This window comes from Scyliorhinus torazame, chromosome 17, assembly GCF_047496885.1.
Source record: "Scyliorhinus torazame isolate Kashiwa2021f chromosome 17, sScyTor2.1, whole genome shotgun sequence".
NCBI classification, from domain to species: Eukaryota; Metazoa; Chordata; class Chondrichthyes; order Carcharhiniformes; family Scyliorhinidae; genus Scyliorhinus; species Scyliorhinus torazame.
The window spans coordinates 160,115,746-160,259,924 of record NC_092723.1 but is presented as its reverse complement, the minus strand read 5'-3'; the positions used below and the strand labels follow the sequence as shown (position 1 = coordinate 160,259,924).

General features: G+C 46.6%; 2 protein-coding genes and 2 non-coding genes across 7 annotated transcripts; 1 reads left to right on the top strand and 3 right to left on the bottom strand.

Annotated features, from left to right (window-relative positions):
- Positions 1-7,801: 7,801 nt before the first annotated feature.
- LOC140394322 (cerebellar degeneration-related protein 2-like) lies at positions 7,802-31,150 on the top strand. Its single transcript, XM_072481490.1, has 5 exons — positions 7,802-8,059; positions 11,409-11,521; positions 26,763-26,911; positions 28,201-28,353; positions 29,481-31,150. Exons 1-5 carry the CDS (start codon positions 7,978-7,980, stop codon positions 30,376-30,378), a joined length of 1,395 nt encoding a protein of 464 aa, XP_072337591.1. The 5' UTR covers positions 7,802-7,977; the 3' UTR covers positions 30,379-31,150.
- A 9,846-nt stretch (positions 31,151-40,996) lies between these two features.
- On the bottom strand, positions 40,997-139,010 carry polr3e (polymerase (RNA) III (DNA directed) polypeptide E). 4 transcript variants are annotated; one of them, XM_072481487.1, is made up of 22 exons: positions 138,865-139,009; positions 138,472-138,722; positions 121,235-121,330; positions 113,619-113,669; positions 113,431-113,508; positions 109,025-109,143; positions 107,669-107,751; positions 106,584-106,691; positions 103,129-103,178; positions 101,326-101,445; positions 98,986-99,071; positions 94,753-94,797; positions 94,506-94,597; positions 93,514-93,634; positions 92,351-92,432; positions 80,809-80,868; positions 71,938-72,095; positions 68,437-68,501; positions 58,747-59,243; positions 47,230-47,307; positions 45,479-45,604; positions 40,997-41,797 (listed from the first exon to the last, which is right to left on the bottom strand). In XM_072481487.1, exons 3-22 carry the CDS (start codon positions 121,268-121,270, stop codon positions 41,741-41,743), a joined length of 2,112 nt encoding a protein of 703 aa, XP_072337588.1. In that variant the 5' UTR covers positions 121,271-121,330; positions 138,472-138,722; positions 138,865-139,009; the 3' UTR covers positions 40,997-41,740. The 4 variants fall into 4 exon arrangements, with proteins under 4 accessions (XP_072337588.1, XP_072337589.1, XP_072337587.1 ...); XM_072481488.1 differs by having other exon boundaries at positions 47,230-47,318; positions 138,617-138,722; XM_072481486.1 differs by having other exon boundaries at positions 138,617-138,722.
- Positions 79,776-80,028, bottom strand: LOC140394660 (small nucleolar RNA SNORA53). Its single transcript, XR_011935956.1, has one exon. It is a non-coding gene; the product is annotated as a small nucleolar RNA SNORA53 (small nucleolar RNA).
- Positions 106,050-106,180, bottom strand: LOC140394655 (small nucleolar RNA SNORA31). The gene has a single exon (XR_011935953.1). It is a non-coding gene; the product is annotated as a small nucleolar RNA SNORA31 (small nucleolar RNA).
- Positions 139,011-144,179: the final 5,169 nt, after the last annotated feature.

The window sequence follows — 144,179 nt, the reverse complement described above, 5'->3', positions numbered from 1 at the left end:
CAGGCGCCGGAATGTGGCGACTAGAGGCTTTTCACAGTAACTTAATTGCAGTGTTCATATAAGCCTACTTGTGACAATAATAAAGATTATTACTTTAATTTCTCAACTTAGGGCGGCACGATAGCGGTGGTTGGCACTACTGCCTCACGGCGCCGGTAACCCAGTGTTAAGCAATAGGTTAAGAGTTCAGTAATCCATTAAGAGACATTGCAATTAGTTGTCTCATTTATGTTAAGTATCCAATGATTGACACTGATATGTAAAGGGGTTTCAGGTGGCCCTTGTGTCAGGTGGTGTGTTGTTAGAGTTTTGTGCAGAGGCAGTGGAAGTGAAATAAATGGTGTTTGGTGAAAAGGAACAGGACTTTTGACTCTTCATACAACGGTAACTAAAACGTATAACAATGGTAGCAGAGGATGGTTGCTGTGCAAATGTGAAGGTTTGAAAGATACAACTTTTCCTGATCAAACCAAGGAGTGAGTGAGAAGAAAAAAAAAAGATACATGGCTGAACCGAGGATAAAGATGGCTGGATATGACTATCCTCCCTTATTTTCTGAAAGGGAATCGTACGACCAATGGAGAAGTGCAGTAGTTATGTGGGCTAATGTAACTGCCTTGGGAAAGAGAAAACAAGGTATGGCATTGGCTCTTTCTCTACCTTATGACAGTAAAATCCGAAACAAAGTGCTTTCTGAGCTGGAATTGGAAGAGTTAGACACAGAAGAAGGTCTGGAGACTCTATTACAATATATGGATAAGAGTTACAAGAAAGATGACTTGTTAAGTGCGTATGAAGCATGGTCGGAATTTGATAAGTTCTGGAAAATAGAGGAATTCTCCATTGAAAACTATATAATGGAATTTGGCAGACTATATAAAAGGCTGCAGAAACACAATCTGGAATTTCCACAGTCTGTGTTGGCCTTTAAATTACTTGACTGTGCTAGAGTGAGCAACATGGATAGGCTCCTGGTTTTGACAGTTCAGTTTACGGATGAGGATACCTTATTCCATCAGATGACAAAAGCTTTAAAGAAGTTTCTGGGGAAACATTCGATTCCAATGGCTCTGATTTCCTGCTTTAATGACATTCTTTAAAACCTACCTCTTTGATCAAGCCTTTTGTGGCTCAGTGTCAGACTTTGTTTGATACTGGTGCTATATAAATGTAACTTGTTGAAGTGGCTGGTGGTATTTCAGAAATCCTTAACTACCTGACCAGGTGTGCTGTCTTTTGATGTTTGCAATGGACTTCAGTAGCTTGTGTGATTATCTGTTTCTTGTTTTTATTCTGGCATATCTTTAGTCACATGTTAGTGCAGTCTCCCTGGGTGAATTGGAGGTGCATTAAACCGAGGAGGTGGCCCTTCTGGCTGCCAGTTATAGAGATAAAGACAGTGTACTTCGCACTGTAATACATATGGCTGCTTCTTCAGTACTCAGCAATTCTAATTTTGCTGAATTCAGCAAACTCCACCAGCTGGCTTCAAATCCTGTCAAAATTGTTATCACTTGTTATTTTCTTATTCATAAAGCCATCGTCCCGAAGGGTCTATGCAAATTGGCAACAGGGAACAAAGCTAATGGTGCTGTTGATGGAATTTTCCATCCGATGTTTATATAGCAACCTTGTTTTCATTTTGATTCTGCAGCAGAAATCCCACTGTCATTTTCAAAGGCCTTTAAACTGCTGGGAGGTTGATGGAGACTTGTAATGAATGCCACCATCATTATCTCCAATAATATTGGCAATATCAACCAACATAGATTATCATAGAATTTACAGTGCAGAAGGAGGCCATTCGGCCCATCGAGTCTGCACCGGCTCTTAGAAAGAGCACCCTACCCAAGGTCAACACCTCCACCCTATCCCCATAACCCAGTAACCCCACTCAACACTAAGGGCAATTTTGGACACTAAGGGCAATTTATCATGGCCAATCCACCTAACCTGCACATCTTTGGACTGTGGGAGGAAACCAGAGCACCCAAAGGACTCAAACAAGATACAGAATCTGGTCATTATCACATTTCTGTTTAGATGTGCAGGGTAGGTGAATTGGCCAGGCTAAATTGCCCCTTCATTGGGAAAAAAAGAATTGGATACTCTTAAAAAAAAAATTTAAATCACATTGCTGTTTGAGGGAGTTTGCTGTGTGCAAACAAGCTTATGTGCTCCACATATTATAACACTAATTGTACTTCAACAAAAGTACTTAAATGGCTGTAAAGTGTTTTGGGATATCCTGTGATTTTTTTAAGCTGCTGTATAAATATTTTATTTTAATATACCATTAAATCTTCCTTTTTTTTCTTTTAAATTTCTTTTTGTACCCTATTATTTTTTTCCAATTAAGGGGCAACTTAGTGTGGCCAATCTACCCTGCACATCTTTGGGTTGTGGGGGTGAAACCCACGCAGACATGAGGAGAATGTGCAAACTCCACACAGACAGTGACCTGGGGCCGGGATCGAACCCGGGTCCTCAGCGCCGCGAGGCAGCAGTGCTAACCACTGCGCCACTGTGTCGCCCCTTAAATCTTCCTTTTGAGCTGCAAAATGCCTCCCCCTGGTCCACGCCATGTGCCATTTCAGTAAATTCCATGTCCTATCTAATGTGCTGTAAACATACTCAAAGTAGTTGGGTTAATGAATGTGGCGACTAGGGGCTTTTCACAGTAACTTCATTGCAGTGTTAATGTAAACCTACTTGTGACAATAAAGATTATTATACAAATGCTATCAGGGCATTGTTACAAATACTGTTTGGAGCAATTTAATTCCTTTGGTACTACTTTTTAATTCTATTTATTCTGCTATTCCTTGTAATCCAATTTCTATTCAGTTTTGCTTTCATGTACTTTGGTTTGATCTTATTTTTCTTTGTATTGTGTTTCTAAAAACGACTGAGAACCTGTAACTTACCATTTTAATTTGGGTTCTGACTTTTGCCAATTTTAACACAGCCAAGGGTGATTTAACGGGCTAATAAATATCTGGGCTCTTAGCCAAGCCAAATTACTGAGAGCCCAGGCTTCCATTGATTACTAAAACACCTGAGCCCCAGGGAAAACATTACTTTACTGACAGCTCTGGCTCTCTGGTCCCACCTGTCAATTTCACAATGTTTACAAGATAAAGAGATTTCAATTACTTGCAGTATCAGCTATCGATACTTTAAAGGGTGTGGACCACTAACATTTTTATTAGGCTGCACTGGAAAAGGGTATATTTTTAAAAAGCAGAAAGTTAGCAATGATTGACGTTTTTAAAGCTTCTTTTACCTATCTTACTGAAACTATAGGGTTGATTGCTTCTATAAAGTATACAGTAGATCAACGGGTAATGAAGTGCAATAGTTTGGGAAGGGGCTATGAGGAGCCAAAGAAGGTGAATGGATAGCATACCTTGGCGGGGGGGGGGGGGGGGGGGGGGGGCATGAGGACAACCTTTTAAAGTTATGTTCACCTCTGATATGCTGTGAACCACCTCTTTGAAAAGCTGAAACGAAAGAAAAAATGCTGGAAAATCTCAGCAGGTCTGCAGAGAAGTAGGACTTGCCCATCCCAGCTATGGAGCAGGCCAGTTTGGGAGTGCAGGGTGTGATCCGAACAAATCTGCACTCTTAAAAGGCACTCCTGAACATCAGAACTCTGGGAATGTGGTCAGAAACTCCAGAATTGGAACCGGGCACCATTTTTTAAAGGGTTTTTGAATCATCCTGTCTGCGAAAATGTAGTCAGTGTTTGTCATGTTCTCTCCACTCTCTAGGTAGAGAGGCTTATTTCAAATTCCCTATAAGAATATTAGTGACTATCTTATATTTATGACCCCTAATCTGATTAACAAACCTCTTCATAATAATGACCACTACCTGACCACCCCTTTGCTTTCCCTTTTGTAGAGAAAAGAGCCTGGGCCTATTCAGTCTTAACAGATAGATACAACCTCTCAGATCTGGCATCGTCTTGTTATTAGCCAGGATGGAACTGGATACATATTTCAAACATGCATTGCCTAACCCAACAATGACAGTTCAGTCTATCTCTAGCTGCAGGGGCACATGTGAACCCCCAGTTAATGCATTTATTTAAATGTAATTAATATACAATGAATAATTATAAATCTTTATTGTACCTTCAACAGTGTCTCTATATCCTTTTATAGAATATGGAGGCCAGACAATTCGCAGTACTCTAAATGAGATTTAACAAAGGTCCTTGTCGGCAGTTCCTGGAGTCTGATAGTAATCTGATGATTAAACGCACTCACAGTGTTGTAAGGATTAAGTGCTGAAACATTATCCCAAGCATTACCATTTGGTTACTGGAGTAACTCAGTGTAGTTTAATAGCTGTCGGTTTGTTTACCAGCTTCTAACAGATGCTTAAAATGAGAAAGAAGGAAGTTATGTCCAGGGGACAAGGTTATTGTGGTTTTCCGTAACAGGAAAATCTACATGAAATATTTTGTTAAGAAACACCACCAGAGTCTGTTTTAGAAACTAAAAGTACCAGTATTAACAGCACAGCAATCATTTCCAGCAGTAAACTGTGATTTAAATAACTACAAATTAACTCCATTGTAGATTTGATCATTGTAGAAAAATTTATCAATAATTTAGTTTGTTTGAAAATGAACTTTGATCTCTGTTTCCAGTCATCTTCAGAGTAGGTACATGATAAAGGTCACATTCAGCAGCATTTTGTTAGCTATCATTTTTGCTGTTTCCTTTAAATCCCTATCTCTGCGGATGTGGTTTCAGTTACTAGGCTACGGTTCGATGGGTATTTGTACAAACTGCACAAACTGAGGCCAGCAGATTGTGGGTTCAAATCTCACGTGCACATAATCAAGGCGGATGATCGCAGCGCAGTGCTAAAGGAGTGCTGTATTGTTGGAAGTGCCATCTTTTGGGTGAGATGTTAAACCACAGTCCCGTCTTCCCACTCATTCCGATTCCATGGCACTATTTGAAGATGAGCAGGAGAGTTTGTCCTGTTCAATATTTATTCCTCAACTAACATCGTGAAAATTACTTTTGTATTTGTCTGATTTAACAACTTCATTTAAAGGTAGTTGATTGACTGTGGACTGCTTTGGGATGTGCTGAGGATGTACAAATGCAATATTTTTCTTCTTCGAAGGACTCAGTAGAATATAGCTTTATTTATTGCGCTATCAGTGGAGATTGATACAGAGTTGGAAAATTTTGCTCCTTAGTTAAGTCCAGGACAATTACTGCCCAGCTCTGTAGCTCTGAAGAACTAAACAACTCATTGGCATGAAGACGTCATGACTATTTTTATCTCTATTTTCAATCAACTTTGTTGTTGCTTCTGAGGTACCAGTGCTTCAGGATTTATCCAGTAGCCACGTCAGTGCTGGTGATTAAAAGTAGTCGTGTTCTGTGATTTGACGTATGCCAGAAGGGCTGAAAATTTCCCACAGTCTGGTGTAATGATTCGTCAATGGAGAGCAGGGTATTTACAGAGGTTGGCAGAAAGATTGACTGAGTAACATTGTGAAGCCTTCTGCTGGGGGGAGGGGGCACATCTTTGGGTTGTGGGGGCGAAACCCACACAAACACGGGGAGAATGTGCAAACTCCACACGGGCAGTGACCCAGAGCCGGGATCGAACCTGGGACCTCGGCGCCGTGAGGCAGCAATGCTAACCACTGCGCCACCGTGCTGCCCTCTTCTAGATTTAAAAAGGCAAAATAAAATAAGATCAGTCGCTTGGGTCTTATGGCTTGCTTATAAAGTCTAAGGTGCCAACCTGCATTCTGTACAAATAAACTTTGCCTGTTTCTTGTCAATGACGATGCTTTTGGACATCAGTGAATGTGGAAATGGTGAGTAACTGAACTGGAGAATCACTTGCATTCTAGCTAAACTAAACAAGTAGAATGTAGCCTTTCATTAGACCAGGAAACATTTTCACCCCAATTCAGTGGGTCTGGCTTTTCACGGACTGGGAGATGGAATTGTGCGATACAATTCTCAAAATACCAGTCTTGGTATCCTATGTAAAAGTTTTTTAAAAATCTTTGTTCCATGTGCACTTTTGTCGACTTTTTTCAATTATAAATTCATTTGACCATGTTTGTAAAGGGAAATGCCAGTGTAAGAGATGCCAGGCTCTAATATACCCCCCAATGGAGGTACATCGCCACCAGATGCAGGAGGGTTACAAAGTGGCAGTTTACAAAAGTACGTTTCCACCATTGTACTGTGGGGAATGTGGCAGCCACATTTTACACAGTAAGCTCCCAAAACAGCAATGTGATAATGACTAAATAATCTATTTCAATTATGTTGGTTGAGGAATAAACATTTGTCAGGCCACTGGTTGGTGTGGTGGTGGGGGGAACTCCTTGCTCTTCCTATCAAGTGTGTCATGGATATTTTGTGTCGATCTGAGAAGGCAGCTGGGGCCTTGGTTTAATATCTTATCTGAAAGTGTATCTCTTCCTCAGTACGGCACTGAAAGTGTCTAATGGATCAATAAAGGATGCGTCCCTTAGGACCCCACTAATATGGGATAGTCAAATCAAACTAAAATGATGCCAAAATCAAGAACTACCAAAACAGAAGGACACCTTCCCAACTAAACCAGTATTTAATTGGTCAGTTTGTGCCCTGCCGTGCCCTGTGGTCATAGGAGGTATCTAGTGTACCAGTGGATTCTGCAAGAACCTTCTCCAGACACACCTGGGCACAGAGTAGACTATGGAAGAGATCGTAGGAAGCAGCTTCATGGCCTGGCCAGACCTGGACCGACAAGTCCAAGTCCAGTCCCTGGAGTGGGACTTGAAGCTACCACCTTAGAGGTAAGAGTGCTACCCACTGAGCCACTTCTGAATCCTAATCACTGGTTTCAATATCGTTGAATCCCACATAATAAATGTATGATTAGCATTCCATCCACCACCTTAAACATTTACTCCCTCCGCCAATTGGCTCTTGCTAGGTGTCCACTGCAGCAATTTGCCAAAGTTCCTTTTTAAAATAAATTTAGAGTACCCAATTATTTATTTTCCAATTAAGGGGTAATTTAGTGTGGCCAATCGACCTAACTTGGACATCTTTGGCATTTGGCACGCAGGCATGGGGAGAATGTGCAAACTCCACTCAGTGACCCGGGGCCAGGATCGAACCCGAGTCCTCAGTGCCGTAGGCCGCAGGGCCAACCACTGTGCCATTCCTTTGACAGCACCTTCCAAACTTGCATCCCCTGCCACTGAGAAAGACAAGAGCAGCAGGTGTATCAGGACACCACCACCTGACCATTCCCCTCCAAGTCACACACCACCCTGTCTTGGGACCATATCCCCATTTCTTGGCATCATGCCAAAATCTTGGAACCCCCCCTTCCTAATAGCACAGCGGTTCAAAAAGATGGCTCACCACCACCTTCTCAAAGAACAATTAAGAGCTGGCCAACAAGTGCTGGGCTTGCCTGAGTGGAAAGAAAACTCCGAATAAAACATTGGTCAGCATCACCACACCTTAGTACCCGAGTATAGTTCCCAGTGCAGCTGAACAACCGGAGGAGTAATAAAACAATAACAGGTTATTTCAGGAAGGGCGGCGATTCATTGATAAATCTTTCTGATGATTGCCTCTTGCCTGCTTCGCCCTTGCCCTGCTGAAGTTTAAGCCGACAACGCAAAAAAAGGTCGCTGCCAATCATGTGGGTCTGCGGGCTGGTGATTGGCTGTCGTTTGAATTGTTACACTGAATGTGACGTGCAGTGGGCGGGGCCTCCGGCCGCCCAGGCGGAATCCCCCAGTTTGCAGCTCAGTCAGCAGCTGGTCACAGGCGTTCAGTGCCACGTTGCCTGGATGGAGCCAGAGACAAGGAATAATTGATGCAATAGCATCCAAAGTGAGCGCCAGCAGCTGGGGGAGGGCAAGGCACCTTGTTATCCCTTTCTCTTCAAAAGCCGGCACCGCAAAGAAAATAAAGCAAAATGCTAACGGACAGTATAATTGAAGATTTTGAACTCCGGGAGGAGGAACCGTGGTACCAGCAGCAGCAGAATATGGAGCACGGTGAGTTTAAAGTTTAAAGGCGCGCCTGTGGGTTGACAGGTACCAGGAACAGCGGCTACACGCTGTCTGCTTTATCCCGCTGCTTCTTTTATTCCAAAATACTGCCAACCTGAAGTTAAAAACCAGAAAATGCTGGAAGCACAGGCAGCATCTGCGGAGAGCGAGACTGTTCACGATTTAATCTGACCTTCCCGGAGCATTTGTCTCTTAATCATACTCTGTCTGCTGTGCACCGGGGTGAAAGGAAACCGAGCCCTTCCCACCCCGCACTGTGGCTTTCTTAACGCAAAGGAAGTTATTTGTCCCCCAGCCTGTAAAGATCGATCAAACATTGTATTTTTCTGAACAGCCCAGTTTAATCTAATCGATGGGTGTGCAGCGCGGACGGGGGCCATTCGGCCCACCGTGTCTGTCCTAGCTCGTGCTGTCCAGTCCCACTCCCTCTGCTCGTTCCCCCTAGCCCCGGTTGCGAGTCTTTTCTTCGGCAGTAAGTTGAATTGGTGTGTCGCCGGGACAAAGACAACGTTTCCAGGCGAATTGCATTTCAAACATAATCTCGCTGACTCCCAACAATCGGGCTGTGAGGACTGTGCAGGTGGGGTGAGGGATAAAGACTGGAATGAGCAGCTCTCCCAGACCCCGCGCGCGCTCTGTGTGTGGGATGGAATTCTCTCTCTCGCCCAGCGCGCCTTTTCTCAGTGTCTTGCCTCGGAGAGAAAGGTCTCCATGGAAACGATACCCCAGTGACAGGCTGAACCCACTGTAATTTGTTCTCTCATGGAAAATGATCCCCTCCCTTATCTGCATCCCACTCTGAGGGTGACTGACTAAAAGTTGGTACCCTCTTTGTGCAGTTGTTTCGCTTGGAGCCGGTTCGGGCAGGGAAGTGCAGGCTGGCAGAGTGAGGGGGTGGCTGCAGGCGAATGTTGAAGCTTTCACTGCAAGGAGGGCCAGCGTGGACAGAGGCCATTCGCCCCTTTGTCCCCGTGCTGGCTCTTTTCAAAGAGCAATTAGAGCAGGTGTTTCTCTGCAGCCTTTCAAATTTCTCCCCTCCAAGAATTTCAGAGTTGAATCTGTTTCCAGGCAGTGTATTCCCCATCACAACATCTCCAGAGACGGAGAGCTGCTGCTGTAGAGAAAGAATTTCTCCCTGTGGCCCCTTTTGCTGATTACTTTGAATCTGTGTCCTCTGGTCACCGAAAATTTACTCTATCAAACACACCTGGAAACCCCGCTACTAAGCCTCCTCTTTACCTTGTGCACTAACAATTGCTGCTGTTTGTGGGCAGGTTTGTCATTACTCGAGTAATATACCATCAGTCTGAAGTGTTTTGACAATTTGCAATGAGCTGCTGTACAAATCTGAAATAATTGGAATATTTGTAAAGGAGCGGATTAAATCCTTGCGAAGATGTGCTCCTACATCAATTTAAATGTGTTCAACCAGTCAGATCAGATCGTGTATATCACTTGCTAGGGTCAGATATCACAAGTCCCAAAAGACGTGCTGTGGGTGAATTGGACATTCTGAATTCTCCCTCCGTGTACCCGCACAGGTGCCAAAATGTTGCGACTAGCGGCTTTTCACAGTAACTTCATTGTAGTGTTAATGTAAACCTACTTGTGACAATGAAGATTATTATTATATTTTATTAAGTGTAACGGTTCTGGGGCAGCTCCTCTGTTAATGCCCAGACTTTGTCCCTCAGTTTTGCTGATTCTCTCCCTCGTCCACGTGGGTTGTCTTTCAAATGTGAACCTTTGCGATGGAGATTCCGCCTGCTGTTGACCTGATCCACCCACATGCACGGTCAGGCGGTGTACCCAGGTTGGCGTTTGCCTCACTTGCCCTGGGACGCATGCAATTAAAGAAATGTTCTCTCAAAAATTCATTTTAAATTGGGAAGAGAAGGGGAAGCTTTTGAATCCAACTAGGAGTGAGCATTAAGATCTGCTGAATAATGTGTAAAAGGCTCGGATGTTGAGTGAACTGTCTTCTCAACATGGATTCCCAGCTTCGTTGTTGCTTCCTCCTATTGGGAGACTCCCGAGGGCTGGTGAAGTAATTTGAGTACTCCACACTGCCAATGTCTAGGCAACGAGGCAATTAAAAACAGCTAGCGAAAAACTAAGTAACAGAATAAAAGAATATAACATCTATTAGGAGTTATACACGGTACTGAGGCTATATAAAGCCAGTCAACCTCATGTGTCTCTCCTTGTGATAATGTCTGCAATGACACTGATAGTTAACCCTGGAGGTTCAAAAGCTGATTTTACTTTGTGTTATCAACATGGGAAAGTCAAGCGTTCTCAAGATTAATATTCCTCCTAATTGTATGTTTGATCGGCTATAAGCACAAATTGCTAAACATTCTTGTGAGGAGTAATTTTGAAAGACTGGGAGCCGTAACCTCTGCATTTGACCTAATTCCATTTGGTCAGTAATAAAAGCAGAAACGTTGAAATATTGTGCACGCACTGCTCCAGTGGCAAGAGAAAGAAGAGTTAAAGTTTATGTATAACTGTCTTTCCACAGATGCTCCCAGATCTGCTGAGTGGTTCCAGCATTTTCTGTTTTTATTTTGGGCTTCCAGTATCTTGCTGGTGTTTTACTATCTGCCTGTTTGGATGCGTCAGTGTTGCAGTTAATGGATTCTCTGTGGTTTGCTGTTGAAATCAAAGTCTTTATATAGTCTGACAGCTTCTCTAAGATGCTTCACATTTCTTCAGTTTTAATATCACTGGTGAAAGGAAACGATTTGTATTTATCTGGTGCTTTTCATGATCATCGGACGTCCCACAGCCTTGTTTTTTCTCCAGCAAATGAGATAGTTTCAAAGTTGTAATGAAGGGAATTGAGGCAAGCGAATTACATCAAACAACAATGTGGTCTGCGATTAGATCATCTTGCTTTTCTTCTGGTGATGTTAAGAGGCAAGTATTGCCCAACTTCCCTCTTCTTCGAATAGTCCCATCCAGTCTTGCCACAAGGGAGGTTTAATGTCCAATGCAACAGACAGTGCAGCACTCCTTCAGTACTGTACTGGTTATGTGCTGAAGTCACTGGAGTAGGCCTTGAACCCACAACCTTCGGTCTCCAGCCAGAGTGCTATCCACTGAGTCATAGCTGACACCATTGATGTTTTGCAGGGATAGCTATCTTCCTCATTAGCTGTGGGCAATCTATGAGAGGCCAATGCTAGCAATGCCAGTTACTGCCATTCTAGATATGTGGGTGGGGATGAGTAAATGTTCATGGTTGATGAGTTGTGAAGGGCGGAAATGGCCTTGCTCCCCTGTATCTGGTACCTCCTTGAGGATTAAACTGCTTTTTCTTCATTTCTAGACCTACACCTGGCAGCTGAATTAGGAAAAACTTTGTTGGATCGTAATACGGAGTTGGAGGAAGCCCTTCAACAAATGTATGGCACCAATCAGGAGCAACTCCAAGAGATTGAGGTGAGAGGTGGACTCTGCATTTTCATCTCAATGGTTGTGAAGAAAGCAAAATGCAAATCTGTGTTTGAAGGAGTGAATGCTTCTGATATCAAATCAGCTCTACATACTCTTGTGAGCATAAAACATAGGGCATGAGATTGCTTAATGTTTGACTTCTGTTGTGTGTTCTTAACAAACCTTTTCTGTATGGGTGTATTCAGAAGGAAAGTCTTAGCAAGCGTTTCAATGATCTCTGCTCTTTTATTGCTGACTGTTTCATCTGAAAGTGTGAGTTTATTATCCATTCATGGGATATGGGTGTCACTTTCAAAGCCAACATTTATTTTGCCCATTCCTACTACATTGGCAGGCTATCTACATCGAGGTGGGCACCACAGCTATGCACCATCCTACGTGCATGCACACTCCAGCATGTATCACTGGATAGTTGCCAGGTAACTAATCTGCCTTGTTGCCCCACTCCTTCAACCAGATGTACTGAGGCCAATTATTGATCTGGCTGAGACTAATACAGACCTGGAAATTCAGGAACTGAAGGAGGCCATTCAGCTCCTTCCGCCTGTTCTGTCTGCCATTCAATTAGATCATGTATCTTGTCTGCTGTGGTGCTGTATCTCTTAATACCCATGCCTAGCAAAACTCTATAAAAGGTGTGAACTTGTTTCTGTGTCTCCATCATGTAACTGTTAGGCTGGGATTTTCCAGTCTCAACGGCAGGGTGTAATTGGAGGAGGGAGGGGGTGAAATCAGTTGACTGCTGGTGTGAATTGATGGTGGGAACATGCAGTCCCATCCACCATGGCGGGTTGCCATTCCTGCCAGAGGCCAGCGTGAAGCCATTTTGCATCCCATTAATGAGATGCAGGTAAATTCCCAACTGGAATTGCACCCCTTTGCCACCAGTGGGATATCACACTGATCAGAACACATCTGGCCCAACATGAACTGAATATGTTGGGACTCGTCTGGGGTGGTCAGTGGAGAACGGAGACCTCCAGCGACCTTGGACCCTGGAACATCAGATGCAGCGGTTGGCTGCAGGAGATCCCAGGATGTGGATCTTCGCGCTGCAGGAGCTTCCAGGACATGGGAATGTGATGCTGTTGGAGCTTGTGGGGGGGGGGGGGGGGGGTCGTTACACTGCTGGTGGGCAGCTGCAGGAGGTGCTGGTGGGCGGCAGTGGGGTGGGGGATTAAATGCGGAGGAAAGGGGTCTGTGGTGTCAAATATTGGTCCTTGGGGGCATATTGAAGGAATTGTTGATTGGAAAGGATGGTGAGGGTTAATGGGGGCAGTGGGAGCCAGTACAGTGGGAGGGTGAGGATCTTGCAATGATGGGGCTGTTGGAGGAGACACTGGAGTAAAATCGGATTCTGGGATTAGCAGGATGTATGCCTATTGTCATGGCAAGTGGGCTCCTTGGGAAGGTAAGGGATACAGATATTCATCTGCTTGAGTTGAAGGACTGGTGAGATCAAAGGTCACAATGGAGTGTTATGGGCCAGGATTTAGAGAACCCCAAAGTGTATCATGGAGTTCACCTGACCTACAACTTTTAATAGATTGTGGTATGGGGAGCACGCGGCCCACTACAGGTGTGGTACAGCAGAAATGGAAAAGTATTTTTTAAAGCAAAACAATGTTTATTCTATGAACTCCAGTTAACCTTTTTAAAACAAATAGTGAACATCTTAGCAACCATTAATTCAAATACAACCCCCAAAGAATACAACACTTAGTAATGCTTACGCTGTCCTTTTTACATCCAGAAGACTTACAAAAAAACATAACCTTTAACAGAAGCACATCAGGTTAAAGTCAATACTGAAAACATTTATAATTCTGAATTCACCAAATGATCAAGAGATAGTCTTTTCATGGCAGAGAGAACAGCAGTACAGCTGCTGTGTCTGGCTTCAGCTCCAACACTGAACACGAAACTAAAACACAACCTGCAGCAAACAGTCTAAAACGAAAGTAAAAAGCTGACAGACAGCCCAGCTCCACCGACACTCTGACATCACTGATAAACACCCATTTTGTAAAGGTACATATCTTAAACACCCATTTCATAGAGCTACTCTCACATGACAGGAGGGATGGTTATGATGACGGGGAAGGGTGTAGGTTGGAAGGTGTCAGACTCTACTTGAAAAGCCACTTGTAGCATAGCTGCCTGCAACTGCCTCAAGGTGGAGATCTTGAAGTGCTGCATGGGAGTTGGGACAGCAGGGGTGGGTGGCAGGTCAGCTCAACTGGACAATTGCAGGGGAACCCCAGCGTTTAGTACTGACAATGCTAGGGCTTTTCAACAGGTTGGCGGGTGAAGGCAAAGGTTCAGCTCTTCTAGGTGCTCACCTGACATCTGCAGCAGGGGCGGAGGCAGCCTGCTGACCAGTTTGCCTTGTCTTGGATGACCTTGGAGGCTTTGGAAGCTATCCTCTGGAGAGCCCAGCCTACTTGCTTGTGGGATAGCTTCCTCTTGTGGTCACAGGATGACGTTGAAGAGGTCATAGGCAAGGGGATTCTGAAGGACTCCTCTGCTCATGTGCCTCTTTTTTTTTTTAAACTGGATCGAACCTGGGACCTTGGCACCTTGAGGCAGCAGTGCTAACCACTGCGACACCATGCTGCCTCTGCCTGATGTCTCCCCCCACCTCTCGCAGCATCTCGTGCAGACTTGACCCCAGAGGCTCGTCATCCAACTCTGGAATAAGGTGGGTGAACTTAAGGCATGGATCGGTACTTGGGACTACGATGTGGTGCCATCACGGAAACTTAAATAGAAGAGGGGCAGAAATGGTTGTTGGAGGTCCCTGGTTATAGATGTTTCAATAAGATTAGGGAGGGTGGTAAAAGAGGTGTGGGGGGGTGGCATTGTTAATTAGAGATAGTATAACCGCTGCAGAAAGGCAGTTCGAGGAGTATCAGCCTACTGAGGTAGTATGGGTTGAGGTCAGAAATAGGCAAGGAGCAGTCACCTTGTTACGAGTTTTCTATAGGCCCCCCAATAGTAGCAGAGATGTGGAGGAACAGATTGGGAAACAGATTTTGGAAAGGTGCAGACGTCACAGGGTAGTAGTCATGGGTGACTTTAACTTCCCAAACATTTGAGTGGAAACTCTTTAGATCAAATAGTTTGGATGGGGTGCTGTTTGTGCAGTGTGTCCAGGAAGCTTTTCTAACACAGTATGTAGATTGTCCGACCAGAGGAGGGGCAATATTGGATTTAGTACTTGGTAATGAACCAGGGCAAGTGATAGATTTGTTAGTGGGGGAGCATTTTGGAGATAGTGACCACAATTCTGTGACTTTCACTTTAGTAATGGAGAGGGATAGGTGCGTGCAACAGGGCAAGGTTTACAATTGGGGGAAGGGTAAATACGATGTGTCAGACAAGAATTGAAGTGCATAAATTGGGAACATAGGCTGTCAGGGAAGGACACAAGTGAAATGTGGAACTTGTTCAAGGAACAGGTACTACGTGTCCTTGATATGTATGTCCCTGTCAGGCAGGGAAGAGATGGTCGAGTGAGGGAACCATGGTTGACAAGCAAGGTGAATGTCTTGTTAAGAGGAAAAAGGAGACTTATGTAAGGCTGAGGAAACAAGGTTCAGACAGGGCGTTGGAGGGATACAACATAGTCAGGAGGGAACTGAAGAAAGGGATAAGGAGAGCTAAGAGGGCATGAACAATCTTTGGCGGGTAGGATCAAGGAAAACCCCAAGGCCTTTTACACATATGTGAGAAATATGAGTGACTAGAGCGAGGGTAGGTCCGATCAAGGACAGTAGCGGGAGATTGTGTCTTAAGTCTGAAGAGATAGGAGAGGTCTTGAACGAGTACTTTTCTTCTGTATTTACAAATGAGAGGGGCCATATTGTTGGAGAGGACAGTGTGAAACAGACTGGTAAGCTCGAGGAAATACTTGTTAGGAAGGAAGATGTGTTGGGCATTTTGACAAACTTGAGGATAGACAAGTCCCCCGGGCCTGACGGGATATATCCAAGGATTCTATGGGAAGCAAGAGATGAAATTGCAGAGCCGTTAGCAATGATCTTTTCGTCCTCACTGTCAACTGGGGTGATACCAGGGGATTGGAGAGTGGCGAATGTCGTGCCCCTGTTCAAAAAAGGGACTAGGGATAACCCTGGGAATTACAGGCCAGTTAGTCTTATTTCGGTGGTAGGCAAAGTCATGGAAAGGGCACTGAAGGATAGGATTTCTGAGCATCTGGAAAGACACTGCTTGATTAGGGATAGTCAGCACAGATTTGTGAGGGGTAGGTCTTGCCTTACAAGTCTTATTGAATTCTTTGAGGAGGCAACCAAGCATGTGGATGAAGGTAAAGCAGTGGATGTAGTGTACATGGATTTTAGTAAGGCATTTGATAAGGTTCCCCATGGTAGGCTTCTGCAGAAAGTCAGGAGGCATGGGATAGTGGGAAATTTGGCCAGTTGGATAACGAACTAGCTACCCGATAGAAGTCAGAGAGTGGTGGCGGATGGCAAATATTCAGCCTGGATCCCAGTTACCAGTGGCGTACCGCAGGGATCCGTTCTGGGTCCTCTGCTGTTTTGTAATTTTCATTAATGACTTGGATGAGGGAGTTGAAGGGTGGGTCAGTAAATTTGCAGACGATACAAAGATTGGTGGAGTTGTGGATAGTGAGGAGGGCTGTTGTCGGCTGCAAAGAGACATAGATAGGATGCAGAGCTGGGCTGAGAAGTGGCAGATGGAGTTTAACCCTGAAAAGTGTGAGGTTGTCCATTTTGGAAGGACAAATATGAATGTGGAATACAGGGTTAACAGTAGAGTTCTTGGCAATGTGGAGGAGCAGAGAGATCTTGCGGTCTATGTTGATACATCTTTGAAAGTTGCCACTCAAGTGGATAGAGCTGTGAAGAAGGCCTATGGTGTGCTAGCGTTCATTAACAGAGGGATTGAATTTAAGAGCCGTGAGGTGATGATGCAGCTGTACAAAACTGGTTAGGCCACATTTGGAGTACTGTGTAAAGTTCTGGTTGCCTCATTTTAGGAAGGATGTGGAAGCTTTGGAAAAGGTGCAAAGGAGATTTACCAGGATGTTGCCTGGAATGGAGAGTAGGTCTTACGAGGAAAGGTTGAGGGTGCTAGGCCTTTTCTCATTAGAACAGATAAGGATGAGGGGCGACTTGATAGAGGTTTATAAGATGGTCAGGGGAATAGATAGACAGTCGGAGACTTTTTCCCCGGGTGGTACAAACCATTACAAGGGTGAGGTCATTCATCAGTTTCTAGCACTGCAGCCTCAGGTGGAGGCTGTACGCTGGCCACCCCAGCGACTTCCTCCAATGCAACATTGGTCACATGGCTCTGCCTCCTTGTTCCATTCCATGGCCCCTCGAGGTGTCCACTGCATTGAGCAGCACATCGAGAGATGTGTCGCTGAATCTGGGGGTTGGAGCTCCCTGGGATCGCTGGACCATCTCCTCTTTACATGGTGGCTTTGTGACAAAGCAGTTGATGTTTGGGTGGCTTTTAAATGTGGTGCCCAGATATGACAGTAGGTTATGCGTATTGTTAATGCTGAAGCTCTGTTATTTTACTGTTCTCTGATTACACGCGGCATTCGCAAATACTGAGAGGCTATTCAGGATCTGGGCCAGCAGCCTCAACACATGAGATCTAGGGTGGCTTCATTGATTGGGATTTAGTGTTGTCTCGTAAAATGCATAGGAGCAGCTTGGCATCTGTGTTAGTAGGTCAATGCACCTATCTTGTAAACAGGAGTTGCTGATTTCGAATCTCAATGGTGCGTTCTTATTTCTTCAGTAGTGTTGAATGTTGCTGGACTAGTAATCCAGAGGCCCAGGCTAATAGTCTGGGGACATGGGTTCACATCTCATTGCAAGAGCTGGTGGAACTTGGATTCAGTTAATAAATTTGGTATATTAAGCTAAAATGCAGGGGACCAAACTGAACCTTACAGAGGGCTCCTGCAATGTGATGTGTACTCCTGTTTCTGCTGAATTCTAAAAGATGTTTTTCTTTCTGTTCTGACAATGAGCATTTGTTGTGGTCCCTGAACTTTGTATTAAACCAGTCAAGTGACATGATTGGTACAAATGGAGTGAAAGAATGTGCATTTAAATAGCGCCGCTCACAGCTGCAGGATGTCCGAAAGTGCTTCGCAGTCAATGAAACGTAGTCGCTGTTCTTTTTTTAAATTTATAAATTTAGAGTACCCAATTCTTTTTTTTCCAATTAAGGGGCAATTTTAACGTGGTCAATCCACCTTCCCTACCCTCCACATCTTTAGGTTGTGGACGTGAGACCCTGCAGACACTGGGCGAATGTGTGTAGTCGCTGTTCTAATGTGGGCAAAGATTTTGTGCACAACCAGCTCTCAAACAGTAAATGTGACAACAGATATTCTGTTTTTTGGTGATGTTGGTTGAGGGATAAATGTTGGCCAGGACTCCTTTTTGAATAGTGACTTTGAACCTTTTACATCCACTGTGAGGGCAGATGGGGCCTCTGTTTACTGTCCCATCTGAAATACAGCACATGTATCAGCGTCACGCTCCCTCAGACCATAAGAAATAGGAACAGGAGGCAATACAGCCCTTCGCGCTTTCTCCACCATTAATAAGATCATGGCTGATCTGAACTCACTACCGTCTCTGTAATATTTAATTCCCCTGCAGATTTAAAACCTATTGATCTCAGCCTTGAAAATGTTCAAGGACTCGGCCTCCACAAGCTGCCTGGGGTAACGGGTCCGTCCTTCCTGTTTTATGCTCAAGCCCTGGAGTGGGCTCATGACCTCCCGATTCAGAAACCAGAGCGTTACCCACTGAGCAAGGCCAACATTAAATCTAATCTTTAGATTGCTTTCTGTCATCTTTAAATACTCTCTAGTCTCAATAATTAAGCAAACATTCTTGGCTGACTTTTATTTTTGATTCTGGATCATGCAATCTCTGCCCCTTCCTATTCCTTGGTTTTTTTTTGTAAAAATAGGACTCTATTATTGCAATTCTACCCTGAATGCACTCACCAACTCCTCAGGGTTTCTGAATGTTTCACAGCTCATTGGAATCTAACAGATACACGCTTGATTTCTCTCACACCTAACCATGTGTCCAGGAGTCAGTGTTGTGTGTGTGTAGGTTTAGCATCGCTGACTAAACAGGAGGCACATACACCTACTCTGATGGAGATGCTTTATTTTTGTAAAATATTTTTATTCTCCATTTTCACATTTTCTTCAGAATTTACACCCCACCAACAAGCAGTAAACGGTAACAAATACAAAGTCAATCCCCTTATCAACAATAATGAACCTGTCCTCCCACCACCCCAAACAGCGCCCCACCTGACTATGAAATGAAAATGAAAAATTAAAATCGCTTATTGTCACAAGTAGGCTTCAAATGAAGTTGCTGTGAAAAGCCCCTCGTCGCCACATTCCGGCGCCTATTCGGGGAGGCTGTTACGGGAATTGAACCGTGCTGCTGGCCTGCTTTCAAAGCCAGCGATTTAGCCCCTGTGCAAGCATCAAATAAAACAAACCCTCCCACGGTGGGAAAAACAAAGGGAAAAAAAAGGAATCCGGAATCGCCTATGGTCACCATTGACCTATAGAGTCCACCCCCCTTCCCCCTAATATTCAATGCCGTCCAATCCCCGAAAGAGTACCATAAATGACACCCATGAATTGTAAACCCCCCCCCGACCCCGACTCCTCCTCCACTTCCTCTTATAAAACTCCTCCCCCCCCCAACTTTCCACCCCGGCTAGACTCATCGCAATCTGTTCTGCCAGGCTTCGATGGCCGCAGCCTCTCCCCCCACCTCACTTCTGTTCACTGGCCGGCTTAAACCGGCCAGCGTGGAGGCCCCCGCCTGGGTCTCTTTCCCCCTTGCCCGGTCCCAGGAAAACCAAGAAATCCACTTTAGCACACAAACCCCGCATACACACCCAAGCCCCAAAGAACCATCATTGCAAATGAAAGTCCCATCTCTTCCCTTGTCCAAATATATACACCGTTGGCTCATTTAGCACATACACCAGCACGCAGTGAAAAAATAGTTACATGAGGCGACATCGGCACATGACCATTTCTCAATTCAGCCACAGTCCTTCTGCCTTCGCAAACTCCTCCGCTGCTTCTGCCGTCCCAAAATAAAAGTCCTTGGATCTGTAGGTCACCCTCAACTTAGCAGGGTATACTATGCCGCACTGCACCTTACTGATGTACAGTGCCCTCTTCACCCAGCTGAAGGCAGCCTGCCTCCTCGCCAGCTCCACCATAAAGTCCTGATATATGCGTATACCAGCTCACTGCACCACCCGCTTCTGCTTTGCCCAGCACAGGACCTTCTCCTTCACACTGTCCCTGCGGCTCACTCTCCTTTGGTACAGGCCTCCACGACCGATGAGCCCGACCCAGTTCATATCGGGAGGGATCATCCCCCTCCCCCAATAGCTTCGCCAACATCATGGCAAAATACTCAGTCGGCCTCGGGCCTTCCACTCCTTCGGGCAGACTCACAATCCTCAGATTCTGTCGCCTGGATCTGTTTTCCAAGTCGTCCATTTTGGCTCGCAGACCCTTGTTGATCTCTATCATCTTCTGCATCTCATTCCCCATCGAGGTAAGTTGATCACTGTGCTGCAATAATGTCTCTCCACTTCATCAGCGCCTCACCTTGCTCCCGCACCTCCGCCACTGCGCTCAATACCGCCGCCCTCACCGGGGCAATCACCTCCTCCACCAACACTTTCAATACCGCCCCCATCTCCTTCCTCATCGCCTCCATGTGTTTTGTGAACTGCCTTTCGAGTTCCGCGGCCATTACCTTATTAATTTCTTCAGCCGGGGGCAATGCAGCCTCCCCTGGTGCCCCAGCCTCCACTTTTCTTGCCGTCCCCGCAGTGACCTTTCCACTCCCCAACGGACTTTCAGCCGCTTTTTTCACGGCTGTTTTTAACTTATTTTCAACATTTCCCTTCACTGTGCCTTCTGCCTGCTTTTGCCGCCTCCACTGCTCCTGGGACCGGGCGTTAAACCCCAAAAATGCCGTTCCCGAACGGGAGCCCTCCAATGTGCGGCTGCCTCCCGCCCGCCATCACCAGAAGTGAGATGCTTTAATCATTTGATTCTTTATTAATAATTGTATCGCCTGATACTGTGTGGGGGTCAAATGACAAGTGGTTTGGTTCACTCCTGTGTTGGGGTGTGTCCTTTTGAACAGTCTGCGTCTGCAGGATTTCTGGCTAAATGTAAAACTTGCCCGTGTTTAGCTCCGTATTGTAGGACTGTGAGCATGGAGTTGGTTAGGAGTTTACAATCGCCACCGGATGCAGTGAAGGTTTCTGTTTGGGTTTAAATCGGATGCTACAATGTGTCCAATGCCTGAAACCAAATCCCACAATTTGCAGAATGTTTTCTAACGCTCTGAATTCATGCAACATGTTTGAACTGGTTAATTCATGTTTACTCCGACTGGCAATGGGTTTTGTGCAAAGGTGGGGCAGTGGGGGGTGGAAATGTCTAGTGATGAGAATGAATTACTTGTGGGATGACACAATTGTTTTGTTGGGCAGAGCTGATGGTTAAATGTCTCCACGTTGCACTAAGACCACTTGCTACAAGGTTTTGGTTGCAACCTGGTCGAAGACTGAAATGAAATAGACTTGTCTTTTCAAGGTTTGGTAATTTGGAGATGTCCATAATGTTAATTGCATCCAAGATATTATGATGCCCTCAAGCTCATGAATTCCTTGCGAGAAGTGGCTTTCCCAGATCTGTAGTCAGATTCTGCAGGACTCTTGGAGCATTGTGTAATCCCCTCTACATTCACTGCCTTTTTAAAGACTTCGCCTTCATTAATAACGAGTGTTCAATCATTGACTAGAGCAGAAATCGATTGATAACTGAAATGATGGAATCGTTTTCATTCAGCAGGGCGATCAAAATCGGTAATGTACACTTTTAGAAAGAGAGAGAGAGAACTTGCATTTTTACAGCACCCTTTATGACCTCCGGACATTTCACAGTTCTGTACAGCCAAAGCAGCAGTTTTTATTTTAAAGTGTCGTAGAAGATCCAGCAGCCACCCAGATCATATTTTTAAATCATTCTTGAGATATGAACATCACTGGTAAGGCTGGCATTTATTGCCCATACCTAACTGCCCTCTAGAAGGTGCTGATGTGTGCCACCTTGAACCACTGCAGTGGTTCACCCACGGTTCTTGTCTTTCTGATGCAGTGTGATCCAGCGCAGTGCCTTGCTACACCATTTCAGACGGCAGTTAAGGGTAAACCACATTATGGACAGCACGGTTGTGCAGTGGTTAGCACTGCTGCCTCACGGCACCGAGGTCCCAGGTTTGAATGGATTGGGTACTCTAAATTTATTTTTTTTAAAGAGTAAACCACATTATTGTGGATCTGGAGTGACATGTAGGCCAGACCAGGTTAGATCACCTGAATTCCTGCTCAGATGGGTTTTTGCGACCATCACGGACAGAATAAAATGCTGATCTCATCAATAAATTAAATTCCCCGCCTGCTGTTATAGGGTTTGAACTCCTGTCTCTGGAGCATTATTCCACCCCCCCGGATTGCTACTCTAGCAACATTACCACTGTTATCATTCCTGCTTTGGTTTTATTGATGTTTCCTGGGGTTGAGAGGAGAGGAGAGGAGAGGGAAGGTGACCTGGCTGCAGGGGGTGGAGAGAAATAGAAATGTTCAGTTGTTGATGATCCACCCACTGAACATGATGCAATAACCCAGTACTGCATTAGGATGGTGTGTAGGACTGGAATGTGTTCAGACAGTGTGTGGTGTAGTGAGGAATGTCAAAACCAAACCCAACCACAGCTTCCTGTTTGGAATTGGATACGTCTTGGATTACTGTGTCTCTGATTCCATATGTTGATGTAATGTGCAGCTGTTCCACTCCAGGAGGAAGCTGGACAATTCTACAATATCAACATCAAAACTGACAGCTCCCAAAATACAACTTTCTCTTCCGTTAGTAAAAAGGTTATGGTTGAATCAGTTGGGTGATTAGTAACTATGTGGGGATGAGGGGGGCAGACTTTAAAATATTTTGATCAGTGGAATGTTATCTTGGATTCCTTCATCTTTACATCCACTGCTTCCAAAATTTTAAATCCCCGACCTTGTTTTCAATCCATCGTAGTCTGGTCACTCCCTATCCCTGTGATCTCCTTCAGCTCCGCCACCCACTGAGGTCTCTGTGCTCATCTAATTCTGCCCTCATGTTCATTTGTTTCTCTTCTCGCACATAGTGGTGCACAAGGTAGGTTAGCTAATACTGTTCCCATAGTGAGGTTTTCCTATAGTCTGTCGCCAGAGGCTTACAGCTTGAGGGGCGCCACTCTGCATCAAGCATTTCAGACCAAGACTATCTCCCGCTCTTTCCACTTACCATGGAAGGATTTGGCAGGTTGATACTCAACCTGTTGACCGCGTTGCAAACACATATTTTCCTTGGCCCTAGGGTGGGACTCTTACCTGGAGTTTTTGACTCGGGGGTAGTGATGCTACCCACTGCACCACAAGACTCCCTACTGGCCTCTTGTGTATCCCTGTTTTTAATCATTCTGCTGTTCATAACTGCCTGAGTCCTAAGTCTCTAACTCACTCTCCCTTTTTAAAATATCTCTTCAACCAAGCGTTGGTCACCTGTCCCTCCTATCTCTCTGGCTCCGTGTCTTTTTTTGATAACTCTGTCTACACCATGAAGTATCTTGAGGTTATATTTTTACCGTTAAAACATTTTATAAACAAGTTGGACGTTGAGTGACCCTTTCTGAGGTTTTGTGGTTCAGTACAGGTTACAATTTGGACCTGGGACCTTCCTGAGCTCTGTCTTGGCCATCACAGGAGTTTGTATCTGGGAGGGCACAGTCTGCTGTGACAAGTTGTAACGTGTGCATCTAGCTCCAGTTAAATTGCCCAGGAATGCTGAGCTTTTAAGTGAAACCCGGAAATGGTGGAGTTGCGCAGCAGGGCAGGAGGTGTCAATAAATCAAGAAGAAGGGATCTGCAATTCTGGGTGGGAATACTTCAGATTTCTGCCATTTTCAACTTTACCTTTTTTATTTGCCTGTAATCAGACCAGTATTATAGGAGTTGAGGAGATTTGAATCTATAATGTTGTATTATTGCACAAGGTGAAGGGTGGCTGCATGTTTGTCTTGTGGAAGAAAATAGTACATAAGAGAAATTTGAGCAAATCTCTTTTGAAAGAAAAAGCTTTACAGCATAATTGTCGGAATTTACTAGGTTAATCCCAGATCTGAAGGGGTTGGATTACGAGGAGAGATTGAGTAGACTGGGACTGTACTCGTTGGAATTTAGAAGGATGAGGGGGGGATCTTATAGAAACATAAAATTATGAAGAGAATAGATAGGATAGATGTGGGCAGGTTGTTTCCACTGGCGGGTGAAAGCAGAACTAGGGGGCATAGCCTCAAAATAAGGGGAAGTAGATTTAGGACTGAGTTTAGGAGGAACTTCTTCACCCAAAGGGTTGTGAATCTATGGAATTCCCTGCCCAGTGAAGCAGTTGAGGCTCCTTCATTAAATGTTTTTAAGATAAAGATAGATTTTTGACGAATAAAGGGATTAAGGGTTATGGTGTTCGGGCCGGAAAGTGGAGCTGAGTCCACAAAAGATCAGCCATGATCTCATTGAATGACGGAGCAGGCTCGAGGGGCCAGATGGCCTACTCCTGCTCCTAGTTCTTATGTCCTCACTATCGCAGCTTTTCATTATGATACCATTCACTTACTCTGAGGATTGGGTTACAGGACTTAATAGTTATCCTTGAAAACTTTGGTTCGTTTCCCTTCCCCCGTTTTCCCCTCTTCCTTCGTACTCATTTGATCTGATGAAAATTTGTTGGAACAATCGGAAGAGAACGATTCTTCACCAGGTTAAATCAGGAGTAGGTCATTCAGACCATTGAGCCCGCTCCGCTGTTCTTATGGTTGATCAACTATCTCAATGTCCCTCTCCCCCACTATATCTCCAAATCCATTGACATCATTAGTCTGCAGAAATCTAGTGATGTCTGCATGCTCAATGATCTGAGCGTCCGCAGCCCTCTGGGTTAGAGAATTCCAAAGATTCACCACCCTCCCAGTGAAAACATTCTTCCCCATCACGGTCCTAAATTACCTACCCCTTATTCTGAGACTGTGACCCCTAGTTCTAGGCTCACCAGCCAGGGACCCTGTAATAATTTTGTAGATTTCAATGAAATCTCATTATTTGAAACTCTAGAGAATACAGACCCATCTTTCTCATAAATATTCCTGACATACTAGGAATGCTGTGCTGTCGTCCCTCTATGGAAGTATATCCTCCCTTTTAGATAAGGAGACCAAAGCTGTCCTTAACACTCCTGGTGCAGACTCACCAAGGCTATGTCCAATTCAGCAAGTCATCTGTACTCATGCACTCCAATCCCTTTGCGATGTAGGCCAACAAACCATTTGCTTTCTTTAATGATTGTTCTATCTGCATGCTAGCTTTTCGTGACTGGTGAACAAAGCCATCCAGGTCCCTTTGGACCTATACTTCCCAACCTCTTGCCAATTAAGAATTACTCTGTCTTTCTGATTTTCTTTCTACTGAAGTGGATAACATCACACTTATTCACATTATCACAGCAATTTGGCAGTCCAGAAGTCTGCACTTGCTCTCTGAAAACACATTTATCTAGTTCTGCCTTATCGCTGTAACCTTGAACATTCTTTCTTTTCAGATAGCAACCCATTGATTATCTTGACTAAACCTGCCTCCGTCACCCTCTGAGTAAGTTCGTTCCAGACTCCAACCACCCTCTGGATGAAAAACAATTCCTTGCTTCACTTTTACTCCTTTTGTCAATTATTTTGAATCTGTTCCCTCTAGTTCTTGATGTATTTTTCACCATTTACCATCCATACACCTCAGGATCCTGAATGTCTCCATCAAGTCTCCTCAGCCTTCTTTTCTCAAAGGAAAATAGTCCGAACTTCTACAATCTATCCTCATAAATACCCTTAATGTTGGGTGGGGTTACTGGGTTATGGGGATAGGGTGGAGGTGTTGACCTTGGGTAGGGTGCTCTTTCCAAGAGCCGGTGCAGACTTGATGGGCCGAATGGCCTCCTTCTGCACTGCAAATTCTATGATAATCTATGAAATACAGATCTTTAAACATAATAATCTTTATTGTCACAAGTAGGTTTACATAACACTGCAATGAAGTTACTGTGAAAATCCCCTAGTCGCCACACTCTGGCGCCTGTTCGGGTACACAGAAGGAGAATTCAGAATGTCCAAATTACCTAACAGCGTGTCTTTCGGGACTTGTGGGAGGAAACCGGAGCACCCGGAGGAAATCCATGTAGACACAGGAAGAACGTGCAGACTCCGCACAAACAGCGGCCCAAGCTAGGAATCCAACCTGGGACCCTGGCGCTGTGAAGCAACAGTGCTACCGTGCCACCCTGTGCAATCACTCTTATGAATCTCGATTGTGCCCTCTCCAATGCAGTCACATCCTTCCTCGAGTATGGTGCCTATAATTGGACCCAGTACTCCAGATCAGGCCTAACTAGTGTCTTATACAAGTTCAACATGACCTCTTTACTCTTGTACTCCGTGCCCCTATTAATAAAGCCTTCAAATCCATATGCTTTATTAAACTGCTCTTTCAACATGCCCTGCCATTTCCATTGACTTGTGCACATACACACCAAGGTTCTTTTGTTCCAGCACCTCCTTTAGAGTTTCTCCCTTTATTTTATATTGTCTCCACAATCTTCCTGCCAAAATGAATCACCTCACACTTCTCTGCATTGAACTTCTGTTCTTGCCCATTCCCTTAGCCTGCCCAAGTCAGCTTGAAGCCTCTTGCATTTTCCTCACACCTTACATTCCCACCGAGTTTTGTGTCATGAGCAAATTCGGAAATATTACATCAAAATGTCAAGGAATCCATGTGGAGGGAATTTAAGAGAAAGAGGGGGAAAAGATGATGAGTCTTGCATGTGACACAGTTACTTTCTCCTGTAACTTTACTGTTACAGGAGAGCATTACTGCCTTGTGCCCTGCTGACTAAATGCAGCTTCTTGTAATGAGTGGAGTAACTGGATGTGCAGAGTGTGAATCTTGGTGCGACACTTCATTGCAGTCTGACTGACTTCTGTTTGCCTTCCAGTACCTCACAAAACAGATAGAGCTCCTCCGCCAAATGAATGAACAACATGCCAAGGTTTACGAGCAGCTCGATGTGACCGCTCGAGAGTTGGAGGTGACTAATCAAAAACTTGTTATGGAAAGCAAGGCATCACAGAATAAGATAATAAGGTAGTAAAATATTTGGCAGCTAGAATATCTTTACCATTAAAAATCATGTGTAGGATTTTACTGATCAGACATTTTGTCTTAGCATTTGTGATTGAAAATTGCCCAACAACATTTCCCATTCAATTTTGATATGTCAACAGTCACAAATAGAATTGCATTCTCTGGCCACAAGGTGGCTTTGTGGAGAATATTTCCGAAGCAACACCATTCAGTAAAGCCGGTGTTCCCAAACTGGGTTCTGTGGAACCCTGGACGACTTTAGGAGTTTCGCGTTCAGTGACCCGGGGAGGGGGTGGGTGGGAGTACGATGAGTCAGGGCTGCAAGCACCGAAAAGAGCCTAGAGAAAGCGGGGGGAAGGGGGGTTTGTCAACTGTTTATTGACCGGAAGCCAGTCTCCCCTATGCAAACTGGTAGAATACTTGCAATCATAGGATTGATGAATATTTGGGTCAGACAGTGTGAGGGTCCCTTGAGGTACTTGACACAAATAACAATGTGGGCTGGTGGGTGTGGTGTGTGTGTGTCAGCTGTAATGTGTGTTTAAAAAAATAAATTCAGAGTACCCAATGTTTTTTTCCCCCAATTATGGGGCAATTTAGCATGGCCAATCCACCTAACCTGCACATCTTTGGGTTGCGGGGTGAAACCCACGCAGACACGGGGAGAATGTGTAAACTCCACATGGACAGTGACCCAGGGACGGGATTCAAACCCGGGTCCTCAGCGCCATAGTCCCAGTGCTATCCACTGTGCCGCCATACTGCCCTGCCATAATGTTGTGTTAACTTTGGTTTAATGGGCTGCATGGCTTTAATAAAAACATTTTTAAATTAGAAATTTAGAGTTTGCATTTAGTGTGCAAACTCCACACGGACAGTGGCCCAGAGCCGGGATCGAACCAGGGACCGCGGCGGCGTGAGGCTGCAGGGCTTACCCACTGCGCCACCGTGCTTCCGCTTTAGTAATAATTTGACCAGTGTTGGGAATATTGTTTACTTTCCGATTCTCTCCCCTACCTGCACTGAGGCCAATTGTAGTCACTCACTGGTCTTACTGCGCTCTAGCTCTGGTTTAACTATCATCAGCATTGGAACACCTTGGGATTTTTGCTAAATAATTAGACATCAGTATTTTTCTCTCAAAATCATCATTCAAATCCGATTGATAATGCTGCTCCATTCACAATCCTCTAAACTAAAGACTCCTACAAGCTGCCTGTATGTTCTGACCATTGGCATGATTAAATTGAAGGGCCTTTATTTGGATCTGTCTTGTCTTGTTTTGCTAGCTTGGCAGAGACAATTGATGGTCTACAATCTCACGTAGATGAGCTCCAGAGGCAATTGGAGGAGCTGAAGGATGGCTCACGAAAGGAGGGAACCGAGCAAAGGAGGGCAATGCATAGCCTTCCGTGCCTAAAAGAGTTGTACGATCTTCGGAAGTAAGTCCCACTGTTAATTTTATTTTGTTTAAACTGAAAACTCTTTATTTTGGTGTCTGCCTTTTTGGGGGGATCACTGTTTGCTTGTGCTTCTCAAGCTGAAGTGTATAATGTACTTGATTAATTGTATCTCCGTGGGTAGCGTCAGCTCTGAGTCAGAATGCTCTAGGTTCAATTCCCACTCTTGCGACTTGTACATATAATCCAGGCTGACACTCCCAGTGCGGTACTGAGGGAGTGTTGCAGTGTCAAGAGGTGTAACTTTCAGAGATCGTGTAAAACCGAAGCCCCAACTAAACCTCTCTGGTGGAAGGCAATAACTCCATAGAGATTATTTTGAAGAACAACTCCTTGAGCTCCGGAGTCAGTATTTATCTTTGAAACAACCACTAATAGTTGATTATCTGGACAATTATGCAGACATGTTTAAACTCCAGGGACCTGGATGTTATTCCTGATAAATGAAAAATTTCCACTGCAAATCCCACAACGCAACTTCCAGAATTGGGAACATCAAACTCCCGGAGGGGCTAGGGATTGTTTGTTTTGACAGAATAATTCTCCAGTATGTGGTATTTTCTATTTAATATCTTGTCTGAAAGATGAAACTACTGCCAATGGAGTGCTGCTCCCTGGGCCTGGATTTTGTACTCCAAACTCTGGGGTGGCCCTTGAACCCCACAGAGTATGCCAAACCACAGCTGACATTTCCTTAATCTAGATAACTATGCTGTGTCCATGGGAGCTACTGTTACCAGGGGCTTTTTACACGTAATGTGTTGTGAGGCTGGAGAGTCTGGAACAAGGTCATAATCTCAGAATGAAGGATCAACTATTTGGGACTGAAATGAAGGGTTGCGAACCTTTAGGATTCTCTAACTGTGGATGTTCAGTCATTGACTCCGGTCAAGACTGAAGTCCATGGAGGATATTGGTGGAGTTGAGGTAGGTCAGCCAAGATGGTACTGAATGGTCCATCGGGGGGAGCTGAATGGGATACCCCGTTCCTTTTTCTGATATTCTCACACTGTGTTATGTAGGGAATTCCAACATAAGCTGTTGAAAGTTAAACAATTCTTGGAATATTGGGATCTGGAGTCATTTTCCGTTTTGCTTTTGTTTAACAGGTACTTTGTGTATGACCACCTGTTTGCTGCAGAGATCACATCTGATGAAGCCCAAGTTAGTCCATTGGAGGACGAAAATGAGAGGTTGAAGAAGAATATGAGCATGTTGCAGGCTCAGTTGACCCTGGAGAGACAGAGGAGGGAGGGTATGGAGCAGGAGTATTCCCTGCTCCTGAGAGAGAACGGCGAGCTGGAGAAAAGCCTCTCCGATTTGGATGACTACAAGCAAAGTATCCAAGAGCTGGAGAGCAAAGTGGTGGAATTACGGCAGAGAAGTCAAGAACCTGCTGACTTTGTAAGTGTGGTGGACAATCTGCTCCCCGAATCTTTCCTGTTTTCTGGGAAGGATTCTTCGGACCTTGTTCATTTCTCTGGGATCAAACTGTGTGTGAATGGGGTAGGGTCGCAGACCGAGCACGGGCCACCGAACCTCAGCGAGACCCTTCTGAAGAACAGCTCTGATGAAGACCCGGTGAGGGGCCACGAGCAGACGTGCATTAGGAGGGCTGAGGCTGTGCGCCAGCGAGGCATCTCGCTGCTGAATGAGGTGGACGAGCAGTACATCGCCCTGCAGATGAAATACAATGAACTGCTGAGCAGGTGCCATCGCCCGGAAGACACCCTGAGCCACAAAGCTGTGCAGACCTCTCGCCGCATCTCCCAGGACCAGTCTGGTAAAGCAGCCCAGTGTGAGCAGCAAACCTCAGCCAATGAAGAGCTCCTGAGGAGTGAGCCAGCTGCCTGCACTGCTCCGCTTCCCATTGTAGAACTGGCCAGCTCATTCAGCAATACCCAACCAGAATATAAAGTTTTGTTCAAAGAAATTTTCAGTTGTATCCGCAAAACAAAAGCCGAGATCAATGAAAACCGATCAAAGTACAAATCCGTCCAGTTGTAGGCCGGCCACAGCAAGAGGAATAGAGAAATTACCAGTATTGTTGTATCTGTAGTTACAATAAAGCATTAGGAACTGAAAGGGCACAAGAAACCTCATGTAACTTATTTTGCATGAAAAAGTATATTGCTGTACAATTCTGGTGTCCCATTAAAGAGGAAAGACTCAAAAGGGAGCCAAGAATTTGAAGGATCTATTTGGTAGAAAAGTATTTGTAAATAAGCTGAGAATTGTGAATGTGAGTGACTTTCCCATCCAAAGAAAGTCAACTTTTAAAAATTATGTATTTCTACCTATAGATTGTCTGATTGTGGATTTTGCTGTGGGAGATCTTGAGATACCAAAATAATATATATAAATGCCGAGGGAAAGTGAAGGTATTTTCTGATGTAGCCCCAAGACCTGCAGAGCAGGAGAAGCCTGTCTTCACTGAGTGGGCTGGGCTCCTACATAGTGGGACTGCTACATTGGCTGGTATTAGTGGTGCCAGTGTTGAAACCTCAGCCTTCACATGTCTGTGAAGTTGGATGAGGAAAGAACTTGTGCTGAACCCAATATGCCAGGACTTGCACCAAAAACATGATGACTGTGGTAAAGTGTTCTAGAACTGTGTCCCAATGTGAAATGACTCCCATTTTATTTGCAGGATGAGCATAATAGGAGATCAAGGTCATTTTCCTCAAAGGGGAATTGTGAACAATGTTTATTGAGTCTTTGGAGCAGACTGGCGTAGAGTAATTTGCTGTTCAATGAATAAAGATGTGTAAGAGCAAAACAGTTTTCTGTAGTTCAGTTCTGTATTGCTGAACATTCCTACTGTGTACTTCTGAATCTTTGCGCAAATGTGCAATTGAGGTTGGCACAAGATGAATGCTCTGCTTCCTTGAGAGGAGTGCAGGGATTAACATCTGGAAAAATGCACCAAACCTTATCTGACAGCCAAGCTATACTGGCAGCGGGTGGAAAAAGACTGGTCTTATAGACCCGTTTCAGGGTGTCAGTGCTTATAACCAATTAAGCAACTTTTTGAAATGTATTCTGTTTAATGTAGGAAATGTGATAACCAATTTACAGACAGCTCCCACAAAATGCAATGTGATAGACGCCAGATAATGTTCTTTGATTTGAGTGATTATTAACCAGAACACAGGAACTTCTCTTCAAAATATGAAGTCATACAATATGAATTCTAATATTTTTGTGATATTGAGTGGGTGGAGCAGAGAAGTTCTTACTTGGACTTGTTCCTGTGTCTAGAGATGCATGAGGCAGACAAAGCATTCCATTCTCTCCTGGCCAAAGCCAGTGTTCTTGTGACATTCCAGTATCTGCTGACAGTCTGGCCCCATCATCATATACATCCAGGAGGAGAAAATGTGTGAACACACTGGGTACTTGTAGTGGAGAAAGGAGTGTGTTAGTGGCTGCTAAACTAGACAATGCTGCAAATATTTGGGTCAGCATCAGTGGTGAGTGAAGTTAGTACAGATATGAGCACTTCATAGAACATTACAGTGCAGTACAGGCCCTTCGGCCCTTGATGTTGCGCCGACCTGTGAAACCACCCTAAAGCCCATCTACACACTTCCCTTATCGTCCATATGTCTATCCAATGACCATTTGAATGCCCTTAGTGTTGGCGTGTCCACTACTGTTGCAGGCAGGGCATTCCACGCCTTACTACTCTCCGAGTAAATAACCTACCTCTGACATCTGTCCTATATTTATCTCCCCTCAATTTAAAGCTATGTCCCCTCATGCTAGCCATCACCATCCGAGGAAAAAGGCTCTCACTGTCTGCCCTATCCAATCCTCTGATCATCTTGTATGCCTCTATTAAGTCACCTCTTAACCTTCGTCTCTCTAATGAAAACAGCCTCAAGTCCCTCAGCCTTTCCTCATAAGATCGTCCCTCCATACAAGACAACATCCTGGTAAATCTCCTCTGCACCCTTTCCAATGCTTCCACATCCTTCCTATAATGCGGCGACCAGAATTGCACGCAATACTCCAAATGCGGCCGCACCAGAGTTTTGTACAGCTGCAACATGACCTCATGGCTCCGAGGCTCCGAAACTCAATCCCTCTACCAATAAAAGCTAACACACCGTATGCCTTCTGAACAACCCTCTCAACCTGGGTAGCAACTTTCAGGGATCTATGTATATGGACACTGAGATCTCTCTGCTCATCCACACTGCCAAGAATCTTACCATTAGCCCAGTACTCTGTCTTCCTGTTATTCCTTCCAAAATGAATCACCTCACACTTTTCTGCATTAAACTCCATTTGCCACCTCTCAGCCCAGCACTGCAGCTTATCTCTGTCCCTCTGTAACTTGTAACATCCTTCCGCACTGTCCACAACTCCACCGACTTTAGTATCATCTGCAAATTTACTCACCCATCCTTCTACACTCTCAGGTCATTTATAAAAATGACAAACCGCAGTGGCCCCAAAACAGATCCTTGTGGTACACCACTAGTAACTGAACTCCAGACTGAACATTTCCCATCAACCACCACCCTTTGTCTTCCAGCTAGCCAATTTCTGATCCAAACTGCTAAATCACCCTGAATTCCATGCCTCCGTATTTTCTGCAGTAGCCTACCGTGGGGAACCTTATCAAACGCTTTACCCTCATCCACCTGTTTGGTCACCTTCTCAAAGAACTCTAAGGTTTGCGAGGCACGGCCTACCCTTCACAAAACCGTGTTGACTATCTCTTATAAACCTTTCCAAGATTTTGCCCACAACAGAAGGAAGGCTCACTGGTCTATAATTACCAGGGTTGTCTCTACTCCCCTTCTTGAACAAGGGGACAACATTTGGTATCCTCCAGTCTTCTGGCACTATTCCTGCAGACAAAGATGACTTAAAGATCAAAGCCAAAGGTGCAGCAATCTCCTCCCTGGCTTCCCGGAGAATCCTAGGATAAATCCCATCCGGCCCAGGGGACTTAGCAATTCTGGAAAGTGTGAAAATAGATAACACCTCCTCCTTATGAATCTCAGTATTCTCCTCGACAACATTGTCTTTTTCCTGTATGAATACTGACGAAAAATATTAATTTAGCACCTCTCCTATCTCCTCGGACTCCAAGCACAACTTCCCACTACTGTCCTTGACTGGCCCTACTCTTACCCTAGTCATTCGTTTATTCCTGACATATCTATAGAAAGCTTTAGGGTTATCCTTGATCCTACCTGCCAAAGACTTCTCATGTCCCCTCCTGGCTCTTAGCTCTCTCTTTAGGTCCTTCCTAGCTAACTTGTAACTCTTGAGCGCCCTAACTGAACCTTCATGTCTCATCTTTACATAAGCCTCCTTCTTCCTCTTGACAAGTGTTTTGACTGCTTTAGTAAACCACGGTTCCCTTGCTCAACCACTTCCTCCCTGCCTGACAGGTACATACTTATCAAGGGCACACGGTAGCTGTTCCTTGAAAAAGCTCCACATTTCCATTGTGCCCATCCCCTGCAGTTTTCCTCTCCATCCGTTGCATCCTAAGTCTTGCCTCATTGCATCATAATTGCCTTTCCCCCAGATATAACTCTTGCCCTGCGGTATATACCTATCCCTTTCCATCACTAAAGTAAACGTAATGGAATTGTGGTCACTATCACCAAAGTACCTCCAAATCTAACACCTGTCCTGGTTCATTACCCAGTACCAAATCCAATATGGCCTCACCTCTCGTTGGCCTATCTATATACTGTGTCAGGAAACCCTCCTGCACACTTTGGACAAAAACAGACCCATCTAAAGTACTCGAACTATAGCGTTTCCAGTCAATATTTGGAAAGTTAAAGTCCCCCATAACAACTACTCTGTTGCTTTCGCTCCTATCCAGAATCATCTTTGCAATCCTTTCCTCTACATCTCTGGAACTTTTTGGAGGCCTATAGAAAACCCCTAACAGGGAGACCTCCTTTCCAGTTTCTAACCTCAGCCCATACTACCTCAGTAGACGAGTCCTCATCAAACGTCCTTTCTGCCACCGTAATACTGTCCTTGACTAACAATGCCACCCCTCCCCCTCTTTTACCACCTTCCCTGAGCTTACTGAATTATCTAAACCCCGGCACCTGCAACAACCATTCCTGTCTCTGCTCTTTCCATGTCTCCGAAATGGCCACAACATCGAAGTCCCAGGTACCAATCCATGCCGCAAGTTCACCCACCTTATTCCAGATGCTCCTGGCATTGAAGACACACTTTAAACCACCTTCCTGCCTGCCGGTACACTCTTGCAACTTTGAAACATTACTCATGACCTCACTACTCTCAACCTCCTGTATACTGTAGCTACAATTCAGGTTCCCAAGCCCCTGCTGAACTAATTTAAACCCTCCCGAAGAGCATTAGCAAATTTCCCCCAGGATATTGGTACCCCTCTGGTCCAGGTGTAGACCATCCAGTTTGTAGAGGTCCCACTGACCCCAGAATGAGCCCCAATTATCCAGAAATCTGAAACCCTCCCTCCTGCACCATCCCTGTAGCCACATGTTCAACTCCTCTCCCTATTCCTCGCCTCGCTATCAAGTGGCACGGGTAACAACCCAGAGATAATAACTCTGTTTGTCCTAGATCTAAGTTTCCACCCTAGCTCCCTGAATTCCTGCCTTGCATCCCTATCCCTTTTCCTACCTATGTCGTTGGTACCTATGTGGACCACGATTTGGGGCTGCTCCCCCTTAAGGATCCCGAAAACACGATCCGAGACATCACGCACCCTGGCACCTGGGAGGCAACACATCAACCGCGAGTCTCTCTCGTTCCCACAGAATCTATCTATCCCCCAACTATGGAGTCTCCAATGACTAATGCTCTACTCCTCTCCCCCTTCCCTTCTAAGCAACAGGGACCGACTCTGTGCCAGAGACCTGTACCCCATGGCTTACCCCTGGTAAGTCCCCCCCCCCCCCCCCCAACAGTATCCAAAGTGCTATACTTGTTACTAAGGGTAACGACCACAGAGGATCCCTGTACTGACTGCTTCCTCCCAGCCCCTCTCACCGTCACCCATCTATCTTTAATCTTCGGAGTAACTACATCCCTGAAGCTTCTATCTATGACCACCTCTGCCTCCCGAATGATCCGAAGTTCATCCAGCTCCAGTTCCCTAACGCGGTTTCTGAGGAGCTGGAGATGGGTGCACTTCCCACAGATGAAATCAGCAGGGACACTGACAGTGTCCCTCACCTCAAACATTCTGCAGGAGGAACATTGCACTACCTTCCCTGCCATCCCCACTAGATAAAAGAAAAAGAGCTTACCTGTTATTCACTCCCCTTCTCAGCAAGCACTCACTCAGCAACCTCTGCGCCCCGCACGATAACACCCGAGGCAAAAGAAAAGAAAAACTACTTACCAGTCACCAGCCAGTCCCTTACCTGCAGGCTGTGACGTCACAGTTCAACTTCTTTCGACTTCTACCTGCCCTCGAGCCTTCCTCTTGATATTTAGTGGTTGTTTCAGGTTTACATGTCACTTGACAACAGCTCCTCCACAAACCACCTTCAAGTTAGGGTGAGCACACAGACGTATGCAAATTTCCTCTGCAATAGCCAATCAGCAGCTCCGCTCTACTGCCCTCTGCTGGATGCTTGTCTTCACTTGAACAGCTAGGGTCTCTTGCTGAGGTGCACCTTCAAGTTGGGGTGAGTACATGAACGTATGCAAATTTCCCCTGCAACAGCCAATCAGCAGCTCTGCTCTACTGCCCTCTGCTGGATCACAGAACAGTATCAGAAGGGAGCAGGAGAAATGACCGGAAGAGAGGAAATATAATGACCTCCTTTTTTAAACAGTGGTGTCACGTTTGCTAATTTGCAATCCGCCGGGACCACCCCAGGGTCTAGTGAATTTTGGTAAATTATCACGAGTGCATTTGCAATTTCCCTAGCCATCCTGTTTAGTACCCTGGGGTGCATTCCATCAGGGCCAGGAGGCTTGTCTAGCACAGGGCTAAATCGTTGGCTTTGAAAGCAGACCAAGGCAGGCCAGCAGTACGGTTCAATTCCCGTAACAGGCGCCGGAATATGGCGACTAGGGGCTTTTCACAGTAACTTCATTTGGAGCCTACTTGTGACAATAAGCGATTTTCATTTCATTTGGAAAGTGCTTGAGTGGAAAATAAATTGGGGGCGATATTGTTAAAAGATAATACTTGGGAATATACTATGTTTGATTTTTAAGACTTGTGGTGAGTTAGATGTTCGAGCTAAGGAAGTAGGTGTGAAATGGGATTTGTGTATGCTGGAAACTGGCACAGAGAGGAGGGTTAAGAGTAAAATAAACAAGTTGGAGAATGGGAAGAGAAATGGACAGAACTCCCAGTAGTTGGTGGCACCTGAGTACATGTGAACTTGGATGAAGCTATTGATTGACTGCCAGTGTTCACACATGGAAGTGTGGGAGCTGAGGTACTGTAAGTGTTCAATCACCCCTACTCTGGCAGGAATAATTGGTTTCCTGGGGGAAGAAGTACATTGGCATTTAATCTATACTAAGTCCAGGTGTTGAGTTTTTTCAAATAAATTTAAAGTACCCAATAAAATAAATTGAAAGTACCCAATTCTCTTTTCCAATTAAGGGGCAATTTGGCCTGACCAATCCCCACCTTCCTGTACAACGTTGGGTTGTGGGGGTGACTCATGCAAACATGGGAAAAATGTGCAAACTCCATACTGACAGTGACCCAGGGCTGGGAGCGAACCCGGGTCCTCAGCACTGTGAGGCAGCAGTGCTAATTACTGTGCCACTGTGTTTGGTTTTGTTTACTGAACTTCATCCCTCACACTAATAAACAGCTCAGTCACTGTACATGGAGGCAAGTTCTGAAACTGGGTTATCTGGTTGGATCGAAGGTTGCAATTCATTTCTGTAACAATTGCAGAAGTTTGTGAAACTAAACACATGGTCTCTACACTAGCCACAATGTCCATGTCATTCCTTTACCAAACGAGCAGTAGATTATGAACCCAATGGAAACTTTTGAACTGGTGCTCCTGAGATTTGCCCTTTCGTGTCACCTGACTATAGGTGGTGACTGAGCCTTTGAGAATTAATTAATTGTGTGTCTTCTCAATGTCTAAACTTGAAGCAGGTCAGAGTTTATATTTGAATGTTGGTCTAAGTGTTCTGTATAACAAAAGTAGAATTGTGCTGGAATTGCTGATATTTTGCATCCTGTCTCGCCTCAGTGGTTTTAATAAAGAATTGTTTTCAGCTTTTATAGTCTGTTTTATGCTGCGGTCACAATTATATAAACAATAAATGCAAAAGAGTTGGAATACATAGCAGGATGTAGTCAAGAAATTTACCATGTATTGTTCTGGGGGAAGGGGTTGGGTTGCAATTATCTAAATGCCTCATGTGATACGTTCCCTTTCCAGCCCTTACTGCACAGTTTTACAGCATGGAAACAGGCTCTTCAGCCCAACTTGTCCATGCTACCCAGTTTTTAATGTCTAAGGTAGTCCCAATTGCCTGCATTTGCCCGAGATCCCTCTATATCCATATCTGTCCAAATGTTTTTTTTAAACATTAGTGTATAAATAAACCAACCAGCTCAATTGAATAATTAGTCATTCCTAGTTTATACTCCACTTCTACATCAAGGGGGGAATACTCAGGGGAAGGAATGATAAATGACAATTCCAATGACAATTTTTTCTCTACAAATTAACACCAAGGAAATATACAACAGCACAAACACACCTTTAGTTTGTTGGATGTAACAGATGAAACCAGACAGCATAAGTTCAAATACTCATTGCGAGCTTTTCTGCAGGAGCCCGTGCACAAAGATGCATTGCTAGTTGTCGCCACAGTAATCAGTCCTATGGAGTATTCCCACTATACTATATCTAGTGTATAAAAAATGGCTCTGATAGTATTCCTTTCACTTTTCCTCAGCTACACTAATGGCACATTTTGGGAACACAGGATTTAGGCATTAGATGCTGGAGGGCTAGGAGGAACATTTTTAAAAAATGCAGTGAGTGGTGATGTAAGAGACAACAAATCAATAATTTCAAAAGAAAATTATATGGGCACTTGAGAGAAACTTTTCAAGATTATGGGGTTCAAACAGGAAAGTGAGATTGATTGGATTGCTCTTATCTAGAGCTAGCATGGGCCAAATGGCCTCCTCTGTGCATGTTGAATGACCTCCAGCACAACTGGCAGGGTGAGGAGCTTTCAATGTGCCAGGTGTGTGAGGAATGATAAAAACTGCTACAGCTACCTCTTGTCTTGTTCCTTAATGTTTTACTGACTCTTATTTGGTCAAAATGAACATTAAAAACAGCTAATAAGGAGCACTATTCTTCATTACTTTTCAAGTAACCGATCAGCTAATTACCCAATGCAAGTGCTGCGATTATAGAAAAGTGACCACATGCCCAGAGACAACTTCTCAATTTACTGTCTGAGGCCTGTGGCAATCACATTTGCATTCAAAAGTGCAGTACAAAGGCATCAATTTACAACAGGAACAATTTTACGTTTATATTTTAATGTAAGTCGCACATCTCTCATTATGTAGTAATATAAAAACCTTCATGTGCATTTCATATAACAAGACCACCATTTGATCATAAAACATGTCCCAGCACATTGTACTGTACAGAATAACAAAGTTAGAATTCACAAACATCACGACAGCAACTGTAACCAGCACTCATGCTCAACTCTGGGTTTTGAACACAATCAGACATTTGGCCTCTCTCAAGAGTTAACATTTAATACTGACCAGATCCTTACATAGTTCATAATACCTCGATTAACCCCACCCAAATTATATGTTGCAAACTGGCAAAAAACAAACTGGGTTTTTAATTATCCATAAGCAATTTTAATGGGTATACATTACACTCTGGGGAGATGGTGATGTGGTGGTAATGTCACTGGATTAGCAATCCAGAGGCTCGGGCCAAAGCTCTGGGGGTCATGGGTTCAAATCCCATCACAGCTGCTGGAGGAATTTAAATACAATTATTAAAAAGTCTGGATGATAAAGTTAGTCTCAGTAATGGTGATCATGATAATGACCATCAATTGTTGTAAAAGCCCATCTGGCTCACTAACGCCCATTAGAGAAGGAAATCTTCTGTCCTTACCTGGTCTGGGATATATGATTCCAGACCCCCAGCAATGTGGTTGACTCTTAACTGGTCTCTGAACTGGCCCAGGAAGCCTTTCAGTTTAAGGGCAATTAGGGACGGGCAACAAATGCTGGTCTTGCTAGCAACACTCGGAAAAGAATAAAAAACTCCCACTCTCTGCTGAGCAATAATCCACAACTGACAATATTAACACTCACAGATCTACCCTTTTCTCAAAATCACTATTTGAGCAGCAAAATCTCAGGTGTAAGCAAATCAAAGCACTAAAGAGCCAGTCACAATTTTTTTAAAGTCAAATTGGGGTGTAAGGGTGGTGCACAGCTTCAGATTAAAAAGGTTTCTTGGAATAAAGATTAGCAGTCTCCAGCTATCAGTCATTCAGGATCTTGTACTCACCTTGAGCTATGAATGGGCAAACAAAACCAGCCAGCATTCCCTTCCCTGATAGTTAAACCTCCTGGGGTATCGGCATATATGGACATCAACAGGAAAAAGGATCAGGTTTGATGCTCATGGCTGGAGTTACTGCCAGCTTTTAGGCTCGTCACCGAGTCAGCTCCCATCAAATGGCAACACAGTAGGATTTAGAATCTCATTCAAACATACAATTTATTGGGAGGGTTTGACAATAATCAGTGGTGAGATGTTGTCTTGCCCTGGCTGGCGAATAGAGGGTCACGGTCTCAGTACAAGAGATTAGTTATGAGAATTATTTTCACTCAGAGGAATTTGAATCCAGCCAGCTGTGGATGCTCACCCAGAGTATATTCAAGACTGACAGCAATAGATTTTGGATACATAAGGACATAAGGAATCAAGGGATAAGGAGATCAGATGAGAAAGTGGAGTCGAGGTAGATCAGCCATGATAGTATTGACAGTCACAGGAGGCTTGAGGGGCCATATGGTTTACCCCTGATCCTCATTCTTACATTCTTATGGTATTTTTAGGAGAGGAGGTGGGTAGAAGGAAACAAAGACAGCTTAACAAAGGAAATACAAACTTTACCTCATACACAGGGATGATATTTGGAGGCAGCTGATTTGAAAGATCACAATTCTGAACATTATGAAGTTTATTTTCACAATGCTATCAAGCGCACCCTGTAACCAGACTTTGTCAGCAACAGTAAAACATACCACTAACATAGAACACATTAGGGGAAAAGTGATTGACTGCAGAAAATTGTATTAGAATTATAAAGTATTAAATGATAGAAAGCTGTAACAGGCTTTATAGCTGGCACAGAGGGGCAAATAAATATTTGAACTAGTCAACAGTATGTGGATCCAGTTCTAAAACAGGCAACCTCCAGCACAAGGATCATAGAGAAAATCAATGAGTGAAAGGAATCAATCACAGCCCAATTGCATTGTATGAATTTACAGTAAATGTTCTACCTTGCCCAAGGTTTGTGAGCAGAAACCCATTTCATAACCAAAGTTTAGACTTCGTGAAGCTTCACAAATGAAAAGGCACAGCAGCCCCATGGTTTAAACATTTTATTTACAGAGTTCATCTCAGACCACCTGCAGCAAAATCGAACAGATGCTACACTTCCCCTCACCTGCAAAATGACAAACCCATGTTAGAATGTAACTTAAAAAAAAACACTAATGTGTCACACAAAAAAAAGGTATCCGAGAAGCAAAGGAATTCAGTACAACTCACTGATAGTAAAACAGTAAAACATCAGATTAAACATTCAACAGGTAAGGTGAATCACTTTCATTCCAGGATTTTGCAAGATTGCTAGATTACAGCTTTTATTAGTGAAACAGATTAGATTTTGCTTTAATCTGTGCCTTTAATTTGGTTGTCCTGTATAATAAACCGCTATGTGTATGGGGATTAAAGATGACTTCAAATGAGGGAAGAAATGAAATAATATTCCATGATTTCATGTGATTGGAGCCAGCTGATACATTTTCGCCAACCAATCAAAACTTTATTTTGAACACTGAATTAAAAATCAATAAATCCAAGTCAGATATTGCTGAGCTGCATACATGAATTAGGCTCTGATTCCCTATTCCCAGTGTAGGTAGATGCATCATTCCATCGGGCTTTCTCATTCAGTTCCGATTAATGGTCAAAGGCTTGAGTGATGTACGGTTCGATTGTCTGTTATCCCATCTCTGGAGCGAAGCCAGCGTTCCACCTTCTTCCATCATCTCATCACCCTGTTCCAAAGGACAGTCATTGTGTAGCAACAGGGCATTCTGCAGCTGTCAAGAAGGCAGGGTCCCTTTAAGATACCACATTCCACCATGACTTGCACAGCAGTCCTGTGAAAGATGGAAGAGTTCAAACTGACATTCGCATGAACACTTTAATCACAGAAAATGGTTCAGCGTCAAGGACTGAGAATATTCTGGACGAATCAGTGTTTGGAAAGACACTGGGTGGGATTCTCCATCCCGCCAGACCTGTTTTTTGATGCGGCGGACCCTGCCGGCAGCGAGATCTTTCGCCCAGGTAGCTGGCCAATGGGGTTTCCCATTGTGGTCACCCCCCCCACGTCATCGGGAAATCCACTGCTGGCGAAGAAAAGGGTCCCGCCGACGGAGAATCCCGCCCGCTGTCCCTTAATTAAGCAGTTTTAAAGAAGCTGGGAACCTCGTGATCCTGGTGGACTGTGTACAAAACACATGACTGTCACATGGTAGTTTATGGCTCTTAAAAAAAACCATGCTTGGAAAGCTGTGAAAAGTTGGTTCTGGTTTTAATTGGAGAAGGATCAACTGCTTGCGAAAAGACAGCAGCCCTTTTGCAGCCTATAGCCAGTCCACAGCCAGAAATGAATAAAAGCTGAACCTTAATTGTTCTACATGCTGGAATAGAGTCCCCACAAGTGTTCCTCAAGCCCACCTGAAAAGCAGTGCAAGAATCATCAATTGTTTCGCAGATCAGCGCCGAGAGAACTGTATAATCCAGATGCCATTCTTTCTTTTTATGAATTTAGAGTACCCAATTTTTTCCAATTAAGGGGCAATTTAGCGTGGCCAATCCATCTAACCTGTACATCCTTTGAGTTGTGGGGGCGAAACCCACGCAAACATGGGGAGAATGTGCAAACTCCACACGGACAGTGACCCAGAGCCGGGATTGAACCTGGGACATTGGCGCCGTGAGGCAGCAGGGCTAACCCACTGCGCCACCGTGCTGCTCCTACCAGATGCCATTTCAAGAACTCTGGCATCTTTCCTTTTCCCTAGAACCACTGACTTTTAACTGTTGGCAGAATTCCTCTATTTTTATTATTTTTTGGTGTGTTGTGAGGGTGTACATGAGAAAGTGAGTGTGAGAGAGAGAAAGAGAGAGGGAGAAGACACTTTGGGTATCGTGAAAGAATAATTAGTATTCTTTTATATTTCATATTGCATGTTAAGCTTTAGCCTTCCTATTTGACAAGACTGGTTTTATAATAACCAGTAAGTTTGTTGCTTATTGAAAGAAGCCTAGTTCAAGTCTCCTTTATTCTGGGTAACAATATTGAAGGTAAATTTTGGTGAGTGAGTCAAACTTTTAAACTAATGGTGTGACCTGTGGATTAGTGGGGCTAGTCAAAATGCTCACTCCGCCCACCCGGACATAAAAACATTTATGATGTTAGGGGGCAGCATGTAAAAAATGAAAGACTGGTATTTATATTACATCTTTCATGAACTCAGGAGGTTCCCACAGTGCTTTACGGTCAATTAAGTACTTTTGTTGTAATGTGGGGAATACAACAGGCAGTTTGCACACAGCAACCTCTCTCTAATGGCAATGAGATAATGACCACAGAATCTTTGCAGCTCAGACTGAGGCCACTTGGCCCATCAGGTTTGCATAGGCTCTCTGAAAGAGCATTCGACCTCGTCCTTTTCCCCATAACCTTGCACGCTCATTCTTTTCAGCTAGCAATCTTTCGAAGGGTCGGTGCAGATTTGATAGGCCAAATGTCCTCATTCTGCACTATAGTAATTCCGTGATTCATCTGCTTGTATGACCCAGAGCACCTGCAGGTGCACCTCAAGCACATATATGGTGTTCTTGAGTGATAAGGGGATCAGGATTATGGGGAAAAGGTAGGAGAATGGGGATGAGGAACATATCAGCCATGATTGAATGGCGGAGCAGATTTGTTGGGCCGAATGGCCTAATTCTGCTCTTGTATCTTATGGTCTTATGGCATCACTGTATGACCCCAGCTTAATCCAATGTCCACAATTGGCTTCACTGGATCAGGATGGTCTCTGCCGAATCAGGATATCCAACTTTAGCATTTGTACCTACACAGTGGCTAAGACTGGTTAATGTGTGATGGATGAGGCAGCACAGTGGCACAGTAGTTAGCACTGCTGCCTACGGCATGGAAGACCCGGGTCCGAATCCTGGCCCTGGGTCACTGTCTGTGTGGAGCTTGTGTATTCTCCGTGTCTGCGTGGGTTTTGCCCCCACAACCCAAAGATGGATTTAGTGTGGGAAAAAATAATTGGGTACCCTAAATTTATTTAAAAAGAAATATGTGATGGATGAAGGATTGAATCGGAGATCCTTCCTGCAATAATTGAATAGGTTACTGGGTGAGTCCTACGAGCTAAATCGTTTAAAAAAAAAAACTTAGAAAACATTTTTAAAAAAAAAAATCATTAATTTCCTAACATTTGCAATTAGCTCAACTGCAAATGAGCTTTTTAATTATTCTCAGAATGTGGGTGTCACTGGCAAGACCAGCATTTATTGCCCATCTTTATTGGTACGAAGACGACAATTAGCCAGCTTCCTGAAAAGCTGGCACAACGGATGAAGGACAATGACCAGTCAACAGACTGGGTGAGTATGGCAGCTTTACTTCCCTAGAGGGCAGCATGTGGCACAGTGGTTAGGACTGTGACTGTGGCGCTGAGGACCCGGGTTAGAATCCCGGCCCTGGGTCACTGTATCTGAGGAGTTTGAACATTCTCCCCATGTCTGCATGGGTTTCACCCCCACAACCCAAAGATGTGCAGGCTAGGTGGATTGGCCACGCTAAATTGCTCCTGAATTGGAAAAAAAATAATTGGGTACACTAAATTTATTTTTTTAAAAAGCTTTGCTTCCCTAAAGGACATTAATGAACCAGTTGGGTTTTTACAACAATTCAACAGCTTCAATTTTACTGACTAACCAAGTTATATTTATATAGAATCTTTAATGTAATAAAATGCCCCCAAGGCACTTCACAGGGGCATTATAAAATAAAATGAGATTGAGCCACATAAAGTGATATTAGGACAGGTGACCAAATGTCAAAGAGGAAGCTGTTAAGGAGTGTCTTTTTTTTTTTAAAGATAAATTTAAGAGTACCCAAGTATTATTTTTTCCAATTAAGGGGCAATTCAGCGCGGCCAATCCACCTACACTGCACATCTTTTTGGGGCTGTGGGGGTGAAACCCAAGCTGATATGGGGATAATGTGCAAGCTCAACACGGACAGTGACCCAGGTCCTCGGTGCTGAGGCAGCAGTGCTAACCACTGTGCCAACGTGCTGCCCTGCTGTTAAGAAATGTCAAGAGGGAGAGAGAGATGGACGTATTTAGGGAGGACATTCCAGAGCTGGGGTCAAGGCAACGCAAAGTGTGGCTGCCAATGATGCAGCAATTAGAATAGAGAATGAGTATCATGTCAAAATTGAAGGAGAGAAGAAATCTTGGGAGCCTTGAGAGGCTGGAGAAAATTACAGAGATAGTGAAGAGGTGAGATCGAGGGGGGATTTAAAAACAAGAATGAGAATTTGTAAAATTGAGGCATTGCCAGGCCAGGAGTCAATTTAGGTGTGAGCAGATAAATGATGGGCGAGCAGGACTTTGGTTCATACCTTAGCGAAGTGACCACTCATCTTCGAACCGTGGTAAACCGGAGCTCATCTAATTCATGCAGAGCTCTGCTCTGTTATTTAAAGCAGATCGCAACTCCCACATTAAGCAGTTGGTTACATTACCTTCAGAACTTTGTCCACATCTGGTTTACTGAGGCTTTCTCCAAAATCCTGGCCCAGCTTAGATTGGATGACATTCCTACGCACGCGATAATTTTTTGAAAATATTTCAAGGAGTATCTGCCGATGCTGAAACGAGAAAACATCATTCCTGCATCAGAGGACACAATCCAAGTTTGTTCCCAAGTATCACAGAACCATTCAAAAAAAATGTTTTGTTCAAAAGAGTACTCAATTCTTATTTTTCCAAATTAAGGGGTAATTTAGCGTGGCCAATTCACCTACCCTGCGCATCTTTGGGTTGTAGGGGTCAGACCCACGCAGACACAGGGAGAATGTGCAAACTCCACACAGATAGTGACCCGGGGCTGGGATTGAACCCAGGTCCTCGGCGCTGTGAGGCAGCAGTGCTAACCACTGCTCCACTATGCCGCCAAGTATCACAGAACCATATAGCATAGGAGGAGGCCATTCAATCATCATGCCTGCGCTGACTCTCTGGAAGAGCTGCCTCACTTCCCTGTCTTGCAATTTTTCTTTTCAAGTATATTTCTAAATACAATTGAAAGCTGCTAGTAAATCTGCTTCCACCACCTTTTCAGTCAATACATTTCAGATCAGAACTCGTTGCATTTTTAAAAAATCCTCATCTTTTCTCTGGTTCTCCTGGTTACAACCACCCTGCCAGAGGAAACAGTTTCTCCCTCCCTCCTTTCTCAAAACCCTTCATAATGATAAATCTTGCTATTAAAATCTCACCTTTAACGCTCTCTGATCTGTAATCACTATATCCAACCCTGGTGTATTGAATGTGGGGAAGAGTAGATGGGGCTGTTTGACTGGAATATAAACCAGTCAATATTATATCCTTTTTTCCTTTGTTTTATTGATATTGAGTGACTCTGAACATGTCATCCACCGTCCTAAGACACAGAGATCTTTATACACACATCCCACAGCCGCACCTTGCTGAAACCATTCTAACACATTCCTCTCCCCGCAGAGACCCACAGCTGTGTTATCCCACAGTTCACAATCACAGGAGTTCTATTTGTGCAAAAAAAGGTATTTATTTTTTGTGATGTCTTTGATGCATTTTTCCGTTCAATCTCATCTTGCTTATAAATTTATGTTGAAGGAATTCCTCCCCATCCATAGAATCCCTACAGTGCAGGAAGAGTCCATTCGACCCATCGAGTCGACACCAACCCTCCGAGCTAGCCAAGTACCCTACCTAGACCCACTCTCCCCGCTCTATTCGTATAACCCCCATCCCATGCATCTTTGGACCCTAAGGGGCAATTTAGATAGAACCGTAGAACCATCATCCCCTAACAATCAGAATGATTTGACACAGGAGGCCATTTGGCCCAGTGAGGCTGTACTGGCTTTCTGAAGAACGGTCCAATTAATCCCCACTCCCCTACTCTTTGCCTGTAGCCCTGGAAATCATTATTGAATTTGCTTCCACTGGCTTTTCAGGCAGTGTATCTCAGATCATAACTTGTTGGGTAAAACAATTTCTCTGCATTTTACCCTCACTGGCTCATTTGCCGATTATCACACCCAGGCCTGAAATCTCTCAGTTAATTCCCAGTTCATCTCACTTTTTTAATCCTCTCGACCCCTGATGCTTCCCTTCATCATGCTTTTCACAACAATGGAACACCAACTAACAATGAACTGAGGAGCAGAGTGGGAAGCAAAAATTCTAAAATGTCAATAGGAAAGATAATTTAGAATACGGTATTTACCTGATCAAAGGAGTCTCCAGCTTCCCAAAGTGCAAAGATCTTCTGTTCATCAGCTGAGGCAGTTGTCTGTGGAGGGAACTGAACAGCATCTGTGTAAAAGAGTGATTCTACCTCAAAACTGAAGCCCAAAACTTCAGAATGTGCCCAGCAATGGAAGGTTTGGAACAACGCCCAAGCACAGAGTGTTGGTACCAGATCAGAGAGACACAAAGTACCTTTGGTGATTGACCTGGGTCATTCACTGACTTGCCAGTGGGAGTTGGGATTCATCCCATTTAGTTCCAGGCAGTCCTGAGAGCCAAGTATCCAAAAGATCCAGGTTGGATAAGCAGTGGGAATCATAGAATCCCTAAAGTGCAGGAGGCCTTTCGGCCCATCAAGTCTGCACCAACCCTTTGAATGAGCACTCTCCCAATCCCCGTACCCCCTTAACCACCCTATCCCCGTAACCCCATAACTGAACCTGTACATCCCTGGACACTAAGGGGCAATTTAGCATGGCCAATCCACCTAAACTGCATATCTTTGGAAGGGTGCTAGTGGTAAACTGCAGATTTTAGGTTGAAGCTAAATAGTTCACCTCCTCACATGAAGGAGCGCTTCTAAACCTAGGCTAGGCTTAACCAAGCTATGAGGATCTGGGTAAGTCAGAAGTGGGACAAGAGCATGCATGCTGCATCGAACAAACAGAAGCTTCAATTTCATCTTGGTTTGGAGAGGGAGCCCTCGAGAAGCTGATGGCGAGGGTGGCAGTGATTAGCACTGCTGCCTCACGGCACCGAGGTCCTAGGTTCGATCCCGGCCCCGGGTCCCTGTCTGTGTGGAGTTTGCACATTCCCCCCCGTGTCTGCGTGGGTTCCGCCCCTACAACCCAAAGGTGTGCAGGGTAGGTGAATTGGCCATGCTAAATTGCCCCTTACTTGGAAAAAAAATTGGGTACTCTAATTTATTTTTAAAAAAGAGACGCTGATGGAGTTATATTCTTGAACTGTTGCAGTTCACGTGGTGTAGGTACATCCACAGTGCTGTCAGTCTTTGTAACAGTTTGAGACAATGGAGAGATTTGCTTCACCATTTCAGCGGGTAGTTAAGAATCAAACATGTTGCTGTGGGTCTGGAGTCACATCTCAGCCAGATTGTACCAGGACAATAGGTTTTCTTCCCTAAAGGACATTAATGAACCCGTTAGGTTAATTCAACAGTCTCATGGTCACTTTTTAATTTCAGATTAAAATAGAATTCTTACCTGCCATGGTGGGATTTGAACTCTTGAACTGTATTTTAAGTCTACACCTCTGGATTACTCATCCAGTAACATAACACTTTACGACTGTATCCAGAGTACTTCACAGCCAATAAACTATCTTTGGAGCGTAGTTGTATGGTTGAGTATAGGTAACATGGAGTCAACTTGCTCAGGCCAAGGTCCCAGAACTAGGGTGAGATGAATCCCCATCGAATCTTGTTTGAAGGTGTTGGTAAAAGTTGAACTCAAGGAAATTTTACAGCCATCGTAACGGGCATAAGAGGCTTGGGTTTAACCTTTCATCAAGAGAAAACCAAATGTGCACCGCAATCCTTAGCAATAAACACAAATGCAAACCTATATTACACACTCATTCTCCACGAAGGATTGGACCAACAAGTTTCTCATTTAGAGATCATCACTTTGTTGGCATAATTACATTGAACCTACAGCACTGAAACAGGCCTTCTGGCCCAACATGTGTTTATGCTTCACATGAGCTTCCTCCCTCTACAATTCATCCCACCCTATCAGCATAACCTTCTATTCCCTGCCCCACTCATTGCACCTTTCAGCTTCTCCTTAAATGTGCATTCGCGACAACACTCCCTGCGATAGCAAGTTCTGCAGTCTCATTACCTTCTGGGCAAAGAAGTTCCTCCTGAATTCCCAATTAGATTTATTAGTGACCATCTTATATTTATGGCCCCAATCTTTTGCTTCGCCCCTCAGGAACAACAACAGAATCAAGCCAGAAACAACTGTCTCCAGGGCTGATGCAATGTTTGACATCTATCAGTAAAGTGCCAATGACTTTGGGAGAGATTACGGCAGACCCTTAAGGCAGGCAGATGGCACTACAGAAACAACCTAGGCAATTGCTGCAAATCCTGAAGACAAGGTGTTGGGTTAACGACACTGGGTTAATATCATATGTTCCTTGGTGTCTTCTACAAGAACTAGGAACCTGCAGTGGTGGCACAGTCGTCAAGTATTCTCAATTAGCACTCTTTGAACTCACATCTACTTGGGGTCATGTTTTTCTGAAGTTATAATCTAGAGGGCAAAGGGAAGGAAAAGGCTATAATTTAATGTCTGGACTCAGACATTTAAGTTCCATTTATGGTTTACGTCATTACTTGGGCGTGTGGAAAGCGTTGCAGCCTCATTGTGGACTCTCGTAATTCAACACATCTTCAATTTAATAAATAAACCCCCAGCAGCTTCCACTTTATTTACAGCAGATTGGTCAGGACATGGAATGGAGTTCACCAGGCAGCAGCTGGTTACAATGTTGGCTGGGTTATTGTGAGTGAACCCAGGCAATGTTTGGGTTGGCTGGAGAAACTAAATCCAAACCAAAGCATAACAATGGAAGTGTGTTTTTCGTAGCTTACAATCACTTCATAGAGTCAGAGCACAGGAGACCATCTTTTCGCAGAAGCTATTCGATTAGTTCCATTTTTAGTAAATTTTCACCTCTCTACACACATGCGGGATAGGAATTTGACAGATTTAATTTTCTGAATTCAGCATCCTCAGTGCCTTCACACTAAGTTCAAAGACTATTCACTTGTCAATCCCATGTGAGGTCACCCACATCTCAGATGTACCGTCAATCAGGAGGAAAAGTGGGTGCTCATGAACAGGGCATGGCGGCATGGAATGGGTGAAATGAGATGTCCAATCATGACCTGAGCAGTCACATCCCAAAATCGAGGAGAGCAAACAAGAGTTTGAAGCAGATAGAATTGGCTCACCTGCTGCTGAAACCTTCATCCATTCCTTTGTTCCCCCAAACATGACTATTCCACTGCCTCCTTGCCGAGCCCCACCTCCATCTTCCACCCACCACAAAGGAAGGTTTTGTTGCGAATGTCTTCTCACACCACGTCCTCTTCACCCTTCACCCTGTGCGCTTGCTTGGTTAAACACAGCCTTGATTTTAAAATTCTCTCCATAATCTTTTTCTAACTTAATGTTCTTTAAACCTCTCTCTTTGACTAAGTTTTTGGTCACCTGTCCTAAAGTCTCTTTTTGTCGTTCAGTGTCAAATTTTGTCTGATATTCCGGTTATGAAATGCTTCAAGAAATTTTATTATATCCAAGGTTTGATACAAATACAAGGTATTGCTGCTATTGTTGGATCTAAAAACACAATGGCCCAATCCGCAACAGATTCTGGATTTCAAAGCAAATTCAAGTCTGCCGTAAGCTGGGTTCATATCCAGATCAATAGCTTGAATCTAGCGCAAGAACATTCCATTATGAGCTCTTGAAAAGTTTCATAAATAATGACCTGGATTATAGATCCGAGGTTTGGTGCAATGGTCTTGGCTGCTTGGGTCCATTCCATCAAAACTGGGAGAAGAGGAACCCTTCTTTCAGGAATCATCAGCAAATATTGCATATTTACCAGGAAACCTGTAGTTTGACTTCATGTGATGAGGACATGTGATTACAGTGCTTTCTAGTTCTGTATACCGAGATTCTGTGTCCAACATTCCGTGAAGGAGGCCCATGCCACTTTGCTCCATTAAAACTCTTATTCCCATATTTTTTAATGTATGCTGTAAAGTCTCCAATTAAAGTCCTGATTGTTCACTTTTGTAATTAGCACAGAACTGCAACAGGGAGAGAATATGGGGCTTTAAACCTATTTCCACCAGAACGTTTACTGAGGGTTGAATCTATTAAAATTATTTCCTCTTGAAAGAGAGTGAAAAATATCTTTGGAATTGCACCCATTGTTATCTAATTAAAGATAAATCTGGAGATATGTATATACTACATCTGTATCAGGAGGGTATCAGGAAGCACCTCTTTAATAATACAGCCTTATTACCAAAATGGATAGGCGTACAGTAACGCTCACCACCTGCGGAAGACGTGACGGTAGGTTCACCTTGACATCAGGTATACAAAATCACATGGTAGATCAGAGGGTGGGTTTGAATCTTTTTCAATCCTTCACCTGTTCCTGGATGGTCGTTGCCACCACCAGTAGCCCATGTGGTTGTGCAAACACGTTTTACTGGTCTACACTGTGCCCAGTATTGAAATGGCATTATATAATAATTACCACTAGCTGAATGAACATAGGAATTAGGAGCAGACAGGAAGTAGGCAATTCAGCCCTTCGAGCCTGCTCTGTCATTGAATCAGATCATGGCCGATCTCTTCCTCGTCTCAAATCCACCTCCCTACCCGTTTCCCCACATCTCTTTAACCTTACACCTGACCCTCAATGCCAAATTCTGCAGTGTCAAGCTCACTCATCCTTGGCCTCAGGAGACCAGAGGAGCTGGACAGCCATTTAAACAACTCGAGCACCTCACTGATCCACTGAATTTTAGCTGTGATTATTGTGCCAAGCGTTGGTATTTCTGTTCAATATAAACATTAGTTTTTCATGTGTATTTTACAGAGATGTCATGGGGACCATTCTAGAAACAAATGCTTGTGCTGGAAATCTAATACAAATAAATATTGGTCAACATCTTTTGGTATCTATATGTAAACTGCCCGTTTTACACATGGGTTACTTGAAGCGGTGAGGACCATTCTTGGCTGTGGTCGTTGCCGGGCTAAGCACATGTTAACAGTTTAATCTTTACAACAAAGGGCAGGCCTTGACGAACTCCCAACTACAAAGTGATTTTACTGTCAGGGCTCAGCACTGATTAGCAGCAGTGTCAATAACAAGCCAGTGGGAGAGAAAAAAATCTCTCATTAAAAGCTGTAAAAATCACTCCTATTAAATCTGGCCACCTTTCTGATCACAGTGAGAACCATTCTGGGAAGTGTCTGCCTCTCACACATGAGCCGTCAGTCACACCATTCACACTATCACACTGCTAAACAAGCCAGGGGACAATGGTTGCCCTTTGAAAGCTAGCAGAATTTACAGCAAAAAGCAGGTTGTTTGTCTCAATAGTGTGCGCTCTGGTGGTTCTGCTCCACATGCACCTCCACCCAGTCCCTCTTCATAAAAATTCCAATTAAGGGGCAATTTAGCATGGCCAGCCCTGCACATCTTTGGGTTATGGGGGTGAGACCCACGCAGACACAGAGAATGTGCAAACTCCACACAGACAGTGACTCCCCACCCCTTTTTTTCTCAGGTCTATTCCTTTCTCCCGCATGTGTTTATCCACACAGTTAGTTTGAGCCCTGCATATTTGGCTCAAGCTACCAGTCTGAATCATTCCATTTTCAGAATACTCCAGGAGGTTTCATGTTTCTGCTGATTGATTAGCAATATGCAGCTAATGAGGGTTACTGGGCTACAGAGCTCAAACTGAATTAATAAAATTACAGGAGGTGGCCAACCAGTCAGCTTTTATAATAATGTTCTTCTGGTTTAGTCATCACCCCAGGAAATAAATGGGGAGCTCTAGCATTTTGCTTGTTATTTAAAATCAGTAAATGATATCGCAGAAAAAATGTAATCCTCCATCAAATTTAACATTTAAAAAAACAAAAGCATTCACAATACATCACACCATTAAATTCCAGTGTGCAAATATTTTGTCCTTATTTCCTGAAATGTACAATCCTTCTTACACTCGTATAGTCATGCCAATATCAGTGTGTGAAAAAGGGCAGCACGGTGGCGCAGTGGTTAGCACTGCTGCCTCACAGCGCCGAGGTCCCAGGTTCGATCCCGGCTCTGGGTCACTGTCCATGTGGAGTTTGCACATTCTCCCCGTGTTTGTGTGAGTTTCGCCCCCACAACCCAAAGATGTGCAGGTTAGGTGGATTGGCCACGCTAAATTGCCCCTTAATTTGAAAAAATGAATTGGGTACTCTAAATTAAAAAATATATATCAGTGTGTGAATGAATGGCTCTGTAAAGACTGCGAGACCCAGCCATAGATGCAAATCCGATCAGGTCTCAAGTCTGCCCCTAATCCCTCGGCTGACAGAACTTGCTGTGAAACAGCATTTCACACCTGCAGGGCTTTCCAAAGCAAGCACCTTACAGCTAATTAATAATTTTTGGAGAGCAGTCGATACACAGGCAGATAGAGCAAACAACTGAAAAGTAAATTCTCGAGAAATGGGACGGCAAATCATAATCAAAGCCGACGCTCTGCTGTGGTACTGAGGGTGTGCGGCAATACTGGAATCGTTATTTTTCAGATGGGTTTGAAATCTGGCAGATGGGTTCTGCAGGGAGGGTACTGGTTATTTTGAACACTGTGGACAAATTTCTGCCCAATTTCACAGTCTAGCAGAGTATTCACGAGTGCGGCAGGTCTCTGTGCATACGTGCATATCTATATATATATATATATAAAATACATATTAAATAAAGAAAGAAAGATGAGTAAGAGAGAGAGAGCACCTGGTGACATGAGAGGAAGCACACCTGGGAATGTGGCAATGAGCATGCAGAGTCGTAGAGCTTTACAGCACAGGATATGCATGTATATACCAGGTCTCGAGTGTGTTTGTATGCATGAACCAGATTCTGCTATACAGGAAAAACACAATGGTTTCTTAAAATAAGAAATAGCGGAAGTCTGGCTTGCCTCCTGGATGAGTTGCAGCTTCCCAGTGACAACCTGATCTCGGGAGGTTTGAGCTGTCGAAATGAATGATTCTCCACTTCCTCAGCTCAGAGCACAGAGCTGAATTGGCAAAGGTTCTGCAAAGGGCAGGAGCTGCTAGTGGAGGCTGGCATCATTCACTGCCTGGGCAGGTGTTACCACTGATCTCGGCCCCAGCCACTGGATCTAATTGCACAAACTGAACGACAGCTGTTTTCCCCGGAATGGCAAACTGCCACATCCAGCACATGATGCCAGCAGCGGAAAGCCATGCTGCATTATGATGCCAGAGCTGGTACCCACAGGGTTCCGATAATACAGATCCAACTCTGCTGAAAACTCAGAGATAGATTACCGTCAGCATGAATTTCCTCAGATCCCAGAGGTTTATTTGGCTATTCTGGTTAAACCAAGCACTGGATTCTGTATGAAACACAGCACAAAAAATAAAGTCACCTGCACCAGTTATTAAAACATCTGCAATTTATCCCCAAATGTAGAAATTATTTGGAAACATATAGCAGACCTTGGAACAAGTGTTTCAAAACAACCAAACCTTCCAATTAAATTGTGCCCTCTTCCATAGTAATATGGTCAGCTACAGATATTGGGCGAGAACAAGTTTCCATGGAGCTTGGTAATTGCCTCAAATCACAAGCTGCAGTGAAGACTCAAAGTCACACTATGCTGAAGTATTTGTGATGCTGCGAGGTTAACTTTATGCCTGGAAGCCAAAAAGCTGGTTTCCCAACTAGCTGCATGTCAACCCATCATTACCCAATGACATGCATTCAATAGACTTTAGTCACTTGCGCAAAGCTGATGCATTCCTAACCAGGCCCGACATGCAATTTTAGGCCAATTTAAAACAACATTTGTATTGAAATAATCACCCTGGGATGGGTTAACCCTCAAACTGCTGGCAATTTCAGAGAGGGGAACTAATAAACTTCAGCAATAGCACACACTGATCATAAATAAATATCATAAGCATACTCCAAACCAACATTTTACCTGCATTCACCTCAACATTGCTAAACTGTCGTATTCACTGCAGTTTACCTTAAAACTGAATTTTTATACCAAGCTTCAGCTTCGTTTCTTTCATACATCAGCATGAGGAGGCTACTTGGCCCATTGGATCGGTGCTGCCTCTTTGGTGGGACTATATTCTTGGTTGAGCACAAATGTTTATAAAATTATTCATCCCGAGTAGGGGGTTGCTTAGGCAGGTTCTTGCGAGAGGGGAGCTGATGCTTGCATCATGTCTTATTTGCTTTTTGTACACTACGGTATAATGTTGCTGTTTTATATGCCAAAAATATCTCAATAAAATTGTTTATTGAAAAAAAAAATTCCTCCCCATTTCTTTACCCATCTACATCAGGTTGAAAGTTGTGGGTTTGAGCTCCATGTCAGCACGCAATTGGGGTTGACACACCAGCACAGAACAAAGGTAGAGCAGGAGGGGCCACCCTTTGGATAGGACATCAACATAAGTCTCGGCCTGTCTTTTCCCCGAGGTTCAGATGGACGTGGAGGATCCCATGACACAGTGGGAAGAGCGGAGAGCACTCCTGGTATCCTGACCATAACCAATATTATCAGTAAACACAGTGACTGGCCAATCACCTCTTCACGGGATGTGGCTACTTGCTGTGCACAAACTGCTGCTGCGTTCACCAAAACAACAAGTTACTGCACCTCAAGGTAATCACTGCTTGTGAAGTGTTTTTGGCTACTTCTGAGAGGCTGTAAGGCACAGTATCAATTTAAGGGCTGGGAGCTTGACTTTATTTTTAAAAAACGTCTGACAAATCTGAAACCACATCAAAAGAAGTTAACATCAATTCTAATGCGCAGGCATTTATTCAATAAGGATCTTTGGGTTACTACACCACCAGCACAAGAGACTTCGGCACATGCATTAGCATCAATAATTTAAAAGGTTTTGTGCAGTTGTCATGATCTGCTAAATGCTGAGAGCTCCTATCCTAGGCTCTGATCTCACACAAAAGCTGAAATACTGAACTTGTTTTATTGCTTTTCTTATATTGTAATCTCTTGGATGCAGATCTTTTTCTATGCTTAAACTGTCCTGTCATACTACAGATTCAAATTTTCTTTACAATGATAACAAAGAGCATTTTCAATTATTCCCTGAAGTACATTCTACTGATTTGACCACAATCCCTAAAGTGTTAGAAGGAGCAGAGGTGGGAAAGCTACAGAAAGTTGCACGGTCAGATGGGCGGCATGGTGGCCCAGTGGTTAGCACTGCTGCCTCACGGCGCCGAGGACTCCGATTCGATCCCAGCCCCGGGTCACTGTCCGTGTGGAGTTTGCACATTCTCCGTGTCTGCATGGGTCTCACCCCCACAATCCAAAGATGTACAGGGTAGGTAGATTGGCCACGCTAAATTGCACCAGAATTGGAAAAAAAAAGAATTGGGAACTTTAAATTTTTTTTTTTTAAAGTTGCACGGTCAGAGGAAGGGAGAAGGGTGAATTGCAAATGGCCGAGGAGGAGCCAGAGACTGTTGAGTGGAAGGCCTCCATGTCGGAGACAAAGAAGTGCAGGAGTTCCTTGCAGGTGTTGTATTATCAGCACTTTTGAAATTGGGTTCAATGTTATACAGGGGAGGTCCCAGACTTCAAGGCTGATTCATTGCTACACGCGGTACAGAACCTGCGGTCACTAGATACCTTTCAAGCATAAAATTCAAGCTGACACTCCAGTGCAGTTCTGAGGGAGTGCTGCACTATTGGAGCTGACATTTTCTGAATGGAAATCAAGGCCTGCCCCCTCAGGGAAAAGATCATATGGCACCTTTGAAGGACAGTAGGGATGTCCTCCAAAGTGTCCTGGACAAGATGTATCCCTCAATCAACATCACAAAAACAGGTTACCTGGTCACAATCACATTGCTGTTTTGTGGGAACTTTCTTTGTACAAATTGGTTTCTGGGTTTCCCACATTACAACAGTGACTACACTTCAGAAAGTGCTTCATTGGCTGGAAAACATTTTGGGATGTCCCAAAATTGCAAAAGGTGCTATGTAAATGCAAATCCTGCTTAATAATAGGACCCAATACAGAACCTGCTGCTGCTTAAGGGATATCACACATCAATACAGATAAAGGAGGTGAAAATTTAAATGCTTCCATTTCTGGAGATATCCAGTGGAGGAGATGACACTTATCCAAAATCCCTCATTCCCAGTGCAGGTTATTCAAATTCCAGTAAACTAAGGCAGAGAGGAGCTTGCATTTTTACATGGATTCCCTAAAGAGCAGTTCGTGCAATAGCATCTGTCACCAGGCTCATTACTGCTTTTGATGAATATGCCTGTTGAGGGTGGGTAGGTGTAAGGCAGCCCTGCCCTTCTCTGACCTGACCGTGCAGAATCACCTTCAAGAGGAAGAAAGTGTGGAACACAGCACGAGATTAACACCTGCCATCTGCCAGATCTGCAGACTCTGACTGTGGAGCCTCCAATGCACTCTTTTGATTTGAGTAAAACAGCAGCATTGGTAAATTTGTGCTATACAATGACATCACTTCACATTCGCTCATGTTTCCTTCACTAAGGAGCCCGTTTAAAATGATTCCCCGCCCTCAATTCTTTCCTCAACCTATTATATTTCATTGCAGGCACATCCCAGCACTGAGTAGGCCTCAGTGATGGCCAGACATTCCCCAGTATTTCATCTGTTGTGTAAAAATAGCTGGCAGGCTATCTGACAGTGAAGGACACCACAGACCAGCTCAAACTGGTCTCCAGCTTTACACGCACCTCAGCAGATCCTACCTACCCTCTCAGGTAGACGTTAAGACTCCATGACACTATTCAAAGAAGAGGAAGTGGAATTCTCCCCACTTCGTCCTGGCCTTTACTTATCTCTAAATCACTAGCTGAAACATATCACCTGGTTATTTACCTCATTGGTGCTCATGGGAGATGGCGGTGCACAAATGGGCTGGCATTTCCCAACATTCCAACACAGGCTACACGACTGAACAATTAATTGGCTGTGAAATATTTTGGAAGGTACCAAGGGTATGCAAGGCGCTATATAAATGCAATATGCTTACTATCCAAATTTCTTACGGCTCACATCACATGAAAAGATGCCTTTTCAGGAAATCTAGAATTCCACACCAAATAGTTGTTGAGGTTGGAATCAAACATTTCAAAACACAATGAACAGATTTTTGTTGGGTGTTAAGAGCTTCAGAACCAAGGCAGATAGTTGGGAGTGGAGGTATAAATCAGCTACAATCTAATTGAAAGACGAAACAGACTTGAAGGGCTAATTGGCTTAGAAGCACAGAATAGTACAGTAGAGGTGGCCATTTGGTCCATTGTGTCTGTGCTAGCTCTTTTGAAGAGTACTCCAGTTAGTCCCACTCCCTGCTCTTTCCCCATTTCTTTTTCTCCCAAACCTTGCCATTCATGTCACCACTGCTTCATTTTTCAAGCATCTTAAATTCGTCCACCTGGTTATCAACCTTTCAGCCATTGGAAACAGCTTCTCTTTACTTACTTTACCTAAACCATTCCCCATTTTGAGCACATTTATTATATTTATGTAACTTCTCAGTTTTCTCTCACTCCCATGTTCCCAATAACTGCAGAATATGGCTCTCCTGTTATCACAAAAACATCCACCAGCAGTTTATAAGAGCTATAGTGCAATTTACAGATACTCACAGGCACCAAGATCTGTTTGCATCCACAGCCCAAAAGGGTCTCCTGTAACATTCGGTCTGAAATGCCACTGAATAAAATATGCCCAGGGGGCAGACTTGCCAAGTGCAGGTTAAACAGTCGCTTCAGCTCACTTAAACTGAGCACAAAGTGTTTCCTGAGTGTCCCCCGCACAAATTCTTTCAGCTCTGCTTTCACAGCCTCACTCCGAGCCCCCTGGCTCTCAGCGGGCAAGTATGCTGAGTCACGAGAGCTCTCGTCTGAGTGGATCCCGTTGGCTGCCTCACTTCCCAGCCGTGAGTCTGTGTCCATGGGCTCCTCCTCACTCAGCGGCTCTTCCTTGATCTTGATGGTGAGCGGGGTGCCCTCAGGAGCTGATGTGCCTGTCCTATGTGGAGTCTTTCGCCGCCGGTAGTCGTTCTCCAGGACAGCATGATTCTCCCGTGCTCTCTCTTTGGCCGTGGCCACCCTTCGCTCCCCACACACCACCGCTGGCAAGGCTGCTCAAAATAAAGCAAACAATTAATTCTGTTTGCATGAAAACATTACAAACTGCAGAATGCCACATGTCTTTTTATTCCCCATATATTGAAAGAGGCCGTGCAGTCCAACTAGTTCTATGCTAGTGTTCATGTTCCATATGAAATTCCTCCTAAGGCAGCTTTTTCTGAACGTGACGAGGTTGCTAAACGTGATCCTGTCTCCGGCGGAGGGAAAGGGGATGAAGGTAGCGGTGGCACTGGACGCAGAGAAGGCGTTTGATCGGTGGAGTGGGGTTATTGGAAAGATTTGGAATTTTGTGGTGTGGGTGTGGCTGATGTACAAGGAGCCGATTGCGGGCATTCGCACTAATATGAATTTAGGGTACTTTGCTCTGTACCGGCTTACGAGGCAGGTGTGTCCTATGTCCTCCTGTTGTTTGCATTGGCTGTAGAGCCTCTGGCCATTGCGCTGAGCTCAGGGTTGTGGAAGGGGATAGTGAGGGGGGTGGTGGAGCATTAGGTATCCTCCTATGCCGAAGATTTGTTATTGAAAATTTTGGATCCGAGCATGTCGTTGGGAATATAAGACCATAAGACAGAGGAGCAGAATTAGTCCACTCGGCCCATCGAGTCTGCTCCGGCATTCAATCATGGCTGATATTTTCTCATCCCCATTCTCCTGCCTTCTCCCCATAACCCCGGATCTCCGGATCTTCATATCAATCAAGAACCTATCTAACTCTGTAATGGAGCTGCTTCAAAGATTTGGGACATTCTCGGGGTATAAATTGAACCTAGGCAAGAACAAATCTCTCATGGCCTCCCAGCTTGGAGTAGAGGGGGGGGGGGGGGGGGGGCTCCAAGGGTATAATTTTACTAGTTTTTTGGAGAGGGTGATTTGGCAAGGTGGGACAACCTCCCTCTGTCTTTGGCAGGCCCACATTTACTGTCCACAGATATAATTTTACTAGTTTTTTTGGAGAGGGTGATTTGGCAAGGTGGGACAACCTCCCTCTGTCATTGGCAGGCCCAAATTTACTGTACTACTATTGGGTGGCGAATGTGAAGGTGGTGCGGGGCTAGACCAAGGAAGGTGAGACCAAATGGGCTAAGATGAAAGAGGGCTTGTGTAGAGGGCCAGGATTGAGGGTGCTGGCAACGGCACTGCTCCCAATGGCTCTGGGAAAGTACTCGGTGAGTCCGGTGATGGTGGTGGCCACTTTGAAGATCTGTATGCAGTTTAGGCAACATTTTAATCTGGTGCCGGGTCCAGGGGGGGGGGGGGGGGGGGGGGTGCCAATTAGGGGGAATCATTGGTTCAAGCTGGGGAGGATGAATGCGAGGTTTGGGGGATGGGACAAGGGGGGGAATTAAGGAAATGAAGGACTTTTTTCTTGGGGGATGATTCGCGAGCTTTGAGGAGTTGGGAGAGAAGTACGGGTTGGTGCAGAGGTAAGGGTTTAGGTACCTGCAGGTTCGAGATTTACTCTACCAACTTTTCCATCGGGCAGGAGATACAAAAGTCTGAGAACACGCACGAACAGATTCAAAAACAGCTTCTTCCGCACTGTTACCAGACCCCTAAACGACCCTCTCATGGACTGACCTGATTAATCCTACACTCCTGTACGCTTCACCTGATGCCGGTGTCGATGTATTTACATTGCGTTGCCCTATTATGTATTTTCTTTTCATGTACTAAATGATCCGTTTGAGCTGCTCGCAGAAAAATACGTTTCACTGTACCTTGGTACGTGACAATAAACAAATCCATCCATCCGACCTTCCCGATAGCACCAGTTTCCTCGTTGCTGGAGGCGGTACTGTCAGTGGGAAGGTTGGCGAGGGGGTTGTTTCGGTGATCTATGGGGAGATCCTGGAGGACAGGGTGTCTATGGAGGGGATTAACGCGAAGTGGGAGGATGTGTTTTGGGGGGGGGGGGGAAAAGAGAGGCGACGACTTTGGGGTGCGGTGCTACGGAGAGTAAATGCCGCAACCTGGTGTGCGAGTTTGGGACTGATACAGTTGAAAGTCGTGTAAATAGCGCACCTCACAAAATCAAAGCTGAGCCGGCTGTTTGAGGGGGTGGAGGATGTCTGCAAGGGATGTGGGAGGGACCCCGCAAATCACGTTCACATGTTTTGGTCCTGCCCGAAGCTGGAAAGGTTTTGGCAGGAGGTATTTAGCATAATCTCAGGGATCTTCCATACGGGTGTGGAGCCCAGTCCCCTAGAAGCCATTTTTGGACCGGCCCGAGTTGCGGGCGGGTGCGGGGGCAGACGTTTTAGCCTTCACCGCTGATCGCTCGTAGCCGGGTCCAGTTGGGGTGGAGATCAGCTTGTCCGCATTGTACCTTGGCTTGGAGAGGGGAACCTGCTGGAGTTTTTGATCCTGGAGAAGGTGAAGTTTGAGGGGGGGGGGGGGGGGGAAGAGAAGGAGTGGTTCTACAATTCAGGGGCTTGGTTATTATGCACTTTTGGGAGTAGGTTGCCGTTGAATGTTGAGGGGGAGGGAGGGGAGGTGGGTGGGGGATGGGCTGCTTTCTTTTCTGTTATATACTGTTGGGGTTGTTTTGCTTTTGTTTCTTTCTTGTATGGTGAAAATGAAAAAAATATGGCAAACAAAAATATTTTAAAGAAAAAGAGCTTCCTCCCACTCTCGCCTTCATATCCTTCTATTTCTTTCTTCCTCAGGTAATTATTTAAATTCTCTTACATGCAACTGTTCTATTTATCTCAACCATTTCCTGTGGTAGCAAGTTCCAAATTATGACTGCAATCTGAGTAAAGACATTTATTCTAAATGTCCTATTTGACTATCTTTCTTGATGGCCTCTGTTTTTGCTCTTCCCACAAATGGAAACATCATTACCATGTCTCCCCTACCAAACCGTACCTCTGGCTTGGGTGACTCCCAGCCTTCCCTTTTCTAGAGAAAAGAACTCCAGTTTGTTCACCTGATAGTTAAAAGCTTTCAGTTCTGGTATCAATTTCATCAATAATTTTTGTACCTTCTCCATATAGTACCTCTTTAGCCTTTCTGTAACATGGAGGTAAAGGTAAAGTCGATATAGTTCCAGATGACCATAGGCTTCTTTCCCCTTTGAGGGGAAGAGCCGACTGGTGGTGATTTAACCTGAGGATCATCACACCTCAGACAAAGTTGAGAATAACCTCAGCCAGTTGGGGAATTGCTGCTGGCCTTGCTCTGCATCATGAACCAGTTATATAGCCAAATGAGTTAAGCTGCCCCCAGATGGAGGCTAGAACTTGATTGAAATGACAGAGACATTTGCTTTCCATTTTACCATTCCTCCTTTGAAAGTTACCACGCCCATGTTAGGATATTGTTCCGCCAGTCCCCCTTGCTCCAACCGCGCATTCTGCCTGAGCCTCGACAGTGAGTGCAGTTTTCGACAGGCGGAGGAAATCCCAACTGAATCCAACTTTTCCTCACCCATAGGTGGCTGCGCACTTCCCATTTGGAGTACCTGTTAATGACTGAAAATGGCTGATATCCCACCCATCAGTACAGAATTGCAGAGGCTGCTCCCCCTATTTTGGCTGAGATCAGTTAACACACCGCAGACTGGAGATTGAATACGGGCTTTCCTTTTTGTTTTTAAATATAGAGTACCCAATTAATATTTTCCAATTAAAGGGCAATTTAGCGTGGCCAATCCACCAACCCTGCACATCTTTGGATTGTGGGGGCGCAACCCACGCAAACACGGGGAGAATGTGCAAACTCCACACGGAGATTTAAAAAGCGCGGGAGCTGCGAGTCGGAGCGGAGATTTAAAAAGACCGCGGCCTAGTTTCGGGAGCCGTTCGGAGGAGGAGGAGCAGTCTCTGTCAGGGAGAAAACCTGAGAACATCTAAGACCCTCAGAAGGTAAGAAAGTGATTTTTACTCATTTTTACTTTTATTAGCTTTTCTAATTGTGTGTGTGTGTGTGTGTGGAGGCGGGGGGGGGGGGAGGAGGAGAGAAACTGAAGTGACATCACAGAAAAGCTGTGACCTGAGTGGCTGGTTGGGAATCTACACTAAATTAAAAAAATTAAGCATTGGTAACTAATTAAACATAATTACTTAATTATAATTTAGAGGGGTATCTAAGCCAGAGATCGGAGAGTATCATATTTAGCTTTCACATTTATAGTAGAAATCTAGTGCTAGGAAACAGATAGTTAACAGTAACTTAAATTTTTTAAAAAACTTTTAATTTTAATTTACTAATTAATTGACGCAATGTCAGTTAGAGGGGTGCAGTGCTCTGACTGTGAGATGTGGCAGGTCCGGGAGGCTTCCAGCGTCCCGGATGGCTTCATCTGCAGAAAGTGCACCCAACTGGAGCTCCTCACAGACCGCATGGTTCGGTTGGAGCAGCAATTGGATGCACTTAGGAGCATGCAGGTAGCGGAAAGCGTCATAGATCGCAGTTATATAAATGTGGTCACACCCAAGGTTCAGGCAGAGAAATGGGTGACCACCAGAAAGGGCAGGCAGTCAGTGCAGGAATCCCCTGTGGTTGCCCTCCTCTCGAACAGGTATATCCTTTTGGATACTGTCGGGGGGATAGCCTATCAGGGGAAAACAGCAGCAGCGAGAGCAGTGGCACCACGGCTGGCTCTGATGTTCAGAAGGGAGGGTCAAAGCGCAGAAGAGCAATAGTAATAGGGGACTCTATAGTCAGGGGCACAGATAGGCGCTTCTGTGGACGTGAAAGAGACTCGAGGATGGTATGTTGCCTCCCTGGTGCCAGGGTCCAGGATGTCTCCGAACAGGTAGAGGGCATCCTGAAGGGGGAGGGCAAACAGGCAGAGGTCGTTGTACATATTGGTACTAACGACATAGGCAGGAAGGGGCATGAGGTCCTGCAGCAGGAGTTCAGGGAGCTAGGCAGAAAGTTAAAAGACAGGACCTCTAGGGTTGTAATCTCGGGATTACTCCCTGTGCCACGTGCCAGTGAGGCTAGAAATAGGAAGATAGAGCAGCTAAACACGTGGCTAAACAGCTGGTGTAGGAGGGAGGGTTTCCGTTATCTGGACAACTGGGAGCTCTTCCGGGGCAGGTGTGACCTATATAAGGACGGGTTGCATCTAAACTGGAGAGGCATAAATATCCTGGCCGCGAGGTTTGCTAGCGTCACACGGGAGGGTTTAAACTAGTATGGCAGGGGGGTGGGCATGGGAGCAATAGGTGAGAGCATTGAGGGAGAACTAGGGAATAGGGACAGTGTGGCTCTGAGGCAGAGCAGACAGGAAGAAGTTGCTGAACACAGCGGGCCTGTTGGCCTGAAGTGCATATACATGTTTTAATGCAAGAAGTATTACGGGTAATGCAGATGAATTTAGAGCTTGGATTAGTCCTTGGAACTATGATGTTGTTGCCATTACAGAGACCTGGTTGAGGGAAGGGCAGGAATGGCAGCTAAACGTTCCAGGATTTAGATGTTTCAGGAGGGATAGAGGGGGATGTAAAAGGGGTGGTGGAGTTGCGCTACTGGTTAGGGAGAATATCACAGCTGTACTACGGGAGGACACCTCAGAGGGCAGTGAGGCTATAGGGTAGAGATCAGGAATAAGAAGGGTGCAGTCACAATGTTGGGGATTTACTACAGGCCTCCCAACAGCCAGCAGGAGATAGAGGAGCAGATAGGTAGACAGGTTTTGGAAAAGAGTAAAAACAACAGGGTTGTGGTGATGGGAGACTTCAACTTCCCCAATATTGACTGGGACTCACTTAGTGCCAGGGGCTTAGACGGGGCAGAGTTTGTAAGGAGCATCCAGGAGGGCTTCTTAAAACAATATGTAGACAGTCTAACTAGGGAAGGGGTGGTACTGGACCTGGTATTGTGGAATGAGCCCGGCCAGGTGGTAGAAGTTTCAGTAGGGGAGCATTTCGGGAACAGTGACCACAATTCAGTAAGTTTTAAAGTGCTGGTGGACAAGGATAAGAGTGGTCCTAGGATGAATGTGCTAAATTGGGGGAAGGCTAATTATAACAATATTAGGCGGGAACTGAAGAACCTAGATTGGGGCAGATGTTTGAGGGCAAATCAACATCTGACATGTGGGAGGCTTTCAAGTGTCAGTTGAAAGGAATTCAGGACTGGCATGTTCCTGTGAGGAAGAAGGATAAATACGGCAATTTTCGGGAACCTTGGATAACGAGAGATATTGTAGGCCTCGTCAAAAAGAAAAAGGGGGCATTTGTCAGGGCTAAAAGGCTGGGAACAGACGAAGCCTGTGTGGAATATAAGGAAAGTAGGAAGGAACTTAAGCAAGGAGTCAGGAGGGCGAGAAGGGGTCACGAAAAGTCATTGGCAAATAGGGTTAAGGAAAATCCCAAGGCTTTTTACACGTACATAAAAACAAGAGGGTAGCCAGGGAAAGGGTTGGCCCACTGAAGGATAGGCAAGGGAATCTATGTGTGGAGCCAGAAGAAATGGGCGAGGTACTAAATGAATACTTTGCATCAGTATTCACCAAAGAGAAGGAATTGGTAGATGTTGAGTCTGGAGAAGGGTGTGTAGATAGCCTGGGTCACATTGAGATCCAAAAAGACGAGGTGTTGGGTGTCTTGAAAAATATAAAGGTAGATAAGTCCCCAGGGCCTGATGGGATCTACCCCAGAATACTGAAGGAGGCTGGAGAGGAAATTGCTGAGGCCTTGACAGAAATCTTTGGATCCTCGCTGTCTTCAGGGGATGTCCCGGAGGACTGGAGAATAGCCAATGTTGTTCCTCTGTTTAAGAAGGGTAGCAAGGATAATCCCGGGAACTACAGGCTGGTGAGCCTTACTTCAGTGGTAGGGAAATTACTGGAGAGAATTCTTAGAGACAGGATCTACTCCCATTTGGAAGCAAATGGACGTATTAGTGAGAGGCAGCACGGTTTTGTGAAGGGAAGGTCGTGTCTCACTAACTTGAGAGAGTTTTTCGAGGAGGTCACTAAGATGATTGATGCAGGTAGGGCAGTGGATGTTGTCTATATGGACTTCAGTAAGGCCTTTGACAAGGTCCCTCATGGTAGACTAGTACAAAAGGTGAAGTCACACGGGATCAGGGGTGAGCTGGCAAGGTGGATACAGAACTGGCTAGGCCATAGAAGGCAGAGAGTAGCAAAGGAAGGATGCTTTTCTAATTGGAGGGCTGTGACCAGTGGTGTTCCACAGGGATCAGTGCTGGGACCTTTGCTCTTTGTAGTATATATAAATGATTTGGAGGAAAATGTAACTGGTCTGATTAGTAAGTTTGCAGACGACACAAAGGTTGGTGGAATTGCGGATAGCGATGAGGACTGTCAGAGGATACAGCAGGATTTAGATTGTTTGGAGACTTGAGCGGAGAGATGGCAGATGGAGTTTAATCCGGACAAATGTGAGGTAATGCATTTTGGAAGGTCTAATGCAGGTAGGGAATATACAGTGAATGGTAGAACCCTCAAGAGTATTGAAAGTCAGAGAAATCTAGGAGTACAGGTCCACAGGTCACTGAAAGGGGCAACACAGGTGGAGAAGGTAGTCAAGAAGACATACGGCATGCTTGCCTTCATTGGCCGGGGCATTGAGTATAAGAATTGGCAAGTCATGTTGCAGCTGTATAGAACTTTAGTTAGGCCACACTTGGAGTATAGTGTTCAATTCTGGTCGCCACACTACCAGAAGGATGTGGAGGCTTTAGAGAGGGTGCAGAAGAGATTTACCAGAATGTTGCCTGGTATGGAGGGCATTAGCTATGAGGAGAGGTTGAATAAACTCGGTTTGTTCTCACTGAAACGACGGAGGTTGAGGGGCGCCCTGATAGAGGTCTACAAAATTATGAGGGGCATAGACAGAGTGGATAGTCAAGAGGCTTTTCCCCGAGGTAGAGGGGTCAATTACTAGGGGGCACAGGTTTAAGGTGAGAGGGGCAAGGTTTAGAGTAGATGTACGAGGCAAGTTTTTTTTACACAGAGGGTAGTGGGTGCCTGGAACTCGCTACCGGAGGAGGCGGTGGAAGCAGGGACGATAGTGACATTTAAGGGGCATCTTGACAAATACATGAATAGGATGGGAATAGAGGGATACGGACCCAGGAAGTGTAGAAGATTGTAGTTTAGTCGGGCAGCATGGTCGGCACGGGCTTGGAGGGCCTGTTCCTGTGCTGTACATTTCTTTGTTATTTGTTCTTTGACAGTGACTCAGAGCCGGGATCGAACCTGGGATCGTGGCGCTGTGAGGCAGCAGTGCCAACCACTGTGCCAGACTTTCATAATCTGTACAGCTCAATGCCTAATTTTAATCAATTAAAAAGGTGTGCAAAGTTTTAATTTTCAAGTATTAATCTCCCGCTATTAGCAGTGTGATTTCAGGAACAGTAAATGGTCCATGTTAACCCACATGACTCTACATAATGAACGTGACTTGGTCTCTTTTGTATGCCCAATACATGTATACTTCTTTTGTGCTTTATTTTCAAGGTGATTGCCCCAACAGCAACCCCCTCCCCCACTTTCCCACTGCTGCACGCTACTTTGCAACACTGGCAAAGAGAGCAATGACTCGCTCTTGGGCTTGTGCCACAACTGAGCATGAGACACCAGATGGCACTTGGGAAGGAAGAGCTGTGGCTACAGACCTCCCCCCCCACTCATCTGCAGTACCCAATCACCTAATTGCACATCTTCCCTATGGCACAGGGCAGATTGAGAAATTGCTGTAAGGAACAGAGATGCCTGTCCAAGAAAAGTCTTTCTTTTGCAATTGGACTCTGCTGAGCACATGACTAAAGTGTGAACCAATCAGACACCCAGAGGAGTGGTAGGGTCTTTCATTTAGAAAAAAAAAAACTTAAATTGGGATAGAATTGGAGATAAATTGCATTTTGGTCATGCACAATATTTTAAATCCCACTCCAACCTGTTAAAAGGTTTGAAGAAACTTGTTTGATGGGAAGTGCAGTAATTGCTGCCAATGCCATTTATGATTTTGATGGGATAATGGGCAGAATTACAATGTGCAATCTCAAAAATGTTAAATGCCCAATAATTTCAAGTTCTAAAAACTGAATTTGATCTTTGTTTACTGTAGACCACCTTGCTTTAATGTCTAAAACAGGCACATGCTACGTTGAGCTACAAATAGGACGCCATCGTCATTTTTTGGGTTTGCCATAAATTAAATGCACTCAGTGATTAAAAGTTGACTAGTTTCTTGACATGTTTACCTGCTTGAGGCGCAGATTTCTTTGGCATCATGTCTTCCTTGGAAAGATTGTACACTTTCTCCAACCTGCACACAGAGAAAGCCCTGCATAGTTACAACCGAAAACATATCTCCCATTGTAAACATTTGATTGCATAACCCCCTCCACTGATGGGTGCTTGATTGGCAACTCGGCTGAGCAAGCACCATTTCAGCAACTCCTATCTGTGATTAGATGAAAGCTGAAGTCACTGTAGAAGCTGTTCAGTAATGTAAAGATCCCAAGGATCTCCATTAATTAATTAAAAATAAAGTCAAAACGCGGTAGGTCTAAAATTAGATTTCTGGTAAGCTTGAATAGGTCATAAATAGGCTTTCAAACTGGCCAATTCTTCCTCTCAACTGTGATGTTGTACGAATTAAGTCAAAGAAGCAGGAAAATATTGACTTCTACACAACAACCATGATTATGGAAACCTCTTTTCAGTAACTTTACTGTAAACAACTTGTTCAGACTTTATAAAACAGGGATTCTGCTGTGAGGGAAATAATTCTGTTGATACAGCCCCTACCAGTAGTTGTAGGTATTGTGGGTCTAGAGGAAACAGGGACAGAAAAATTGCACCTCTGGGTGGGGGGACAATCTCGCCCAGTAATTCTGGAGGACAATGTCTTCAAGTCTCAATACGTCCCACAAACAATGCAGCTGGGAAATGATTTACAAAGCCCTCTTTCCAACACAATGCATATGTGCAGACACACAAGAACTGCCTGGAATGTAACACATTCATGGCTGCATTGAAAAGGAAAATCAAAAACCCAAAGCTTACTGGAAAGAGTGATGGGAGGGGCGGAGGAGGTGTTTAATCTCAATTAAAACTGCAAGATTTTGTCAGTTTTCCCCGTGGTAAAATATTCACTCGTCACCACTGAAATTATCCAGGAATGAGCCAGGACACTCTAAATTAGCAATGATACTCGACGGCCTGTTATAATGGTGCTCTTATGAGAATGAAGGAGCCAGCCAGTGACGGTGTAAAAATCTGCACAGAAAGGTTCTTTGTACAAGATGCAGTTGTATGGTTTAAAAAGAAAACTTATTTTTGTGCTGTGAAAAGAATGAACGAAAAAGAGCACGATGAGTCTTCAGAGAATTACAGTGTAATAATTTGAAGAATGCAGAATCATGCTGTAACATGTTGAGGCTCAGAGAGGATGGAGTGACAGACAGTCTGATCACATTAACAGCTTAGCCGCAAAATTATGCTGTTACCATAGTAACAGCATCACCTCGGTACAGTGTGCTGCCGATGGGACACAATGTGCTGGATAGGATGGGGCTTTGTAGTTGCATTATCACTAAGAGAGATTCAGCAGCGATGGCTTGGTGGTTTTAGACAGAGAATTAACAAGGAGAAATAATAAACCTAAAGGCAGACAGTGAGTAACCTTGGGCACCTCCTGTGCTCCTCCCAGTCACCAGTTGAAGTGAGTCACTGGCAGCAGTTAGCAGACAATCTGTTGGGCTCGGAACATGACCTAGAGTCAGGGAGGGAGACTGAAGAATTAAAGTTCAAAGGTTGCACAGTAGCCTCTTGAAACAATGTTTACCTTATTGAAACTTCTAAAATTCTTAAGATTTGACGGGGTAGATGCTGTGACGTTTTCCCAACTGGGAGTCCAGAACTATGGACAATGGTCTCAGATTAAGGGATTGGCAGTTTAGGGCTGAGATGAGTAGAAATTTCTTCTGAGGATTATGAACCTTTGGAATTCTTTACCCAGAGAGCTGTTGCCGTTCTATTGTTGAGTACATGCAAGATTGAGTTGATACATTTACAGATACAAGGAACCAAGAAAACGGGGCTAGGCAGGGAAGTGTTGCTGATGCAGAAGGTCAGCTATGATCTTACTGATGTAGAGATGCCGGCGTTGGACTGGGACGGGCACAGTAAGAAGTCTTTCAGCACCAGGTAAAGTCCAACAGGTTTGTTTCAAATCACTAGCTTTCGGTGCTCCGAAGGCTAGTGATTCGAAACAAACCTGTTGGACTTTAACCTGGTGTTGTAAGACTTCTTACTATGATCTTACTGAATGGCAGATCAGAATGGTGTGAGGGGCCTTGACTCAACATTTTTTAGAACTGTTCCTTGCCCTCCTTTTGTCTGGATTAAGTGCTCAAGGCATTCTCTCTTTTTAAAATTAGTATCCAATTAATTTTGTTCCAATTAAGGGCCAATTTAGCATTGCCAATCCACAATCCTGCACATCCTTGGGTTGTAGGGGTGAGACCCACAAGCACAGGGAGAATGTGTAAACTCCACAGTGACCCAGGGCTAGGATTGAACCCGGGTCCTTGGCGGCGCGAAGCAGCAGTGCTTCCCCTAAGGCCTTCCCTTTACGGCATACTTTTACTTCCATTTCCCCAAAAAGTCAGCTCGATTTCCCTTTGTAGGTCGTATATTCAGAAATCGAAAGACTGCCTTGTCCTCATTCCACTGTGACAAATGCAGGATTTTAGATATATTGGATTATCAACATTTGGCAATTTAAGGGTTAAAAGCCTGGGGTGTGTGTGTGTTTGACTGCAGTAGTCATGTTTTTAAATGAATCTTGTTTTGCAAGACCAGAAAGTGTTTATGAGCCAGAGGTGAAACTGACCATCGTAAAACCCTGGGCTAATGCACTGTTGTTTGACTGGGGGGGGGGACCCTGGGGAGTTAATGTGTTTCAGCCTGGGGAGTTAATTTGTTTTCAGTCTGGGGAGATGATGTCATTGCTGGGTGGAACAAAGGTATTCAGACATTTTGAGAAAGCTTTTGAATCGAGTTATGATCTGGCTAAAACTGAGTCCACAAGTAAGGTATTTGCTCTCTTAGTAGGATAGTTAAGATATACTATTTAAAGCTGTGCAGACTTGTCAGAGGACATGGGGGACGTTGAAACAAACCAGTTGAAACAGCTTTTTGAAGAGTCTGCAGGAGTTCTAACAGGAGCCAAATCTGTTCTGGAAAGTAAGTATTACTCCGTGCCATTAGGATGTAGGATGGATTGAGAGTGGTGCGGTTTTTCCTCTCTTGCTGTATAATTAGGAATGGAGATAGTATTTAAGGGTATTGTATTTTATGTATTTAGTAGTATTGTTTAAGGGGTAATTGTAAGCTTTTTTCGAGTGTGAGGTTAAAGTGTTTAATATCGTGTTAGTAATAACATTTTGTTTTAAAATATCAAATCCTATTTCTTCGTGCAATCACTTTTGGAGCAAAGTATTCTTTCAGTCTTACAAATTAAAATAAAACATTAAGGTTTCGGTCCAGTATCCTATCCTAGCCCCTGTTGGGGTCTGGTCTGTAATCGTAATACCACTCAAAACAGCCTGTTGTAACACCACAAAACTATGCACTTGAATGGTTACTGGACAAGCAATTCTACCCCTGCTCTGATGTAATCAGTCTGACACATTACACACATCTGGTGTGACGGAGTGCATCTTTCCCCAATCCCCAGTGTGATATTAGATTACTTGGCCTGAATTCCCATCCAAAGCATGTGCTGCCTCTGGACAACATCTGGATGTTTCTTCACAAACTCTGCGTCGGGGGGAAGCAGGAACTCCCAGCCTTTGTTGATACGAGGAACCGCCATTTGCTCCAGGAAGTCCTTCACATCCTCAGGAGGGAGCTGGTCAACAAAGATGAACAGAACTAAGATTGGGTTCCCATGCTGTATTCATTATAATGTCCGAATGCTGCTTTATAAAGTCACTGTTGCATATGCTGTTTGGCACACGTTAAAAAAATATTCCAATTAAGGGGCAACTTAGTGTGGCCAATCCACTTACCTGGCACAACTTTGGTTGTGGGAGGTGAGACCCACGCGGACACAGATGTTTGGCACACTTTGGAACCTAATTTAGAACTCCAAGAGACTGGGTTCTATATATCAATGAACAGTAAGCCTCACTTAGCTTTAATATATTAATTTAAAAATGACAAATGGCACAATTTATTGAAAAAGTCCTTTTCTGTTCATTGTTGGAAAGGCCAAAATTTTAAAGGTTAAACATTGTAAATATTTGATTATAATATGCATTCACCCCCAGCATATGTCAATATATTTATAAAGCTATTTCAATCATTGAAAAAATTATGTATAATAATGCTATCAAAAATATAAACACATTTCTTAAAATCTCTACCTCAGCTGTGTGCGCGCACTATATGTACATTTGTGTGTATGCATTTGTATATGCAAGTGTGTGAGTGTGAACGTGCCAGAGCGCACGGGTAAGGTAGTGTGAGAAAATGATTCTTACACTTTTAGAGTTCTGTATGATGATAGGTAGACTACCATCTATATATAATATGAGTAGTTAATCATCATCTACAGTGCAGAAGGAGACCATTCGGTCCGTCGAGTCTGCACCGACCCACTTAAGTCTTCACTTCTTCCCTATCCCTGTAACCCAATAACCCCTCCTAACCTTTTTGGACACTAAGGGCAATTTAGCATGGCCAATCCACCTAACCTGCACGTCTTTGGAGTGTGGGAGGAAACGGGAGCACCCGGAGGAAACCCACGCAGACAAGGGGAGAACGTGCAGACTCCTCACAGACAGTGCCCCAGCGGGGAATTGAACCTGGGACCCTGGCGCTGTGAAGCCACAGTGCTAGCCACTTGTGCTACCGGGCTACCTGTTTGTTTTACTGTTGTAGTTCTAGCATCCGACCAGCAGGTGGGGCGAGTATGCAGGCACAGGACCCGGATGTATCATGTGTTCCATCAGAAGGTGTTTGTTAGGGCGGTACATGGCGCTGTGGTCATCTCTGGGACTACGGCGCCGAGGACTCTGGATCGAATCCCGGCCCTGTGTCACTGTCCGTATGGAGTTTGCACATTCTCCCCGTGTCTGCGTGGGTTTCACCCCCACAAACCAAAGATGTGCAGGTTAGGTGGATTGGCCACGCTAAATTGCCCCTTAATTGGAAAAAAAATAATTGGGTACTCTAAATTAAATAAATAAAAGAAGATATTTGTTCGGAGTTGATAGCAGTCACATATTAGAGTAGCATCATAGTGTAAGGTAGTGTTAGACAATTATTTCCAACTGTATTAATCTTAGACATTTTATTTATTTGTTAGTGTAGTGTTAATAATAAATAACTTTGTTTATTTAAAAAAGTCTAATGTTCTTTGTTCACACGGCAAAATTGAGATTCCATATCAGTCCAATCAAAGAACATTACATTCTGTGGTCCAAGAATTTGGTCCGTAGATACATTCTTCTTTTAAAAAATAGACATTTTGAGGACTTCCGGTTGGGGCGATGCGGAGCTAAGCCGCACATTTCGGCAGCTCCCGTTATAACGGACTTTTGGGCTCTCCAGAGGAGCCCCAACGGAAATTTTTTGATTTAATCCCGTGTGGGAAGGGGAAGTAAGGGGACCTTACGTTGTATGGCGGAAATTAGCGGTGGAGCGTCGGAGAAAGAGGCTCTGGAGCAGTGGCAAAAACGAGGGGGAAAAAACAAGAGGCGGAGGGCGGGGATCGAGCAGCATGGGGGCCGGACCAGCAGGAGTTCCTTAAGCGCTGTGTGGAGGAGCTTAAAAAGGAGGTGCTGGCGCCAATGCTGTTGGCGATCAAGGGGCTGAAGGAGACCCAGAAGGCCCAGGCGGTGGAGCTTCGTGAGGTGAGAGATAAAACGAATGAGAACAAGGACGAGATCCTGGGCCTGGTGGTAAAAATGGAGGCGCACAAGGCGGGCCGAGAGACTCGAGGTCCTGGAGAACAAGTCGAGGAGGAAGAATCTCCGGATTCTGGGTCTCCCCGAAGGAGTGGAGGGAGCTGATGCCGGGGCGTATGTGAGTACGATGCTCCAGTCGCTGATGTGTGCGGAGGCCTCTCCGAGCCCCCTGGAGCTGGAAGGGGCTCACCGGGTCCTGGCGAGGAGACCTAAGGCTGATGAGCCGCCAAGGGCAATAGTGGCATGGTTCCATCGCTTCGCGGACAAAGAAAGTGTTCTGAGATGGGCCAAGAAGGTGCGGAGCAGTAGATGGGAGAATGCGGTGATCCAAGTCTACCAGGATTGGAGCGCGGAGGTGGCAAGGAGGAGAGCTAGCTTCAACCGGGCCAAGGCGGTGCTGCAAAAAAGAGTCAGGTTCGGCATGTTGCAGCCTGCGCGACTGTGTGTCACTTATCAGGACCGACACCATTATTTTGAAACGCCAGAAGAGGCTTGGACCTTTATCCAAACGGAAAAATTGGACTCGAACTGAGGGGCTGGGGTTGCGAGGGGGGATGTTGGTTGTATACGGGGTTGTAAATATGGGTAAAGAATATTTCATGGGTGGGATGATGGATGCGGCTGTGGGTAGAGTTCTGGTTAAAATTCTTTTTTTTTTTTCTGTAGACGAGATGGTGGGGAATGTGGGCATCGGTGCTAGAGGGAGGTGAGACTCGGGGATGGGGGAACTGGGACAATGGCCACAACAGGAGCTGCGCCACAGGGGGCGGGGCTTGCTCAGGAAAGCGCGGGCTTTTTCCCGCGCTGGGGGGGGGGGATGGAGGAAGGTAAGGAGGAAGAGAGACTCCCACATGGGGGAGATCATCGGGATGGCGGGGGAAGCCGGGGTCAGCAGAAGTCAGCTGACTCACGGAAGTAATATGGGGGGAGCAAAAGTGCTAGATGCGGATCTAGCGGGGAGGGGGGGGGGGGGGGGGGGGAAGGGAGGACATTAGGGTTGCTGCTGCACTGTCCGAGGGGGAACTCAACATGGAAGAGATGGTCGGGGCGGGGGTTCCCCGTCTGGGGGACTGGAGGGTGCGGGAGGCGTGGGCACGGGACTGGCCTAAGATAGGAGATGGCTAGTTGGCCGGGGGGGGGGGGGGGGGGGGGGGGGGGTAAAGGACCTTCAATGAAGCAAGGGAGGGGGGTACCCTGCCCCCGACAATGTCGGATGCGACGATCTCTTTGATCTTGAAGCGGGATAAGGACCCACTGCAATGTGGGTCATATAGACCGATCTCGCTCCTCAACGTAGATGCTAAGTTGCTGGCAAAAATGTTGGCTACGAGGATTGAGGACTGTGTCCCGGGGGTGATTCACGAGGACCAGACGGGATTCGTAAAGGGTAGGCAGCTAAATACCAATGTGCGAAGGCTCCTAAATGTGATAATGATGCCATCGGTGGAGGGAGAGGCGGAGATAGTGGCAGCCATGGACTCGGAGAAGGCCTTTGACCGAGTAGAGTGGGAGTATCTCTGGGAAGTGTTGAGGAGGTTTGGGTTCGGGGGAGGGTGTATTAGTTGGGTCAAGCTCCTGTATGGAGCCCCGGTGGCGAGTGTGGTCACGAACCGGCGGAGGTCGAGTATTTCCGGCTGTGTCGAGGGACGAGGCAGGGGTGCCCCCTGTCCCCTCTGCTGTTTGCATTGCATTGGCAATTGAACCTTTGGCCATGGCGTTAAGGGAGTCGGGGAAATGGAAGGGGGTGGTCCGAGGGGGAGAGGAACATCGAGTGTCGCTGTACGCAGACGACCTGTTGCTGTATGAGGTGGATCCAGTGGAGGGGATGGTTGAGGTCATGCAGATCCTAAGGGAGTTTGGAGACTTGTCGGGCTATAAGCTCAACGTGGGAAAGAGTGAGCTCTTTGTGGTGCATCCGGGGGATCAGGGAAGAGGGATAGACGACCTACCGTTGAGGAGGGCGGAAAGGAGCTTTCGCTACTTGGGGATTCAGGTAGCTAGGAGCTGGGGGGCACTGCACAAACTTAATTTGACGCGGCTGGTGGAACAGATGGAGGAGGATTTTAAAAGGTGGGACATGTTGCCACTCTCGCTGGCGGGCAGGGTACAGTCGATTAAAATGGTGGTCCTCCCATGGTTTCTTTTTGTGTTCCAGTGCCTTCCAATCGTGATCACCAAGGCCTTTTTTAAGAGGGTAGGCAGGAGCATTGTGAGTTTTGTGTAGGCGAGCAAGACCCTGAGGGTAAGGAGGGGGTTCCTGGAGCGTAGCAGGGATAGAGGAGGGTTGGCGTTGCCGAATTTGGGTGGCTACTATTGGGCAGCCAACGTGGCGATGATCTGTAAGTGGGTGATGGAGGGAGAGGGGGCGGCGTGGAAGAGGTTGGAGATGGCGTCCTGCAAAGGAACGAGCCTGGGGGCGCTGGTGACGGCACCGCTGCCGCTTTCGCCGGCAAGGTACACCACGAGCCCGGTGGTGGCGGCAACGCTAAAGATCTGGGGGCAGTGGAGACGACACAGGGGAGCGTTGGGAGCCTCGGTGTGGTCGCCGATTAGGGATAACCATCGGTTTGTCCCAGGAAGGATGGACGGGGGGTTTCAGAGCTGGCATCAGGCAGGGATTAGAAGAATGGGGGACCTGTTCATCGATGGGACGTTTGCAAGCTTAGGGGCGCTGGAGGAGAAATTTGGACTACCCCCGGGAAATGCCTTCAGGTATATGCAAGTGAGGGCATTTGTGAGGCGGCAGGTGAGGGAATTCCCGCTGCTCCCGGCACAGGGGATTCAAGACAGGGTGATTTCGGGCATATGGGTCAGGGGGGGCAAGGTGTCAGCGATATACCAGGAGATGAAAGAAGAGGCGGAGGCTTTGGTAGAGGAGCTGAAAGGTAAATGGGAAGAGGAGCTGGGGGAGGAGATTGAGGAGGGGCTGTGGGCTGATGCCCTAAGTAGGGTTAATTCCTCTTCCTCGTGTGCCAGGCTTAGCCTGATATAGTTTAAGGTAGTGCACAGAGCGCTTATGACGGGTTCGAGGCTGAGTAGGTTCTTTGGGGTGGAGGACAGATGTGGGAGGTGCTCAGGAAGCCCTGCGAACCATGTCCATATGTTTTGGTCATGCCCGGCACTGGAGGGGTTCTGGAGGGGAGTTGCGGGAATAGTATCTAAGGTGGTGAAAGTCCGGGTCAAGCCAAGCTGGGGGCTAGCAGTATTTGGAGTAGTGGACGAGCCGGGAGTGCAGGAGGCGAAAGAGGCCGGTATTCTGGCCTTTGTGTCCCTAGTAGCCCGTCGAAGGATCTTGTTAACGTGGAAAGGGGTGAAGCCCCCCAGCGTGGAGGCCTGGAGGGAGGGGGGGGGGTTTCTGGGGGGCATTTGAGCAAGAAAACACATGAATGATCCGGAAAGCTGACATGTGCGGGAGGAATCCAATGTACAAAGTTCTGTATCATGTTGACTTGCCATGTTCATGTCTTGCTATGCGAGCTTTCTTTCTTTTTTGTTACGGAGGGGAGGGGGGGGGGTCTTTGTTTGTATGGGTGAAAATTTTGTTAAAAAACTCTTAATAAACATATTTAAAAAAACATTGAGGTATTTTTGGTATAGAAACAGCAACAAAATAGACAAGATACATGAAACCATAAACATAGTGCAAAAACCGTTAACCTTTCGAACAGGTCCCACCCTCATTACCACCCCTACTCTAACCTAGACTACTCCCCCCCCCTTGCTGACGATTAATTTTCCGCAAGGAAGCCGACGAACGGTTGCCGCCTCCGGGTGTTTCCCCTCGCCAGCCCAAACTTTTCCTCCTGCGCCCTCATACTCGGAAAGCTCCCCTCTTTGAACACATCCCCCATCTTCTCAATCCCCGCTCTCCGCCGTACCCGGAACCCCTCATCCATACTCCCCGGGGCAAACCGGTGGTTATCACAAATTGGGGCCCAGACCGATGCTCCCACTGCCGCCTCCACTGGCCCCAAACTCTCAGGGCCGCCCCAGGGCTGGTGGAGTACCGCGCCGGTCGGAGCGGGTTAGTAGATACATTCTGTAGAAATAGTTTTATCCACATCATTGAAAAGACGATGGGCTTAATTCAGTCTGAAGTGCAGAACATAGAACATTACAGCGCAGTACAGGCCCTTCAGCCCTCGATGTTCCACCGACCTGTGAAACCAATCTAAAGCCCATCTACACTATTCCATTATCATCCATATGTTTATCCAATGACCATTTAAATGCCCTTAATGTTGGCGAGCCCACTACTGTTGCAGGCAGGGCATTCCACACCCTTACTACTCTCTGAGTAAAGAACCTACCTCTGACATCTGTCCTATATTTATCTCCCCTCAATTTAAAGCTATGTCCCCTCGTGCTAGACATCACCATCCGAGGAAAAAGGCTCTCACTGTCCACCCTATCCAATCCTCTGATCATCTTGTATGCCTCTATTAAGTCACCTCTTAACCTTCTTCTCTCTAATGAAAACAGCCTCAAGTCCCTCAGCCTTTCCTCATAAGATCTTCCCTCCATACCAGACAACATCCTGGTAAATCTCCTCTGCACCCTTTCCAATGCTTCCACATCCTTCCTATAATGCAGCGACCAGAACTGCACGCAATACTTCAAATTCGGCCGCACCAGAGTTTTGTACAGCTGCAATATGACCTCATGGCTCCGAAACTCAATCCCTCTACCAATAAAAGCGGACACACCGTACGCCTTCTTAACAACCCTATCAACCTGGGTGGCAACTTTCAGGGATCTATGTACATGGACACTGAGATCTCTCTCTGCTCATCCACACTACCAAGAATCTTACCATTAGCCCAGTACTCTATATTCCTGTTATTCCTTCCAAAATGGATCACCTCACACTTTTCTGCATTAAACTCCATTTGCCATGTCTCAGCCCAGCTCTGCAGCTTATCTATGTCCCTCTGTAACCTGCAACATCCTTCCGCACTGTCCACAACTCCACCGACTTTAGTGTCATCTGCAAATTTACTCACCCATCCTTCTACGCCCTCCTCCAGGTCATTTATAAAAATGACCAATAGCAATGGCCCCAAAACAGATCCTTGTGGTACACCACTAGTAACTGAACTCCAGACTGAACATTTCCCGTCAACCACCACCCTCTGTCTTCTTACAGCTAGCCAATTTCTGATCCAAACCGCTAAATCACCCTCAATCCCATGCCTCCGTATTTTCTGCAATAGCCTACCGTGGGGAACCTTATCAAACGCTTTACTGAAATCCATATACACCACATTAACTGGTTTACCCTCGTCCACCTGTTTGGTCACCTTCTCAAAGAACTCAATAAGGTTTGTAAGGCACGATCTACCCTTCACAAAACTATCCCTAATCAAATTATTCCTTTCTAGATGATTATAAATCCTATCTCTTATAATCCTTTCCAAGACTTTTCCCACAACAGAAGTAAGGCTCACTGGTCTATAGTTACTGGGGTTGTCTCTACTCCCCTTCTTGAACAAGGGGACAACATATCAAATGGTGATTTAGCACAACTGGCAATTGTCATGGGGTCATTAAGCAGCCAGAGTAGTTTACAAGCATCTCACATTTCATTGCAAGATTTAAACCAGATGGACTTTGATAAACATGTCCACACAGCAGCAAAGTCCTGGTGGCAGAAACAGCCTGAAATAACAGGTTATTCCCATCAGAACAGAGAAGCTACTGTGCAGGTATAATACTTTGACACGCCAATGACTCAAGCACCTTTGACTGTACAACCAGTAAAGTTGATGAATGTCACCTGCCAGCCCACTGGAGAACCCAACACCGGGGTGAGAGAGATCTACCAGTGAGGCCTAACAGACACATCCCAAAGGTGGATCTAAGGAGCGTGTGAGGCATCACCTGTTATAATACAACTTCCCAGGATTCTACTTAATGGGGTTTATTTTCAACTTCAGGGTCAAGATAGAAAAATGCATTGATTCCAGTGGTGAGTTAGCCTTTCCCCCTAATGAAAACTGATAGGCCTACACAAGCACAGGACAAATGTGTTAAGAATTTAATACATTTATTAAAAACGCAAACTGGCTGTGTCCTGTCATTTGTATAGTTTTGGTTCATCATCACGGAGGATGTTTCCACTTTCATAACCAATCCAGACAAATTACAATTCAAACCCCTGCTAGTTAAACCCTCTCCTCGTTTGTTTCAATTTGCTCCATTTCAGTGGGGTATCATACCAATTGCCCTCAAATATTGCTCTATACCCATCTGTCGCTTGACACTTCACCTTGTTTGCTGCTGTCCAGTAACAACTGTTCCATTTACAATGGGGCCCATGCCCCCACCCCCTTTATTCTTTCCCAGAATGCAGGCATCACGAGCAAAGCCCACCCCTAGGTGACTAGGCCCTTTCAGTGAGCAGATAAGAGTGCACCACAAGTACTGTGGCTCTGGAATTACGTTTAGGCCAGACCAAGGACAGATTTCCTTCCCCAGGGACAATTAGTGAACCAGATGGGTTTTTAGAACATGGTCACCATTAGCCAACATTATGACACCGGCCAAGGAATGCAGTGGCCTTCAGATTTAACCAATTGACATTGGCAGCATTGGCCATCTGGGAATCTGAGAAGTGACTCTGCTGAGCAGAGTTCTGTTCACACTATGTACCTTGATCACAGCAGCTATTTCTTTCCTTACGACCCAGAGATCCTGCGTAAACTTCCACATCTGCAACAGAGGAAACAAGGAAAAGCACGATTAAAATTAAAACTCGATGTTTAACAATGCAGTTTAACATATTTAGGAAGACAGGTTACATAAACTGGATCCATATTTCCTTAAATTTAAATGATGGGCGGGTAATCTGTATAAGGCGTTTAAAACAATGTTGAGTCAATGAAGAGATGCTATTTCCTTTTGTGTGGGGGGGGGGGGGGGGGGGGGGTCTTAAAATTAGAGCTGGGCCATTCTTGGAAATCAGGAAACAATTCTTCAAACAAAGGGTATTGGAAATCTGGAACTCTCTCCTCCAAAAGGACGCTAGAAGTGAGTCTGACATTCAATGCCAAGGTTGATGGATTTTTGTTAGGTCCAAACTTTTGCACCTATTTGTAGGAGACGCAGGTTTCTGAGCTGCAAACACTCAAATGTTGTCTCAGTTCACTCTGGTGGGTTGTATAGCCAGTTGCAACAAATCACCAAATTCCCTCGAGAAGCGCACCAGACAATTGCATCCTCTTCGAGTATTTCTTCATCCCTGTGTAAGAACACTCCTTCCAGTGACACCAGAAATAGAAGGTTATATTCAGGACAAAACAGGCTAGCTCTCTATTCTCTTGAAAAGAGAAGTCGGAGGTGTGACCTAATAGAGGCTTTAACATTATGGGGGAGAATAAAACTAGAGGCCATCAATACAAGACCATCATCAGGAAATCAACTGGGAAATTTAGGAGAAATGTTTTTACAGTGTGGCGAATGTAGAATTCACTACCACTGGGAATGGTTGACATGAATGATATAGTTTAATTTAATGGGAGGCCACATAAGAGAAAGGGGGGTAACACTGATGGCGTTAGAAGAGAAGGATGACAAGAGGTTAAAATAAAGAATAAATACCATCATTGACTTGCAGGCTCAGGTGGCCAGTATCTGTGCTGTATTGTTCTATGCAGTGTCTTAGCTGTGAAAGGGCTCAGTTCCCCCCTCATCATCACATTGCTATTTGTGGGAGCTTGCTTTGTGCTCATTGGCTGCTGTCTGCCCCACATTATAACGGTGACTATGCACCATCTTGCCAGAGTACAGCTGCTCGGGCACAGTCCGCAGACACTCGCCAAGAATGGGGAGATGGTGGTGTAGTGGCAATGTCACTGGACGAGTAATTTAGAGGCCCAGGCCAACGATATGGGGTTCAAATCCCACCACGGCAACTGGTGAAATTTAAATTCAATTAATAAAATATAGGAATTTAAAGTTGGTCTCAGTAATGGTGACTGTAAAAGTATCATTGGTTGTTGTAAAAACCCATCTGGTTCAGTAATGTCCTTTATGGAAGGAAATTTGCCGTCCTTCCCACGTTTGGCCTATTAGTGATTCCAGACCCACAGCAATGTGGTTGACTCTTTTTAAAGTTATAATTTAAAGTTTATATTTATTAAAGTTTTTTAACAACACAATTTTTCTCCCTTACAAACAATAACCCCCCCCCCCCCCCCCCGGGGGGTAACAAAATAACAAGAAATCGCACTGAGCAAGATACATACATGACAAAATGGTATATTTACATAGCTTTATACACTGGCTCTCTCCCGCACGTGCCAGTTTCCCCCACCCTTCATGTTATCTCTTGCTCATCCACCCCCCCAAGCAATCCCCCATTCCCCCCCCCCCCCGGTTGCTGCTGCTGACCGACCTTCCTCTAACGAAGATAGCGAGATAGTCTAGGAATGGTTGCCACCGCCTGTACAACCCCTGCAGACCCTCTCAAGGCAAACTTTATCCTCTCCAACTTGATAAACCCTGCCATGTCATTTATCCAGGCTTCCACACTGGGGGGCTTTGCATCTTTCAACACTAACAAGATCCTCCGCCGGGCTACCAGGGTCGCAAAGACCAGAATGCCGGCCTCTTTCGCCTCCTGCACCCCCGGCTCGTCCGCTACTCCAAACAATGCTAGCCCCCAACTTGGCTTGACGTGGACTTTCAACACCTTAGATATAGTTCTCGCAACTCCCCTCCAGAACCCATCCAGTGCCGGGCACGACCAGAAAATATGGGCGTGATTCGCCGGGCTTCCTGAGCATCTCCCACATCTGTCCTCCACCCCAAAGAACCTGCTCAGCCTCGCCCCCGTCATATGTGCTGTGAACAACCTTAAATTGTATCAGGCTAAGCCTGCCACACGAGGAAGAGGAATTAACCCTACTTAGGGCATCAGCCCACAGACCCTCCTCAATCTCCTCCCCCAGCTCCTCTTCCCATTTACCCTCCAGCTCCTCTACCAAAGCCTCCCCCTCTTCTTTCATCTCCTGGTATATCGACGACACCTTGCCCTCCCCGACCCATACACCAGAGATCACCCTGTCTTGAATTTCTTGTGCCGGGAGCAATGGGAATTCCCTCACCTGTCGCCTCACCTGCATATATCTAAAGGCATTTCCCGGGGGTAACTCGAACTTCTCCTCCAGTGCCCCTAGGCTCGCAAACGTCCCGTCAATGAACAGGTCCCCCATTCTTCTAATCCCCGCCCGATGCCAGCTCTGGAACCCCCCGTCCATCTTCCCCGGGACAAACCGGTGGTTACCCCTGATCGGGGACCACACCGAGGCTCCCACTGCACCCCTGTGCCGTCTCCACTGGCCCCAGATCCTTAGCATTGCCGCCACCACCGGGCTCGTGACGGCGAGAACGGCAGCGGTGCCGTCACCAACGCCCCCAGGCTCGTTCCTTTACAGGACGCCATCTCCATCTTCTTCCATGCCGCCCCCTCTCCCTCCATAACCCACTTGCGGATCATCGCCACATTTGCTGCCCAGTAGTAGCTCCCTAGGTTTGGCAGCGCCAACCCTCCTCGGTCCCTACTGCGTTCCAGGAACCCTCTCCTTACCCTCGGGGTCTTATTTGCCCACACAAACCCCATAATACTCCTACCTCCTCTCTTGAAAAAGCCCTTGGTGATCACGATGGGAAGGCACTGAAACACAAACAGAAACCTCGGACGGACCACCACTTTGACCGACTGCACTCTACCCGCTAGCGAGAGCGGCAACATGTCCCATCTTTTGAAGTCCTCCTCCATTTGCTCCACCAACCTCGTCAGATTCAGTTTATGTAGGGCCCCCCAAACCCCTGGCTATCTGGATCCCCAGATACCGAAAAAACCCCACCGGCCTCCTCAGCGGTAGGTCCCCTATCCCTCTTTCTTGGTCCCCTGCCTGTAACACAAAGAGCTCACTCTTCCCTACATTGAGCTTATAGCCCGAAAACTCCCCAAACTCCCTTAAAGTCTGCATGACCTCCACCATCCCCTCCATTGGATCCGCCACGTACAACAACAGGTCATCCGCATATAGCGACACCTGATGCTCTTCTCCCCCTCGGACCACCCCCCTCCATTTATTAGACTCCCTCAATGACATGGCCAATGGTTCGATCGCCAATGCAAACAACAGGGGGGACAGGCGGCACCCCTGCCTCGTTCCTCGGTACAGCCGAAAGTACTCCGACCTCCGCCGGTTCGTCACTACACTTGCCACCGGGGCTCTGTAAAGGAGCTTAACCCAACTGATAAACCCTCCCCCGAACCCAAACGTATGCAGCACCTCCCAGAGGTACTCCCACTCTACTCGGTCAAAGGCCTTTTCCGCGTCTATAGCTGCCACTATCTCCGCCTCTCCCTCCTCCGATGGCATCATTATCACGTTTAAGAGCCGCCGCACATTAGTGTTTAATTGCCTGCCCTTTACGAATCCCATCTGGTCCTCATGGATCACCCCCGGGACACAGTCCTCAATCTTCGTGACCAGCACTTTTGCCAACAACTTAGCATCCACATTGAGGAGCGAGATCGGCCTGTACGATCCACATTGCAGTGGGTCCTTATCCCACTTTAGGATCAAAGAAATTGTCGCTTCCGACATTGTCGGAGGCAGGGTCCCCTCCTCTCTTGCCTCGGTAAAGGTCCAACAGGTCTACGTACTTTCTGTAGAACTCCACCGGGAACCCGTCCGGCCCCGGGGCCTTCCCCGCCTGCATACTCCCCAAACCCTTACTCAGCTCCTCCAACCCAATTGGTGCCCCCAAACCAGCCACCTCCTGCTCCTCCACCCTCGGGAACCTCAGTTGGTCTAGGAATCGTCTCATCCCCTCTTCCCCCGCTGGGGGCTGGGACCTGTACAGCTCTTCATAGAAGGCCTTGAATACCTTGTTTATTTTCGTCGCACTCCGAACCGTGGCTCCCCTTCCATCTTTGATTCCCCCTATTTCCCTCGCTGCCGTCCTCTTACGGAGCTGGTGTGCCAGCATCCGACTAGCCTTTTCCCCATACTCGTAGGTCGCCCCCTGCGCCTTCCTCCACTGTTCCTCCGCCTTCCCTGTGGTCAACAGGTCAAACTCCATCTGGAGCTGTCGTCTTTCCCCAAGTAATCTTTCCTCCAGGGCCTCTGCGTATCTCCTGTCCACTCTCAAAATCTCCCCCACTAACCTCACCCTTTCCATGCCCTCTGTCTTCTCCCTATGAGCCCTAATGGAGATTAGCTCTCCCCTGATCACCGCCTTCAGCGCCTCCCATACCACCCCCACCTCCCCGTTGTCGTTGGCCTCCAAGTACCTTTCGATACACCCCCTCACCCTCCCACACACCACCTCATCTGCCAGCAGTCCCACATCCAGCCGCCACAGCGGGCGTTGGTACCTCTCCTCCCCTAGCCCCATTTCCACCCAATGCGGGGCGTGATCTGAAACGGCTATGGCCGAATACTCTGTCCCCTCCACCCTCAGGATGAGCGCCCTGCCCAGAACAAAAAAATCTGTCCGGGAGTAGGCTTTGTGCACGTGGGAGAAGAAAGAAAATTCCCTGGCCTGCGGTCTTGCAAACCTCCATGGGTCCACTCCCCCCATCTGATCCATAAACCCCCTAAGCACCTTGGCCGCCGCCGGCCTCTTTCCAGTCCTTGATCTGGAGCGGTCCAGTGCTGGGTACAGCACTGTATTGAAGTCCCCTCCCATTATCAGGCCTCCTACCTCCAGGTCCGGAATGCGCCCCAACATGCGCTTCATGAATCCAGCATCATCCCAGTTTGGGGCGTATACATTTACCAACACCACCCACGTCCCTTGCAACCTACCACTCACCATCACATATCTCCCTCCATTATCCACTACGATAGTCTTGGCCTCAAATGACATATGCTTTCCCACCAATATTGCCACCCCTCTATTCTTCGCGTCCAGTCCCGAGTGGACTACCTGTCCTACCCATCCCTTTCTTAACCTGACCTGGTCCGCCACCTTCAGGTGTGTCTCTTGGAGCATAGCCACGTCTGCCTTCAGTCCCTTCAAGTGCGCGAACACTTGAGCCCTCTTCACCGGCCCATTCAGGCCCCTCACATTCCACGTTATCAGCCGGATTGGAGGGGCTCTCACCACCACCCCCACAGCGACTAGCCATCCCCTTTTCTGGGCCAGTCCCGTGTCCGCGTCTCCCTCACCCTCCAGTCCCCCAGCCGGGGGACCTCCGTCCCGACCACCTCTTGTGTCCCATTCCCTTTCGGCCAGTGCAGCAGCAACCCTTCCCCCACCCCCCCCCTCCCCCCGCTAGACCCGTCTAGCTTTTTTGCTCCCCCATATCACTCCCGTAAGTCAGCTGACACCTGTTGACCCCGGTTTCCCCCGCCGTCCCTTTGACCACCCCGTGTGGGAGTCTGCCAATCAATATGCGTTCCTTCGTTCCCCTTCCCGCCTTTCTTCCCGCCCGCGGGAAAAACCCCGCGCTTTCCAAAGCCTGCCCCGCCCCCTCTGGCGCAGCTCCTGTCGCGGCCTTGTCTCTCTCCCCCAGCCCATGTAACATTTCCTGCGCGTGATTGACCCCCTATATACAACAACCATCACACATCAACCCTCAAACATCCCCCCCACCCTCACAAACCCTCAGTTAGAGTCCAACTTTTCGGTTTGTATGAAGGTCCACGCTTCTTCAGGCGTTTCGAAGTAATAGTGTTGGTCCTTGTATGTGACCCACAATCGCGCTGGCTGCAGCATTCCAAATTTCACTCCTTTCCGGTGCAGCACCGCTTTGGCCCGGTTGAAACCCGCTCTCCGCTTTGCAACCTCCGTGCTCCTGTCCGGGTATTTTCGGATCTCTGCATTGTCCCACTTGCTGCTCCGCTCCTTCTTGGCCCATTTCAGGACCCTCTCTCTGTCCGAGAACCGGTGAAATCTCACCACCATCGCCCTTGGCGGCTCATTTGCCTTGGGCTTCCTCGCCAGCACCCGGTGTGCCCCGTCCAGCTCCAGCAACCTCGAAGGGGCCTCCACGCCCATCATCGCCCCGATCATCGTGCCCGCGTATGCCACGGCATCGGCCCCCTCCACTCCTTCTGGGAGACCCAGGATCCGCAGATTCTCTCTCCTCGGCCTGTTCTCCAGGTCTTCGAGTCTTCCCGCCCACCTCCTGTGTAGCGCCTCGTGCCGCTCCACTCTCTCCGCCAGGCCCAAGAGCTCGTCCTCATTCTCACTGACTCTTTTCTGTACCTCCTGGATCTTCACCTCGTGGGCCTTCTGGGTTATCCCTAGTCTTTCAGTTACCGCCAGCACAGGCGCTTGATGAATTCCTGCAGCTCCGGCCCGCACTCCGCTTTGTCCTCGGCCTCCGCCATTTTGATTTTTTCCCCCTTGCTTCTCCCGCTGCTCCAATGCCGCTTTTTTGGCCGTTGCACTTCTGGTCCGGTCCATAAATATTGGAGGGGGACCTCTCTCTTCACTTCCCCACGGGTTGTCTTCAAAAAAATTCCGTTGGGGCTCCTCCAATGAGCCCGAAAGTCCGTAATAGCGGGAGCTGCCGAATCGTGCGGCTTAGCTCCGCATAGCCGCAACCGGAAGAGTCTGCAATGTGGTTGACTCTTAACCACTCCCTGAAATGGCCCAGCTAGCTATTCAGTTCAAGGATGATTAGGTTTGGGCAACTAATGTTGGCCGAGCCAGCGAAGCCCACAATAGTTTAAAGGAATAGAAAAAAGCAAATGCACCCAGATTCACACTGTAATCAACTCGAGAGTCCTGGAGCTCAGTGCATTCCTGCTGTTGATTTGTTTTTTTTGTCTCACAAATCAGCAAAATCAAATAATATATTATTCGCATAAGCCTCATTACATGGACATTTATATTCGAAAAGCATGACCCAGATAATCAAAGGATACCAATAAAATTGATAAGATAACATCATGAGGTATTTTAAAACTTGGAAGATGGAGAGGTGAAGAGATTTAGGGAGAAGATTCCAAAGCTGAGGCAGCTGAACTCAGGGCTGCCAATGATAAACTGTATGAGATTTGTTGATGCACCAGAATTGGAGGAGTGCAGAGATCTCGGATATTGGAGGGCTGGAGGTTTCAGAGACAGAGGGGGACCAGGCCATGAAGGGTTTAAAAAATATTCTTGAGAATTTTCAGATTGAGAGATAACAGGTTGAATATCTGTGGTTTGCTTCACACAAGACCAGACATACCTGGTCATCTTCAGGAAATGATGAACCAAGTCAAAGTTTGTTTTGATGCTGGAATATCTCAGGCAAGTATTTTTGATGTGAATTCCTTGTAAAACACTGATGAAAGCATAACCTTTTAGATGCACAGCAAAGGTAGAAACAAGTGGAATCCCTGCATTACTTCACATTTCACAATCCAAGTAAAATATTTTTTAGCACCTTTCACAACCTCAGGACTCACCAAAGCATTTCCAACCAATTAAGTACTTTTGAAGTGTAGTCACTGTTCTAATGTGGACGCAACAACAGCCAATGTGCACAAAGCAAGCTCCCACAAATAGCAATGTGATATTATGCAGATAATCTGCTTCAGTGAGTTGATTCAGAGACAAATATCGGCCAGGGAACTGGGGAGTGTCCTCCTCTTCAAAATAGTGCCATGGGATCTTCTATGTCTACCTGAGAGGGCAGGTGAGGCCTTGGTTTAATGTCTCATCTGAAGGATGGCACCTCTGACAATGCAGTGCTCCTTCAGCATAGCCCTGAATGGTCAGCTTACACCACGTGCTCAGGTAAGTTTCTCAATTCAGTATTTTTTTACTGCACAACCTATGCAGTCAGGAAACTCTGCACACTCTTCCTAGCATTTATTTTTTCTCTTCTCATTTTTAAAAATTGAATGTTGAGCAAAAGATAAACCTTGTAAAACGACCTCCCTGCATTTTCTATTTTATAAAACAGCAGCAGATTATTACAAGTCAACCCGATTTTAATTCAAAATGCACAACCCAGAACTGAAACTGGAAAGGAATTAGTTCAACCGCAGAAACTCCAGACTGTTAGCTATCAGGTTTGATTCAGTTGGTAGCATTCCCGCCTCAAGAGTCAGAAGCTTGTGGGTTCATGTCCCATTCCAGGGGCGAAATTCTCCCCCAACGGCGGGATGCCCGCCGACTGGCGCCAAAGCCGGCGCAAATCAGACGGGCATCGCGCCGGCAAAAAGGTGCGGAAGTCTCCGCATCTTTGGCGGCCTAGCCCCAACATTGAGGGGCTAGGCCGACGCCGGAGGGATTTCCGCCCCGCCAGCTGGCGGAAATGGCGTTTGTTGCCCCGCCAGCTGGCGCGGAAATGCGGCGCATGCGCGGGAGCGTCAGCGGCCGCTGTCAGTTTCCCCGCGCATGCGCGGGAGCGTCAGCGGCCGCCGAAAGTTTCCCGCGCATGCGCAGTGGGGAGAGTCTCTTCCGCCTCCGCCATGGTGGAGGCCGTAGCGGAGGCGGAAGGGAAAGAGTGCCCCCACGGCACAGGCCCGCCCGCGGATCGGTGGGCCCCGATCGCGGGCCAGGCCACCGTGGGGGCACCCCCCGGGGTCAGATCGCCCCGCGCCCCCCCCCAGGACCCCGGAGCCCGCCCACGCCGCCTGGTCCCGCCGGTAAATACCAGGTTTGATTTACGTCGGCGGGACAGGCAATTCCTGGGCGGGACTTCGGCCCATCCGGGCCGGAGAATCCAGCGGGGGGTCCCGCCAACCGGCGCGGCTGGATTCCCGCCCCCGCCCAATCTCCGGGAGCGGAGACTTCGGCGGGGGCGGGGGCGGGATTCACGGCGGCCAACGGCCATTCTCCGACCCGGCGGGGGGTCGGAGAATGACGCCCCAGATTCTTCAATCCATAAATCCCACATTTCCAGTGCGGTACCGAGGGAGTGCTGCACTGTTGGACGTGCCGGTTTCCAGATGAAACATTAAACTCTCTTAGGCAAACACCATAGATCATATGGCATTATTCTGAAGAACATGAGTTTCCCCCCCATGTCATAATCAATATATTTTTGTAAAAGAAAATTCAATTAATGGGCAATTTAGCGTGGCCAATCCACCTACCCAGCACATCTTTGGGTTTTGGGGGTGAGACTCACGCAGACACGGGGAGAATCCACATAGACAGTAACCCGGGTCCGGAATTGCACCCGGGTCCTTGATGCCGTGAGGTAGCAGTGCTAACCACTGCGCCACCCGGCATAGTCAATATTAATCCCTCAATCAACATCATTAGAAATAATTTGGATGGTTATCACATTGCTGTTTGTGGGAGTTTGGTGCGCGCAATGGGCCGCTGCATTTCCTCCATTACAACAGTGACGACATTTCTTAAAAATTCTCCTTTTTCACATTTTCTCCCACATTTACATCCATCAACAATAAACAATAATCAGCAAGATATGTCAGTCCCCATAATAACAACGATCCCATCTACCCACCAACCCCCGAACCTCAACCCGCATGTTTACATAAACAAATGAAAAAAAGGAATCAGGGATTACCCGTAGTCACCCTTAATCTTACACAGCTCTCCCCACCACCCCCCACCCCCAGGTCTCCAGCTCCTCCCGTCCACTGCCTCTTGTAAAACTCCTCCTCCCAACCTCTGTTCCTTCCCCCCAACTTTCCACCCCGGCTAGACCGCTCGGACCCTGTTCTACCAGGCTCCGATGGCCGCAGCCCCTCCCCCCACCTCACTCCCGTTCACTGGCCGGCTTAAACCGGCCAGCATGGAGGCCCCTGCCCGGGTCCCTTTCCCACTTGCCCGGCCCTAGGAAAGCCCAAAGATCCCCTTTTAGCACACAAACCCCGCATATCCACCTACACCCCAAAGAACCCTCATTTAGAGTGAAAGTCCCATCACTTCCCTTGTCCAAATATATACCACATTGGCTCCTTTAGTCTCTACACCCACACGCAGTGATACAAAAAAGAAGAAAATACAGTCATGAGGTTACATCGGCACATGGCCATTCCTCAATTTGTCAGTTCTGCCACAGTCCTCCTGCTTTCGCAAACACCTCCGCTGCTTCCGCCGTTCCAAAATAAAAGTCCCTGAGCTTGTAAGTCACCCTCAGCTTCGCTGGATATACAATGCCGCACCGCACCTTGCTAATGTACAGTGCCCTCTTCACCCGGTTGAAGGCAGCCCGCCTCCTTGCCAGCTCCACCGTAAAGTCCTGGTATACACGTATACCAGCTGCACCACCCGCTTCTGCTTGGCCCAGCTCAGGACATTCTCCTTCACACTGTACCTACGGAAGCACAGAGTCACTGCCCTTGGCGGCTCACTCGCCTTTGGTACAGGCCTCCACGACCGATGAGCCTGATCCAGTTCATATCGGGAGGGGTCCTCCCCCTCCCCCAATAGTTTTGCCAACATCGCGGCAAAATACTCAGTCGGCTTCGGTCCTTCAACTCCTTCGGGCAGCCCCACAATCCTCAAATTCTGTCGCCTGGATCTGTTTTCCAGGTCTTCCATTTTTCTTCGCAGATCCTTGTTAGTATCCATCACCTTCCGCATCTCTTTCCCCATCGAGGCAAGTTGATCACCGTGCTGCAATAACGTCTCCTCCACTTCCTTCAGCGCCTCCCCTTGCTCTCGCACCTTCGCCACTGCGCTCGCCACCTCCATCCTCACTGGGGAAACCGCCTCCTCCGCCAGCACACTCAAAACCTCCCTCATCTCCTTCCTCACCGTCTCCATGCATTTCGCAATCTGCGCCAACTGCTTTTCAAATTCCGCAGCCATCACCTTAGTTATTTCCTCAGCCGTAAGCAGTGCGGCCTTCCCTGGTGCTCCAGCCTCCATTTTCCTTGGTGACCCCACGGTGACCTTTCCACTCCCCGACGGACCTTCAGCTGTTTTTTTCCCGGCCGTTTTCTTGCTCACCCTCGACATTTTCCTTTGTTCTTTTTTTCCTCCTGTGTCTTCACTGTGCCTCCTTCCGTGCCTTTTCCCTGCTTTTGCCGCCTCCGTGGACCCTGGGACCAGGCTTAAAGCCCTCCATTGTGCGGCCGCCTCCCGCCCGCCGTCACCGGAAGTCCCCCAGTGACGACATTTCAAAAGACTGGCTGTAAAAATGCTTTGGGACATCCCATAGTTGTGAAAGGCAGTATAGGAATGCAAGTCTTTCTTTCTATTTTATTCAACTTTAACGGAGAACCAAACATAACGTTGCTGTACTTACAGCAAAGTCCCTTCCTCTGCACAGCACTTCAGCAGCAACTCCACTGTGCGGGCTGCAGCTATCCTTTGGATACAACACATCGCTGTTCAAACAAAGACAGCTACAGGTTACTCAAGTGTGAAAGAAAATTTATACGTCTTTTTAAAAATTCTTAGAACTACAACCAAGCAGTTAATTATAGATCCCCTCTCTACATGATCCGCTTGAGTAATCCAGTCAACAGATTTCGATCTCGAGCTCCCAGATATCTTTAGGCTCAGTAATGCACAATGTATCAGACTCCTTTATGCTTAAGGGCATCAGAAACAAAAGGCAGGTTTGTGAGAATAGGTTAAGAGATATGGGGGCGGGGTTAACGATTAAATGATAATATTGTTAAGTAGAGAGAAACTATTCCTCTGGTGAGGGCGGGGTAAATCCAAGAACATGGGGGACAAACCTTAACATTAGAGCTTGGCTAATCAAGGTTATTAAGGGCTATGGCAGGGTGGGTGTGGGGTGAGGAGAGAAGACAGATTAACCATCATAGAATCCCTACAATGTAGAAGGAGGCAATTCGGCCCATCAAGTCTGCACTGACCCTCCGAAAGAGCACCCCACCTAGACCCAATCCCCCGCTCTATCCCCGGAACCCCACCTAACCTTTTGCCCCTATGGGGCAATTTAGCATGGCCAATCCACCTAACCTGCACATCTTTGGACTATGGGAGAAAACCGGCGCATCCAGAGGAAATCTACACAGACATGGGGAAAATGTGCAAACTTCACATAGTCACCCGAGGTCGGGATGTTCTCCCAGTGTTTGCGTGCGTTTCCTCCAGGTGCTCCGGTTTCTTCCCACAAATCCCAAAAGACGTGCTTGTTAGGTGAATTGGAGATTCTGAATTTTCCCTCTGTGTACCCAAACAGGCGCCCAAGTGTGGTGACTAGGGGCTTTTCACAGTAACTTCATTGCAGTGTTAATGTAAGCCTACTTGTGACAATAATAAAGATTATTATAAAGATGACCGCCGGGTCACTATCTGTGTGGAGTTTGCACATTCTCTCTGTCTCTGCTTTCGTCTTGCCTCCACAACACGAAGATGTGCAGGATATGTGGATTAGCCACGCTAAATTGCCGCTTAATTGGAAAAAAAAACCCTATAAATATCTTCAGTCTGTACCTTTTCACGACCCAGCATCCCTGAACTAACATGGCCACTTGTTGAATACAACGTAGGACTGCTGTGGAATCTACTCCCGATCCGAGAAGACCCATCAGATTTGCAAATTGCACGACTTTCACTGGGGGGGGAAGCAAAGAAACCCGTTAGAAACAAATAAGTTTCCCTCCTCCTTGTACATTAATAAAAACCTTGTACTTAACTTACTGAAGCCAATGTTATAGGCAAGTTACTAGAGTATTTATACAAATACACTAGTATTGCTTAGAAAAATTCAAATAGAACACAGGATAAATTTTACAAAATACATGCTCCCAGCACAAAATCTCACCCGCTGGAAGAGTTTCTGTGATGCCCAGACATGTGTGCCCAGTAAGCTGGCACCATGCCAGATTTAGAAAAATTGCCCATTTATCATCTGAATACGGCAATAACATTAATTTGTACAGTGTATTTAGTGTAGTAAAACATCCCAAGCTTCTTCACATGAGTGTTATCAGACAGAACTTGATACCGAGCCATGTAAGGAGATATTAGCCAGCTTTGTCCATCAGGTAGGTTTTAAAAATCAAAGGAGAGGCGGAAAGGTTTGGGGAGGGAATTCCAGACCTTAGAGCTGAGGCAACTAGAGACATGGTAACCAACAGTGGAGCGATTAAAATGTGCAATGGCAAGAGGCCAGAATTACAGGAATGCACAGTTCTTGAAATATTGTAGAGCTGGAGGAAATGACCTGGATAGAGAAGGGCTGGAGGAAATGGAGGGATTTGTAAAGAAGGATTAAAAAGGTCGAGATTTGAGATGGTCTTCGATTGGAAGTCAATACAGGTCAGCAAACACAGAGGTGATGGAGTTTGTGCAAGTTAGGACACGGTCAGCAGAGCTTTGGATGAGCTCAATTTTACAGAGGGTGGAAGGCAGGAAGGTGTGGATGAGCATTTGGAGCAATACAAGAAAATAAACTTATCACTAGATAGTTGCAAACCACTCACCATTCTTCATCAGGGTCCTCACTTGATCTGCGAGGGGAAGAGTCCGTAGCTGAGCCATAGACAGCACATTGCTGGGGGCCAGAGGCACCTTCCTTAAACAAAATGCAGATGAAACTCTGAACAACACAGGTAACGTGCAAAGACTTGCAATCTCAGACTGATTAAAAAGAAAACTATAGCTCTTGAACAAAGCTTGCATTACATTCCAATTTGGGTTTAAGGCAACAAAGGAAATTAATCAACTTACAATTCCTCTTCTTCAACTGGAGGCATCAACATGGACAAATACTCACTGCAGAAAGAGTGGAAAAACTGTATGAATAGAAGGCAAGACCATCATTTGTACATCACAATACCTGGACATATTTTCAACAAGGTTTTAGAGTAGAAGCCATGCTCATCAAATTTGGTCCAGATTAACAAATTATTAGGATGGTGAATCAGGTAGATTCATCTACTCATATTTTTTTTTTAAAAAAAGCTATCACACAAGCCTTTAAAATCGAGGGATATTTTGCAAGATAAACCACAAATAGTTCAAAGGTGGTGCTACTTCGCAATGGTGTTCAATTGACATGAGTCGCATGTTAAATGATCAAAAAGGGAACAGAGCCTTAGGAACGGACAACTCCAAAGGGTCCAAGTCCAGCCAGCAAGCAAAGCAAATCCAGGCCATAATATCAGGTTACCTAGGGCTTTGGCAAAACCTCATACCAATCAAGAGGTTGATGAAAAGTTCAGCCAAGCGTTCAGTCCCTGATCATGATCAAGTCCCGAAAGAGGTGCTCTTAGGTAATTTGGACATTCTGAATTTTCCCTTCGTGTACCTGAACAGGTGCTGGAATGTGGCAACTAGAGGCTTTTCACAGTAACTTCATTGCAGTGTTAATGTAAGTCTACTTGTGACAATAAAGATTATTTAAAAAATAATCTAGTGAACAGAGATGGGGGCTCAGCAATCAGGTGATCCTGCAGTCGGCAGGTTGCCAACACCAACTATCCAGAAAGGAAAACTTGCATTTATATAGCATCTTTCACCAATGCTACATGTCCCAAGGCATTTTACAGCCACTTAAATAAAAGTGTGGTCACTGTTACAACATAGGAAATGTGGCAGCCAATCTGTGCACAGTAAGCTCGCACAGTGATGGGATAATGGCTAGGGTGTTCTATTATGTGATGTTGGTTGAGGGATAAACATGGACCAGGAGGTGGGAAGAACTCCCCTGATCTTTGCTGGCCAGGTTTAACATCGTGAGTTCGGTGAGGTGCTCAAAGCTTTCTCATGCTGTGAGAATGCAACTACAGCCAGGGCAGGAAGATGGAAACACACAAAAAGGAAGCTCAATCAATCTCAGCCACAGTCATGTGTTACAGGTTTGGTTTGTAATGTATTACGAAAGAGGTAGCAAGAAAGTGATTTATTTTGCTTATTTGTTGGATTAGTTAGGGAGGTGATGGATTTTCTGCTCCTCTTCCAGGGCCTTGTACCACATATGTTTTACCTGCTGCCGAGTTACCCGGGAGCTGAAGAAAACAGTAAATACAGCTGCTCCCTCTAATTCTCAACCCCCTGCAATGAGCCATTTTCCAGTTCTCTCCTCTCTGCAGCAGTGAGCTTCAAGCGGGGAAATGATGATTTGTGTTATTTTCTGCTATTTTCAGCACTAGTTGGGGAGGTGGGAACCGGCAAGAGGAACAATGCGTGCCCACAAGTGCATTAACAGTTGTTTCAGAAACTTGGGGATTGGGCAATTTGACAATCCACCACCAGTACACGTGATGAGAACTCCTCAATTGTCTAATAACATATCTAAAAGGATTTAAAAAAGGGGAATAAAATTTGGATTCCCCCCCCCCCAAAAAAAGTAGGTTCATGGAAATAGATGACAAGTCTATTAAAACACAACTCAAAACATGATCATTCTCCATTCCCACTCTGACCTCTGTCTCCTACATGCTTCCATTGAAACTCATACAAGCTAGGGGAACAACACCTCATCTTTTGATTAGGTATTTTACAACTATCCAAACTCAATACTCAGTTTAAGTTTCAGATCAAAATCACCATTACAATTCATTCAGATGCAGGTGCTGGTAATGATTCTGCTGTTGCCATTTTCGGTTCTTTTACACCCACTTTTCCTCCCATTATCACCAAACATACAAAGTAGCAAAGATTAGTGGGAGGCTAGAGGACTGAGAAATCTATAGGGGGCAACAGAAAGCTACTAAAAAAGCTATAAAGAGTAAGATAGATTATGAGAGTAAACTTGCTCAGAATATAAAAACAGATAGTAAAAGCTTCTACAAATACATAAAACAAAAAAGAGTGGCTAAGGTAAATATTGGTCCTTTAGAGGATGAGAAGGAAGATTTAATAATGGGAGATGAGGAAATGGCTGAGGAACTGAACAGGTTTTTTGGGTCGGTCTTCACAGTGGAAGACACAAATAACATGCCAGTGACTGATGGAAATGAGGCTATGACAGGTGAGGACCTTGAGAGGATTGTTATCACCAAGGAGGTAGTGATGGGCAAGCTAATGGGGCTAAAGGTAGACAAGTCTCCTGGATCTGATGGAATGCATCCCAGAGTGCTAAAAGAGATGGCTAGGGAAATTGCAAATGCACTAGTGATAATTTACCAAAATTCACTAGACTCTGGGGTGGTCCCGGCGGATTGGAAATTAGCAAACGTGACACCACTGTTTAAAAAAGGAGGTAGGCAGAAAGCGGGTAATTATAGGCCAGTGAGCTTAACTTCGGTAGTAGGGAAGATGCTGGAATCTATCATCAAGGAAGAAATAGCGAGGCATCTGGATGGAAATTGTCCCATTGGACAGACGCAGCATGGGTTCATAAAGGGCAGGTCGTGCCTAACTAATTTAGTGGAATTGTTTGAGGACATTAACAGTGCGGTAGATAACGGGGAGCCAATGGATTGTGGTATATCTGGATTTCCAGAAAGCCTTTGACAAGGTGCCACACAAAAGGTTGTTGCATAAGATAAAGATGCATGGCATTAAGGGGAAAGTAGTAGCATGGATAGAGGATTGGTTAATTAATAGAAAGCAAAGAGTGGGGATTAATGGGTGTTTCTCTGGTTGGCAATCAGTAGCTAGTGGTGTTCCTCAGGGATCAGTGTTGGGCCCACAACTGTTCACAATTTACATAGATGATTTGGAGTTGGGGACCAAGGGCAATGTGTCGACCAAGGGCAAATGTGTCCAAGTTTGCAGACGACACTAAGATAAGTGGTAAAGCAAAAAGTGCAGAGGTTACTGGAAGTCTGCAGCGGGATTTGGATAGGGTAAGTGAATGGGCTAGGGTCTGGCAGATGGAATACAATGTTGACAAATGTGAGGTTATCCATTTTGGTAGGAATAACAGCAAAAGGGATTATTATTTAAATGATAAAATATTAAAACATGCTGCTGTGCAGAGAGACCTTGGTGTGCTAGTGCATGAGTCGCAAAAAGTTGTTTTTCAGGTGCAACAGATGATTAAGAAGGCAAATGGAATTTTGTCCTTCATTGCTAGAGGGATGGAGTTTAAGACTAGGGAGGTTCTGCTGCAATTGTATAAGGTGTTAGTGAGGCCACACCTGGAGTATTGTGTTCAGTTTTGGTCTCCTTACTTGAGAAAGGACGTACTGGCACTGGAGGGTGTGCAGAGGAGATTCACTAGGTTAATCCCAGAGCTGAAGGGGTTGGATTACGAGGAGAGGTTGAGTAGACTGGGACTGTACTCGTTGGAATTTAGAAGGATGAGGGGGGATCTTATAGAAACATACAAGATTATGAAGGGAATAGATAGGATAGATGCGGGCAGGTTGTTTCCACTGGCGGGTGAAAGCAGAACTAGGGGGCATAGCCTCAAAATAAGGGGAAGTAGATTTAGGACTGAGTTTAGGAGGAACTTCTTCACCCAAAGGGTTGTGAATCTATGGAATTCCTTGCCCAGTGAAGCAGTAGAGGCTCCTTCATTAAATGTTAAGATAACGATAGATAGTTTTTTGAAGAATAAAGGGATTCGGGGATATGGTGTTCGGGCCGGAAATTGGAGCTGAGTCCACAAAAGATCAGCCATGATCTCATTGAATGGTGGAGCAGGCTCGAGGGGCCAGATGGCCTACTCCTGCTCCTAGTTCTTATGTCCTTTTGCCTTTTTATAGATCCTACCTTCCATCCTATTACAGACCTTCTCTTCTGTTCTTTGCTCCCCGCCCATCTTTCCTGCCTCTGCACTTGTTCAAAACCTGCTATATTACCACTTTTCCCAGTTCTGATTAACATTAACTGTGTCTCTCTCTCCACTGATGCTTTCTGACCTGCTGAGTGTTTCCAGCATTTTCTGTTTATATTTCAGATTTCCAGTGTTTACAGTGTGTTTGGACATCGGGGTCGATGATGAAGCGATACCATCTACATTCAATAACTACAGTAAATTGATCTTACGAAATCTCGCCCAGCTCATACCTTGGGGATTTAGTTAACTCGGTTGTCTCCACCATGCCAGCCAGCTGACTGAAAAGATATTGCCGCTCGTGCTCAGACCGGCTGTCCTGTATACATAACACACACATCATCAGTAATCTCAACATACACACAGAAAACACCGCCACTTTGTGCCTATCACAGACACAGGAAACACTGCCCTCTTGTGTCCAGTTCTAATTGTACAATACAACATTGAGACCGCACAATGCTGTCAAAACCACTGGAAGGTACTTCTTGAAGCTTTTTACTATATTTAACTGGCTGCTTTTAATAAGGAAAATATTTGCTAGTTTCATAGAAAACATGCAGCCCATAATTATGGAGCATTTATTGGGAGGTGAAGTTGGCCTGATTCTTTAAATGTAGTATGCATCATGTACATCAGTGTCCATGGGGTGGCATGGTAGCACAGTGGTTAGCACTGTTGCTTCACAGTGCCAGGGTCCCAGGTTCGATTCCCGGCTTGGGTCACTGTGTGCGCGGAGTCTGCACGTTCTCCCTGTGTCTGCGTGGGTTTCCTCCGAGTGCTCCGGTTTCCTCCCACAAGTCCTGAAAGACATGCTGCTAGGTAATTTGGACATTCTGAATTCTCCGTGTACCCAAACAGGTACCGGAATGTGACGACTAGGGGCTTTTCGCAGTAACTTCATTGCAGTGTTACTGTAAGCCTACTTGTGGCAATAAAGATTATTTATTATCTTAAATATTTATTATACGTAATTAAGGGGCAGCACGGTAGCATTGTGGATAGCACAATTGCTTCACAGCTCCAGGGTCCCAGGTTCGATTCCGGCTTGGGTCACAGTCTGTGTGGAGTCTGCACATCCTCCCCATGTGTGCGTGGGTTTCCTCCGGGTGCTCCGGTTTCCTCCCACAGTCCAAAGATGTGCAGGTTAGGTGGATTGGCCATGATAAATTGCCCTTAGTGTCCAAAATTGCCCTTAGTGTTGGGTGGGGTTACTGGGTTATGGGGATAGGGTGGAGGTGTTGACCTTGGGTGGGGTGCTCTTTCCAAGGGCCGGTGCAGACTCGATGGGCCGAATGGCCTCCTTCTGCACTGTAAATTCTATGTAAATTTAAAAAAAACTGATTCAAAAATAACTGGGAATTTAATGTGGACAATACACGATTCCGAAAGTAGATTGGGACAATCTGTTGCCTAATGCAGGAAAAATGAACAGTGAAAGGTAGATGAATAATAATTAGCAATCGTATTCCAACAGGGCAATGTCCAGTTTACATGGAACTATTCATAGGATAAAGAGTGCAGAAACTGGCCTTTTTGGTCCAACCAGTCCATGCTAGTGTTTATGCTCCACTCCAAAACAAAATGACTTGTAATCACAACCACTCACAATTGCACCAGCCATTAAACCTTTATTCTATCTGGCGCGCATCAGTATCATAACGTATGTAGTAGACTTTATTCAAAAGCGAGTCTGAATTGTACATGCATTGGGAGCAGAAGTTAGCAAAGCACCCCCTTACTCTATCTCCAACAGGGGAACAACTAACACCACATGGTGGAAATGGAAAGGTGATCAACAATAGCCCAGGCTCCTTTGACCTTCAAATGTATCCCCCGGAGTGGCACGACAAAGGAACTTAAGTTTGCCAGTGCTGCTACTACTTCTAATCCCAGACCCGGAAGACTCCACCACTCCTTCAGGAAATTATGGCATCACGGTGCGGAGGACCCGGGTTCGATCCCGGCTCCGGGTCACCGTCCGTGTGGAGTTTGCACATTCTTCCCGTGTCTGTGTGGGTTTCAACCCCACAACTCAAAGAAGTGCAGGCTAGGTGAATTGGCCAGGCTAAATTGCCCCTTAATTGGAAAATAATTGAATTGGGTACTAAATTTATTTCACAAAAAGGAAATTATGGCATTTTGACGTGGGATTTTATGAATGGATTTTCAATCCCAACAGCAAATAAGACTCCCCCAGCCACTCGTAAATTCTGTTTAAGTGGTAAGAACATCCTAAATTAAGTCACGATAAACTGAAATTAAATTATGAGGTGTCGGGGAACATAGGCTTTTAACAGGAAGATGCCCAAACAGTCATTTGGTAGTACAGAACTTGAATATTGCTGGAGAGAGACATTTTGTTGAAAAGGTTTTGTCTTGTACTCATCTGGACAATCGCAAGATTCCCAATGCCATGGGGTGATGCTCCTGATGAGTGCAAGACGAAAAGCTTCGACAAATTTATTTTTTCAGCAATGCATAAGATATCCATTTGAAGTCTTGTGCATCCGTTTTAATACTGAGAGGATGGAGAGACTGTAAGCCTTTCAAGGGTTAGAAATTTGGTGTACCTTCACACCACTGTAATGGAGGTGATACCAGGGCTCTTCTGCCTGTTTCTTCTGCAAGAACTCATAAGACTGGATACGACGCTGCCGAGCTTGCTCACTCTCAGGACGTGAGAAACGTACCTAAGGACAGCATAACAAAGATGATTTCTGGTACAGATATATGTATACTCCAAGTTGAACAGATCACACAATAAACACATCTTAAGACGCCTCAATAGCATTGGGAAAACACAATTAATGTACATTGTTGTAACGCAATAGTTGATAAAACAAGCTATGGATCATACATGAATATAACAACTTACATTTACACAGCACCATTACAATTATTTTTATTCATTCATGGGGTGTGAGCGTCACTGGTAAGGGGAGGATTTATTGCCCATTCCTACGTGCCCCTAAGAAGGTGGTGAGCTGCCTTCTTGAAATGGTGCTTGGTCTAGGTAGTGCCGTTTAGGAGTACCAGATCTCGACCCAGTGACAGTGAGGGACCACCAACATTGTTCGAAGTCAGGATGGTGTGCATCCCGGAAGGGAATTTGCAGCTGATGGTGTGCCCATGCACATGCTGCCCTTGTCCTTCTGGGTGGTAGTGGTTGTGAGTTTGGAATGTGCTGTCAGAGATATACTAATACATCCCAAGGCACATCACAGGAATGTTATCAAACAAAATCTCACACAGCCACACAAGACACAAGGGTGGGGATAGGGGGAAGGTTTTAAGGAGCACCCTCAAGAGGAAACGTAGGTGGAGAAAGAATTCCAAAGTTGGGCCATGTGAAAACACGCTACCTAAATGTAAGTCAAACCCAAGTCTATCCTGTGTGATTGTGCTCAAGGATATTTTATTATTTCAACGCTTTTCTACTTCATGTACAAGCTCAGTGATCTCTCACAGTGGGTCTGCACCAACCCTTTGAAAGAGCACCCTACCTAGGCCCTCCCTATCCCTGTAAGCACACCTAACCTTTGGACATCAAGGGGCAATTTGCATGGCCAATCCACCTAATCTGCACATCTTTGGACTGTGGGAGGATATTGGAGCACCCGAAGGAAACTCACGTAGACACGGGGAGAACATGTAAACTCCATATATCACCCAAGGTTGAAATTGAACCTGGTCCATGATGTTGTGGCGCAGTAGTGCTAACCACTGTGCCATCGGGCCGTGCTGATGGCTTGCAACAGATACCCTCCACACAATATTGACATCTGCTCTGGTATAAGCCACAGGCATCCTCCCCAGGGAGGCTACTTATAACATGTAAGCCTAAAAGGGAGCGTCATCAGGCTATTTGACTACAAAAGGCTTCAGCTGAAACCTGCCTCCACTCGATACATGTACGAATAGTTCAGCAGAGGTCGCTAGAGACTTGGGACACTTGTGAAGAATGGAATCCCCGAACGGAATCCTTTCCCAACCCAGACTCTGGCAGTAAACAAGGCCATTGACTAACCTTCCACTCTACAAGAAAAGACAAACTTGCCGTTATATAGTGACTCCCGCTCCCTCAGGGTTATCCAAAGGTGCTACAGTTAATAAAGTACTTTTAAAGCTGTTTGCACTACGAGCAAAGAATGTTTGTTCTTTGAGCCGTAAGCTCATTTCAGGAACCCTTGAAGTGACACTGCTTTAAAAAGTCTAAATAACCAGAGGATAAAAGGCTTAGACAATGCAACCAGGTAAACCCAAATTTCAGCACTCAGTTGGCAACTTGCAACAAAAATGATACGGAATTCTAAAGAACGGTTTCTTTTGTATTCGAGCAATTGTGTGGTGGTAATGAATTTGGTTCCACTTACAGTTATCTGTTTAACATCATCTTCTGCCTCATCCTGAGAAGAGTCACCAGCTGCAGAAGAACAACAACATGAGACATCAACAAGGACTTGACTTTGGCAGGAGACTGATGTGTGTTTCTGGTCACCGCCCCTCCACAGCCCAGCACCCTGTTCTCTCAGTAAAGGCTGAGGTATTAAACAGAATATGCAACACAAACAAGTCACTTGGCCCTACAATTTAAATTATTTTATGGAATGTGGGTGTCGCTGTCTAGGCCAGCATTTGTTGTCCATCCCTAATTGCCCTTGAGAAGGTTGTAGTGAGCGGCCTTCTTGAACCGTTGAAGTCCAGGTGGTGTCGGTACACAGGATTTTGACTCAGCGGCAGTGAAGGAACAGCGATATATTCCCAAGTCAGGATGGTGAGTGGCTTGAAGGTGGTAGTGTTCCCATGCATCTGCTGCCCTTGCCCTTCTAGATGATAGCGGTCGTGAGTTTGGAAGGTGCTGCCTAATGAGCCTTGGTGAGTTCCAGCAGGGCATCTTGTAAATGGCACTCACTACTGTTACTGTTCATTGTAGTGGAGGGAGTGAATGTTCGTGGAAGGGATGCCAATCAAGTGGGCTGCTTTGTCCTGGATGGTGTTGTGCTTCTAGAGGTGTTGTTGGAGCTGCACTCATCCAGACGAACGGGGAGTATTCCATGGCACTCTTGATGGTGGATAGATTCTGGGCAGTCAGGTGCTGAGTTGCTCTCTGCAGAATTCCCAGCCTTTGATCTGCTTATAATCACACAGTTAACTTGGATGGTCCTGTTCAGTTTCTGGTTAATGGCACAGTGGTTAGCACTGTTGACTCACAGCCTCAGTGACCCAGGTTCAATTCCGGCCTTGACTGTGTGGCGTTTGTGCATTCTCCCTGTGCCTGTGTGGAGTTTCCTCCGGGTGCTCCGGTTTCCTCTCAGTCGCAAGATGTGCAGGTTAGGTGGGGTTATGGGGAGTGGGCCTAGGTGAGATACTCTTTCGGGGAGGGGGTCAGTGCAGATTCGATTGGCCAAATGGCCTGCTTCTGCACTGTAGGGATCCTATGATGTTGATAGCAGGGGATACAATGATGGCAATGCCATTGAATGTCAAATTAGATTCTGTGGTGAATTTCACTGCCCTTCATTGACCCAAGCCTGAAAGTTGTCTGGGTCTTGCTGCATATGGACATGGACTGCTTCAGTATCTAAAGAATCGCAAATGGTGAGCATGTGCAATCGTCAGCAAACATTCCCATTCTGACTTTAAAAAAAATAAATTTAGAGTACACAATTAATTTTTCCAATTAAGGGGCAATTTAGCGGGGACAATCCACCCATCCTGTACATCTTTGGGTTGTGGGGGCGAAACCCACACAACCACAGGGAGAATGTGCAAACTCCACACGGACAGTGACCAAGTGCCGGGATCTCGGCAACGTGAGGCAGCAGTGCTGACCACTGCGCCACCGTGCTGCCCTCCCAGTCTGACTTTATAATGGAGGGAAAGTCATTGATGAAGCGATTGAAGATGGCTGGACCTCGGACACTCCCGTGAAGAACTCCTGCAGTAATGCCCTGGGGCTGAGATGATTGACCTCCAACAATCACAGCAACCTCATCTCACTATCAGCATATTTGTCTCCCTGATGTGTTTATCTAACTTCCCCTTAAATGCATCTATGCTAGCTGCCTCAACCACTCCTTATGGTCGCAAGATTCACATTCTCACCACTCTCCCGAGTAAATAAACTTCTCCTGAATTTCCTATTGGATTTTTTTTCTTTTAAATAGTGCATATGTATTACAACATTGTCCATGACTTAGTTGTTTGCATACATACAAGGTGGGGATGCAAGGATTAAGAAACAAAGAATACACATTTTCTTACAACTGTCCAATAAAACTCAAAAGTACTTTGGAAATTGAAATCCAGGCTTAACGGTTCAATATTTCGGCATATTCCAAATGTTGACAAAATGGTGTTTTATTTCAAGATTTTAAAAAAAGGCATTAAAAATGTTCATCCATGAGTGGTGCAAGTCTGTTTGATGCTAAGACCCTCGGTGCATCTTGCCCTGAGCTTCAGCTCAAACCCAGACTTGAGGTAAGCAACTTGAGTCATCGGGCTGCATTGAACCTCAGGATGTTTGAGCGGCACAGTGGCTAGCCCCCAGGGACCCGGGTTCCATTCCGGGCCTCGGGTGACTGTGTGGAGTTTGCACTTTCTCCCCGTGTGTGTGGGTTTCCTCTGGGTGCTCTGGTTTCCTCCCACAGTCCAGAGATGTGCAGGTTAGGTGGAATGGCCATGCAAAATCACCCCTCAATGTCCAAAAGGTTAGGTGGGGTTACAGGAATAGAATGGAGGCATGGGCCTAATTGGGATGTTCTTTCCAAGGGTCGGTGCACTTGATGGGCCGAATGGCCTCCGCTTGTACTGTAAATTCTAAGCTCAATGCACCAAAAATTGAAAATTTTAAAGTCACTCTTGGCTTTCTATGAGCTGCGTAAGTGTATCACCACGAAGTGCAAATCCCAGGCACTGCGACAGAGATACCTCAAGACCGGAGTGTATGATTCTTGATCCAATGTCTTCTCCCGGGTTGCTTGGTAAAATTGCTTAAGGAAAATAAACCATTAGCCCAGGATGGGTATCCTGCTAAAAGCCTCAAAAACATTCACTTCAGAGTTCAGTGAAGGCAAATGGAGTGGGGGAATCTGCTTAACCATGCATAGAATACCCATTTATTTACTTCTAGTCATTGGGACACCAGTAGTCTACTGGTTTTCTCCCAACTACTGATTTTGAGACATGGGCAGGAGAACCAAAAGAAAGGTATGGTATATTGCACCTAAGAAGTGGCAGTAAACCTTCAGACTATTAGATGCACTTATCATGTTTACTGCGTTATTCAACTCAGTTATGTATTCCTCTATTCAATCTGAATTGCTACTAATTCAACAAACAGAAAGCGCGAGGAATTTAATCTTGCACCTGGAAAATAACCTAGAAAGCCACAATGATCAGCTTCAGGTCTGTCAATAGATGCAATTCTATTGGATTTATTAGTGACATCATATTTATGGCCTGTATTTCCGATCCTGATCTTCTCAACGCCTATTGAACCCCTTCATGACCTCTAGAAGGTCACCCTTCAGTCGTCTCAGGAAAAGAGCACCAGCCTGTTCAATCTTTCCTGATAAGTTGTAGCCTTCGTGTTGGTATCATTCTTATAAAATTTATGGCTTGGAGAAAACGTCCCAAATTAACTTTGCTGGGTAGGGAATCAAAGGCTCACTTTTTCAGAGCTCAGGAAGCGTCACACACAAGTTTTGTACTTGACATTTAGATTGGCTGATGCTTGGGCATTGTATGCATTCATCTGCTGCTAAAGTCCTTTCTAAGCTACTTGAAGCACAAGCAACTGTTGGCTGAGTCTGACCCAACTCCCTACCTTCATTTGCAGCCTCTCGTTCCCTGTGTTTTGCATCCGCTTTATCCAAGTAGGAAAAACTCGGTCTCAGCTGTAATATTCCATGTAACGGAGTGACATGTAGCTCCCCTGTCATACAATGATGGAAGACAAAAAGTTTATCAACAGCATCCACAAATATTGTCCGGAAGGTTAACTCCCTGAAATTACCATTGAATCCCTACAGTGCAGAAGGAGGCTCATCAAGTCTGTACAACCCTCTGAAAGATTTTTTATTTAATTTAGAGTACCCAATTATTTTTTTTCCAATTAAGGGGCAATTTATTGTGGCCAATCCACCTAACCTGCACATTTTTGGGTTGTGGAGGTGAAACCCAAGCAGACATGGGGAAACACCACACAGACAGTGACCCAGGGCCGGGATTCGAACCCGGGTCCTCAGCGTCGTAGTCCCAGTGCTAATCACTGCGCCACATGCCGCCCTACCCTCTCACAGATACCCTACACAGGCCCATTCCTCTGCCTTATTCCTGTAACCCCATCCAACCTGCACATCCTCGACAATAAAGGGCAATTTGACATAGCCAATCCACCCAGCCTGCACATCTTTGGTCTGTGGGAGGAAACCGGAGCACTTGGAGGAAATCCACAGACATAGGGAGAACGTGCAGACTCCGCACAGGCAGTGAACCAAGGCTAGAATTGAACTGGGTCCCTGACGCTGAGGCAGCGAAACTAACCAAAATGCGCCCCCCCCCCCCCCCCAGTACTCTCTGCTTCCTCCAATTTACTCTTATTACTGAAAGGTGACGTTTCAGTCTGGTGCAATGGTGGGGAATTCACACGTGTATGAATTGTGCAATGTCTCTTTTGCATCACATTTTTGCACATTTTCTAGATTTACTCTCTCTCCGGACTTAAATAACCCAGAGACAAAACAACATCAACAAGCAGACACAGATCTGTCCTGCTCATCAGATCTCGAATACAATTCTCTCTGAAAGAGTAACTGCAGCCATGAGATTGCCCCTGCTCCACGATAAATCCGCCCTCTTCTTTAAAAGTAGGTGCATCTCAGGTCCTGCAGTCGGGCCCAATTCCCTCACCTTTCCTGTAGACTGCAGCTGCGTAGCGAGAGGTGTTGATGGCAGATTGGATGGATGAGAAGATCTGTTTGTCCATGAGCTTCCTGGAGATGGGGAGAGGAGAAAGCTACAGAGATTAAAATGCTCATCAATGTGGAGATAAACTAACAATGGCAACAGGTAGGTCCCTAACTGAAAGAAAATGAGGGGTAGGGGGACTCTATAACTAGGATTTGATCTGAGGCGTGACAAGGTGCCACACAAAAGGTTGCTGCATAAGATAAAGATGCATGGCATTAAGGGTAAAGCAGCATGGATAGAGGATTAGTTAATTAATAGAAAGCAAAGAGTGGGAATTAATGGGTGTTTCTCTGGTTGGGGACCAAGGGCAATGTGTCCAAGTTTGCAGACGACATTAAGAGGAGTGGTAAAGCAAAAAGTGCAGAGGATACTGGAAGTCTGCAGAGGGATTTGGATAGGCTAAGTGAATGGGCTAGGATCTGGCAGATGGAACACAATGTTGACAAATGTGAGGTTATCCATTTTGGTAGGAATAACAGCAAAAGGGATTAATATTTAAATGATAAAATATTAAAACATGCTGCTGTGCAGAGACCTTGGTGTGCTAGTGCATGAGTCACAAAAAGTTGGTTTACAGGTGCAACAGGTGATTAAGAAGGCAAATGGAATTTTGTTCTTCATTGCTAGAGGGGTGGAGTTTAAGACTAGGGAGGTTCTGCTGCAATTGTATAAGGTGTTAGTGAGGCCACACCTGGAGTATTGTGTTCAGTTTTGGTCTCCTTACTTGAGAAACTGGCACTGGAGGGTGTGCAGAGGAGATTCACTAGGTTAATCCCAGAGCTGAAGGGGTTGGATTACGAGGAGAGGTTGAGTAGACTGGGACTGTACTCGTTGGAATTTAGAAAGATGAGGGGAGGGATCTTATAGAAACATATAAAATTATGACGGGAATAGTTAGGATAGATGCAGGCAGGTTGTTTCCACTGGCAGGTGAAAGCAGAACTAGGGGGCATAGCCTCAAAATAAGGGGAAGTAGATTTAGGACTGAGTTTAGGAGGAACTTCTTCACCCAAAGGGTTGTGAATCTATGGAATTCCTTGCCCAGTGAAGCAGTAGAGGCTCCTTCATTAAATGTTTTTAAGATAACGATAGATAATTTTTTGAAGAATAAAGGGATTAAGGGTTATGGTGTTCGGGCCGGAAAGTGGAGCTGTGTCCACAAAAGATCAGCCATGATGTCATTGAATGGCGGAGCAGGCCCGAGGGGCCAGATGGCCTGCTCCTAGTTCTTATAATAATGCTGCTGCGGTAGAGTTCACTTCCTCTCAGGCAAACAACTATCTTGATGTTACTTACGTTGCATAGGTACTTCCAGAATCATCAGTACAGGTACCATCAACATTGAGAGCAATCTGTTCCCCTTTGCTGCGGCAGTAGTTGGGACTCACTGTGTCGATCGCCATTTCCACCTCGACCTGTGCAGAAAAGCAAGTTAGAATCAGTAAGGTAACAGCCTGGCCACAAGGAAGAGGTGTCAATGGTGGGGAGTAGAGGGGGAGGGAGGTATGTGTTGTCACTGTAAATTCTATGAAATCTATTAAGTCACACAAGGGAGATATTAGGAAATTGGATCCAGAAATAAGACCCCAATGCAGCAGGCAATTTAGGAGTTAAAGAGATTAAGGGGGGAAAAACTACCAGCACAGTCAGAGGGATACGCCCACACCTGGCTGAATTACATTGTTCCAGTTAGACTTAAACTCATTAGTGGGAATACACAGAATGCCCCATGTCCATTGATCTTCCAGACACTCCTATTATGGGCAGCACAGTAGCATAGTGGTTAGCACTGTTGCTTCACAGCACCAGGGTTCCAGGTTCGATTCCCGGCTTGGGTCACTGTCTGTGCAGAGTCTGCACGTTCTCCCCGTGTCTGCGGGAGTTTCCTCCGGTGCTCCGGTTTCCTCCCACAAGTCCTGAAAGACGTGCTGTTAGGTGAATTGGACATTCTAAATTCTCCCTCAGTGTACCCGAACAGGAGCCGGAGTGTGACGATTAGGGGCTTTTCACATTCACTTCATTGCAGTGTTAATGTAAGCCTACTTGTGACAATAAAGGTATTAATTATTATTAGTCCATTACAGAGTCTGATGGCCCCATTGTCTGTCAATGGGAGGTTAGTTGCCTATCAATAGCATGGCTCTTGTTCTTTTGTATAAATGGGAGTGGGCAATGAACCAGGATGACGCTGATGGGATCCAAGTTTGGAGAGAATCCCGAGCAGAGAATCTTTGTTGAGGGGCTGGGCGGAGCTTAGATGGAGAGAGAAAGAATGCTATTTTGAACAGGTACGGCAGAAGGTTTTGGAAAACAATTGAGAAGGCTTTGGAAAAAAGCTTCAGAATGAATGTCCCTACCAGAAGAAAAATTGCATCGTAAATGCAAGTATTGCCTTTGTCTGCTTGTGAAAGTGGCATGAGAGCTGCATGATCTGTTAGTGTTGTTTAATGGGAACTAGTGTGTAAAGGTTAAGAAACTGCATGTAATGTGTTATTGTTAATGTTGAAGTTTAAAAGTTTAAATATTGTTGTATTTTCTTTTAATAAAGTTTGTTTATAAAATAACCGAGCCCTATTTCTTATATTATCGATCCCGAAACAAAACGATCTTTCCACACCGTCTTAAAACTTTAAAAAAATATATTTTTAATTCTCCTTTTTCACATTTTCTCCCAAATTTACACCCAACAATAAACAATAATCAGTAACGAATGTAATGTCAATCCCCATATCAATAATAACGATCCCATCCTCCCACCAAACCCCAGACATTGGCCCACATAAACAAATGACAAAAAGGAATCAGGAATCACTCATAGGTCACCATTAACACATACAGTCCCCCTCCCCCCAACCCCCTAATGTTCGATGTGATCCAATTCTCAAAAGTGCAGAATGAATAATGCCCATGAATTGTAGAACCCCTCCATTCTTCCCCTCAGTTCAAATTTGACCTTTTCAAGCGTTAAGAATTCCGGCAGGTCCCCCTGCCACGCCAGGGCATAGGGTGGAAGTTGATCTCCACCCTAAAAAGATCCGCCTTCGGGCGAACAACGAGGCGAAGGCTACAACATCTGCCTCCACTCCCGTTTCCAACCCCGGCTGGTCCGACACCCCGAATATGGCCTCCCGAGGGCCCGGGTCCAGTTTCACATGCACCACTTTAGAGATTACCCTAAACACCTCCTTCCAGTAATCCTCCAGCTTTAGACAGGACCAAAACATATGAACGTGGTTTGAGGGGCCTCCCCCGCAACATTTACACACATCTTCTACCCCCTCAAAGAGCCAGCTCATCCTCGTCCTTGTAAGGTGTGCTCTATACACCACCTTCAGCTGTATCAGCCCCAACCACGCACACGAAGTGGAGGCATTCACCCTCCGGAGCACCTCACACCAGAACCCCTCCTCCATACCCTCTCCCAACTCTTCCTCCCACTTTGCCTTGATCCCTTCTAGCGGCGCCTTCTCCTCCTCCAAAATAGCCTCATAAACCGCCGATACTACCCCTTCTCCAGTCCCCGTGTCGTCAGCACCTCCTCCAGCAATGTGGAAGCCAACCGTCTTAAAACTTAAATGTTTTTTTTTTGAAAATATTTTATTGAAGCATTTAAATTTTCAGTTTAACACATTAACATCTCTTAAACTACCGCACGGGCCGACACACGTAAAGAAAAAAAAACTTTAAAATGTTATGGTCCTGGTCCAGTCTCTTAGCCACTGTTTATAATAATAATAATCTTTATTGTCACAAGTAGGTTTACATTAATACTGCAATGAAGTTACTGTGAAAAGCCCCTAGTCACTACATTCTGGCGCCTGTTCGGGTACACAGAGGGAGAATTCAGAATGCCCAAATTACCTAACAGCACGTCTTTCGGGGTTTGTGGGACAAAACCGGAGCACCCAGAGAAAACCCACACAGACACAGGGAGAACGTGCAGACTCCCCTCAGACAGTGACCCAAGCGGGAATCGAACCGGGAACCCTGGTGCTGTGAAGCAACAGTGCTAATCACTGTGCTACCGTGCTGCCCATATGTGCTGTTGAGAGCTGACCAGGCGTCTGTAACAGTGTGTGAATACATGTGTGAAGGGGGCACATGCAGAGAATGTACACCACAGAAACAGGACATGCAGCCAAAGGCCCACTTTAGCATTTATATTTGGCATGAGCCTCCTCCCACTCCTCTTCACATCATTCCATCAACACGTCCGTTTATTCCTTTCTCCCTCATGTGCTCCTATGGCAGTTGTGCTTTCAAGTGCCTGGACCCTAATTTCTGGACTTGCCCTCCCTGAACCTCTCCACCTCTTTAACCTCCTTAAGACCCACTTCTTTGACCAATATATCTCCTAATATATGGCTTGGTGTCAGATTTTGTTTCATAATTATCCTGTGCATCATGTTTTCCAGGTTAAACAGCATCCCCTAAATTTTATCTATATTATTCACCTCAACTACTCCTTGATGCAAGTTCCACTCCCTCTGGGAAGAATTACTCCGGAATACCCCATTGGATTTATCAGTGCCTATCTTATATTTATGTCTCCTAGATAGTTTCACCCACAAATGGAAACATTTTCCCCATATCTTCCCAATCAAATCCTTTCATAATTTTGAAAGTCTTTATCAGATCACCCCTTAGCCTCTGTTCTTGTAGAGAAAAGAGCCCAGCTTGTCCAGTTTTGTCAGATAGCTGTAATCTTTCAGTTGCGGTTTTACCTTGAACAGTATTTTCAACCTCTCTAGTGTCTCTGCACCCTCTTTGTAAAATGGAAATGAGAACTGTTGACAGTACTCCAAGTATGGTCTAAGGCTCAACGCAAGTTTGATCTATTTCCCTGCTTTTCAATTTGATACACAGGAGTGTACAGTTCACACTGTTGGGTACAGTATTGTATTGGTTATTTTAATGGACATGTAGAGGCACAGATGAATCAATCCCACCACAGAAATATAGGAATTTACACTGAGTTTTTAGAAATCTGGGAATAATAATCTAGTATCAGTAAAAATGACCATTAAGTTATCAAATTGTTATAAAACAATCCCGCCACATCCCGATTCTTGAGGCATGTGGGTCGGCCTGCGCCCTGGCTCCCACAGGCAGGATGGGCTGATCGCCTATCGTTTGTATCCCTGTATCATTCTACCTGCCCATCTTTAGTGGCCCAGGGTTAAACAAAAGATTAAAAACCCAAAGGCTTGCCACCCTCACATTGATTCTGAATACACCTCCCGCTGCGTCAGGAAGGCAGGCAGCATTATCAGAGACCCCTCCCTCCCAGGCTTTGCCTTCTTCCAGATCTGAAGACCTGCACATTCAGACATAGGAACAGCTTCTTCCCCACAGCTCCTAGACTCCTCAACGACACCCCCTCGAACTGATCTGTTCCCTGTAAGAACACTATTCACGACGCCCTATGCTGCTCATGTATTTGCTTTGTTCGGCCCATTGTTCCGCACTGTAACCAATCACTGTTTATCGATGTACCATTTGTCAATGTACTTTGTCGATTTTTCTTTTTTGTCTACTATGTACGCACTGTGCGTTCCCTTGCCGCAGAAAAATACTTTTCAATGTACTTCGGTACATGTGACAATAAATCAAATTAAATCAGGCATGCTCTTCTTTCCCAATGGCATTACCTCATTGAATGATGGAACAGTGACAATTCCATAGACTCAGAGGGAACTTACTTTCTGTTGTTTAGGTTTTATTCTTGCTGATAAATGGGTGACATCATCGTATTTCATTGTAGCTGGACGCACAGGATACTGGAAATGAGAGAGAGGAGAGAATAAATGAACAGCTTTCTCACAGAGTGTAAGTGTCAAAGATTAAAACTACTATGAAGTGCAGAATAAAGGAATCTGGCGTGACACACCTGGAACAGGTACAGTTTCTCCGCTAGACTCTTGGCCAGGTGTACTTCGATCTGAGAGCAAAGACAGATTCATTATCAGGGAAAGTCGATGGGTCGTTCCAAATATCTCCAATAAACACACTTCACTTCAGCTCACTTTGCATTTGCCCCACACAATCCCAATGTGTTCATTTTAACTTTAATTACAATGCCAATTTTGTGCGTGGCAGCTTCCATAAGAGCAATGTGATAACGATCAGAAAAGTTGTTTTCATAATGTTGACTGAGGGATAAAGATTGGCTTGGACACTGGGGCCAACTCCTTTACTCCTATTTGAAAGATTTCCTGCAATCATTTACTACCACCAGAGAGAGGAGGCCCTGGTTTATCCTCTCATCCAAAAGAAGGCATCTCCAACTGTGCAGCACTCCCTCAGTATTGTCTTGGGAGTGTCAGACGGGATTTATGGGTGAAGGTGTCTCTGAAGTGGGAATGAATCTAAAATATTTGGACTTAAGAGACAAGAGTGCTACCCAATGAACCATTTGCTCAGCCTGTCTGCCATGTACATACTTCCAATTGGCCGAATTTCAGGTGTGATGAATGTAAGAATTTGGCATATATATTGTATTATATGTATCTGCTGCAGTAATATGTTTCTTTTAATCCTGGTTTGAAAGACGGCCAGACTTTGTGGCTGCAGAAGGTCCAATTAAGATATCGTAAAAGCGAGATTATCATTCTTTCAAGCCATGCTTATGTTTACAAGGAGAGTTCCGGTGGTGGCTATGTGGTGAGCAGTCACACATGTGGTGGCTCCTGCCAGGGTACATTGAATTTGGCCCTTTTTGCTTCTTTTATGGGTGATTTTTGGGAGGAAATTAGTTTAGTTTGATGGGATAGAATTCCCTCATACAAGTAGTGTCCAGTAAATATAATACCTGGCAGAGGTCAGGCAAGAGATCGCCGTCAGGTTCAGATGTTCCTCGAGCCTCAGCAGGGAGGATCGTGGGGGAGGCTTCTGCTGCATCATTGGAAAAGATGGACCGACGGATAGAGGTACAAGGCGTGACGATACAGAGGATGGAGGTGGCGCTCTCTGATCATACTGATTGGATTATCTCCCTAAGGCAGAGATGGCGTTGCTGGCTGAAGAACATAAAGTGCAAATGGCCACAGTTGACAATCTGGAGAACTGCTCCAGACAGCAAAACTTAAGAATCATTGGGCTGCAAGAGGGCTTGGAGGGCTCAAACTCACAGACTATATGTCTAATATGTTTGGAAAGGTGGCCGGGGAAGGGGTCTTGCCAACCGCTCTTGAATTGCACTGGGCCCATCATTCGTTGAGGCAGAAGCCTAGATCTGGAAAGACACCACATGCCATCATCGTCAGGTTTCCTCGAAATCTGGACAAGGAGTGGGTCCTGAGATGGGCGAGGACTATCTTAACTGTAGATGGGAGGGCCACGCCATCAGAATATGCCTCGATGTTGGGGTAGAGCTGGCGAGAAAGTGTGCGATGTTTACTAAGGCCAATGCTGCACACAATGTGAGATTTGATGTGGTGTACCCAGTTCATCTTTGGATGACCTTCAAGAACAGAGATTACTTGGATGCTCCTGAAGATGCGAATCAGTTTGCCAAGAAGCATGGACTGGGGGCTTAAGGACTAAGGAGCCTGTTCGGGTACACAGAGGGAGAATTCAGAATGTCCAATTCACCTAACAAGCATGTCTTTCAGGACTTGTGGGAGGAAACCGGAGCACCCAGAGGAAACCCACGCAGACACGGGGAGAACTTGCAGACTCCGCACAGACAGTGACCCAAGCCAGGAATCAATCCTGGGACCCTGGCGCTGTGAAACAACAGTGCTAACCACTGTGCTATCGTGCCGACCAATATCCTAGAATGCAACTTATCTGGTGCCTTGTAAACTTTCAGTACTGACAGTCTATTCAATACTTCCTCATAAATTTTAAACCTTCTAGGGACAGAGTTTCCTCATTTGTCACCATGACCGAGGGAGCCTCCACCTCCTTGGTAAAGACAGATGCAAAGTAATAATTTAATACCTCAGCCATGCTCCCTGCCTCCATATGTAAATTCTCTTTTTGGTCCCTAATCCCTACCCTACTACTCCTTTTATCACCCTTTACTATTCCCAATTATGTTGGATGCCAATTTTCTTTCTCATAACCTTTGTTTCTGTAATGTGCCTTTTCACCTCCCCTCTGAACCTTCGGTATTTCTCTTGGTTCTCAACTGTATTTTCCACCTGACACAAGCAAATATTTTCTTCCTTATCTCAATTTCTATTGCCTTTGCCAGAGGATGTTCTGGATTTGTTTGCCATTACCTTTCTCTTTTTTAAAATAAATTTAGAGTACCCAATTCATTTTTTTCAATTAAGGGACAACTTAGCGTGGCCCATCCAGCTGCCCTGCATCTCTTTGGGCTGCACATCCATGGGGCGAAACCAATGCAAACACGGGGAGAAAGTGCAAACTCCACATAGACAGTGACTTGGGGCCGGGACTGAACCTGGGACCTCGGCGCCGTGAGGCAGCAGTGCTAACCACAGCCCACCGTGCTGCTCTCTACCATTCTCTTTTAAGGGAATATACCTTGAATGAGTCCAGACCATTTCTGTTTTGAAGGTAGCCCATTGTTCAGCTACACGTTTTCCTGCCAACCTCTCATTCCAGTCTATCCGACCCAGCTACGTTCTTGCCCCATTGAAGTTGGCTCTCCCGTAGTTAATTATTTTTTACGCTGGATTGCCTATTGGCTTTTCCTATCATCATCCTAAACCTTATGATACAACAATGATCACTGTCTCCTAAATGTTCCCCACCGACTCTTCATCTACTTGGCCCACCTCATTTCCAAGAACCAGGCCCAATAGTGCCTCCTTTCTTGTTGGACTGGATACCTACTGGTGTGGAAACCTTTCCCGAACACAATCCCGGAACTTTGTCTCCTCCCTTTACACGGCCACTGCCCCAGTCTACATTTGAGTAATTAAAGTCCCCCATTATCTCGACTCTATAATGTTTGCACCTCTCTGTAATTTCCATGTAGATTTGTTCTTCTACATCCTCCTCACTAGATCTACAGACTATAGCGAGCAATGTAATTTATACAATGTCAGGGATTTTGGGGGTTCAGCCGGAGCCGTGCAGGTTGGTGGCCATTTTGCTCCAGCCAAATGGATTCTGTCCTTAAATCCTCTGGGACATCCTCTTTCGTCAGCACTGCAATGCTCACCTTATTTAATAACACCAACCCTCCTTTCCTATCTTTTCTGAATACCTTGTACCCAGGAATATTTAACACCCAGTCCTGTCCTTCCTTGAGCCAGGTCGTTGTTATCGCCTCAACATTATATTTCCGCAAGGCAATCTGCACCTGTAAATTCCCCAATCTCATTTATTATTCTCCGTGCATTCACTTTCTGTCCGTCCCAGTATTTTGTGCATCCTGGTATTCCTCTGTAACATTTCCTCTTGATTCACACAGCCCTGCCCAGTTAGTTGAAGTCCTCTTGACAGCACTAGCATCACTCTGCCACTGCATGGAAGTCAGCCCTAGCTCTGTTCAGGTACAACCCACCTGGCTTGTACAGGTGCCATCACCCTCAGAGACAGTCCCAGTATCCCAGGAATCTAAAGCCCTCCCTCCTGAACCATGTTGCCAGCCCCACATTAATCGGTTTTATCCTCCTAGTCTGTGCTCACTTGCACCTGGCACTGTGAGCAATCTGGCGATTACTACATTTGAGGTCCTGCTTGCTAATCTTCTATCTAGCTCCCTAAATTCTGATTGCAGGCCCCCAACCCCCTCCCCACCCTAGTCATTGGTACTAATATGGACCATGACCTCCGGCTGTTCACCCTTCCCCATAAGAATGTCCTAGAGCTGCTCTGTGACATCCTTGAGCCGGGCACCAGGGAGGCAACATACCACTCTGGAGTCACACCTACAGCCGCAGAAACGTCTGTCTGTTCCCCAACTAATGAATCTTCAATTATTATTGCTCTTCCCATCTTCTTCTTCCAATTCTGTTCAGCCGAGCCGCTCGTGGTGCCACAAACATGGCTCTGCTTGCCCTCTTCTGAGGAACCAGAGTCCCCACCAGCTTCCAAAATGGAGAACCGATTTCTGAGCAGGATCCCAGGGAACTTCTGCACCATCTGCCTCGGTCTCTTGGACTGCCTGGTGGTCACCCATTCCATCTCTGCCACTAAACCCTTAATCAGCAGTAAGCCAATGTGTCCCACGAAGCTCTCCGCCTCCTGGGTGCACCACAGTGACACAGCCACTGCTCTAGCTCTAAAACCCGGAGGTCAAGTTGCTGCAGCTGGCAGCACCGTCTGCATGTTAGGTCCCAGACGAACACAACTATTTGCAATTTGTAAAATTGTGAGGAAATGTTATTGCATCACAGGAGTGATTTTTTAATTCATTTTTGTTAATTTAAAGTGTCTAATTCTTTTTTTTTTTTCAATTAAGGAGCAACATAGCGTGGCCAATGCACCTACTCTGCACATCTTTGGGTTGTGGGGGTGAGACCCATGCAGGCAAAGAGAGAAGGTGAAAACCCCACACGGACAGTGACCCGGGGCCGGGATTGAACCGGGGTCCTCAGCACTGTGAGGCAGCAGTGCTAACCACTGTGCCACAGTGCTCCCCTACACCAAACAGCCTCCCCGAACAGGCGCCGGAATATGGCGACTAGGGACTTTTCACAGTAACTTCATTGAAGTGTTATGGGCGAGGCGTTTTCAGAACCCCAAAACGTATCATGGAGTTCAACCAACCTCTCCCTTTAATGGATTTGTTGCTTTTCCTAGCACACGGCTTTTTCCTTAGGTGTGGGATTACAATTATGGACACGTGGGTTTTTAAACACAAAACAATGTTTATTCCATGAACTCAACTTAACATCTTAAATAAACATTGGATCTCTTAACACCCCTTACTTCAAAGATAACTCAGAAAATATTGCAACAGTAAATAATTCCCTAAAATGTTCCTTCAAACTTCCATGGGACTTAACACCTTTAAACACAATCACATCAGGTTAAAGGCTTTACTTTAAATCACCCAAGTGATCCAGAGATAGTCTTTCATGGCAGAGATCCAGCTCACTGCAAAACAGACACACACACCCAGCTCTTTTCCTCCAAACTGCAAAACTAAACAGCAAAATGGCTGATCTGACCTCAGGTCCACCCACTCTCTGACATCACTGTTTTCTTAAAGGTACATTGCTTAAACATCCATGTCTTAAAGATACCCTCACATGACAGAAGCCTACTTGTGACAATAAGCGATTATTATTATTAATCATGGGGCAGCACAAGTGGATAGCACTGTGGTTTCACAGCGCCAGGGTCCCAGGTTCGATTCCCCGCTGGGTCACTGTCTGCGCGGAGTCTGCACGTTCTCCCCGTGTCTGCGTGGGTTTCCTCCGGGGGCTCCGGTTTCCTTCCACAGTCCAAAGACATGCAGGTTAGGTGGATTGGCCATGATAAATTGCCCGTAGTGACCAAAAAAAGGTTAAGAGGGGTTATTGGGTTACGGGGATAGGGTGGAAGTGAGGGCTTAAGTTGGTCGGTGCAGACTCGATGGGCCGAATGGCATCCTTCTGCACTGTGTTCTACGTTCTATTACACCACAGTAGTGATAACGCTGACCCATGTGTATTTTTTATGTTAAAACAAACTTTCATTTAAATAGAGAATTAACCACATTAACAACAGCAAAATAGCTTTACTGTTAACAGTTACAACAGTTCTTAAGTAAAAGGAGGAATTTTAACATACTTCCTCAACTTGTCCCTCTATTGCTATTAAGCAAACCAATATAATCCCAATACCACTCATGAATAAAGTTAACACCAAGGTTTCTTACTTGCTTTTCTCTGTGCGGAACCTTTGGAGAGAGAACCATTCAGGTCCTAAACTAAAACACCTCTGTTCAGATTAAAATCCGAGGAAGAACTATCTTTTCAGACAGGCCTGGCTCCTCCCCTTAATTATGTCATCTGTACCCAAAGCAGAAGGTATTCTTCTGTAGCTTCCCACAAGATGACCTGTTAAGCCAGGACTAAACACAATACCCCTCATACCAGAGTTGTTATAAAATCCCTACAGTGCAGAAGGGGGCCATTCAGCCCATCGAGTCTGCACTGACCCTATGAAAGGACACTCTGCCTGGGCCCACTTCCCGCAACTCCACGTGCATTAATCATGGCCAATCCACCTAACCTACACATTTTTAGACACCAAGAGACAATTTAGCATGACCAATCCATCTAACCTGAACATCTTTGGACTCTGAGAGGAAATCAGAGCACGCAGAAGAAACCCACACAGGCACAGGGAGAACATGCAAACTCCAAACAGACAGTCATCCAAAGCTGGGACCACCAGGCCGCCCACTTTAAACATAAACAATATTCCATTAGCAGAACACTTCAACTGAAAAATCAATGATTTCCTCATTTTTATAACCCCTTAATCACAGCTTTAGCAGACATACTGTCTGTAAGAATTGTAACCCAGGTTTTAATAACATTGCTGCAAAAAAATATAAAATATGACAATTCCTTACATTCATCACACACATATACGATCATCTAGGCATCAGCTGCGACCATGACTTTGCACAAAATACTGGACATACATTCCACTTGACTGAGTTGCCCTGCCATGTCTTAACTTTATTCTATTTGGATTATTTGCATTAGTTTGCTATATCGACCACAACTTTACCGTAGGCGGAATTCTCTGGTTTCCCCCGTCCCCCAGCTGCGTGTTTCTCGGCTGCGCACCATTTTCTGATGGCGGGATTCTGTCTTCCCGCTGCTTGTCAATGGGATTTCCAATGAAGCTGCTCCACGCCACCGGGAAACCCGCGGGTGGGGATGCGCCACGAGTGAGAAGAGAATCCAGACGACCGGAAAATTCTAGCCTTTATTCCAGATGCTGGTTTGCCACACAGCCCCTTACACCGAACACTTATGAGCCAGTCAGCAGACTAGATTAGCAGACTAGGTTCCTGTTTTTCCACCCAACTTGAAAAGGATTTGCCAGTTTAATTCCCACTTTGAACCAAATTCCCAAATATGCTCACTCGGTCTCTGTCTCACTCAAGCCAAAGCCGTGCGCTTCTCATACAAATGACAAAAGGTGAGAACTCAACCCGAATCGCAGGCACACAGCTTCAGATGGTTGTGAATAACCAGGACATATTGAGTAATTTAAACCAGAGAAAATGTGGTGGCACTACTTGTTTTGGGGTAAAGGATCTCAATTTTGGAGGCGAGATGAATAGGTCGGTTGGAAATGTACCAGGGGTATCACTACGTCTGACCCACTGCAACAAGTGATCAGCAACATCATCTGATACGATTGAACGGAACTCTCAAACTGAAACGCAGCACAGAAGCTCATCAGTGCGCCAGTATTCAACAAAGGAACTCAAAATCTACATATCTGTAACTCCAAAACATCCAACAAGAAACTGAACAAGCAATATAGAAGGAAGGATGGAGTTTGTAAACATATGGGCTGCTCTGAAGGAGACAAGAAACAGAGCAACTCCACGCCCCCTTGACAGTCACTCACCTCCCGTATGATTGGATCATCCTCTTCACTTGCCATGCTGCAATGAGAAGGAGGGGAGCTTGGCGGCTTCTTGGTTCCACTCTCAGGCTTTGCAACCTAAAATATTAAAGATGCATTAATGGGTGGCCCAGCTCTATTTCCCCCACTCCCATTACCCAGCCCTGCCATCCAAACATCACAAGCCTGTCCCATCACAATGCCACTGAAATGCAAAACATTCATCAAGTCTTCTGGCCTCTCCCCCACTTAATCTAATTTAGAATTGAGAAGAGGAATGGGGTCTAAATTGCTCTTCTACAGAATAGGTATATGATCAAAATACATTGGGGACAAAATGGAAACGGTTTTTCAGTCTGCATCTCTCTCCATAAGTCAGCCATGGTCCAATCGGTAACACTCTCATCTGGGTTAGGTAATGTTTCAAGGCTCATTGCAGGATTTTCTCACTGATACCAGGCAGACACATCAGTGTGGCATGAAGGAAGCACTGACTTTTCAAACAAAATTAAACTGTGTTCTTGCCCACCTGGATGGAGAGGATCCTGTGATTCACGGCAGAGAGCAGCAGGGAGCTGACCTGGCCAACAGTCCTTTGCCAATAATTTCATTTGTTGTTTTGGGGGATTTTCCTGAGTGAAAATTGGTTTATAAAACTGTAGCTTGTGCCTGTGAGATAACCCTCATGAGGACGAGTGATCAGTGACTGATCTCCCCGCAGGCTTCATAAAATACAAATTCTCGTGGTCAGTGGGTGAAGGCCCGCCCAGCTGGAGGTCATTAGGGGACTTTTAAATGTAGCTCCCAGACCCGGATGGGCAGTTCCTGATAGTCTTGGGCTTGGACGCTTATTTTGTATGCTTTATTTTCAGTTTAAAATAGACCACTTTTGCCTTTCACTCCATGCCTCCTGGAATTATTACATTGGCGACGAGGATAAAGCAGGAGATTCTGAGCAGCCTTTTCGAAACTCCTTAACGTCAACTCAAGTAAGAAACAAAACAAAAATAAAACCCCGGAAATACCCTTGTTTAGAAAGCTTGAGCCTAGGATGTGGTTTTGGAGGGCTGGCCCCAGTATGCCGAACGCATGCACTACCTCTTCCGTGCCAACCGCATGGAAGGGAATGACAAAGTAATCCTATCCTTTTGACAGCATGAGGTTCAGCATTATTAAGACTTTACCTTATCCTGCAGCACTGACACTAAAATGTTCAACAAGTTTGTGGATCTAGTAAAGAACTATTACGACCCAAACCCATCCATAATCCTCCAGCGTTAACGATTCAACACGGTTGGGAAGACCCCCGAGAAACCAGTGACAGAATTCCTCGCTAGATCAAGGAAGCTGGCCGAATACTGCGAGTTTGGCCCATCCGTGACCAGGATGCTACGTGACTGGCTAGTGTAAGGGATCAATAATGTTGTGATACAAAAATTGTTGGCAGAACCCACCATAGACCTCAAAAGGGCTATAGAATTAGCACTACCCTTGGAGAATGCTGAGAAAAGGGCCCAAGAACCCCAGTGGACAGTCGCATTCTCAGGCGGAGGAGGAGGGGGGGGGGGGGGGGGGGGGAGGAGAAGAAAAAGAGAGAGGACGATTCATATTCCAAAAAGACAGCATTCCCAGGAAAGGCTCCCACGTGTCGCACCCACCACCAACTCAACATTCAGTCAGGTTATTCTGGCATCTCAAAAGATGGCAGGATAAACCTAGAAGTACCAGGGAAGCCTCACTAGAGAACTACAAGCATCAGCCGCAAGACTGGCGTACGTGTGGCCATAGGACACAGCCGAGGTAAGGCTGCCAGAATCAGCAGTATGGGTGCCGCCCAGGTCGGAAGCCAAAGCCACCTCTGGCCCGGGCCTTGCAAGTCCATCAGCCTGTAAGGGTGAAACGATGTAGCTACACTGCACAATCCTAAGGTTTCCCCGAAAAAGATAACACTCTTGGTCAACAGCCATTCCCTAGAAATGGAGGTGGATACGGGAGCTGCCATCTCCATCGGCGGAACATACTTCCAACATCTCCGGGTGGACATCTTGCTCCTAGGCCTGCAACAAAGCAGGGTCAGATTGCCCACATATACAGGGGAATCATTGGCGATTATGGGGACCTCTATGACCCCGGTTATCTATGGAACAGTTGGCCCGCGTCCTGCTGCCCACAAGCTTGGTCCCTCTGCCAGCGTTGGAAGAAGTCATCAAGACCTTGATCTTGGATACCTTGCCAGTATCCGCGAAGGAGATTCAAGTGTGGACCCAGAAGGACACACACTGGCAAAATTGCACCATATGATCCTCAGTGGCAGAAAACACCCCACGGATGACATGAAGCCTGTCCTCAGAGTGCAGAAGCTGGCATCATCCTGTGGGGAGCCCGCATAGTCGTCCTCGCCCAGGTTGGCACCAAATCCTGTCGGCATTGCATACCCTGAGGTACCCAAGTTAAAAACACTGCCAAGGAGCTGTGTCTGGTGGCCCAGGCTGAATATGGACATTGGAAATCTTGTGCCAGGAGAACCAGAAGCTCCCACCATCGACCTCTTTGCACCCATTTGAATGGCCAGGAAGATAATGGGTGCAGGTGCACGTGGACTTTGCTGCATGTTCTTGGGATTGATGTTCCTTATTGTGGTCATGCCCACTCAAAATGGTTAGAAGTACACTGTAAGCCCACCACGACTTCTCCTTTAACAAGAGAAAACCTCAGCAAAGTTTCCGTACCCATGACATACCAGAGGTCCTCATTTCCGATAATGGTACCCCTTTGCGCAGTGGAGAATTTCAGGCATTCAGGAGGTTGAACAGCATTAAACACATCTGAACGGTGTTGTCCCATTCATTGTCTAATGGCCTGCCTGAATGGGCAGTTCAAACATTCAAAACCGGAATGAAGAAACAGCCTGCTGGTTCTTTGGATATGAAATTGGCTGGGTTCCTCTTTGATTATAGGACCATGCCGCCAACGACGACGGGGGTTGCACCAGCGGAATTGTGCACACCAGGTTCCGCCTATGGTTCACAAATTTTGGGGGGGCAAAGCAGGAGACCAAAAACTATGACACCAGAGGACCTTCAGAATAGGAGATGCTGTTTTGTAAAATACCTTGGAGATGGCTCCCAAGGGTTATGTTGCAAAAAACTGGTGCGGGGGCAGAACTGCGGCCTCACGGCGCCGAGGTCCCAGGTTCGATCCCGGCTCTGGGTCACTGTCCATGTGGAGTTTGCACATTCTCCCCGTGTTTGCGTGGGTTTCGCCCCCACATCCCAAAGATGTGCAGGGTAGGTGGATTGGCCACGCTAAATTGCCCCGTAATTGGAAAAAAATGAATTGGGTACTCTAAATTTTTTTATTTAAACTGGTCCAGTTTCTTTCAAAGTCAAAGTCCAAGGGAAGGCCGTGAAAAAAATACCTGGATCTCCTGAGCAGCAGGGAACCCTCTCCAGTGGGGATAGTTTCAGCAGAGACCACGTCATTGACACCTATTGCGACTACCTCCAGCAAGGGGATTCAGCTTATCGGGGCCTGAAAAGTCGTTCTCCCCTGCATCCCCCACCCCCCGACGATGAAGATTTGGGGGTCCGGAATGGAACTGAGGAGACTGATCCTCCGCTGGAGGTCAGCACCAAAGGCGAGCCTCTGTCTGTGACCCTTTGGCACTCAACATGGAAGCGGTCACCCTCAGTCCGCTACACACTCCCGCTCCACCTGCTGCCAACTCGAGACCTTGTGACAAGTGACGAAAGAAGCCTCATTGCCCCGGGATTGAAGGATATGATACCCCTCACGGAGACCACAGGGGGTCGCTGATCATCTCCCGTGGGCTTCAAGGAATACGAGTTCCCGTGTTGAGCAGGTGGAGGCCTTATAGCTGGGGCTCATTAGCGGAACATTTGAATGTAGCTCCCAGACCAGCAGTTAGTTCCTGATAATCCTGGGCTGGGACGTTTGTTTTAGGTGCCATGATAGTGACTTTATTTTCAGGTTAACACAAACCAGTTTGGCCTTTCACTCAGCGCCTCCTGGAATAATTGCAGCCTGTGTTTGTGTTAAATCTTCCAAGCATTGTACAGCACATTAGCTGGAGACTCTGAGCAAATATATTGAACCAAGAAAGAACACAGTTATAACACAGAAACTGGTTATGTGGCCCCTGCAGTCCATGTCAGCATCCAACATCCAAGCAAATTGTTTTAATCATATCGACCTACTCTCGATCTCTTCCCCTTCATCCTCCTGTCAAGTCTCACCTGAATGGAGACAGTTTCTACCTCACATCCTGGCAGCGACTTCCACATTCCCAACTTCTGCTCTCTGTTCAAAATCTCTTGTGTTTCATCTTACATTAATGGCCCCGAGTTCTTGACCCCTGGAAACAGCGTGCCTATATCCACCCAGCCCTCAGTTGGTCGGCATTTGAAAAATTTGTTACAACACCTGCAATCTGCAATGAAATAATGTCTCACGTTCCGAATCTTTCGAATCTGTACTTGCTCGCATCAGGCAGCACCTTAATGACCTGTCATAATATCCTCTATAGAGATCCTTCAGTCAAAAACACAAGAGGAGAGGCAGCCTCTTGAACCTGTTTCTGGTTACTAATCAACATAAATCTAACAAAAACCTTCAGGTTTCAGAGTTAACAGCACAACATTAGTTAAGAAAGACTTGCATTGCTGCAATGCTTTCCACATCCCCAGAACATCTCCAAGTGCTTCACATCCAATGAAATATTTTTGGAAGGGCAGTTGCTGTTGTAATGCAGACAAGATCCCAGCAGCAGCAATGTGATAATGACCTGTTTCTCTTGGTGTAGTGATCATCCCCGACTGAGGGGATAAATATTGGTCAGAACAACAGGGGAAACACCCCTGCTCTTCTGCGAAATACCACCCCAAGATCTTTTGCATCTACCTCAGAGCACAGACAGGTTCATCTGAAAACTGCACCTCCCACATCGCAGCAAGTGACAGCCCAGATTATGCACTGACGTTTCTGGAGCAGGACTTGAACCCACAACCTGCTGAGAAGGGGGTGCTACCCACTCAGCCACAGCCGACACAGAACGCTATATAAATGCACCATGCCGCAATGTTTTTAATAGGTTCTGCCATGTGAGTGATGGAACAGCAGTTTAACTTTAGGGTCCTACTGCTGCTAGTTAGGCCTGCCATTTAAAAAAATAATAATCTTTATAGTCACAAGTAGGCTTACATTAACACTGCAATGAGGTTACTGTGAAAAGTTCCTAGTCACCACATTCTGGCGCCTGTTTGGGTACACAGAGGGAGAATACAGAATGTCCAATTCACCTAACAAGCACGTCTTTCGGGACTTGTGGGAGGAAACTGGGCACCCGGAGGAAACCCACGCAGCACAGACCGTGACCCAAGCCCAGAATCAAACCTCAGACATAGTAGTTCATGTTGGTCTTGTGCCACACTCATGCATCCACTGTAGCTCATCTGCAACCACTCTGACCTCCGTCATCCTACACCAAGGTCAACCCCTCTTTCTGTTACCCTCCATTTTATCACCTGGCAGAGATATCTAGCTTTCAGCTCTGATCAAATGGCTGAAAGGGCAGCACGGTAGCATGGTGGTTAGCACAATTGTTTCACAGCTCCAGGGTCCCAGTTTTGATTCCCGACTTGGGCCACTGTCTGTGCGGAGTCTGCACGTTCTCCCCGTGTGTGCGTGAGTTTCCTCTGGGTGCTCCGGTTTCCTTCCACAGTCCAAAGATGTGCAGGTTAGGTGGATTGGCCATGCTAAATTGCCCTTAGTGTTGGGTGGGGTTACTGGGTTATGGGAATGGGGTGGAGGTGTAGGCTTGGGTAGGGTGCTCTTTCAAAGAGCCGGTGCAGACTCGATGGGCCGAATGGCCTCCTTCTGCACTGTACATTCTTATGATTAAATACTGACATTTTCTTTTCTGGGTGTCATTTTTTAGAATTATTTTTTGCTCTTGAATTTTCAAGCACCTCTTTTGTTTTATGGTCTGTGTTTGGAATTTTAAGCATGCGTCTTAGTATCCACGTTACAAAGCCTCTATTTACTTCCACAGATCTTTATTTATTATCCAAGTTTCTGAAGCGAACAGGCAAGTGGGTAAAATGTGTAGCGTTCCTATCGCTTCTCGGCCTTTTGGCTAAGATGAGCGTGAAGTCAGGTGTAATGCCTGGATCTGGTATGTCTCTCTTGTGGGGATCCTGAATTGGATTCAATTTGAATTGTTTTTGGAGCTGTCAAGGAGCTGGATTAGGGGTTTGCCCCTCTCCACGCTCTGAGCTCTGGCTTTGTAACTCTGATAAAGTAATTAAAAAAATAAAAAATTTTAAAATGATTTTTTTTCCTTGTTACAAGTTTGAGTTATAATTTGTCCTCGGGAGCCAACTTATCTACTTGTTTCAGTGTCACACCATCCACTGCAATCTTCACTCTATTTTCTTCTAAAGTAGCCCTCTGACCACCATTGTTTTTGTCTTTCTGAAATGAAATGAAAATCACTTATTGTCACAAGTAGGCTTCAAATGAAGTTACTGTGAAAAGCCCCTAGTCACCACATTCCGGCACCTGTTCGGGGAGGCTGGTACGGGGATTGAACCACGCTGCTGGCCTGGGTCTGCTTTAAAAGCCAGCGATTTAGCCCAGTGTGCTAAACCAGCCGCTCTATGATGTGTGTACTCAATTGATATTCTAAAACTTCTAGATTTTATGTGATTTACGGTATTCTTCTAGGGCCTCCTCTAATTCTGCAAATGGAGCTGTGTGGTCAGTGTGGCACAAGCTTTGATATTGCCTCTAATTTTTACTCTGGAAGTACATCGCTAATTCTCTGAATATCTGTTGTGTGCAGACTGAATAATTTTGATGCCAGTACACAGCCTTGTTGTACGGCTCTTTTCATTTGAAATATATCTGATTGTCCATCTTCTAGTCTGATGCTCACTATTTGGACCCAATGTAGGCTCTGTATAAATCTCACATCTTTATTGTTAATGCCGGATTTCAGCAACACGTGTTAGTTTTTCCATTTCTTTTTCATAGTCTGTGAAGCATGGCCACATTTATTTCTAAATACTAATTGAAGATTGTTCTCAGGTTAAATATTCCCTCTCTTGTTCCTACTCCAGGTCTAGATCCAGGCTGTGTTTCATAGGAATATAGGAAACAGAAGGGGTAGGCCATCTGTTCCCTCTCGTTGATGCTGCCATTCAATAAGATCATGGCTGATCTTTTATCTCAACGGCATTTTCCCAAACTACCCCTCCTGTGGTTAGCACTGCTGCCTTACACCGCCAGGGACCTGGGTTCAGGTCTGACTTTGGGTGACCGTCTGTGGAGTTTGCACGTTCTCCCCGTGTCTACGTGGGATTCATCCGGTTGTTCCGGTTTCCTCCCACAGTCCAAAGATGTGCAGGTTAGGTGGATTGGCCATTCTAAATTGCCCTTAGTGTCCAAAAAGATTAGGTGGGGTTACTGGGATAGGGTGGAGGCATGCACCTTAAGCTGGGTGCTCTTACGGTACTCCACCAGCCCCGTGGTGGTGGCAGCCCCGAGAGTCTGAGGGCAATGGAGGAAACATATGGGAGCAGAGGGCGCATCAGTCTGGTCTCCAATCTGCAATAATCATCGGTTTGCCCCGGGGAGGCTGGAGCGAGGGTATCGGAGATGGCAAAGAGCAGGGATCGAGAGGATGGGAGATGGATACAGGACAGGGTAGTTTCCAGAATATGGGTGGGAGAAGGGAGGGTTTCGGACATTTATAAAGAACTCATGGGGTCAGAGGAAACGCAGACCGAGGAGCTGAAACACAAATGGGAGGAGTTAGGAGGACAGATAGAGGAAGGTCTCTGGACGGATGCGTTTAGGGTCAACGCGTCGACAACATGTGCCAGGCTCAGCCTGATGCAGTTTAAGGTCGTTCACCGGGCACACATGACAGTGGCCTGGGCGAGCAGGTTCTTTGGGATAGAAGATAGGTGCACAAGGTGTGCGGGAGGACCAGCAAACCATGTTCATATGTTCTGGGCATGCTCGAAGCTTGGGGGATTTTCGGAGTGTCGGAAGACCTGGGAATCCAGGAGGAGAAAGACGGACGTTCTGGCCTTTGCCTCCCTGGTAGCCCGGAGACGGATAGTATTAGCTTGGAGGGACTCAAAGCCCCCGAATTCAGAGGCCTGGCAAAACTGACATGGCTAGCTTTCTCTGTCTAGAGAAAATCAAGTTTGCCCTGAGAGGGTCAATGTCAGGGTTCGTCCGGAGGTGGCAGCCGTCCATCAACTTATTTAGGGAAACCAACAGGTGAGGGAATTTCCATTGCTCCCGACACAGGGGATACAGGACAGGGTGCTTTCAGGGGTGTGGGTCGGAGAGGGCAAGGTGTCAGAGATTTACCGAGAGATGAGGGAAGAGGGGGAGGAGTCGGTGGGCGAACTAAAAGGAAAGTGGGAAGAAGAACTAGGGGAGGAGATAGAGGAGGGTATGTGGGCTGATGCCCTAAGCAGGGTAAATTCCTCTTCCTCATGCGCCAGGCTTAGCCTGATTCAATTTAAGGTGCTACATAGAGCACACATAACGGGAGCAAGATTGAGCAGGTTCTTTGGAGTGGAGGACAAATGTGGGAGGTGTGGCGGGAGCCCGGCAAACCACGCACATATGTTTTGGGCATGCCCGGCACTGGAAGGGTATTGGAAGGGAGTGACGGGAGTGATTTCGCGGGTGGTGAAGGCCCGGGTCAAACCAGGCTGGGGGTTAGCTCTATTTGGAGTTGCGGAAGAGTCGGGAGTGCAGGAGGCGAAAGAGGCCGACGTTGTGGCCTTTGCGTCCCTAGTAGCCCGGCGCAGGATCCTACTCATGTGGAAGGAGGCGAAACCCCCCGGACTGGAGGCCTGGGTAAATGATATGGCGGGGTTCATTAAACTGGAGCAGATAAAGTTTGCCCTGAGAGGATCGGCTCAAGGGTTCACCAGGCGGTGGCAGCCATTTCTCGACTACCTAGGGGAACGTTAGAGGGAAGACAGATGACCAGCAGCAGCAACCCAGGGGGAGGGGGGGGTTGGGGGGAGGGGGGGTTTAGTTTAGGTCAAAGATAAAGGGGTTTTGTTACTTGTGTATTGTTTAAAATTTCTGTATTGTTATTGTTGCGTTTGCTTTGTAAGAGGGGAAAAATTGTTGTTTGGGAAAAAATTTTCAATAAAACATTTATTTAAAAAAAAAAAAAAAAAAAAAAAAAAAAAAACTTATTTAGGGAAAATTAACTGTCAGCGCGGGGGGGTTAGGGACTAGTTTAGCTTAGATTAGTGTGTAAGAAAGGTGGGACCTGTGAGGGGGGATGACGGCCTTTGCACTATGTTTATATTTGTATGTACACTGTTTCTTCTGTTATTGTTATAAAATCATAAATACACTTCCGGTTGCGGCTATGCCTAGGTAGGTCGCACGTTCGGCAGCTCCCGCCGAAAACGGACTTTTGGGCTCTCTAGAGGAGCCCCAACGGCAATTGTTCGACGGCTTCCAGTGTGGAAAGGTGACAGCAAGGTCCCCCCGGCAGTATATGGATTGGACCAGGAGTGGATCGGTGAAAAAAGTGATCTTGGAGCAGCGAAAAGTGAGAGGGAGGAAAAACAAGATGGCGGCGGGTGGAGACCAAGCAGCGTGGGCGCAGTGGTCGCAGGAGCAGCAGGGGTTTCTTAGACGCTGCTTTGAGGAGCTGAAGACTGAAATGCTGGCGCCAATGAAGGCGGCGATTGAGAAGCTAGTGGAGACCCAGAAGGCCCAAGGGGCGGCGATTCGTGAGGTGCGGCAAAAAGCCTCGGAGAACGAGGATGAGATCTTGGGCCTGGCAGTGAAGGTGGAGGCGCACAAGGCGCTGCACAAGAGGTGGGCGGAAAGATTTGAGGACCTGGAGAATAGGTCGAGGAGGAAGAATCTTCGGATTCTGGGTCTCCCCGAGGGAGTGGAGGGGCCCGATGTCGGAGCATATGTGAGCACGATGCTCAATTCGCTGATGGGCGCGGGAGCCTTCCCGAGGCCTCTGGAGCTAGATGGGGCGCACCGGGTCCTGGCAAGGAGACCCAAGTCCAACGAGCCGCCAAGGGCTGTAGTGGTGAGGTTTCACCGCTTTATGGACAGAGAGTGTGTCCTGAGATGGGCCAAGAAAGAGCGGAGCAGTAGGTGGGAGAATACGGAGATCCGAATCTACCAGGACTGGAGTGCAGAGGTGGCTAAGAAAAGAGCCGGTTTTAATCGGGCCAAGGTGGTGCTCCATCGAAAGGGGGTGAAGTTCGGTATGCTGCAGCCAGCGCGACAGTGGGTCACGTTCCAGGATCGGCACCACTACTTCGAAACGCCTGATGAGGCATGGGGTTTCATATGGACTGAAAGGTTGGACTCAGATTGAGGGTTTGTCGTGGGGGGATGTTTGCTGCGTTTGGGGAATGTTCTTTTTGTTTGGGTGCTGGGTGAAGGGACTTGATGGGGAGACTGTGGGAGAGTGTGCGCGTCGGTGCTAGAGGGGCAGACCCCCAAGAGGGAAGAGGGGGAGTGGAGGCCCGGGGAGGGGAATTGGGGTAAGACCGCAAAAGGAGCTGCGCCAGAGGGGGCGAGGCCGGATCAGGAAAGCGCGGGCTTTTTCCAGTGCTAGAGAAGGACTGGGGGGACTGGATGCGAAGAACAGAGGGGTTACAATACTAGTCGGGAAGCGGGTGTCGTTTGAGGCAACGAATATTGTAGTGGATAGTGGAGGTCGATACGTGATGGTGAGCGGTAGGTTGCAGGAGGTGCGGGTGGTACTGGTAAATGTATAGGCTCCGAATTGGGATGATGCTGGATTTATGAAGCTCATGCTGGGTCGGATTCCGGACCTGGAGGTAGGAAGCTTGATAATGGGGGGGGGATTTCAACACGGTGCTGGACCCAGCATTGGATCGCACTAGGTCCAGGACGGGTAAGAGGCCGGCTGCGGCCAAGGTGCTTAGGGGATTTATGGACCAGATGGGAGGGGTGGACCCATGGAGGTTTGTCAGGCCCCAGGCCAGGGAATTTTCATTCTTTTCCCACGTCCATAGAGCCTACTCCCGGATAGATTTTTTTAATTCTGAGCAGGGCGCTAATCCCGAAAGTGGAAGGAACGGAGTACTCGGCCATAGCCATCTCAGACCACGCCCCGCACTGGGTGGAGCTGGAGTTGGGGGAGGAGAGGGACAGCGCCCATTGTGGCACCTGAATGTGGGACTGTTGGCGGATGAGGAGGTGTGTGGGCGGGTGCGGGGGTGTATTGAAAGATATTTGGAGGCCAACGACAACGGGGAGGTGCAAGTGGGGGTAGTCTGGGAAGCGCTGAAGGCGGTGGTTAGGGGAGAGCTAATCTCCATTAGGGCCCACAGGGAGAAGAGAGAGGGGAGGGAGAGGGCGAGGTTGGTGGGGGAGATTTTAAGGGTGGACAGGAGATATGCAGAGGCCCCCGAGGAGGGGCTACTCAGGGAGCGACGGAATCTCCAGACGGAGTTTGACCTGTTGACCACAGGGAAAGCAGAGGCACAGTGGAGGAAAGCGAAGGGGGCGATGTATGAGTATGGGGAGAAGGCGAGTCGAATGCTGGCACACCAGCTTCGTAAGAGGGAGGCAGCGAGGTGGAATTAAGGATAGAGGGGGGGATACAGTGCGGAGTGCGGTGAGAATAAATGAGGTATTTAGGGACTTTTATGGGGATTTGTACAGGTCTGAGCCCCCAGCGGGGGAAGAGGGGATGCGACGATTCTTGGATCAGCTGAGGTTCCCGAGGGTGGAGGAGCAGGAGGTGGCTGGCTTAGGGGCGCCAATAGGGCTGGAGGAGCTGGTTAAAGGATTGGGGAGCATGCAGGCGGGGAAGGCCCCAGGGCCATACGGGTTCCCGGTCGAGTTTTTTAGGAAGTACGCGGATCTGCTAGGCCCGTTGCTAGTGAGGACTTTCAATAAGGCTAGGGAGGGGGGGACCTTGCCCCCGACAATGTCCGGGGCGCTGATCTCTCTGATCCTGAAGTGGGACTGCAGTGTGGGTCGTATAGACCGATCTCGCTCCTTAATGTGGATGCTAAGTTGCTGGAAAAAGTGCTGGCTACGAGAATTGAGGACTGTGTCCCAGGGGTGATTCATGAGGATCAGACGGGGTTCGTAAAGGGCAGGCAGCTAAATACTAACGTGCGGAGGCTCCTCAACGCGATTATGATGCCCTCGGTGGAGGGAGAAGCAGAGGTAGTGGCAGCTATGGACGCGGAGAAGGCTTTCGACCGGGTGGAATTAGAGTATCTTTGGGAAGTGTTGCGGAGGTTTGGGTTCGTGGAGGGGTTTATCGGCTGGGTCAGATTGCTATATAGAGCCCCGGTGGCAAGCGTGGCTACGAATCGGCGGAGGTCCGAGTACTTTCGGCTGTACCGAGGGATGTGGCAGGGGTGCCCCCTGTCCCCCTTGCTGTTTGCACTGGCAATTGAGCCCTTGGCCATGGCACTAAGGGAGTCCAGGAAATGGAGGGGACTGGTCCGTTGGGGAGAGGAACATCGGGTGTCGCTATATGCGGACGACCTGTTGCTGTATGTGGCAGACCCAGTGGAGGGGATGGCGGAGGTCATGCGGATCCTAAGGGAGTTTGGGGACTTCTCGGGGTACAAGTTGAATGTAGGGAAAAGTGAGCTCTTTGTGGTGCATCCAGGGGACCAGAGAAGGGGGATAGACGACCTGCCGCTGAAAAGGGCAGAAAGGAGCTTTCGGTACTTAGGGATCCAGGTGGCTGGGAGTTGGGGGGCCCTGCACAAACTCAATTTGGCGCAGTTGGTGGAGCAGATGGAGGAGGATTTTAAAAGATGGGATGTGCTGCCACTCTCGTTGGCGGGCAGGGTGCAGTCGGTTAAAATGGTGGTCCTCCCGAGGTTTCGCTTTGTGTTCCAGTGCCTTCCCATTATGATTCCCAAGGCCTTTTTCAAACGGGTATGCAGGAGCATCGTGGGTTTTGTGTGGGCAAATAAGATCCCGAGTAAAGAGGGTGTTTCTGGAGCGGGGTAGGGACAGGGGGGGCTGACTCTGCCGAATTTGTGCGGATACTATTGGGCAGCCAATGTGGTGATCATCCGTAAGTGGGTAATGGAGGGAGAGGGGGGCGGCGTGGAAGAGGCTGGAGATGGCGTCCTGTGTGGGCACGAGCCTGAGGGCGCTGGTGACGGCACCGCTGCCGCTCTCGCCACCAAGGTACACCACGAGGCTGGTGGTGGCGGCAACGCTGAAGATCTGGGGGCAGTGGAGGCAACACAGGGGCGAGGTGGGAGCCTCGGTTGGGTCCCCAATTCGGGAGAATCATCGGTTCGTCCCGGGAAGGATGGATGGGGGATTTCGGAGCTGGCATCGGGCAGGGATTAGGAGAATAGGGGACCTGTTCATAGATGGGATGTTTGCGAGCCTAGGGGTGCTGCAGGAGAAGTTTGGGTTACCCCCGGGAAATGCTTTTAGGTATATGCAAGTGAGGGCGTTTGTGAGATGGCAAGTGAGGGAATTCCCTCTGCTCCCGGCACAGGGGACCCAGGACAGGGTGATTTTGGGTGTATGGGTTGGAGAGGGCAGGGTCTCGGCGATCTACCAGGGGCTGAAAGAAGAGGAGGCCGCGGTAGGGGAGTTAAAGGGCAAGTGGGAGGAGGAGCTTGGGGAGGAGATACATGAGGGTCTGTGAGCTGATGCCCGAGTAGGGTTAATTCTTCCTCCTCTTGCGCCAGGCTCAGCCTAATACAATTCAAGGTTGTTCACAGAGCGCATATGACAGGGGCGAGGATGAGTAGGTTCTTTGGAGTGGAGGACAGGTGTGGGAGGTGCTCGGGGAGTCCGGCAAATCACGTCCACATGTTCTGGTCGTGCCCGGCACTGGAGGGGTCTTGCGAGGACTATGTCCAAGGTGGTGAAAGTCCAGGTCAAGCTGAGTTGGGGGTTGGCATTATTTGGGGTAACGGACGAGCCGGGAGTGCAGGAGGCGAAAGAGGCCGGTATCCTGGCCTTTGCGTCCCTGGTAGCCCCGCGGAGGATCTTGTTATTATGAAAGGACGCGAAGCCTCCCAGTGTGGAAGCCTGGATAAATGACATGGCAGAGTTCATTAAGCTGGAGGATAAAGTTTGCCTTACGAACATAAGAACTAGGAACAGGAGTAGGCCATCTGGCCCCTCGAACCTGCTCCGCCATTCAATGAGATCATGGCTGATCTTTGTGGACTCAGCTCCACTCTCCGGCCCGTACACCATATCCCCGAATCCCTTTATTCTTTAGACAGGTATCTATCTTTTTCTTAAAAACGTTTAAAGAAGGAGTCTCAACTGCTTCACTGGGCAAGGAATTCCAGAGATTCACAACCCTTTGGGTGAAGAGGTTCCTCCTAAACTCAGTCCTAAATCTACTTCCCCTTATTTTGAGGCTATGCCCCCTAGTTCTGCTTTCCCCGACCAGTGGAAACAACCTGCCCGCATCTATCCTATCTATTCCCTTCATAATTTTATATGTTTCAATAAGATCCCCCCCGCATCCTTCTAAACTCCAATGAGTACAGTCCCAGTCTACTCAACCTCTCGTCATAATCTAATCCCCTCAACTCTGGGATCAACCTAGTGAATCTCCTCTGCACTCCCTCCAATGCCAATATGTCCTTTCTCAGGTAAGGAGACCAAAACTGAACACAATACTCCAGATGTGGCCTCACCAACACCGTATACAATTGCAGCATAACCTCCCTAGTCTTGAACTCCATCCCTCTAGCAATGAAAGACAAAACTCGATTAGTCTTCTTAATCACCTGTTGCACCTGCACACCAACTTTTTGCGACTTGTGCACTAGCACACCCAGGTCCCTCTGCACAGCAGCATGTTTTAACATCTTACCGTTTAAATAATAATCCATTCTGCTGTTATTCCTCCCAAAATGGATAGCCTCACACTTGGCAACATTGAATTCCATCTGCCAGACCCTAGCCCATTCACCTAACCTATCCAAATCCTTCTGCAGACTTCCGGTATCCTCTGCACTTTTTGCTTTACCACTCATCTTAATGTCGTCTGCAAACTTTGCCACATTGCACTTGGTCCCCAACTCCAAACCATCTATGTAAATTGTGAACAACTGCGGGCCCAACACTGATCTTTGAGGGACCCCACTAGTTACAGGTTGCCAACCAGAGAAACACCCATTTATCCCCACTCTCTGCTTTCTGTTAGTTAACCAATCCTCTACCCATGCTACCACTTTACCCTCAATGCCATGCATCTTTAGTTTATGCAGCAACCTTTTGTGTGGCACCTTGTCAAAAGCTTTTAGGTATATGCAAGTGAGGGCATCCAGATATACCACATCCATTGGCTACCCGTTATCTACTGCACTGGTAAAGTCCTCAAAAAATTCTACCAAATTAGTCAGACACGATCTACCCTTTATGAACCCATGCTGCGTCTGCCCAATGGGACAATTTCCCTCCAGGTGCCCCGCTATTTCCTCCTTAATGATAGATTCCAGCATTTTCCCTACAACCGAAGTTAAGCTTACCGGCCTATAATTACCCGCTTTCTGCCGACATCCTTTTTTAAAACAGTGGTGTCACATTTGCTACTTTCCAATCCTCTGGGACCACCCCAGAGTCTAGTGAATTTTGATAAATTATCACTAGTGCGTTTACAATTTCCCTAGCCATCTCTTTTAACACTCTGGGATGCATCCCATCAGGGCCAGGAGACATGTCTACCTTTAGCCCCATTAGCTTGCCCAATACTGCCTCCTTAGTGATTTCAATCATCTCAAGGTCCTCACCTATCATATCTTTATTTCCATCAGTCACTGGCATGTTATTTGTGTCTTCCACTGTGAAGGCTGACCCAAAAAACCCGTTCAGCTCCTCAGCCGAGGGTCTGTGCAGGGGTTCTTCAGGCGGTGGCAACCGTTCCTAGACTATCTCGCGGAGCGTTAGAAGGCGGTCAGCAGCAGCAGCAACCCGAGGGTGGGGTGGGGGGTTCTGTTGGGGGGGGAATGGGGGTGGGCTTCCCTACGAGTACCTTTAAATGTCATATGGGGGGGCTATTGTACATGGGGAAACCCAAAGTAAATGTTTTGTACAATGTTTAATTGTTGTGTTTGTGTTTCTTTTATCTTCTGTTATTGGGGGGGGGGTCAAAAATTGAAAATTGTTGGAAAACTTGAATAAACATATATATTTTTAAAAAAATCATAAATACCTCAATAAAATGTTTATTAAAAAAAAGTAGGGTGCTCTTTCCAAGGGCCGGTGCAGACTCAATGAGTTGAATGGCCTCCTTCTGCACTGTAAATTCTAAGAAACATATGGGAAGGGCAAGCTTTTATGTTACAAACAAATTGGCAAGAGGCTGCTCTGAGATCTGTGGTATGCTCTTAGAGCTGATAAGCATTACACGGTAAGTACACGGATTGTAGACTGACTGCACTGAATGGCTCACGTGAAAATGGGAAAACAGATGACAATCATGCAATAGGAGCTAACAGAAAAGGAGAGAAGCTATGCACTCGGTATTTAGTTAATAACAAGAGAGTGACATGGTGACACAGTGGTTAGCACTGCTGTCTCGCAGCACCAGGAACCTGGGTTCAATTCCGGCTTGGGTCACTGTCTGTGTGGATTTTGCACTTTCTCCCCGTGTCTGCATGGGTTTCCTCTGGGTGCGCCGCAGTGCCAGAGGATCCGTGCCGAGGGGAGGGCACCGCAGTATCCGCGCCTAAGGAACACCGTAGTGTCGGTGAGCATTACAGTCCGGAGGGACAGTGTGAGGGAGCACCGCGATGACAGAGGATCCACACCGCAGAGTCAAAGGGGCAGCACCAAGGAAGCGCCGCAGGGTCAGTCCTGAAGGAGCGCCGTACTGACGGAGGGTCAGTGGTGTGGGAGCATGGAGTGTCAATTCTGAGGTAGTGCCGGTGGGTCAGTACTGAGGGCGCCTCACAGTGCATGAGGGTCAGTACCACAGGGTGCCATACTGTTGGAGGCATCATCTTCCAAAAGACTGCCCTCCCAGGTGCAGCATTATATGAAGAAGACAAGTTCTCCCTGATGTGTTGGGCAATATTTATTATTCAATCAACGTCATTAAAACTTATGATCTGCTTATGATCACATTGCTGTTTGCAGAATCTTGCTGTGAACGTGTTGGACTCCGGGTTTCCCACATTACAAAAGTGACTGAAGAGCTTTGGGGTTGCTGCCCTCACCTTGTTAAGGTGATGAGTTCGCTGACAGGCAGAGCAGTCCCACCCCTACTCAGCTCCATCTGATGCAATGTGAAGGCAACAAGCTGCTGCAGCTAAAGCCGCTCCCTCCCCACCGACAGGCCGGGGAAGATCCTTGTTGCTTTACCTGATGCCGGTGCCCGGGAGGCACTCCTGGCGTCCAGGCCGCGCTGACCACTTATACCATTGGGATGGAGCGGCCTCATTGGAGGTTGGAGATGCCGGGTCCTGGCCTGTACGGAGAGAGTGAGAAACAGAGGCCGGTCAGTACCCCGCAGCAGGACAGGGAGCCGCCTAACTCCGAGCCGAGGCCTCTGACTACTGCCAGCCGGCATAAGGCCCGGCCAGGCCCACGATTCGAGCCTCGGTACTCACCACGCTCTCCAGCCACCCGCTCCCTCAGGTGGTGCCGGCGAAATGGATGAACCGAGTAGCAACCATGGAACCGACACGTGGGCCCGACTCATAACAGGAATTCTGGCACACAGAGTCATCTGGCGGCCGGAGGACCGCATTACAGCGATAGGGTTCTCCTGGCGGCCGGAGGACCGCATTACAGCGACAGGGTTCTCCTGGCGGCCGGAGGACCGCATTACAGCGACAGGGTTCTCCTGGCGGGGCCGGAGGACCGCATTACATCGATAGGGTTCCCCTGGCGGACGGAGGACCGCATTACATCGACAAAGTTCTCCTGGCGGACGGAGGATCGCATTACATCGATAAAGTTCCCCAGTCGGCCGAAAGACCGCATTACATCGACAACATCGACATGGTTCCCCTGACGGGCGAAAGACCGCATTACATCGACATGGTTCCCCTGTCGGACGGAGGACCACATTACATCGAGATGGTTCCCCTGGCGGACGGAAGACCGCATTACATAAACAGGCTTCCCCTGGCGGCCCCATGATCGCATTACATCGACAAGTTCCCCAATCGGCCGAAAAACCGCATTACACCGGCACACAGAATACCCTTGGCGGCCGGAGGGCAGTTTACACCGGCACACAGAGTTCCCCAGGCGACCGAGGACCTCATTACATCCGCAGAGTTCCCCTGGCGGCCGGAGGACCACATTACATCCGAACCCAGAGTCCCCTGGCGGCTGGGGGCCCGCATTACACTCGAACCCACAGTTCCCCTGGCGGCTGGAGGACCGCATTACACACGAGCCCAGCGTTCCCCTGGCGGCCGGAGCACCGCATTACACCTGCACATTTCCAAGCGAACACGGTCCCGATTACATTGACTCACATTTGCCATAACTGATGAGGAAGTGACTGCAGGAAGGTAGTTAGAGATGTGAAATAAAGGCTCCAGCTCATTGTTAGGTGAATTGGACATTCTGAATTCTCCCTCTATGTACCCGGACAGGCGCCAGAGTGTGGCGACTAGGGGCTTTTTGATTTGTTATGTGGTAGGTGTAACATAAGCGGCTTCCTTGTGGTGCACTTGACAAAGGAAGGTTCAGACGTGGCGATAACTTCAACAAATTTATTAAACTATTTTTCACTCCTGTTACTCGGTTTCGACACTACTGCTAATCCTACTATAGCTACCCAGACTGACTAACCAGTTGCTGCAATCCACGTGGTGGGTGTAATATTGAATCAACCCGGTGTCTGTACTCACTGACTGTCTCCACTGGAAAGAGGCAGATCATGTGTGTGGTGTCCTTTATATATGGGTTGGTGCAATGCCCTCCTGTGGTTGTGTCACCTCTGTGTGTATGTCCATTGGTGCTCCCTCTAGTGTCTAGCTAGCCTACATGCATTTACATTGATGTACATCACCACACTTTTCACAGTAACTTCATTACAGTGTTAATGGAAGGCTACTTATGACAATAATAAAGATTTTTTTAAAGTGTATTCTTTCACAGGATGGTGATGACCCTGGCTGGTCGCACGTGGAAGATGGGGACGGTCCCTGCGGGCTACACGCAGCACTGCTGGATTTAGAAACAGGTCGGGCCTGGCAGACTTTAGAGAAGTGGCCGTCTTGGAACCATCCCTTGAGAATTATTTGGTGGCGAGCTGCCTTCTTTAAACGCAGCAGTCCATGTGGTGTAGATACAGCCACAGTGCAGTTAGGAAGGGAGTTCTGGAGACAGTGAAGGAACAGTGATATATTTCCAAGTCGGGATGGATTGTGATTTGGAGGAGAATGTGCAGGTAGTACGAGGATGCGATAACGCTGTTGAAGGAGCAGTTTGTTAAGGAAGTCAACGAGGTGTACGCTAGGCATCTCCTTGCCACGAGGCGACAGCGCCCCGAAGAATCGCAAGCTGTATTTCTGCGCGCCTTGCGGGTACTCAGCTGGAATTGCAGCTGTAAGGCGGCATCAGCTGTCAGGCACACCGAATTGCTGATCCGGGACGCCTATGTCGCAGGCATAAAATCTAATTACATCCGCCAGCGCCTACTGGAAGGGGGTACACTTGAGCTCCAAGACACAGTACAGCTCTCGGACACGTTGGAAGTGGCCTTCCATAACATGGATGCCTACACATCCGACCACGCGGCACCCTCGTGGGCGCCACCATCGCTCGACCCAGGGGTGCCACAAGCCTGTGCCACGCAGCGACCCAACTCTGGAGGCATGAAATGTTTCTTCTGTGGCCAGGGTAAGCACCCCAGACAACGCTGCCCAGCAAGGGGAGCAATCTGCAACGGGTGCGGAAAGAAGGACCACTTCTCTAAAGTCTGCCAGGCCCGACCTGTTCTAAATCCAGCAGCGCGGCGTGTAGCCCACAGGGACCGTCCCCATCTTCCACGTGCGACCTGTGGGGGCCGCCATCTTCGATGCCACCCGCCACGTGCAACCCATGGGGGCCGCCCTCTTCGACGCTACCCGCCACATGCGACCCGTGGGGGCCACCGTCTTGGAATAACCCCGCCGCCTCCTGGAACCCCTGCTCACCAGATCATACGCTGGCCTCCGCTACCCTTGATCAGCCCACCCACCTTCCGAAGCTTGCCTCCATCACCCTCGACCTCATCACCTCACTAAATCCATGATGGCCGTCCGGATCAACGGCCACGAGACGACCTGCCTCTTCGACTCTGGGAGCACGGAGAGTTTAATTAACCCAGATACAGTACGGCGCTGCTCCCTCCCAATTTTACCCACGACCCAGAAAATCTCCCTGGCTTCCAAATCACATCCTGTGGAAGTCCGTGGGTACTGTGTCGCAACCCTTACAATACGGGGCATCGAGTACAAAAACTTCAAGCTCTACGTCCTCCCCCAACTCTGTGCTGCCCTACTACTAGGTCTAGATTTCCAATGCCACCTCAAAAGTCTTACCTTGGAGTTCGATGGACCCCTACCCCCTCTCACCGTCTGTAGCCTCTCAACCCTTAAGATCGCCCCACCCCCCCTCTTTGCTGTAAGCCCATCGCCACTAGGAGCAGACGATACAGTGCTCGGGCAAGGCCTTTATCAGGTCGAAGGTCCAGCGACTCCTGCGGGAAGGAATCATAGAGGCCAGTACTAGTCCCGGAGAGTCCAAGTGGTGGTCGTCAAAACTGGGGAGAAGCACCGGATGGCCATCGACTACAGTCAGACGATCAACCGGTACACGCAGCTTTATGCGTACCCTCTCCCCCGCATATCTGACATGGTCAATCAGATTGCACAGTACCGAGTCTTCTCCACTATTGACTTGAATTCCACGTACCACCAGCTCCCTATCTGCCTGGAGGACCGCCAATACACTGCCTTCGAGGCAGATGGCCGCCTCTACCACTTCCTCAGGGTCCCCTTTGGTGTCACAAATGCGGTCTCGGTCTTCCAGCAGGAGATGGACTGAATGGTTGTCCAGTACGGGCTGCAGGCCATGTTCCCGTATCTGGATAATGTCACCATCTGCGGCCATGACCAGCAGGACCATGACGCTAACCTCCAACAATTCCTCCACACCGCCAAGCTCCTTAATCCTTAACCTCACATACAATAAGGAGAAATGAGTTTTCTGCACAACCCACCTAAGCCATCCTTGGCTACGTTGTGGAAAACGGAGTCCTAGGGCCCGATCCCGACTGCATGCGCCCCCTCCTGGAACCTCCACTCCCCCACTGTCCCAAGGCCCTGAAGAGATGCCTGTGGTTCTTTTCCTAATATGCCCAGTGGGTCCCCAATTATGCAGACACGGCCCACCCACTCATTAAATCCACCATTTTTCCCCTAACGGCTGAGGCCCCACCCTGCCTTCAACCGCATCAAAACAGATATTGCCAAAGCCACGATGCACGCAGTAGACAAGTCCATCCCTTTCCAGGTGGAGAGCGATGCTTCTGACTTTGCTCTGGCCGCTACCCTCAACCAGGCGGGCAGGCCCATGGTTTTCTTCTCTCATACCCTCCAGGGCTCCAAAATTCGACACTCTTCTGTCGAAAAGGAAGCCCAGGCCATTGTGGAAGCTGTGCGACAGGCTTTACCTGGCCGGCAGGCGATTCACTCACCTCACTGACCAACGGTCGGTTGCCTTCATGTTCAATAATACACAGCGGGGCAAGATCAAGAATTACAAGATCCTAACGTGGAGGATCGAACTCTCCACCTATAATTATATCTTGTATAGACCTGGGAAGCTGTGGTAGTATGTATTTGTGCGCCACAGAAGCTCAATGAGTCCCCAGATGCCCTATCCCGTGGTACATGTGCCAGCGCACAAGTAGACCGCCTTGGGGCCCTACACAACGACCTCGGTCACCCGGGGGTCACCCATTTATTTTTTCATTTTATCAAGGCCCGCAACCTGCCTTACTCCATCGAGGAGGTCAGGACCATGACCAGGGACTGCCAGGTCTTCGCGGAGTGCAAACCGCACTTCTATCAGCCGGACAGAGCACACCTGGTAAAGGCCTCCCGCCCCTTTGAGCGCCTCAGCATCGATTTCAAAGGGCCTCTCCCCTCCACTGACCGTAATGTGTACTTTCTGAACATCGTTGATGAGTACTCACGTTTCCCTTTCGCCATCCCGTGCCCTGACGACATGACCTGTGCCACAGTCATCAGGGCCCTGCACGGTCTCATCTTGTTTGGTTTCCCCACTTACATCCATAGCGATCGGGGTTCCTCCTTCACGAGTGATGAGCTGCGTCAGTTCCTGCTTAGCAAGGGCATCTCCTCAAGCAGGACGACCAGCTACAACCCCCGGGGAAACGGACAGGTGGAGAGGGAGAACACGACGGTCTGGAAGGCCGTCCTTCTTGCCCTACGGTCCAGAAGTCTCCCGCTGGCAGGAGGTCCTTCCTGATGCGCTCCACTCCATCCTGTGTACTGCCACCAATGCGACACCTCACCAGAGAATGTTTGGCTTCCCTAGGAAGTCCACCTCAGCGGTCTCGCTCACGTCCTGGCTGACGGTTCCAGGGCCCGTCCTCCTCCGGAAGCATGCGAGGAGTCACAAGTCGGATCACCTGGCCGAACGGGTCCTTTTCCTCCATACTATCCCCCAGTATGCCTACGTGGCACACCATGACGGGCGGGAGGACAGTCTCTCTTCGGGACTTGGCAGCCGCAGGTTTCCCAGCGACCATCATCACTACCCCCGACTCTACACTGTCTCCCTCCATTGCTACTCACTACTCTACACCGTCTCCCTCCGTTGCTACTTATCCGGAAGGCGACACGCTCCTGGACATGCAGGCCTCAACACTTCATCCAATACCAGTGTCCTCACC

Bases quoted from the DNA above. Each gene is read 5' to 3' on its own strand.
- LOC140394322 (XM_072481490.1), top strand. From the start codon at position 7,978: ATGCTAACGGACAGTATAATTGAAGATTTTGAACTCCGGGAGGAGGAA. The intron at 8,060-11,408 runs GTGAGTTTAAAG...CTTCATTTCTAG, and splicing joins GCAGCAGAATATGGAGCACG to ACCTACACCTGGCAGCTGAA. The intron at 28,354-29,480 runs GTAAGTCCCACT...TTTGTTTAACAG, and splicing joins GAGTTGTACGATCTTCGGAA to GTACTTTGTGTATGACCACC.
- polr3e (XM_072481487.1), bottom strand. From the start codon at position 121,270: ATGGCAAGTGAAGAGGATGATCCAATCATACGGGAG. The intron at 103,179-106,583 runs GTAGGGAGTTGG...GTTCTTCTGCAG, and splicing joins ACGAGAGGCTGCAAATGAAG to CTGGTGACTCTTCTCAGGAT. The intron at 41,798-45,478 runs GTAATGTAACCA...CATCTTTCACAG, and splicing joins ATGTGGACAAAGTTCTGAAG to GACTGCTGTGCAAGTCATGG.